At 43.0% G+C, this 144,179-nt stretch overlaps 3 protein-coding genes across 4 annotated transcripts; 2 read left to right on the top strand and 1 right to left on the bottom strand.

Annotated features, from left to right (window-relative positions):
* Positions 1-17,803: 17,803 nt before the first annotated feature.
* Positions 17,804-23,040, top strand: RPS4X (ribosomal protein S4 X-linked). The gene is made up of 6 exons (XM_079727234.1): positions 17,804-17,875; positions 18,987-19,167; positions 19,547-19,644; positions 21,038-21,209; positions 22,141-22,298; positions 22,860-23,040. The coding sequence occupies exons 1-6, from the start codon at positions 17,849-17,851 to the stop codon at positions 22,959-22,961; spliced, it is 738 nt and encodes a 245-aa protein (XP_079583360.1). The 5' UTR covers positions 17,804-17,848; the 3' UTR covers positions 22,962-23,040.
* A 7,777-nt stretch (positions 23,041-30,817) lies between these two features.
* PIN4 (peptidylprolyl cis/trans isomerase, NIMA-interacting 4) lies at positions 30,818-124,514 on the bottom strand (the record flags this gene model as incomplete). Of its 2 annotated transcripts, none has more annotated exons than XM_079727611.1 (4): positions 124,437-124,514; positions 121,775-121,848; positions 115,919-116,038; positions 30,818-30,907 (listed from the first exon to the last, which is right to left on the bottom strand). In XM_079727611.1, exons 1-4 carry the CDS (start codon positions 124,477-124,479, stop codon positions 30,818-30,820), a joined length of 327 nt encoding a protein of 108 aa, XP_079583737.1. In that variant the 5' UTR covers positions 124,480-124,514. The 2 variants fall into 2 exon arrangements, with proteins under 2 accessions (XP_079583737.1, XP_079583736.1); XM_079727610.1 differs by lacking the exon at positions 30,818-30,907 and adding an exon at positions 115,373-115,531.
* On the top strand, positions 55,838-112,875 carry ERCC6L (ERCC excision repair 6 like, spindle assembly checkpoint helicase; the record flags this gene model as incomplete). Its single annotated transcript, XM_079727603.1, has 2 exons — positions 55,838-55,972; positions 109,194-112,875. The coding sequence occupies exons 1-2, from the start codon at positions 55,905-55,907 to the stop codon at positions 112,873-112,875; spliced, it is 3,750 nt and encodes a 1,249-aa protein (XP_079583729.1). The 5' UTR covers positions 55,838-55,904.
* Positions 124,515-144,179: the final 19,665 nt, after the last annotated feature.

The raw sequence follows: 144,179 nt of genomic DNA, 5'->3' as shown, positions 1-144,179 counted from the left end.
TCTTAATAAATGTGAAAGAACCAAAATCATACAGAGTATGTTCTCCAGCTATAATGGAATCAATCTAGAAAGCAATAACAAAGATAACAGAAAATCTCCAAACACATGGAAACTAAACAACATACTTCTAAATAATCTATGAGTCAAAAAGGAAGTCTCAAAGGAAAATTTTATAAGACATACTGAGCTGAATGAAAGTGAGAATATGACATATCAAGATTTGTGGAGGGACTTCCCTGGTGGTGCAGCGGATAGAATCCACCTGCCAATGCTGGGGACATGGGTTCAAGCCCTGGTCCAGGAAGATCCCACATGCCACGGAGCAACTGAGCCCGTGCACCGCAACTACTGAGCCTGCATGCCACAACTACTGAAGCCCGTGTACCTAGAGCCCATGCTCCACAAGAGAAGCCACCACAATGAGAAGCCCATGCACCACAACAAAGAGTAGCCCCCGCTTGCCGCAACTAGAGAAAGCCTGCGTGCAGCAATGAAGACCCAACACGGCCAAAAATAAATAAATAAATTTATATAAAAAATAAAAACTTGTGGAGTGTAGCTAAAGCCAAGAGGGAAATTTATAACACTAAATGCTTGCATTAGAAAAAGAGGGAAGGTTTCAAACCAATAGTCTATTCTTACCTCAAGAACCAAGAAAAAGTAGAGCAAAATAAACCCAAACCAAGCAAAAGAAGGAAATAATAAAGATAAGAAATCAATGAAATTGAAAATGGAAAAACAATGGAGAAAATCAATGAACCAAAAAGCTAGTTCTTCAGAAAAAAAATCAATAAAATTGACAAACCTCTAGCAAGACGGACACAAATAAAAAGAGAGAAAACATAAATTACCAATATCAAGAATGAAACAGGGGCTATCACTACTGATTCTGAAGCTATTAAAGGGATAATAAGGGAATACTATGAACAACTTCATGCTCATGAATTCAATGTAGAAGAAAAGGACTAATTCCTCAAAACCCAAAGCTACCAAAACTTGACCAAGATGAAATAGATAATCTTAATAGTCCTATAACCACTAAAGAGATTGCATTTGATTCATTAAAGAGCTCCTGGAAAAGAAATCTCTAGACCCAGATTTTTTTCACTGGACAACTTTATGAAATATTCAAAGAAGAATTAACACCAATTTTACACAATGTCTTCCAGAAAATAAGAGGAGGAAATACCTCCCAAGTACTACCATGATCCCAAAACCAGACAAGGACAGCACACACAAGAAGAAAACTGCAGACCAATATCTCTCCTGAACTTAGATGCAAAATTTCTAAACAAAAATTTAACAAATCCAATCCAATAATATATAAAAAATATAATACACCATGACCAAGTGAGACTTATTCCAGGTAAGCAAGGTTGGTTCATCATTCAAAACTCAATCAATGTAATTTACCATAACAGCAGACTAAAGAAGAAAAAACATATGACCATATCAGTTAATGCAGAAAAAGCATTTGACAAAATCCAACACCAAATCGTGATTTAAAAAGAGAAAATTACCTCTCAGTACACTAGGAATAGAGTGGAATTTTCTCAACCTCATAAAGAGCATCTCAAAAAAAAAAAAAAAACCCAAAAACCCTACAGCTAGCATTATACGTAACGGAGAAAAACTAAATGATTTCTCTCTAAGATCAGGAACAAGACAAGGATATACATTCATCGTTCTTATTCAACATAACACTGGAAGTAAGGCAAGTGCAGTTAAGCAAGAAAAAGAAATAAAAAGCATACAGATAGAAAGAAGGAAAGAAAGAAAAGAGAAAGGAAGAAAGAAAGAAAAAATTTCCCTATTTGCAAATGGCATGATTGGCTATGTAGAAAATCCCAAGCAATCTACAAAAACACTCCTAGAACAAATAAGTGAGTTCAGCAAGCTCAAAAGATACAAGATCAACACACAAAAAAAGCAATTGCATTTTTATATACTAGCGATGAACACATGGAAACCGAAATTTAGGGCGTGACAGTACCATTTACAATTACTAAATATATATCTACTATGTATGAAACCTGGTCAGGATCTGTATGATGAAAATTACAATATATTGGTGAAAGAAATCAAAGAAGACCTAAACAGGTTTACAAATTTCATGCAATTTCTATCAAAATCTCAGCAAGATTTTTTTTTTTTTAATTTATTTATTTTTGGCTGTGCCGTGTCTTCGTTTCTGTGCGAGGGCTTTCTCTAGTTGTGGCAAGCGGGCGCCACTCTTCATCGCGGTGCGCAGGCCTCTCACTGTCGCGGCCTCTCTTGTTGCGGAGCACAGGCTCCAGACGCGCAGGCTCAGTAGTTGTGGCTCACGGGCCCAGTTGCTCTGCGGCATGTGGGATCCTCCCAGACCAGGGCTCGAACCCGTGTCCCCTGCATTAGCAGGCAGATTCTCAACCACTGCGCCACCAGGGAAGCCCAAGATTTTTTTTTGTAGACGTAATCATACTTATTCCAAAATTTATAGAGAAAGGCAAAGGAACTAGAGTGGCTAAAACAATTTTGTTAAAGAAGAATAAAGTGGGGAATTCCCTGGCAGTCCAGTGGTTGGGACTCCACCCTTTCACTGCCGAGGGCCTGGGTTCGATCCCTGGTTGGGGAGCTAGGATCCCACAAGCCGCGCGGTGTGGCCAAAAGAATAATAACAATAATAATAATAATTAAAGAAGAATAAAGTGGGAAGAATCACTTTAATCGATGTTAAGGCTTACCATATAGCTACAGTAATTAAGACAGTGTGATACTGGTGGAAAGAGAGACACATAGAAAGATCAATAGAACAGAATAGAGAACCCAGAAATAGACTCACACAAATATAACCAAATGATTTTTGACAAAGGTGCAAAAGCAGTTGAAAGGAGGAGGGATAGCCTTTTCAAAGAATGCTGCTGGAGCAATTGGATATCATATACAAAAATTAACTCAAGTTGGTAACTGATTAGATTGTAAAACAAACTGCACAATTTTAGGGAAAAAAACATAGAAGATAATCCTCAAAACCTAAGGTTAGGTGAAAAATTCTTACTTGACACCAAAAGCACAATCCAGAAAAGGAAAAATTGATAATTTCAACCTTGCCCAAAGTAAAAACTTTTGCTCTGTGAAACCTATGTGAAGAGGATGAAAAGACAAGCTATAGACTGGGAGAAAATACCTCTAAACCACTTTTGACAAATGACTAACATCTAGACTACATAAAGCACTCTCAAAATTAGCATATGTAAAGAATCCCCCAAATTTGACAATAAAAAAACAAACAATCCAATTAGAAAATGGGCAAAAGACTTGCACAGATATTTCACTGAAGAGGATATACAGATGGCAAATAAGCACACGAAAAGATGTTCAGTATCAGCCATTAAGGTAATGTAAATTAAAACTACAGAAATATAGATCAATGGGACAGGATAGAAAGTCCAGAGATAAACCCACGCACATATGGTCACCTTATCTTTGATAAAGGAGGCAAGAATATACAATGGAGAAAAGACAGCCTCTTCAAGTGGTGCTGGGAAAACTGGACAGCTACATGTAAAAGAATGAAATTAGAACACTCCCTAACACCATACACAAAAATAAACTCAAAATGGATTAAAGACCTAAATGTAAGGCTGGACACTATAAAACTCTTAGAGGAAAACACAGGCAGAACACTCTATGACATAAATCACAACAAGATCCTTTTTGACCCACCTCCTAGAATAAGGGAAATAAAAACAAAAATAAACAAATGGGACCTAATGAAACATAAAAGCTTTTGCACAGCAAAGGAAACCATAAACAAGACGAAAAGACGACCCTCAGAATGGGAGAAGATATTTGCAAACGAATCAATGGACAAAGGATTAATCTCCAAAATATACAAGCAACTCATGTAGTTCAATATCAAAAAACCAAACAACCCAATTCAAAAGTGGGCAGAAGACCTAAACAGACATTTCTCCAAAGAAGATATACAGATTGCCAACAAACACAACAAAACAAAAACAAACAAAACAAACAAGGATGCTCAACATCACAAATCATTAGAGAAATGCAAATTAAAACTACAATGAGGTATCACCTTACACGGGTCAGAATGGCCATCATCAAAAAATCTACAAACAATAAATGCTGGAGAGGGTGTGGACAAAAGGAAACTCTCTTGCACTGTTGGTGGGAATGTAAATTGATACAGCCACTATGGAGAACAGTATGGAGGTTCCTTAAGAAACTAAAAATAGAACTACCATATGACCCAGCAATCCCACTACTGGGCATATACCCTGAAAAAACTGTAATTCAAAAAGAGACATGTGCCACAATATTCATTGCAGCACTATTTACAATAGCCAGGACACGGAAGCAACCTAAGTGTCCATCGACAGATGAATGGATAAAGAAGATGTGACATATATATACAATGGAATATTACTCAGCCATAAAAAGAGACGAAATTGAGCTATTTGTAGTGAAGTGGATGGACCTAGAGTCTGTCATACAGAGTGAAGTAAATCAGAAAGAGAAAAACAAATACCATATGCCAACACACATATGTGGAATCTAAAAAAGAAAAATAATGTTTTTCACGAACCTAGGAGCAGAACAGGAATAAAGACATAGACGTAGAGAATGGACTTGAGGATACGGGGAGGGGGAAGGGTAAACTGGGACGAAGTGAGAGAGTGGCATGAACTTATATATACACTACTAAATGTAAAATAGATAGCCAGTGGGAAGCAGCCGCATAGCACAGGGAGATCACCTTGGTGCTCTGTGACCATCTAGAGGGGTGGGATAGGGAGGGTGGGAGGGAGACACAAAAGGGAGGGGAGGGGCTTCCCTGGTGGTGCAGTGGTTGAGAGTCCGCCTGCCGATGCAGGGGACACGGGTTCGTGCCCCTGTCCGGGAAGATCCCACATGCCCCGGAGCGGCTGGGCCCGTGAGCCATGGCCGCTGAGCCTGCACGTCCGGAGCCTGTGCTCCGCAACGGGAGAGGCCACAACAGTGAGAGGCCCGTGTACCGCAAAAAGAGGGCAGGGATATGGGGATATATGTATACGTATAACTGACTCACTTTGTTATGCATCAGAAACTAACACAGCATTATAAAGCAATTATACTCCAATAAAGATGTTTTTTAAAAAAACTACAACGTGATATTACTATTCACCTGTCAGAATGGTTAAAATAAAAATTAGTGGGCTTCCCTGGTGGCGCAGTGGTTAAGAGTCCACCTGCCAATGCAGGCGACACGGGTTCGAGCCCTGGTCCGGGAAGATCCCACATGCCACGGAGCAGCTAAGCCCGTGCGCCACAGCTGCTGAAGGCCACGCGCCTAGAGCTGGTGCTCTGCAACAAGAGAGGCCACAGCAGTGAGAAGCCTGTGCACCGCAACAAAGCGTAGCCTCCGCTCACCACAACTAGAGAAAGCCCGCACACAGCAACGAAGACCCAACACAGCCAAAAATAAAATAAATAAATTTATTTAAAAAAATAAAATAAAAAATAAAAATTAGTGACAACCCCAGATGCTGAAAAGGATGCAGAGAAACTGGATCACTCACACATTGCTGGTGGGAATGTTAACTGATACAACCACTGTGACATAGAATATGGCAGTTTTGGGGTTTTTTAAAATTTATTTATTTATTTTTGGCTGCGTTGGGTCTTCGTTGCTGTGCATGGGCTTCCTCTAGTTGCAGTGAGTGGGGGCTACTCTTCGTTGCAGTGCACGGGCTTCTCATTGTGGTGGCTTTTCTTGTTGAGGAGCACAGGCTCTAGGCGCCCAGGCTTCAGTAGTTGTGGCACATGGGCTCAGTAGTTGTGGCTTGCAGGCTCTAGAGCACAGGCTCAGTAGTTGTGGTGCACGGGCTTAGTTACCGGACCAGGGCTCGAACTTGTGTCCCCTGCATTGGCAGGAGGATTCGTAACCACTGCTCCAACAGTGAAGTCCCGAATATGGCAGTTTTAATCAAAGTAAACATGCACTTACCATACAACCCAGCACTTGCAGTCTTGGACATTTGTCTCAGAGATATGAAAACTTATGTCCACACAAAAACCTGTACACAAATGTTTGTAGCAGCTTTATTCCTAAAAGCCCGAAAGTGGAAACCACTCAGATATGCTTCCCTGGGTTAAACAAACAGTGGTACATCCATACCATGGAATACTATGCAGCGATAAAAGGGAATGAACAACTTGGATGAACATCAAGGAAATTATGCTGAATGAAATACAGCCAATCTCTAAAGGATACATACTGCATGATTCCATGTATATAACATTCATGAAATAACATAATTATAGAAATGGAAATGGAAAACAGATTCCGGGAGGCTAAACAAGAGCACAGACAAACACTGGAATTAGACTGGCTTCTAAATCCAGCTCCACCGTGAGCTAGTGGAAGTTTGGGTGAGTTACTTAATCTCTTTGAGCCTTGATTTCCACGTTCATAAAATGGTTTGGGTTTTGTTGTTGCTGTTGTTAGGCCCAAACACTTAATAAGTATTTATTTCCTAAAAACATTAGTAGCTGTTTTGTTAAATACACACAAAAAAGTCATATATAAACTTTTTTTTTTTTTTTGGCCGTGCAGCACGGCATGCAGGATCTTGGTTCCCTGACCGAGGATGAATCCAGGCCCCCTGCAATGGAAACGTAGAGGGTTAACCACTGGACTGCCAGGGAAGTCCCCATAAAATTGTTTTCATTCATTTATTCAGTCAGTCAGCCAACAAATGCTTAGTTCCAGGTGTTGAGGAAAGCAGTGAACGAGACAGACAAAAATATTTGCCCTCATAGAGGTGACACTAGTAGGGAAAGAGAGGCAATAAACAAACATACTAATTAATACATATCAGCAGAGAGGGTGCTATCAGGAAAACTAAAGCAAAGTGAGGAGAAGAGAAAGCATATGGAGTGCTTAGCAGAATGCTAGAACATATTAAATATTCAATAAATATTAGTTGTTACACACTGTTATTAATAATCAGTAAAAGTTTTACGTGTTAGTAAGGGTGAAGGGAAATGAATACTCTCATACACTGCTGATGGGCGTGCAATTCATACAGCCTCTTTGGAGGCCAATTTGGCAGGTCTTTAAAAATACCCATGCCCTATGACCCAGCAAACTGAACTCTGGAACCAAACTATCTGAGTTCAAATCCTGGCCCTGCTATTGACCAGCTGTGTGACCTCTGGTAAATTGTTTAACCTCTCTGTGCCTTGGTTTCCTAATCTGTAAAACAAGGATAAAAACATGGGCTTATAAAAAGAAATGAAACTGAGCTATTTGTAATGAGGTGGATAGACCTAGAGTCTGTCATACAGAGTGAAGTAAGTCAGAAAGAGAAAGACAAATACCATATGCTAACACATATATATGGAATTAAAAAAAAATGTCATGAAGAACCTAGGGGTAAAACGGGAATAAAGACACAGACCTACTTGAGAATGGACTTGAGGATATGGAGAGGGGGAAGGGTAAGCTGTGACAAAGCGAAAGAGAGGCATGGACATATATACACTACCAAACGTAAGGTAGATAGATAGTGGGAAGCAGCCGCAGAGCACAGGGAGATCAGCTCGGTGCTTTGTGACCGCCTGGAGGGGTGGGATGGGGAGGGTGGGAGGGAGGGAGATGCATGAGGGAAGGGATGTGGGAACAGATGTATATGTATGACTGATTCACTTTGTTATAAAGCAGAAACTAATAAAAAAAAAGGGAAAAAAAAGAATCAAGCAAGTAGGGAGGGTGGGAGGGAGACGCAAGAGGGAGGAGATATGGGGATAACTGTATATGTATAGCTGATTCACTTTGTTACACAGCAGAAACTAAAACTAAGACACCACTGTAAAGCAATTATACTCCAATAAAGATGTTAAAAAAAAAACATGGGCTTGTTGTGAGGATTAACTGAATTCATATATGTAAAGCATTTAGAAGAGAACTTAGCATACAGTAAGTGTTATATATGTATTTGTTGCATAAATTCCCCTTCTCGATATCTACCTAGGGAAACACACATGTGGGCCAAAAGCAGGTTCAGGGATGCTCATCTACAGCATTGTTTGTAGCAGTAGAAAAAAATGAAAACTACCTAAATATTCATCAATAAGGCGATGGTGAAACAAAGGAAGGTATAGTGGTACTATGGAATCCTATGAAACGGCTAAAAAAAATGAAGTAAATCGCTATGTTCTAATATGGAAAGATCTGTGACAAGTGTTTTTATGCACCAAAAAGCTAAATTCAGAATGATACATATAGGATAATCCTATCTAAACTAAACATACAATACTGCATATATATATATATATATATATATATATATACACACATATACATATACTTATACAGAAATTTATCTCCATACATAGAAAAAGACCTGGAAGGATACACTTCAAATTGATGTCATTAGAGCTGTTACCTGGTGGGGAGTGTTGGGGGAAGCCTGATTGGATATAAAAGTGGTCAAAAATGATTTTATATTTTACAAGGAGAATATATTCATCTGTGACTTATGTGATTAAAAAGAACTGTTTTACGTAAGGTGGGTAGCTGGTGGGAAGCAGCCGCATAGCACAGGGAGATCAGCTCGGTGCTTTGTGACCACCTGGAGGGGCGGGATAGGGAGTATGGGAGGGAGGGAGACGCAAGAGGGAAGAGATACGGGGACGTATGTATATGTATAACTGATTCACTTTGTTATAAGGCAGAAACTAACACACCACTGTAAAGCAATTATACTCTAATAAAGATGTTAAAAAAAAAAGAAAGAACTGTTTTAAAGTTTAATGAAGAAGTAACCAAAAGTAACCAAAGGGAATTATCTTTTCAACAAATAGTTCTGGAACAATTGGATACCCATAAGTATAAAATGAACCTCTATCCATATCTTGTTTCATATTAAAAAGTTAACACAAAATGGATCATAGACCTAAATATAAAAACTAAAACTATTAAATTTCTAGAAGAACTCATAATCTGCATGACCTAAGGTTAGACAAATATTTCTTAGGTACAATACCAAAAGCACAGTCCATAAAAGAAAAAAAATGATAAATTGGACTCATCATAATTAAATACTTCTTCTTTTCAAAAGGCATTGTTAAAATATGAAAGACAAACCACAGATGTGGAAAAAAATTTTCAAATCACATATCTGATAAAAGATTTGCATCCAGAATATATAAAGAACCCTTAAATAATAAGACAAAACAGCCCATTTTTTTTAAATGGGCAAATCCTTGGAACAGATAGTTCACCAAAGAAGATATATGGATGGCAAAAAAGCACATGAAAAGATATTGAGCTATCTCTATCAAGCTATGATTGATATCATTAGCATATCATTAGCTTTCAGGGAAATGCAGAATAAAGCCATAATGATATATAGCTACACACCTATTACAATGGCCCAAATTAAAAGGGCTGACCTTCACAGGCAACAAAAGAAAGAATATATATATTACACTTCATCAAAATTAAAAACATTTGGGCTTCCCTGGTGGCGCAGTGGTTGGGAGTCCGCCTGCCAATGCAGGGGACACAGGTTCGTGGCCCGGTCCGGGAAGATCCCACATACCGCGGAGCGCCATGGCCACTGAGCCTGCGCGTCCGGAGCCTGTACTCCGCAACGGGAGAGGCCACAACAGTGAGAGGCCCGCGTATCGCAAAAAAAAAAAAAAAAAAAAATTAAAAACATTCGTGCATCAAAGAAGTCCAGACAGTGAAAAACAGCCCACAGAATGGGAGAGAATATTTGCAAATCATATATCTGATAAGGAATTAGTATCCAGAATATTTAAAGAACTCCTACAACTCAATAATTTTAAAAAACAGACAACCCAATTCAGAAATAAGCAATGGACTTGAATAGATATTTCTCCAAGAAGATATACAAGTGGCTAATAAGCACATGAAAAGATGCTCAACATCACTAATCATTACAGAAATGCAAATCAAAATCACAATGAGGTATAATTTCTCATCCATTAGGGTGGCTATTATTTTTTTTAATGGAAAATAACAAGTGTTGGTGAAGACGTGGAGAAATCTGGAACTCTTGTGCTTTGCTGATGGGAGTGTAAATGCCATTATGGAAAACAATTTGGCAGTTCCTCAAAAACTTAAACATAGAATTACCATATGATCCAGCAATTCTGCTTCTAGGTATAGACCCAAAAGAAATGAGAGAAGCAACTCAGATACTTGTACACCAAAGTTCATTGCAGCAGTATTCATAATATCCAAAAGGTGGAAACAACCTGTGTCCATCAACAGAGAATGGACAAACTGCAATGTATACAAGCAATGGAATATTATTTAGACTTAAAAAGCAGTGAAATTCTGAAACGTGCTACAATACGGATGAACCTTGAAAACTTTATGCTAAGTGAAATAAGCCAGATACAAAAGGACAAATATTGTATGATTCCACTTATATAAGATACTTAGAATAGGCAGATTCACATAGAGAAAGTAGAATAGAGGTTACAAGGAGTTTAGGAGAAGGGGGGAAAGGGAACTACTGCTTAAGGGGTACAGAGTTTCTGTTTGGAAAGATGAAAAGGTTCTGAAAATGAATAATGGTGATGATTTCACAACATGGTGAATGTATTTTTTTTTAAACTATTCAAGTATAGTTGATTTACAATGTTGTGTTAGTTTCTGGTGTACAGTAAAGTGATTCAGTTATATATATATATATATTCCTTTTCATATTCTTTTGCATTATAGGTTATTACAAGATTTTGAATATATTTCCCTGTGCTATACAATAGGACCTTGCTGCTTATCTATTTTATATATAGTAGTTTGTATCTGCTAATCCCAAACTCCTAATTTATCCCTCCTCCCACTTTTCCCCTTTGGTAACCATAAGTTTCTTTTTAATGTCTCTGAGTCTGTTTCTGTTTCAGAAATAAGTTCATTTGTATCATATTTTAGATTCCACATATAAGTGATATGATATGATAGTTGACTTTCTCTGTCTGACTTACCGCACTTAGTATGATAATCTCTATCTAGGTCCATTCATGTTGCTGCAAATGTTATTATTTCATACTTTTTTTATAGGTGAGTAATATTACATTGTGTATATGTACCACATCTTCTTTATCCATTCATCTGTTGATGGACATTTAGATTGCTTCCATGTCTTGGCTATTGTAAACAGTGCTGCTGTGAACATTGGGGTGCATGTATCTTTTCGATGTGAATGTACTTAATACCATTTAAATGTACATTTTATTTTTGTTTGTTTGTTTTTATGTTTTCGTTGCACCGAGCAGCATGCGGGATCTTAGTTCCCTGACCAGAGATCAAACCCATGCCCCCTGCAGTAGAAGCATGGAGTCTTAACCACTAGACCACCAGGGAAGTCCCCTAAAAGTACATTTTAAAATGGTCATGGTGGTAAATCTTATGTATAGTTTACCCCAATAAAAAAAATAAGTTAAAGACTGATCTTAACATATGTTGGTGAGGAAACGGAGCAACTGAAACACTGTTAATGGGAATGTAAAATAATACAACCTCTTTGGAAAACAGTTTGGCAATTTTTTCAAAAAGTTAAACATACATCTACCATATGACCTAGCCATCCCACTTGTAGGTATTCACCAAGAGAAATAAAAGCATTTGTTCATAAAAAGACTTGTATAGAAATGTTCATAGCAGCTTTATCTGTAATTGCCCAAAACTGGAAGCAACCCAAATGTCTATCCAAAGGTGAATGGATAAATTAATTGTGGTATACACACATATATCCGTGTGTATACGTATATATACATACATGTACTATATGATATATACAATGAGGTACTATTCAGCAATAAAAAGAATAAACTATTGATACATGCAACAACATGGATGAATTTCAAAATAATTATGCTGAGTGAAAGATGCTAGACAAAAAAATAGAGTACAGACTGGAAGATTTCCATTTATGCAAAATTCTAGAAAATGCAAATTAATCAATAGTGACAGAAAGCAGATCAGCAGTTGCCTGGGAGTGCAGGGGGAGGAGCTGGAGTGAGGGGTTACAATGAGACATGAGGAAACTTGGGGCTGATGAAATTTCACTATCTTAGTTGTGATGATGGTTGCATTGGGTGTATACGCACATCAAAATTTGTCAAACTGTATACTTTAAATATGTGCCATTTATTGTATGTCAATTATTCCTCAATAAAGCTGTTGAAAAAAAATTAAGTTTCAGAAGGAAGTAGCCAGAAGTGGTCAGGAGGGAATTGGAGCACTAATTCATTGACTGAGTCACTATGTTCTATGCATTTGACACATCATCTCTGATTCTTACAACAAACTGAGAAGTAAGTATGGTTATCTCTATTTTCCAGATAAGGCATCTGTGGTTCAGAGAGATGAAGCCACTTGCTCAAGGGCACACAGAGATAGATTTAAACTGTGCTCTTTCCATTCTGCCTCACTGTCTCCCAGCAATGTGAGAAAGTGAGAAGGCTGTGCTGGTTCATCGATTGCTGACAGTGAGTTGATCAGGGAATATGAGGCATGAAAGGTTACTCTTTAAGATGGAGAGTGAGGGGCTTGGACCGCTCCACTCTTGGTGTGACTTATGAACATGAACCACTCATACACATAACTTCCCTCTGGCAATCTGGGACAGGATGCTGGGGATGTACATCTCAGTTCCCTACTCACCATGCACTACATGATTTCATTTATGAAATGCTAAAGCAGTTCTTACAAAACAACAGAGAAAACAAAGATCATTCAATATATTACAGTGAGAAAATTGATTAGGCATTTGGGGAAAAAATAGATTTTTTTCAGTTCATCTTTTATTCTATTTATCTTTATCAACCCCAAGTTGATAAAGAATTAAATACATGTTATTAAATAGAAGTGAGTATTTAGCAGATCTTTGAACTGAGGGTAACCTTCTAAGCTTTGAAATGACGAGAAGAAATTACAAGAGAAAAGATCAACAGATCTGGCTATATAAAATTTTGAAACTTTGTACATAGAAAAATATAACCAAAAGGAAAGTAACTAATTGGTAAAAATATCTGCCTCAAATATGACAAAAGATGAACTTCTGTGATCTATAAAGCACTCATGAAAATTGATCAGAAAAACACATCCCTCAGGGACTTCCCTGGTGGTCCAGTGGTTAAGACTCCGCGCTCCCAATGCAGGGGGCCTGGGTTCCATCCCACATGCCGCAACTAAAGATCCCGCATGCCGCAACTAAGACACAGTGCAGCCAAATAAATACATAAATATTAAAAAAAAAACACGTCCCCAAAGATTAATGGGCTTCACACAAGGGGTAATGGAACAAGTAAAGAAGCGTATGGCAAAATGCCTAACCTCACTAGTGATTTTTTGAAGTGCAAATTAAAACAATTTCGTTAGTAAAAGTTAAAAATAAGTGATTACCAGGCTGACACAAGTATAGTAAAACTGCAAGGATGCTCCGAGGAAGGTTTTTGGCAATACACATACACCACTATCAGAGTGTTCAGACTCTTAACACAGTGCTCCCTTTCCAACAGCTACTGCCAACCACTCCCATGGACTAAGCACGGATGTACCAGTTCTCCCAAATGGGAGTCTCCAGCCCAGACCATATACCTGAGCTCAGACTTGTGTCTATAAAACATCTCCAGCTGGTGCCCCCTCCCCCTCAGTGAATGTACCACTGAGTCACCAAGCCAGAAACTTGGGAATCATCCTAATTACCTCCTTGTCCCTCACCCCTGCACATACGTCATTTCCCAGTCAGATCCTGCCAATACTCCATCTGCAATGTCTTTTGAATCTCCCCCCTCCTCCTCCGCCCCACAATCACAGACCTGGGTCCCACCCTTCTGTTTCTTGCTTGTGTTGTTGAAAACAGCCCTGGCCCATCTCCTCCAAGCCACTCACACTTCCTTCAAACCATTCTACAAGGAGCAGTCGGAGTTATCTTTCTAAAGCACAAAGCCGATCCCGTCCTCTTTAAAATCTTTCAGCGGCTCCCCATTGTCTACCTACAGGTTAAAGTCCAAATTCTTAAGATTTAACAGCCCTTCGTGTTCCAAACTGCCTCGCCACCATCTTTGCTCTGAAGATCTTCTCCTGGCTTTCCATCCCCTCCTGCCAGCCTGCCTCTCCCATTGTAATGTGAATTCCTTGAGAGCAGGAACTAGATCTTAATCATCTCTATTTCCCTGGCTCATAATACAGAGCTTGACACAGAGTAGGCACTCAATAAATGTTGGGTGAAGGAATGGTTTTATTCTAAGGTAATCATTCCACTGAAAGGAAAAGCCATATAAAGGAAACTGTTCTCTGTAGCAACATTCATAATAAAGAAAAGGTACAAAAAACTAAATGTTCAACAATAAAGAACTTTTATTAACTATGGGATAGCCATTTAATGGAATATGATGCAGCTGTTAAAATACTCATTATGAAGATTATGTAGCAACTCAGAAAGTTTTTATAATATAATAAAAGCAGAATACAAAATAGTCTGTATGCTAGGCCTAAAATTATGTAAAAGTATGCATGCACACAAACTGATCAGAATGAGAACAGGAACAGGAACAAATGAATACAGATGATGTGTTTAGGGTGTTTGGGGAGGTACTGTTTTGTGATTTTCTTAGCTCTTTCCCAATTCCCTTTATTGTTGTTAGAATGTCATTTGTCCATAAATACAAATTGACGGAGAAAAAAAATATACTGAAAATGCTTTGATTCTGTCAAGTCCTTTGACAAACTGTGGTACAAAAACAAACCAACCACTGACCTGCGAGGCAAGAGACCAGCCTCCCTACCCCATCCCCCACTCCCAGCTAGCTGCGTGATCTTAAGTAAGATCTGAAGCTCTAACCAGCCATTTTTCCTATCCTCTTAAGCTGGAAGTCCCATGGTCTTTCCTCACTCCCAAGTGAACCCCCATCATATCTGTTGACTGCACCACCATCTTCCCAATGCCCTCAGACTGAATACCTCAAAATGCACCTTCTATTGTCTCATCATCTTCTCTCTCTCTAATCCCCACCTCCAATCAATTGCCCCTTCTTGCTAATAATCATCTATAGCATGCTTTACTATGGACCTAGTTTTAGACAAAGAGGAGTCCCTGCCCTCCTAGTGAATAGTGTCTGATTGAAAAGAGCCAACCATTTTTCTTTCTCTCTTGCTCCTCTGCAGACTGATGGGGGATGAAGTGGAGGGCAGAGACAGAGACATGTAAAATGGAACCTCCTCGGTTAGGAGCTTGACCCGTGGTGGGAGGAGGTCAGGCAGAGGCTGGCTGCTCTCAGGGATAGTACAGTGAGACTTGGCACAGTGAGTGGGATGTTGACTCAGTTTGTTCATTCAACAAGTATTTCCCAAGTGCTGGACATAGCGCTAAGCTCTCTGTTAGGTGGCAAAGGTGAATTAGGGCAGGCTCTTTCATGGAGATACTCACAGTCTAGTGGAGGACAGACGAGGAAACTAGTCATTACAACCCAATCTGCTACTGTGTTGTCATCGAGTTTGAACCGAGGGCTCTGGGACAGAAGAATGTGGGATTCACCCTGCCTGAGGGGACCCGGGGCTCACAGAGCCAGAGGGACCTGAGTTGTACGCATCTCCAAGGCTGACAAGTGGGATTAGGTGCCCAGGAAGGGGGTTGGGCTATTCATGGCAGTTCCAAGCTGAGGGATCATCGGATCCACAGGCAGGAGGCTTGAAATAGGCGACTTTGCCAGAGCAGTAATACCTTGGAGTGGCTTAAGCTTTGAGGTTTGGGATAGGGTAAGGGAGCAATGGGTGTCTGGGTGCAGGAGGCAGGAGGTGACGGGCAGAGGGACCTGAGAGGCTAGGCAGGAGGCCCAAGGGCAGTTTCAAAGTAGGGAAATCACATGATCGGATCTAAGTTTTAGTTAGATAACTGGATGGTCTCTAATGTTCCCTCTCTTCCCTGAGACTTTATGGTAAGTGCTAAATGCATTGTACAGAAATGGAGGGGCAGAGCTCAAGCAGAGATCCTACCCTCCCACCCCTTACACTCCACCCCCTCCGTAATCTGCAGAGAAGGGAGAGAAAAAAATATTGATTCTTCCCAATTTACAGTATGGGTAGGCTGACTGGCTTGAAGGAACTTGGAAGAAGAAGCAGACAAAATATGTTTTAGAAATAATATTAGATATTCATTTCAATGTATTCTTTTTAATTTTTATTTATTTATTTGAAGTATAGTAGATTTACAAAATTGTGTTAGTTTTGGGAGTACAGCAAAGTGATTCAGATATATATATGTATATGTGTATATATATATATATATATATATATATATATATATATATATATTCCTTTTCAGATTCTTTTCCATTACAGTTTGTTACAAGATATTGAACTTAGTTCCCTGTGCTATACAGTAGGACCTTATTCATGTCAACGTATTCTATGGATTATATGATCATGTATATGTGGGACTTGAAGTAGCCTCACTTTGCCCTCTCCTCAAAGACAGGGAGCTTGTCTAGCTCACCTTTGTTTGTCCAGCACCTCACACAGAATCAGGCGCCCCAGAGGCGCTCGGGAAACACTGGAGGGGGGAGGGCGGAAAGGGAGGGAGGAACTCGCCCTTGGGAAACACCCCTTTTTCGGCAGCGGTTCCCAAGCCCCGGACCTCTGACCTCCCACCAGCAGGGGGCAAGAGAGCGTCCCCGCGCGCCGCGAAAGGGCGGAGCTGGGCGGAGCGTCCGAAGCCCCAGCGAGCGCAGCCGTGCAACCTCTTTTCTGTGCACAGCGGAAATAGGTGGATCTCTTTCCGTGCCTAGCGCAGCCATGGTAAGGCAGCTTCTTTGCGAGCTCTTGGGACCGATCAGTCTCCATCCTCCAAGGACTGGGGCTACCCGGGGCTGCGGGGCTCCCGCAGCGGGTGATCGGGCGGAGGCGAAGGGAGAGCGGCTGGTGGGGTGGGCCCAGGCGGGCTCGAGGGCTAGGGCGAACACCGGCTGTCGGCGGTGGGCGGTTGGGGGATGATCGGTTCGGCTGGCGGGAAGGCCTCGGTCTCCCGGCCGGCCACACCCGGTCACGCATCATGCGGCCCTGGGAGGAGCGTCTTGCTTCCCAGGCCGGAGCCCCGAGTGGGCCCAGAGGACAGACGTCGGGCCCGGGGAGGGTGGAGAGTTTTTCCGTCGTGTTTTTGGCACGACCTGACTTTACGTAGCGTGGCCAGTAAGCCTCTGTATACGGCATTAAAAAGGCTTCCTTCTGCATTTTAAGGTGAAAAGTGATCTCACCTTTAGAGTTTGAGTAAGCCATTGTTGGCACGTGGTTGTGCTGAGGTCAGATTAAGTCTCGCATCTAACACTTTAAAACCTGACATATTTCGAGAAATTTTCTGTTTGATAAGTAGTAGCACAGATTGTGGTCAGTTTCTGTTGCTGGCTGGCTGTGTGCCAGGAGGTCCAACCCCTGGCTATTTCACCAGCATGTCCTAGTAAAAACAGCCTCTAGAAGCATACGCACTTTTAAGTGGTAACATAAATAATTAGTAACAGGAAACACTGTTCTGAAAGACAGTTAACGTTCTCTGTACAATGAGAAGGCTGGTTGCAGTTTGTGAAACCTACAGTATTTTGCTGTATACTATGTATCCATTTGCTTCTCTGCCTTTAATCACGGCCCTGTGCTTTTTACATTGTCCACATTTTGCTGAAGAGGAGACAGATGCTGGTCTTTAGAGAATAGTTGTAGCTGTGTAAACTGTTCTTGAAAAGGCCTGAAACTGTTTAACAGTATTAAAACCGAAAACTCCTTCAGGCTCGTGGTCCCAAGAAGCACCTGAAGCGCGTAGCAGCTCCAAAGCATTGGATGCTGGATAAACTGACTGGTGTGTTTGTAAGTATCATCATATTGTAAGCATGTATTTTTATGTTGTAAGTATCTTTTTTTTTTACAGTTTTTTTTTAGATGTTGGGGGTAGGAGTTTATTAATTTATTTTTGCTGTGTTGGGTCTTTGTTTCTGTGCGAGGGCTTCCCCTAGTTGTGGCAAGCGGGGACCACTCTTCATCGCGGTGCGCGGGCCTCTCACTATCGCGGCCTCTCTTGTTGCGGAGCACAGGCTCCAGACGCGCAGGCTCAGCAGTTGTGGCTCACGGGCCTAGTTGCTCCGCGGCACGTGGGATCTTCCCAGACCAGGGCTCGAACCCGTGTCCCCTGCATTAGCAGGCAGATTCTCAACCACTGTGCCACCAGGGAAGCCCTATGTTGTAAGTATCTTAAGAGACGTGTCTTTTACAGTTTTATCGAGATATGATTGATGTATTTAAGGGACACACTTTATACTGCTCCTTTAAGTGTCGGGCATCCCTGATTACTGTATCCTGTTACTCATTTCTTAAGGGCCCTGTGCTATCTAGCTGTGCCCCACCTCTTACCTAATAATTCTGTGCCTCATTTCTTCCACATACCACATGGATGCAGGACCTCAAATGTTCTTAACGGGCCTGGTCCTCTGAAAGGAAAATGCTGTAAAACTTTAAAGGTCTGGAATAGTTTTGCACACTTTGAATACCTCTTGTTTACCCCAGTGGGGGGGGGGGGCGGGTGATAGTCTGGTGAATCTCAGGACTTCAGAGGTAGTTTGAGCGAATCCCACCAATAGTTTAAGATAACTTTTTTTTTCTGCACTGTGTCTTCGTGGCTGTGCGTGGGCTTTTTCTAGTTGCGGCGAGTGGGGACTACTCTTGGTTGCAGTGCGTGGGCTTCTCATTGCGGTGGTCTCTCTTGTTGCGGAGCACGGGCTCCAGGCGCGCGGGCCCAATAGTTGTGGCTTGCGGGCTCCAGAGCACAGGCCCAGCAGCTGTGGTGCATGGGCCCAGTTGCTCCACAGCACATGGGATCCTTCCGGGCCAGGACTCGAACCCGTGTCCCCCGCGTTGGCAGGCGGACTCTCAACCACTGCGCCACCATGGAAGCCCTAAGATAACTTTTAAAATCATTTTACAGGCTCCTCGTCCATCTACCGGTCCCCACAAGCTGAGGGAATGTCTCCCCCTAATTATTTTCCTAAGGAACAGACTTAAATATGCCCTAACAGGAGATGAAGTAAAGAAGATCTGCATGCAGCGTTTCATTAAGATTGATGGCAAGGTCCGCACTGATATAACCTACCCTGCTGGTTTTATGGGTAAGTGGTTAGTGGTGGGCACTTGGTGGTGCTCCTTGATTTTTTTTATCTCCCTCTCTAAAGTTACCAGCAGGCTTTTTCAGTCTCAGAAATAAAGCATGACTTTCCCTCTGAAGAGTTTTACTTCCATATTGTAGGGCTGCAAATCATAAATCATTTCTCAAAACCAAATTTCAATTTACTTCAGATTTTACGAGTCATAAAAACAGGATTTTGAAACATTAAAGATTAGCTAGCCATCATTGATCTTAGGAATCCTTGTTAATATTCGAAATGGGAAGCATATGGGGTTTTTTTTTCCCTTATAGTATGGTTATTGTTCAGCATGGGGGTACTGGGGGTCACTATAGTAACCTTAGTTATTACCATTTGATATCAGATGTCATCAGCATTGACAAGACTGGAGAGAATTTTCGTCTGATCTATGACACCAAGGGTCGCTTTGCTGTTCATCGTATTACACCTGAGGAGGCCAAGGTGAGTGTTGCAAGCAGGCTGGGCCTTCGTTTAGTAAAAGTACTTGATGCTGAGTTACAGCCTGAATTAAGTACATGGGCCGATCCATTGTGGTGAGGTAGGTAGATTAGAATTACTCATAATCTTATACCTGGAAACAGCCAGTCAAGTTAACATCCTCAACAGAGTGTTTGCTTGTTTGTTTGTTTGTTTTTTGCGGTACAAGGGCCTCTCCCATTGCGGAGCACAGGCTCCGGATGCGCAGGCTCAGCGGCCATGGCTCACTGGGCCCAGCCGCTCGGCGGCATGTGGGATCTTACCAGACCGGGGCACGAACCCCTGTCCCCTGCATCGGCAGGCGGACTCTCAACCACTGCGCCACCAGGGAAGCCCCAACAGAGTGCTTTTTATGGCAGAAATGAATTCTAGCTGAGCAGTGACTTCTGGTTGCCTTTTTTTGAGGCAAGGAGAGTGATTCCTAGGAATGTTTGAGTATCTGAAGTATGGGTCCTTTAAGGATAAAGGGCCAGAAAACCAATATCTAGTTCAATCCTATTGGCCCTTTGTCTAGCTTTACTCTGGGGAGGGGAAAGGTATTAGTGGAGGGGACCAATAACCCTCGGGGCACTAGTTTGAGATAACTCAAAAAAGGTTACAGACATTGATTATTTAATCCAGTTTGTTGCCATGGTTTTATGCAAAAGTTCATGGCTTCTTGAATTATTGGCTGTAAGTGAAGGTTAATTCAATTGGATGAATCAGCTAATTTCCTTAGCTACCTTGTTACCAGCAGGCTGGAGGGCACATCCATTGGCATCAAGGTGATTTGATTTACTTAAAGGATGTCTTGGGGAGTGAAATGCTTTGTGAAATTGTTGATTAGATGAACTGGTAATACAATTGCAGTTTGTGAGACAAAACTCAATTGTGACGTAGAAGGAGCCATTAAGAGGCACTTGTTAGCTGTCTGGGTGAGTTGGAGGGAAGAATTCAGATGCCCCTTGAGACTTAAACGACCTGGGGAAGGGGAGGTGATTTGCATTGGAGCGGGGAGGAAATGGTGGTGATCATCCCTCCACCTGGGAGTTTGAGGTTGTGAGGCCTTAAGTGCTTTGAACTTTTAACCTTGGGGGTGATGCAGTACTACAGAGGAAATACATAATAAGAAATAGGAAGGCTAGCCTAGAAGGGGGCAGTGTGCAAGATGAATTTATGGCGGAGTGGGAAGAAAAGTCAGGGACCCCATTATTCAGCTGCAGCTCAGGAAACAGGCTGTTCTGTGTGGGGGCTGGTACCTTCAGCTGCTGGTTGCATCTTTAAGCTGGTGATTTGTGGCTTTGAAAGAACTTGTTTTTTGTGCTCTGGAGCATAGTGCATATGAGCTAGACTAATGTGGGTAACCCATGTGTTTCAGTATAAGCTATGCAAAGTGAGAAAGATCTTTGTGGGGACAAAAGGAATCCCTCATCTGGTGACCCATGATGCTCGCACCATCCGCTACCCTGATCCCCTCATCAAGGTGAATGACACCATTCAGATTGATTTGGAGACTGGCAAGATTACTGATTTCATCAAATTTGACACTGGTAAGCAGGCTATGCTACATAGGCATTCTCTTTAAAGGCCAGGCATAAGAGCTGTTCTTTACTTTTACTTTTAAGTTAATTTAATCAAGCCCTATGACTCGCGCAGGGCCTGGGTACAGGGTTTTGTTTGGCGTTTTAGGGGCTCGAGGTGATTCTGATGTGCACCTAGTTAGCAACCAAAGCTAGATGTCTTTTGTTAATGTAGTAACGGATTGGGAAGGAGGCAACTCTTATTTTTAAGAATGTTCAGAGAATCTGTAAAACCCTTATGGTGTCTCGTTTCGGCATGGCTTGTGGTGGCGATGAGGGTTAGAGAGAGGAACATGTTCTGAACTGTGGGGAGGGAAGTCAGCTAAGAATGTTTTCAGTGGGGAGTCGGGAGAAGCTGTGAACAGGTAACTGCTCCACTGCCCAGGTGTATGGTATTTTTACCTCAGGGATCCAAGTGCTTAGAATATCCTGTGTGGCAGAGATGAGGTCTTGTATAACATGTTCTCAGGCCTGCTCCAGATCTCAAAAGCCTCCCCATCCATGGAAGTGGCTTGAGGGCTGGGCAGGGAAGTCTAACAAAAAAGCGGAACAAACTTAATTGAGATAACAGCCCTTTGTAATGCTGTCATCCCCCAAATCTGTTCACAACAGTAGCAGAGAATTGTGCCTTGGAGGAACAGCAGTAGTCCAGGCAAGACATGGTAAGGACCTAGTGAGGTGGGTGCAATGGAGTTTATTACATTTATTAGCTGTGCAGGAAGGATAGAGCAAATCTTAAAAGAGGGCCCTGAGAGTTCTAGCTTGGGTAACAGATCCATAGAAGTGAATTCAACTGGGACAAAAAGATTAACTTTGACTTTGTTGCAGACCTGTCTCTGTCTTTCGCTACACAGGGCATGGTTCCTTGTTCTGAGCAGGTTGTCTGTTCCTTCCTGCCTAGGTAACCTGTGCATGGTGACTGGAGGTGCTAACCTGGGAAGAATTGGTGTGATCACTAACCGGGAGAGACATCCTGGTTCTTTTGATGTAGTTCATGTGAAAGATGCCAACGGCAATAGCTTTGCCACCCGGCTCTCCAACATTTTCGTTATTGGCAAAGTAAGTCTGGGTCTCTCTGTCTTCTGCCTAGTCCAGAGAAACCTGTACAATGCAAGTACTGGCTGGGATTGCAGTGCCTGGCTCCTGCTGGCTCTGCTGAACCTAGTATAAAGCCACCTCTGGGATAGGGCTCACAACAGGGCTGAGGCAGATCTGTGCATTTTCAGTGTCAGAGAATCAGTGGCGGACCAGTTCACACCTGGGTTGGTGGAAAGTGCCAGTAATGGGATGAATATGCCTTATAGTTAGGTTCTTTAATTTGTGCCTGTGTTGGGGTGGGGGTGTGCTTTTTGAAACTAATGCTTGGCTTTGGGCACTATTTCAGTACTTCCGAGACTAATTATGGAGGGTATTGTAGTTTGCATCTACAGATACGGGCAACAAGTTTAAAGTGGGTATTTCTGATAAACCAGCATCAAAGTGTCTTAAGACTGCCTGACTGTTGCTGAGTGTTTTCACAGACAGGCTTCTCTGTTCCTCTAGATGGGAAGACAAATGTAGCATGTGCCAACCTGTTGATGGTGTGTAGCAGGTTTTGATTCTCCTTGTTTTCTCCTCCAGGGCAACAAACCATGGATCTCTCTTCCTCGTGGAAAGGGTATCCGCCTTACCATTGCTGAGGAGAGAGACAAGAGACTGGCAGCCAAACAGAGCAGTGGATAAAATGATCTCTAAATGACGCGATTGGGAAAGTCTTTGTACTTAGAAATCGTGCTACATAATTAAAAACCTCTTTAGTGTTTGTTGTGGTTTGGGTTTGGGTTTGTTCGTTTGCTTTGATTTACATTTTCCTTTCTACTTTATAACATGAAAAGTAGATTGAATTTTCAGGCAGGCTTGGGCATTCTGGAATGTGAATCTGTGTCTCCTATAGGCTGGACCTGGGTGGTGGTGGGAGGGAGAACACATCAAACTTGGCAAAGAAGAAGCAGCAAGTAACCCGAAGAATGGAGAGAGCCAGGGAAGCCCATAAGGCCAAGCTCCCTTACTTGGCTGAGACCTCATTTACCCTGTTCTCTTAGCCTTTTTTTAAGAAATGACTGCCCTCTTTGGTCTTCATTGCACTACCCATACACAAGCCTGGCTCATCTGTTTTTCCCACATCTGTGTCCAGCTTTGGATACAGGTCATTATAGAGTTATGGGCTCTTGATGTTGCAAAGCAATGCACTTGCTTGGACTTAGTCCTCTATCATTCTCCAGCTGCCACAGCACTCAGTCCTCAGTTGCATTCCTCTGCAAAACCATGTTTGCTTGCCAGTCTCAGGAGGTGCCCCTGCTGCAAGGGGCCAGCTGTTTAGATCTGTTCCTCATTTTAAGCCCTGGGTCTCTTACAAGAGTGTCAATTACCCTGCAGTGTGATAACGACCAGCTCTCCTTCCTGTTTACAATGTGCGTCTTCCAGCTGAGAACCAAAGCCACCTTGGCCGCCTTTAGCAGGGCTTTTCAATCTTCATACTCTTGGGCCAGATAACTTGTGGGTGGCTGCCCTGTATATTGTGGGATGTTGAGCAGCATTTCTGGCCTCTACCCACCAGATGTTAACAGCATGCCCTTCTGTTCTTCCCTGTTGTGATAACCAGAAACTGACTTGAGCCATAGCCAGATCCCCCATGGGAGCAAAATTGCCCTGTGTTAAGAACCACTGCTTTCTAGATCTCACCATCACCTTCATTTAACATCTTACTGCAGACCACTTAATCTCCCTTGCCCCTCATGGCAGGATTTGGAGTGAAAAACAGTTGTTTTGGATGTCTTCCTCCATCTGAGGTATGATGAACCTGTGAAGTCATTGCATATTTAACTGGGCATGTCTAATGGTCATCTCTGGTGTCCAGGCCTCTGGTCCAGTGGATGAGGAAGCCTGTTGAGCTGTGGCTTCAGACAGCGTCTCCACTCCTGGCTGCGTCCTGGGCTTGGAGTCAAGCAGTGTAATACTGGTCTTGCCAAAGAACTGAGCAACATACAAACTAGTCAGCAAAAGTAGTATGCATGCCCAGGTGTCTCCCAAGCCCAGGTTTGACCCCACAGGGCATCTCTGCCTTCCATATTGCAGACTAAAGCACAATTGGCTGGGGCCACGGCACTGCTGCTTAAGCAGGAGAAAGGGAATTTCTGCAGAACTGGGTCCAGCCAAGTCCAGTGGCAGAGGGGTGTGGAAGTGCCACACATTATTTCAGCCTAATTCTCTTGCCAGGAGTGGAGCTTATCGAGAAACGAGGGGCCAGATCAGAAGTACTCTTTATGGTGCCCCTTGAGAAACAGGCAGGGAAGACTGAAAGGCTAGAGGGCAGGGGTCACTGAATGCTGGTGGATTCTTTTACACTTTCTAGGTTTGTCCTGAGTCTCAGCAGATGATGGAAATGATTTGAATTTTAGCTAAGGAACCAAAGCAAATATGGGGGATGAAAGGCCTCCAAGTTGGTTTTTTCCACAAGTGCAGTGGTTTCCTAGACGCTGACTGGCCAGCCATCTTTTCCAAATGCAGAATTGGTGTATTTGGCTGCATTCTCTTCATATCACCAGAATTTTTTAAACATTTTAAGTTTATTTTGGTTATTTGTTAAGCTAGCATGAGGATGTTTTTTTTAAGCAACTAGTCCCAATGTGGGGGAAGATTTCCATCCTCATACCAAGTTGTATCGGTGGACTTAGCAAAAGCAGCCTGTATCATTAGAATGAGCTCCAGTTTCCAAATATATGGCTTGAGTCTTTGTAGGCTTAAGAAGGCTTCCAATTTGATTCATCAAATCTTAGAACTAGAGGGAATCTTAGAGATCATCTCAGCAGAAAGGCAGACAAATGGTCCCAAGATAAAACTGACTGAAGCAAGCAGAACTTTATTGGGTTTGGTTTACTTCCCTTGTGCCTTTAGCAGACTGGGCCTCATGCTCCACTCAGGGCAGCACAACACAGATTTGAATGAGAACGAGAATACAAAAAGCTAGGACTTGTGTAGAACCTTATAGCTCTACAAGAGCCCTCTTGATTCTTTGAGATCCGAATCCTGTGTTGTTTCTAAACCAGATGTTAAAGAAGGGCCATATCCACCCCTCTGCCCCCTGACCCATGCCAATCAGCTCTATACAAAGTCTTTGCCATCTCATTTCACGGCAAATGCCGTCTTACCAGCTACTCAAGTCAAACACTTTGGACTTGTCCTTGAGTCTACTCCTTTTCTAATGTTCCACACATAATTTTTATTAGAAAATTCTGTTGGTTCTACCTTCAAAATATATCCAGAGTCCACATTGGGTGATATTTAGGAATTACTGGTCATTTTTTACATGATAATCATAAAGAGTCCTTATCTTTCTGTGACACATAATGAAGGGTTTGCAGAAGAAATGACAAGCAATCTGGAATTTGCTTTAAAATAATATTGTGGGTGAGGAATATCAATGAAACAGTATTGACCATGTACTGATAATGTTGAAGCTGGGTGATGAGTACATGGGGTTCATTACACCAGTCACAACACTTCTGTATATGTTTCTTTTTTTCTTTTTCTTCTTTTTCTTTTTTTTGATTGTATCCGATCTTCACTGCTGTTCACGGGCTTTCTCTGGCTGCAGCAAGCAGGGGCTACTCTTCATTGTGGAGCATGGGCTTCTCATTGCGGTGGCTTCTCTTGTTGCGGAGCACGGGCTTCAGTAGTTGCAGCACGTGGGCTCAGTAGTTGTGGGGCATGGGCTTAGTTGCTCCACAGCATGTGGGATCTTCCCAGACCAGGGATTTATCTTTGGTTGTGTTGGGTCTTTGTTGCTGCGTGCGGGCTTTCTCTAGTTGCAGTGAGTGGGGGCTACTCTTCGTTGCGGTGCACGGGCTTCTCATTGCGGTGGCTTCTCTTGTAGCAGAGCACGGGCTCTAGTCGCGCAGGCTTCAGTAGTTGTGGCTCACAGGCTCAGTAGTTGTGGCTCACGCGTTTAGTTGCTCCACAGCATGTGGGATCTTCCCGGACCAGGGCTCAAACCTGCGTCCCCTGCATTGGCAGGCAGATTCTTAACCACTGCACCACCAGGGCAGTCCCCTCTGTATCCCCTCTGTATATGTTTGACATTTTTCACAATAAACTTTTAAAGGGACAACAAAATGGTAAGGTGTCTGCCCTCCCCTGGCTCCCAAACAATATCAGACCACTTCTTATCACCTGCATTGCTACTACCCTGGTCTGAGCCACCAACGACTCTGGCCTACATTATAGATTATAGCATTAACCCCTGACTGGCTTCCTGGCTTCCATCCTTACCTCCCTACAGTCTCAACCCAGCAGCCAGAGGAACCCTGTTTAAAGTGTGTAAGTTAGGTCGCTCCTCTACTCAGAGGCCCCAGTGGCTCCCATCTCACTCAGACTAAAATCCACCGTCATCACAAGGCCCCATGAGGCCCCCTACAATCTGGCCTCTGACTTCATCTCCTACTACTCTCCCCCTGGATTAATCTGTGCCAGCCACACTGGCCTCCTGCTGTTTATTTTTTGTTTGTTTCATTTTTATTTTGTTTTTTTAGTGTTTTGTTTCTCCTGCTGTTTCTTGAACAAGAGAGGTACTCTCCTGTCTTAGCACCTTGCATGGACTCTATACAGCTAGGTTATATTATGAACTTTCAAATATATAGGAAAAGCCAAAAGAGTAGTACAGTGATCACCTGTAGAGACACTAGCTAGATTCAATAATAGTTAATTAACGTTTTGTCACATTTGCTTTATTTCTCTGTGTAGACATGTACACACACACCTATTTTTCGAACCCTTCGAAAGTCAGTTGAAGACATCATGACCTTGAGTTCCTGGTGCCAAGAAAGGTCAAGTGCTGGCTCTCGGGGGCCTCACTCAAGGAGTTAATTTCCATGTTACCTTGGGTAACTGGACACCCAAGAGAGATGCTGTCTTTTCAGGGAGGACTTATCCATCCTAAATCAGGGAAATCCGCTCATCTGCCCCAGGTTGTTGGGCCTGGAAAATTCCCCAAACCCAAAGATCAATCCTAAAGGCCAAAGAGAGAATGAAAAATGAAAAGGTTTGATTTGCTCAGGCAGGAGTTTGTGGGCCGATTTTTTTTCTCTACCATTTTGATTTCTGAGGATGTGGTACTGTTTGGACAATAAATAATAATAATAAAGAATGTTCCTAAGAGACAAAAAATAGCCTTTATTAATAATAATAACAACAACAGAAAGAAGAAACTTCTCAAGAGCCAACAGCTTTTCAGTATATTCCAGGGACTTTCGTAGGGATATGCTCATGTGTTTTTCTTAGCTTTTCTAGCAATGGTGAACATGTATAATTAGTGGTGTGCTGGTAAATCTTAAACATCTAGCTCTCTGGAAAAAATGTGTGTGTGTGTGTGTGTGTGTGTGTGTGCGTATCTACATAGGTTTATTGTACATTTTACTAATATAAAGGATGTATAGGGCTTCCCTGGTGGTGCAGTGGTTAAGAATCCGCCTGCCAATGCAGGGGACATGGGTACGAGCCCTGGTCCGGGAAGATCCCACATGCCGTGGAGCAGCTAGGCCCATGTGCCACAACTACCGAGCCTGTGCTCTAGAGCCTGCGAGCCACAACTGCTAAGCCTGCATGCCACAACTACTGAAGCCTGCATGCCTAGAGCCCATGCTCAGCAACAAGAGAAGCCACCGCAATGAGAAGCCCGTACACCGCAATGAAGAGTAGCCCCTGCTCACCACAACTAGAGAAATGCCGCGAGCAGCAACGAAGACCCAACGCAGCCAAAAATAAATAAAAAATAAATAAATAAAAGGATATATAACACAATTTGCAAGTAAGAAAGTAGGCAAGACTCTTTACTGTGAATTCCATATAGCCAGTTGATTCTCACAGAATGTTTTCATCGATTTTTGCCAAACTCTTGTATCCATATCAACCTATCATCATGGTTGCAATTGACAAAGAAATGTAGTTCTGACAAGTGTTGATATTTTTGTTTGCATTAACAAATAAGACAAAAGCGAAACAACCAAGACATATGTTAGAACTTCACTCATTTGTCAATGACATGAACAACTTATTTGCTGAATCAGATAATACTTTTCAAATACTGAGAGAATGTTTCCATATTTTTTGTACAATTTACAATGTAATGGCTACAAGACACAACACGTTTCTAAGTTTTATCAGCATTTTAACATTTTTCTCCATCAGTTCCTTAACTCTAGACAATCAACAAAACAGTAATCAAGTCCTGATTTGTAGTGTTTACCAATTTCCATAGCCTATTTCAAGCTACCACCATGAACAGGCAGCTGGGAAGAAGTTAGCAGTAGTACACCATTATATAGCATTCCCACCATGAGGATACAGCAGGTGCAAATAACCTCAAGATTATAGATAATAGTAAAATGTAGTAAAATAATTAGGAAGTGATGAGTTTTTAGTATTTATTTATTACCTCTATTGAATATAAGTTACTTAATTGTAAGTTTATATATTAACATTTAGAATTTTTTTCTAATTGATTATTTTTTTATTGGAATCTAATTGATTTAAAATATTGTGTTAGTTTCTGCTGTACAATGAAGTGAATCAGCTATATGTATACATATTCCCCTCCCTCTTGGACCTCCTTACACCGCCCCCATCCCATCCCACCCATCTAGGTCATCACAGAGCACCGAGCTGAGATCCCTGTGCTATACAGCAGGTTCCCACTAGCTACCTATTTTACACATGGTAGTGTATACTTCTGTCAAACCTGATCTCCCAATTCATCCCACCCTCCCCTTCGCCCCCTGTGTCCACATGTCCATTTTCTATGTCTGCGTCTCTATTCCTGCCCTGCAAATAGGTTCATCTGTACCATTTTTCTAGATTCCACATATATGCGTTAATATGCGATATTCCTCTCTTCCTGACTTCATTCTGTATGACAGACTCTAAGTCCATCCATCCACATCTCTACAAATGACCCAATTTCCTTCCTTTTTATGGCTGAGTAATATTCCATTATATATATATATGTACCACATCTTCTTTATCCATTCATCAGTTGATGGACATTTAGGTTGCTTCCATGTCCTGGCTATTGTAAATAGTGCTGCAGTGAACACTGGGGTACATGTGACTTTTTTTTAAATTTATTTTTGGCTGTGTTGAGTCTTTGTTGCTACGTGCGGGCTTTCTCTAGTTGTGGCGAGCAGGGGCTACTCTTCGTTGTGGTGTGCAGGCTTCTCATTGTGTGGCTTCTCTTGTCATGGAGCACAGGCTCTAGGTGTACGGGCTTCAGTAGTTGTGGCTTGCAGGCTCTAGAGCTCAGGCTCAGTAGTTGTGGCACACAGGCTTAGTTGCTCCGTGGCATGTGGGATCTTCCCAGACCAGGGCTCGAACCCGTGTCCCCTGCATTGGCAGGCATATTCTTAACCACTGCACCACCAGGGAAGTCCACGTGTGACTTTTTGAATTATGGTTTTCTCCGGGTTATGCCCGATAGTGGGATTGCTGGGTCATATGGTAATTCTATTTTTAGTTTATTAAGGAACCTCCATACTGTTCTCCATAGTGGCTGTATCAATTTACATTTCCACCAGCAGTGCAAGAGGGTTCCCTTTTCTCCACACCCACTCCAGCATTTATTGTTTGTAGATTTTTAAAATTGTGTCACTTCCTCTTCAAGGCTTCTTGTTCAAACACACTGCCTGTAGAATCAGGTCCAAATGCCTGGGCTACCCTTGCAAGCCCTCCCCAATGTGGTCCTAAGCTATTTTCTCAATAGGGGAAAACACGCTAGCTCCCGATTCCCAGGTTTCTATTCCCCACAACTTCTTTCTTGGAGTCAGACCCACATAGTCACCTGCCACCCGGAGTCTCCTCTTGGACGTCTCCTCAGCATGTCCCAAGTAGAACACATCCTTTTCCTCTCCCTCCCGCCCCCACAATGCTTCTATTCCTATAGTCAATGATTTTCTTTTTGGCCCTCAAATTTACCCCGTTCTTGTCTCTCTTCATATTATTTGGACACTTTTTTCTTCCAGGAACATTTTTTTTTTCGCTCCATTCTCCTGCATGCCCTTCCCCTATCTGTTTTTTCTGGCGGACTCTCACCCATCCTTCCAGTCTCAGCTGAGATGTTGCTTCCTCTGGGAAACCTCTGGGAAGAGTAGGGGCCCATGGCCCACCATTTCCCTGTTCTTCTCATCATGGAATTTACCACACTGTATTATAATTGTCTATTTAATTGTCTGTCTTTTCCGGGAGACTGCGAGGCCCTAAAGGCTAATCTTGCTCACTGCTGTATCCCCAGTATCTAGCCCAGTAACTGGCACATTGTGGGTGCTGAATGAATGAATGAATGAGAGGTATATCCTGCAGTTCCCCTACAAACCCTTCCCTCCATCTGTCTTGTATCCTTACTGCACACCTTGTACTTTTTCATTTTCAAAAAAAAAGCCACAGTTTTTGCTTGTGCTTAAGGGGACAAGGTCAGAAAATGTCACGTTCTCAAATTGGAACTAATACAATCAACAATGAATAGATGAGATCAGCCATCTGCAAAATAATCCACTTTAAGGGTTGGTTTGTAAATGTGGTACCAATGAGACAAGGGTGCTTCTCAGGTCTCTATGGTGACCAGCATGTTGCCACAGGCTGGGAATCTGCCAAATATAAAGAAAGCAATACTGTCAATCAATTGTAACCTGATTGCTGGAGATAATGCTGTATAAGCAGGAGGGCCCTGGTTTACATGAGGTCTTGAAAAGATCTGAGCCAAAGAGTGACCCATTTTCTGTGTCTGATTGTCATCAAGTGCTACATGCGGTCCTTTGCAGTTTATAAAGCACCTCTGTGTGTTACCTCAGTGAATCTCCATGATGACCCTGCCAAGTGGGCCTTATTCATCATTTTACAGATGACAAAAATAAAGTTCAGGGAGGTGAGTCAACTTGCCCTAAATCACTTCCTACCACTAACGTCCACACCTTTACTAAGCCCACAGGGAGTGAGAGGTTTATGAACCCAAGGACAGAAATACCTCTAGGGTAGAGACAAAAAGTTCTTTCTGTGACCAGGTGGTCAACCCACCCACTTGGGTTCAGTCTGATTCTGTGCTCAGTTAACAGCTGTTGGCTTTGAAGGGCTTTGGCTCAGGGCCTTGGGAGGGGGGTAGGAGTGGTGTGGGGGAGGATTGCTGCCAGGCCAGTCTTTTGTTCATTCAGCAAACATTTACTGGACAACTACTATGTGCACAACAGTGCTAAGAGATTGGAATATAGTGGTGAATGAGACACAGAACTCCTCCCCAAACTGACGGCCTAATTCCAGGAGCCTGACAAGTAAATGTTTATAAATATGGTGTGATGGATGCTTTGAGAAGGGAAACACAGGGTGCTCTGGGGACCCATAGAAAAGCCATCTACAGTGGTCTGGGGGAGGGTCTAGGAAGGCTTCCCAGGGGAATCGATGCCTGAGCTGGTAACGGAAGGGACTTAGCAATAGAAAAAGGGGCTTGAGGAACCAGAGGATGGGAAGAAAAGAACTTTCCAGGGTTAGATAAGCAACAGGGACCTACTGTATATCACAGGGAACTAAACTCGATATTACGTAATAACGTATAATGGAAAAGGTTCTGAAAAATAATATATATATTTATTTATATATATAACTGAATCGCTGTGCTGTACACCTGAAACTTACACAATATTGTAAATCAACTATACTTCAATATAATTTTTTTTTAAAGAATAACTTTCCAGGGAGAGAGTGAAAAAGCTGGGGGGTGGGGTGTGGCGAGAGTTTGTGGCAATGAAAAGAAGGGATAAGATGTGGTGGGGGGGGTTGTGAGAGGTGAGCCTGGAGAGGGAATCATAAAATCCAAAGTAATATAATAATAACCTCATAATAATAATGTCTAATACAATATAAGAAGATCCACGGTGTTATTAATTGTAATTATTAATCATTAGTTGATTCAATCAATAATAGTTTATATGACTGATACTGCTAAGTTTAAAATCATAAGATCTCACTTGCAGTGAATGATCAAAGCACATCTTCTCAGGGCACGGAGCTCAGTGCGTTCCACACACTACCTTCTGTCAGTCTCACAACAAGCCTACCAGGTGCTGCTATTGTCCTACTTTACAAATGAGAAAACTGCAGGTCAGAGAGTTTAACAAGGTGTACTGAAAGTCACATTCGCTATTAGGTGGCTGGTCTGACATCAGGATCGAGGTTTTTTTTTTTTTTTTTTTTTTTTTTCTTCCCCACAAAGCGGGTAGATCAGAAGTTGGCAACAGCTCAATGCCAGGGAGTAATAAACATTTTAAAGGAGATGTGTGCTTCGGGTTTCACAAGTTAATCTCTATGAAGGCTCTAAACCCTTTGGATAGGCAGGGTACAGAAGTGCACACTTAGTTCTCTTCTGCTTTTGTTTGTTTGTTTGCGGTACGCGGGCCTCTCACTGTTGTGGCCTCTCCCGTTGTGGAGCACAGGCTCTGGACGCGCAGGCTCAGTGGCCATGACTCACGGGCCCAGCCGCTTCTCGCATGTGGGATCTTCCCAGACCGGGGCATGAACCCGTGTCCCCTGCATCGGCAGGCGGACTCTCAACCAGTGTGCCACCAGGGAAGCCCCAGGATCGAGGTTTAATATCGACTCCAGAAGGCATAAATTATGAATTTGGGATTAACATATACACACTACTATATATAAAATAGATAAACTACAAGGATCTACTGTATAGCACAGAGAACTATACCGATATTTTATAATAACCTATAAGGGAAAAGAATCTGAAAAAGAATATATAATTATATGTGTATATATATATATATACGCATATATATATACACATATATATATATCACTGTACTGTCTACCTGAAACTAACACAACATTGTAAATCAACTGTACTTCAATTAAAAACATGTATAGAGGGGCTTCCCTGGTGGCACAGTGGTTAAGAATCCGCCTGCCAATGCAGGGGACATGGGTTCGAGCCCTGGTCCGGGAAGATCCCACATGCCGCGGAGCAACTAAGTCCGTGTGCCACAACTACTGAGCCTGCGCCCTAGAGCCTGCGTGCCACAACTACTGAAGCCTGTGCGCCTAGAGCCCGTGCTCCGCAACAAAAGAAGCCACTGCCATGAGACGCCCGCGCACCACAACGAAGAGCAGCCCCCACTCTCTGCAACCAGAGAAAGCCAGTGTGCAGCAATGAAGACCCAATGCAGCCAAAAATAAATAAATAAATTTATAAAAAAGAAAAAGAAAAAAGCATGTATATAGACTCCAGAACCTATCCTGGAAAATGGCTTGCCTAATAGCACAGTGCCTCATCACACGTGTATAGGAATTTGGACTTAATCTTTTAATTTATTAATTTATTATTTTTGGCTGCATCGGGTCTTCGTTGCTGTGCGTGGGCTTTCTCTAGTTGCAGCGAGCGGCGGCTACTCTTCTTGAGGTGCAGTGGCTCCTCATTGTGGTGGCTTCTTTTGTTGCAGAGTATGGGTTCTAGGCGTGTGGGTTTCAGTAATTGTGACACGTGGGCTTAGTAGTTGTGGCTTGCAGGCTCTGTACTTGTGGCACACGGGCTTAGTTGCTCCGTGGCATGTGGGATCTTCCCGGACCAGGGCTCGAATCCGTGTCCCCTGCGTTGGCAGGCGGATTCTTAACCACTGCGCCACCAGGGAAGTCCTGGACTTAATCTTAAGAGAAAGTCATAGAAGAGTTTTAGGCAGAGAAGAGACACCCAGATTTTGTTTTCAAAAGCTCACCCTGGGGCTTCCCTGGTGGCGCAGTGGTTGAGAGTCCGCCTGCCGATGCAGGGGACACAGGTTCGTGCCCCAGTCCGGGAAGATCCCACATGCCGCAGAGCGGCTGGGCCTGTGAGCCATGGCCGCTGAGCCTGCACGTCCGGAGCCTGTGCTCCGCAACAGGAGAGGCCACAACAGTGAGAGGCCCGTGTACCGAAAAAAAAAAAAAAAAAAAAAAGCTCACCCTGGCTGCGGGGTGGAAGATGGACTGGAAGGGAGGTAATAGAGGCAGAGAGGGCAGGGGAAGGCTTTGCTTTCTACTTCCTCTCTCAAATGGTGGTGGCTTGGACTGGGGAAGTGGTGGTGGGGATGGAGAGAAGGCAGTGGATTCATGAGATACGTAGGAGGTAACACTGACAGGCCCTGGTGCCTGATAGGATGTGGGGAGTGAGGGCAAGAAAACTTTGAGGATGCCTCCTGGGGCTCTGGCTTAAGCAAATGGATAAATGGAGAAGCAATTCCTCAAGAAGAGGAGCACTAGAGGAGGAAGAGGTTTCAGGGAAGAAGACACCCATGCAGTTCACACTGCAGGTAGAGCACCAAGTGGTCCAAGAGGCAGCTGGAGAGATCGTTCTAGAGCCCAGAGAAGAGGTGTGGATCAGGCATCAGGAAAAAGAAGTCATCAGCCATGGAGGGATGAGGTCTCTCGGGTGCGCACAGTGAGCAAGGCAAGGGCAGATGTACCCCACCCGTTTGTAGGAGAACCAAGGGTAAAGGGCCTGCAGGGAACAGCGAAGAGTTGGCTTGCTCTTCTGGGAGGAGACAGCGGGCAGACCTGAGGTAGATTAGAGACTTCAACTTCTTGAACTGCAAGGACCTTTGGAAGGTATTTAGTTCAAATCTCTCTCTCAATTATAGATGCCTCCGCAAAGAGGGACACTGGGCAGCCCCATTGCCAATTTGAGCACTCATGTATTTTGTAGCAAGGATGAGGGCTGGGGGGCTGGGTCTTCAGCCATGGGGAGGGCTACTGAGGGCCAATCCCACTCCCTCAACCCATCCCAGTACCCCTTGGGATACAAGGCTCTCACCTGTGTGACAAGGGTTTGATCCAACTGTTTGAAGAGACAGTATAGCATAGTGGTTTAGCACACGGCCTTTTTTAAAAAAATAGCTCAGTCTCTCTCTTTTTTGTTTTTTAAATTAATTAATTTATTTATTTTTGGCTGCGTTGGGTCTTCATTGCTGCGTGCAGTCTTTTTCTAGTTGTGGCGAACGGGGGCTACTGTTTGTTGCAGTGTGCGGGCTTCTCGTTGCGGTGGCTTCTCTTATTGCAGAGCACGGGCTCTAGGTGCACAGGCTTCAGTAGTTGTGGCACGCGGGCTCAGTAGTTGTGGCTTGTGGGCTCTAGAGCACAGGCTCAGTAGTTGTGGCACACGGGCTTAGTTGCTCCACGGCATGTGGGATCTTCCTGGACCAGAGCTCGAACCCGTGTCACCTGCACTGGCAGGCGGATTCTTAACCACTGTACCACCAAGGAAGTCCCAGTCTCTCTTTTTAAAAATTTATTTTTATTATTTTTTAAATCTTTAATTCAAGTATAGTTGATTTACAGTGTTGTGTTAGTTTCTGGTGTACAGCAAAGTGATTCAGTTATACATATATACATTTTTTTCATATTCTTTTCCATTATGGTTTATTACAGGAAACTGAGTATAATTCCCTGTGCTATACAGTAGGACCTTGTTGTTAAGCGTATGGCCTTTACAGCAAGACTGCCTGCGTTCAAAACCTCCACCAGCATTCACTAGCTGTGTGATGTTGGGCAAGTCAGTTTACCTCCTAACGCGATTCTCAGCTTTCCTATCTGTAAAAGGGGATAATAATTGTACCAACCTCATAGTGTTTGTTGTGAGGATAAAATGAACTAGAACAGGGACATCCCTGGTGGCACAGTGGTTAAGAATCTGCCTGCCAATGCAGGGGACATGGGTTCAAGCCCTGGCCCAGGAAGATCCCACATGCCGTGGAACAACTAAGCCCATGAGCCACAACTACTGAGCCTGTGCACCACAACTACTGAAGCCCATGTGCCTAGAGCCTGTGCTCCACAACAAGAGAAGCCACCGCAATGAGAAGCCTGCTCACCACAACGAAGAGTAGCGCCCACTCACCACAACTAGAGAAAGCCCATGTGCAGCAACGAAGACCCAACACAGCCAAAAATAAATAAATAAATAAATAAATATATTTTTTAAAAAATGAACTAGAACATTCCCTGGCAGGTAGTAAACTCTATTGAATGTTAGCTGATCCTGGCCAACAAGAATGTATCTGACCCATTACAGTTTCCAAATCCAAATTCTCCAGGGCCCAATTGCTCAATAAAAATGCTTAGGGCAGGACTTCCCTGGTGGTGCAGTGGTTAAGAATCTGCCTGCCAACGCAAGGGACATGGGTTTGAACCCTGGTCCAGGAAGAGCCCACATGCCGCAGAGCAACTAAGCCTGTGCGCCACAACTACAGAGCCTGCGCTCTAGAGCCCGCAAGCCACAACTACTGAAGTCCACGTGCCTAGATCCTGTGCTCTGCAACAAGAGAAGCCACCGCAATGAGAAGCCCGCACACCATAATGAAGAGGGTAGCCCCCCGCTCCTTGCAACTAGAGAAAGCCCGCGCACAGCAACGAAGACCCAACGCAGCCAAAAATAAATTAATTTTTTAAAATGTTTAAAAAAATGCTTAGGGCATTCGTATAGCAGGAACAACAACAAAAGTGTTTGAGGAAAGATATGATAGCTGATATTTCAAGAGACTCCATCAAAGGAGTCATCACAGGAAAAATCTGAACTTGGTTGGACTTTCCCTTTTTACATTCTGTGATAAGTTCTACTCTGAATCACCTACTGATAGCAGTAGTATTGAGTGTAGATTTGGTGGGGGGTGGTTTACAGGTAGAATCTACATCTTTTCAGTAGTTAGAGCCTCTGGATCATAGTCTCATATAATCCCATTTGAGCCTCTCCTCAAGCCTGCGAGGGAAGTGTCATTTATATCTTTCTTTGTAGAGCTAGAAAATAAGGCTCAGAGAGGTCAAGAACCTTGGCCCAAGTTCACACAATGAATAGGGATGAGGCTGGATGGAAACCCAGGCAGTCTGTTGCCTGAGCCTCCCATGAAGTGGAGGGTTGGTGTTTGTGGTTCTGGAGAGGGGTTCCTCGGCATGGGCCTATTGGTCCCATGTAAGGGGAATTCATGTTTTCATGCAAGGAGTAAGGGAGTAAGGAGGCCCTGGTGGTAGGCCCCAGGCCAGGGTGATTCAGGCAGAAGGCAAAGATGGCTCTTTTGGAAAGCCCCCTCCTTGGGGGCCATATGTTCACAATCAGTATGTGTACCACTGGGGTGGGAGGGGTGGGCTGTCCTGGTCAGTGGCCAAGCCAGATGTTTGTCATGTGACTCCCCACAGCGCAGAGCTCACTACCCCTCATCATGTGGGAATTTGTGTGCCATAGCCCCAATCAGCTTCATCCCTTAATTCAGAAGGTTTCAAAGATCCTCTGGGCCGAGGCTGGCCCAAGGCAGAGCCAGGGAGGAAGAAGGCTGGCCTCCCATCCTCTCACAACTCCCTGTTGGGGCCCATTTCCTCGCACATGACTTTCTTTCCCTCACACTCTTTCTATGCCCAGATGCTCCCTGTCCTCCTGCAGCTTTCCCCACTGTAGGACGTCTACTAAGGCCTGCCTGGCCATTGGCTCCATTTCACCCTGCCTGTTGTGAAGGATGAATCCCTTTGCCCCTCTTTTCCTCCTAACAAAGCCCCACTCATCCTTACAGTCGCCTCCAATGTTGGTTGGCCCTCCTATGAAGCTTCTTCAGCTTCCCCAGGAAGGGAAGGGCAGAGGGGCAAGTGCTCAGGGAGCACATACTCTGTGCCAGCTGTAGCCCTGGGGGTTTTACATACCTCACCTCATTCAATCTTCACAGCAGCCCTGTGAGGTTCTACAGGTAAAGGAACCCGGGTTCGGTGATGGAAAGCAACCTGCCCAAGGTCCCACAGCCGAGAAGGGCAGGGATCTAGCGCAATTTAACTCCCAAGTCCCTATGAACTTGAACTTTCTCCGGATTATACCGCACTGCCTGTCCCAGGACACGTTCTTCCTTGATCACCTTTAACTCCTTTCTTTTTATCCTACCACATGTCCAATCCATCAGCAAATCCCATTGGCTCTACCTTCAAAGTATATCCAGAATCTACCACTTCACCATCTCCACAGGCACCACCCTGGTCTAAGCTCCCATCATCTTTCACCTGGATTACTACAGTGGTACCCTAAGTGCTCCTTTGCCCCCACTCCCACAGTGCTCCTAACTGCTTCACCCTTGCCCCTCACCGCCCTCCGCCTCAACACACACACACGTCTATTTACCATGCAGAAGCTAGAGGGAGCCCATTAAAACACAAGTCAAATCATGTGTCTTCAACTCAAAATCCTGACCTGGCTCTTGTTTCACTTACAGTGTTCGTCCTTATGTTGGCCTACATGGCCTGTGTGCTCTGTTTCTGCCTCTCTCCTAACCCTCTCTCCCTTGCACACTCTGCTCTGGCTATTCTGGACTCACTCCCGCTCCTTCGGATATACCAGACATGCTCTTGTTTCAGGGCCTTTGTATATACTGTTTCTTCTGCCTGGAACATTCTTGGAAATCTGCACAGCTTGCTGCCTCACTTCTTTCAAGTCTTCATTCAAATGATACCTTCTCAGTGAGACTTTCACCATCACCCTGTTTAAAATTTTCCACCCCTGCCCTCCCAACGCTTCCTGTTCCTACTTGCCTGTTTCATTTTTCTCCCTTGTTTGCACTTATCACCAACTGTGATGGCTCATTTTATGTGTCAACTTGACTGGGCCATGGGGTGCCCAGATTTTGGGCTAAACATTATCTCTGGGTGTGTCTGTGAGGGTGTTTCTGTATGAGATTAACATTTGAAACCGGTGGACCTGAGAAAAGCAGATTGCCTTCTCCAATATGAATGGGCCTCACCCAATCCATTGAAAGCCTGAATATGATAAAAGTTTGAGGAAGAAAGAAATCCTTTCTCTCTGCATGAGGGATATCAGTTCCCTCTTGCCTTTGGACTTGGACTGGAACTTATACTATCGGTTCTCCTGGCTCAGGCCTTTGGACTTGGACTGGAACTATCTATACCATTGGCTCTCCTGGGGCTCCAGCTTGCCCACTGCACGTCTTGGACTTCTCAAGCCTCCAAAATTGCTTGAGCCAATTCCTTATAGTAAATCTCTTTATGTATATATACACATCCTATTGGTTCTGTTTCTCTGGAGAACCCAGACAAATACACCAACCAACAGTATACTTTCATTATTTAAAAAAAAATTGTTGGTCTCCCTCCACGCCAACGTAAACTTCATGAAGGCAGGGATTTATGTCTGTTTTGTTCACTGCTGTATCCTCAGCACAATGCCTGGTACTTAATAAATATATGTTGAATGAATAATGGCCCTTATAATTGTACCTTGTTTGTGTGTCTTGTGTATGTGCATGTGTGTGTGTGTGTCTCCCAGGAGTCTGTGACATACTCCACCACAGAGTGGCCATTGCAGCCCTAATGCCAGGCAAAGTGTCCACCACCAAAAGTGCCCAGTACATATTGAATGAAATGCCTTGATATGATCCATCCAGAATGTTGAGCTTCCAGAACCAAACAGGTGCGGACAAAGAATGTTGCCTGCCATTCCAGTAAACATCAAATGTTGCCGCCATCAAGCCGTCAGCCACTGCAGCCTCCCCCCCCATGCACCCCTTCAAGGTGCACCCTGAGGGGAATTCAAATGGAGAAAAACAGAAAACATTCCTTTGCTTTGGATACTGACTGGCCTTAGATAGTTAAGATGCATATCTAAGGAAGAATTTCAATGACCACAGACTCTTGCATCTACTCATACGTAGAAAAAGCACTAAAATAATTAACTGAGATAGCTGATCCTCATGACTAGCAGTAACTTTTCCCAAGATGTATGCTTGACATTATGTATTTCCCAGGCCAAAAAAAAAAAAAAAAAATTCCTGTGTATTCTGGCTCCTCCCCTACCTCTTTAGGAGCAGCTCCTGAGAGCTGTGTGAGAGGCTGACTCCCGGGCTACAGTCCTCAGTAAGGTCTCCCTCCCCCTCCCCCCACTCCCCCAAACTTAACTTGAAACCGTTAGGTTGTGTGTTTTTCTTCAATGGGCACAGGACAGAGCCCTCCTCAGTACCCTCCTCAGTACCGAGTGCAGGAAGACTCCCTCTCTGTTTCCCCCACCCCGCCCCAAACCCCAACCTCGGCTCGGCCACCTCCACCCGGCCTCCCGCCCTCCCTTCCTTGCCTCTTCCCTCCCTTCCCCCAGCCAAGCCCTCCGCGCCCGCCCGGGTACAGGCGATTATCTGGGGGTGGTAATTATTGCGAGTAAATTGGAAGTTGTTTTGCCCAGGGCTGTGTCTCACGCAGGTCGATTTGTATGCTTCCTGGGCACTTGTGACAATCCAGAAATGCCATAGCAACGGCCCCAGCGCCACCGGGCTCCGGGCAGCCGGCAGGGCCAGGGGCACAGCCGCACTCCCAGGCCGGCCTCCCGGAGCCTCGGTTTCCCCGTTGCTACCACCGGATGTTATACTAACCCGCACGCGGGCTGTCGTGGGGCAGAAACAAGATAATGGCTGGAACAGTTTGTACAACTGTAAATCGAGGGCCGGTTATGAGAACAATGATTATTCTTCTCTGTGGGATTGTCTCCTTTCCCATTTATTTCTCCCCGCCTTTCTGCGGCTCCCCCTGCCGCCTCGCCCCCGCCCGGGGCCAGCGCCTGCCAGATTCCCCCGCCGCCGCAGGAGCGAGGGCCCTGCTGGCCCGCCTTTGTTCAGTGCAAAAATCACGGCCCCTGAACACCTTTTGGCTATGAGGCCCACAGAGACACTGCCAGCTCATCCCGCGGGGGCCAAGCCACTGATTAAATTGTATTCACTCTGCCTTTCGGTCATTCAGATGGGCTGGGACTAGGCCAGCTGGAATTAGTGACAAATCTGAAGCAGAGAATATCGACAAAGAAAGGACGTTTTATTGCCTGCAATGACACGCGATAATTCAAAGGAGGCTCCCAGAGTGTTTCCAAGGAGAGATTTAGTTAGGGAATAAATAAGACTTTTGCTAATTATTTGGATAGACGCAGACCTTAAAGTCCTTAAAATCAGTTTTGTTCCTTCCAAGGAGATGGAAAACAACCCTTCCTTCTCCAATCGCCTCCTCTGTATCTAAATCTGAGATCCTGACCAAAAGAAGGCTTTGAAAACAAGAAAGCACTGTTGAACTATTCATTCATTCCAAACATTTTTTAAGCACCTACTATGTGCCAGAACTATTTCGGGTATTGGACATCCAGATATGGAGCTAATGTTCTAGAGGAGGAACAGACAGTATGGAAGTAAACAGAAAGGAGATAAGTTTAAATAGTAGTAAGGGCTCTAAAGGATATAAACAGGAAGGTCTCGAGGGAGAGGTGGCTGAGATTTAAATGATAAGGAGCCAGCCATACTAAGATTTTAGGGGAAGGTGTTCCTGGCAGAGGGAATAGCAAATGTAAAGACCCTCTGTGGAAATGGGCTTGGTAGTTCCCAGAAAGCCAATGTGGTTGAGGTGAAATGAACAAACAAGATGAGATTCGGACAGGCCAGGTCACTAGGGATTTGCAGGCCACAGTAAGGAGTTTGGATGGTATTTTCAGCGCATTGTGAACTCACTGAAAGGTCTTAAGCGAAGGCGTGATGTGATCTGGTTTATATTTTTTAAAAAGATTATTGGCTGCTGTTTGAAGAACGGATTAGATTTTCCTAATAAGAAAAATGGACTGGGAGACAGGAATAGGAGTACAGGGGCTGGTTAGGAAGCCATTGGTAAATGCCAGGTGGCTTAGGCTTGGGTGCTTGCAGTTGGGTGGGGAGAGGTGGAGAGCTTCAGGATGTATTTTGAAGACAGAGCCCACTGGGCTTGGTGATGGATTAGATGAGGGACAGAGAAGAGACAACGCTTCTAGTTTCTGGGTTTGGGACTTGAGTAAGTGAGTGGATGGTGTTGTCATATATAGAGATGGGGAAGACTGGAGCAGATGAGGTTTGAGGGTTGGGAATCGATACTTCTCTTTTGGATGTTTTCAGTGTGAGATCTCAGGGATGCCTTGGTATAGGAGTCTGGGGCTCAAGTGAGAGGTTTGGACCTAAGAAAGATATGTGGGAGTCCTTAATATTTAGCTAAGAGTTCTGGGAATTGGTGATTTGTTCAAAGCTAACAATAAGCTAGAACAGAGATGGGGGATGGGGGTGGGGATAAATGCCTCCCTCCCTGCCTCCAAAACAATACCCTTGCCCTCCACTTGAATGCCCTTGACCTGTCTCAGTGAAGACTTACTCTCAGGGGAGATGCAAAATAAAACTATCAGGTATGCCTCTTTAATAGTCAGAAAGGTGAAGATCAGAAGGTTGCAAAACACTGTTAGCAAAGATGTGGGGAAACAGCAACCTCATATATTGTTCATGCGAATGTAAGTTTGCCCATCCCTTATGGAGGGCAATTTAGCAGGTTCTATCAAAATGAGAAAGACACATACACTCTGACCCAACAATTCCACTTTTAGGAAATTATCCTACAGATATACTCACACATATTCACAGAAATGCATGTACCAGGATATTTATTGCCGCAATGTTTGTGATAGCAAAAGATTGGAAAAAATATCCATCAACGAGACTGGACAAATAAATTAAAATGGACTCTTACAATGGCATATACGCAGCCATTAAAACAAAGGAAGCTCTTGATGTTTTTATTTACTATTTTTTAATTGAGATGAAATTCACATAACATTAACTTCACTCATTTTAAAGTGTAAAATTCAGTGTCTTTATGTTTGTTTGTTTTTTTTTTTGCGGTACGCGGGCCTCTCCCGTTGCAGAGCACAGGCTCCGGACACGCAGGCTCAGCGGCCGTGGCTCACGGGCCCAGCCGCTCCGCGGCATGTGGGATCTTCCCGGACCGGGTCACGAACCCGTGTCCCCTGCATCAGCAGGCGGACTCTCAACCACTGTGCCACCAGAGAAACACTGTTTTTTTTTTAACATCTTTATCGGAGTATAATTGCTTTACAATGCTGTGTTAGTTTCTGCTGTATAACAAAGTGAATCAGCTATAAGTATACATATATCCCCATATCCCCTCCCTCTTGTGTCTCCCTCCCACCCTCCCTATCCCACCCCTCTAGGTGGTCACAAAGCACCGAGATGATCTCCCCATGCGATGCACCTGCTTTCTACTAGCTATCTATTTTACATTTGGTAGTGTATATGTGTCAATGCTACTCTCTCACTTCGTCCCAGCTTACCCTTCCCCCTCCCCGTGTCCTCAAGTCAATTCTCTATGTCTGCGTCTTTATTCCTGTCCTACCCCTAGGTTCATCAGAACCTTTTTTTTTGATTCCATATATATGTGTTAGCATACGGTATTTGTTTTTCTCTTTCTGACTTACTTCACTCCGTATGACAGACTCTAGGTCCATCCACCTCACTACAAATAACTTAATTTCATTTCTTTTTATGGCTAATATTCCACTGTATATATGTGCCACATCTTCTTTATCCATTCATCTGTGGATGGACACTTAGGTTACTTCCATGTCCTGGCTATTGTATATAGAGCTGCAGTGAACATTGTGGTACATGACTCTTTGAATTATGGTTTTCTCAGGGTGTCTTTATGTTTTTATGTGAGACACTGTCCAAGATATATTGGTAAGTGCCTACCCTCACTCACCTTCGGTTCCCACCTCTGCTGGTGATAGTGGGAGGGACTTTTTCCAATGGGTATCTTTGAAAAGCCTCCATGACTCAGGACGCTGAGAGGGTTTGTTGCTAGGGAAAGGTGGCGGTAATATATTAATCAGTGGTTCTCAGACTGCTGCACATTAGTGTCACCTGGGGAGATTTTTAAAATGCCCTTGCCTGGGCCCCACCTCTAGAGATTTTTGATTTAATTAGTCAGGGGTGGGGCCTGGGCATGATTTTTTTAAATTGAGGTGTAATTAACACATGGTAAACTGCATAGGTCTTTTTTAAAATTTATTTTTATTTATTTATTTTTGGCTGTGTTGGGTCTTCTTTTCTACGTGCGGGCTTTCTCTAGTTGCGGCGAGCGGGGGCTACTCTTCGTTGCGGTGTGCCGGCTTCTCATTGCGGTGGCTACTCTTGATGTGGAGCACGGGCTCTAGGCGCAAGGACTTCAGTAGTTGCAGCATGCAGGCTCAGTAGTTTCGGCACACGGGCTCTAGGGCACGTGGGCTTCAGTAGTTGTGATGTGTGGGCTCAGTAGTTGTGGCTCATGGGCTCTAGAGTGCAGGCTCAGTAGTTGTGGCGCATGGGTTTAGTTGCTCCGTGGCATGTGGGATCTTCCCGGACCAGGGGTCGAACCCATGTCTCCTGCATTGGCAGGTGGATTCTTAACCACTGCACCTCCTGGGAAGTCCCCAATCATTTTATTGTTGATTTGTAGGAACTCTGTATATACTCTGGATACTAGTCCTTTGTCAGATACATGTATTGCAAATATAATCACTGTTTAAAAGATCCCCAGTGATTCTAACATGAATCTAGGGTTGAGAACTCCTGGTACATTAAAGATCAGCCCCAGAGTCTCCCTACTTTTATGGGTCTCCAAATCTGCCCCCTGGCAACTATGCCTGAGGACTGGTTCTCCAATCTATGTGAACATCCAGGTCTGTGAGGATTTTAGGAGTGAGGGGTGCCTTGTCAGTCTTCCTTCTGTGGATCTGCCTGGCTTCTTGGACAGGTCTATTCATCTGAATTGTTCTCTTATCCTCTGATATGAGACCTTGGGTAAGTGTTTTTTTGTCTCCACCCTAAAATTTTCCTCATGTGAAACTTGACCTTATTGCTTGACCTATTCTTACCAACTTGAGATGGTGTGTGTCAAAGGAACAAAGATAAGTTTTCTCCTGAATGGAGCAAGCTGTATCCCAGGCACAGAAGGAGTGTGAATTTCTGTATCTCCTCTCAGCCATCATCCCCAGTCTTCCTACCTGCTCACTGATAGGGAGACTCACTTTCTAGTAGCCTTGGCAACCATTCACCAAGGGGCTGAGAGTTGATAGCCTGGTCCTGGTCTCTTTGAATCTGCTGTGTACTTGCTTCATGACCTTGCATAATGCAATTAACCTCCCTGAGTTTTGATATCCGTGGCTGGTGAAGGAGAACTGTCATTTCTTGCTTGTTGTAGGGGAAATGGCTGGCATAAAGTAGGTGCTCACAAAGCCATTAGTTCCCTCAGAAGGCGAGCTGGGAAAGCTTGGCTCTAGGAGCAGTGCAGCTGGACTGTGAGAGGAGCTCTCTGCTTGGGGATTTGCCATGCCCTCAACATGCCCTGGTGTCATGTATCTGCCCCTTCCCTCCACACCTTCAGAGGCCTAGACTGGCCAAGGTCCCTCCTGCTGTGTTGTCCTCGCCCTGCCCTTCTTGGCTAATTTGAACAAAGCATCCCACGAGGGCCCCTAGGCTCTTTAAGCTCAGAGCAGATGGCTGGGAAGCCAGTTCTTTGGGACATACAGTTCCTGACTCAGATCTGGGCAGGGGGCCAAGGCCTTCGAAGGGCTGGAGAAAAACGTAACCCTCATCCCCCACACGAGAGCTTGTAGTTTTTACTGTCTGTCTCTTTTAGTGCCAAAGAGGCAAGAAAAAGGATCACAGAGGTTAAGGTTAGGTCCCCCCCACCCCGCCCGACACCTCCAGGAATCCCTTCTTGGGCTTCCAGGGTGGAGCCTTGACTCCAGCTTTTGGGAGAGGCGCCCATCCGTGTAGGGAGGGTTTCTCTGCTGCTTCAGGGAGGGTGAGGGAGCTGAAAAGGAACTCACAGGGAGCTCCCAGAAATGCCCTTGACCTGGGGAACGTGGGTACAGGACATCCAGAGAATCTACCAACTCTTGGACCTGGCTAGAGCCCATCCATCTCACAGCCAAGCATGCATGACTTTGCCCCTGCCCAAGATTTGGGAAAGGAATAGAAAAGGAAAATCTTGTTCCTGGGTGTAACTCAGATTCCTTTACGCTATTTCCAGGCCCCTCTTGAAGCAGGTTCAAGAGGGAAACAGGGCAATGCTGGCAAGAGGAGTGGTTGGGATGGGCATGCTTGGACCTCCCCTCTTCCCTGGTTCCTGGTCCCTATTATTGTTTTGGATATATCAATCTCACCCACAGCCTCATTCGAGCTCACTAACATGGTGCCCATTGCTCTCCTTTAGGATTAGTGAATTGACAGTTCATCCATCCATCCCTCCAACAAATATTTACTTATCAGCTACTACGTGTAAGTGCTTGCTAAGCTCTGTGAAGCTGTAACTGTGCAAAAGACAGATCTGTCCTTCACACAGCTCACATGACTATGGGGAGCCAGAGAGGTAATCAGGCAGCCTCATTCCATGGACTAAATCTAAGGATAAAGGCAAGGTGTGTCACACTGCGTCACAGAGGACCACTGTTGAGAAGGATCATGGAAGGTCTCTGGAAGGAGGGAGACCTGAGAGCCAAGGAGTGGATTAGGGGATACTGAGACAAAAAAGTAAGTCCAGACAGAGGAAACAGAACATGCGAGGGCCTAGAGGCAAGATTTGAGTAAGTGGAGGTGGTTCAGTTTGAGACGATCATGGGGTGTGTGTGTGTGTGTGTGTGTGTGTGTGTGTGTGTGTGTGTGTGTGTGTGTGTGTAGGGGCTGTGAAGAAGTGAGACATAAGGTGGGAGAAGCAGTCAAGTGCCAGATCAGGGAGGCTTTGTAAGCCATGGTGAGAAGGCAGGATTTGATTTTGAGGGCAAAGAGGTGGCTTTGAAGGGTTTAGACTGGCCCATGACATGATCAGATCGGTGTTTTTGCAAGATCACTCTGGTTTCTGGGTGCGAAGACAATGAGGAACAGGCACAGATATAAAAGCTGGAAGAAAGTCAGGAGGCTATTGCAGTGAGCCAGGCTAGAGATAATAGTGGCATAGACCAGAATGGTGGCAGCGGAGATTGGCAGTGGCAGTTGGATTTGAGATATATTTTGGAGGTAGAGGCAACAGGACTTATTGGTAGATTGGAAAGAGGCCTCCCAGTTTCTGACTTGAACAATTGGGGGATTGGCAGTGCTGTTCATGGAGACAGGGAATATTGAGGGAACAGGTGTAGGGGAAGGTAGGAAATGAAGTCAGTGTCATGTTGAGTTCGAGCTTCCAGGAAGACATGTCCTGTAGCCATCTGGCCATATAGGTCTGAAACTCAGGAGAGAGGATGAGGTTACAGACAGAATTGTGATGTGTTGGGAGTGGATGAGGTAGCCCAAGGAGAGTGGAGGATGCCATGTTTTCTGCAGCAGCACTGTCCTTCCTGTCAAAGGATTCCCTCCCCTTTGGTGCCTGCTTCAGCCCAAACCCTAGGATACAGTTTAGAAAGCACTCATCAGACTTTGCAATTTAGCGCAAAGACCCTGTGGATAATCCTAACTCCTGGCTCCCTCTTTCCTCTCAGTTCCTGTCATTTCCACAGCATCTCAGGCTGACTTGACTAGTTTCCAATAAGAATTTATCCAGCCCCGGGGCTTCCCTGGTGGCACAGTGGTTAAGAATCCACCTGCCAGTGCAGGAGGCACGGGTTCAAGCCCTGGTCCGGGAAGATCCCACATGCCGCGGAGCAACTAAGCCTGTGTGACACAACTACTGAGCCCGTGTGCCACAACTACTGAAGCCCGCGTGCCTAGAGCCTGTGCTCCACAACAGAAGCCACTGCAGTGAGAAGCCCGCGCACGGCAATGAAGAGTAGACCCCACTCGCCGCAGCTAGAGAATGCCCGCGTGGAGCAACGAAGACCCAGTGCAGCCAAAAATAAAATATAGAAATTTAATTAAAAAAAAGAAAAGAATTTATCCAGCCCTCGGGCCAGGCCAGCTGCCGTTCTTAGGAAATTTGGTTTCCGGCTCCCCCTGCTGGCGGAGCTGGAGAAGACTCACCTCCTCCAAGCACCTTCCCTCCTTCCCCTGGAACAGACGCCTCTCACCCACAAAAGAGGGAATTAAGGCCTCAGTCTCAGTCCCCTTCTCCACCCGCCAACAAAACCTCCACCCACTTTAGAACCCTAGCTAGAAATAGGGGAGGAAAGCCTAATTAGGTATCTGGGAATCACAAATTAAATTCTTTCTGTTTCCAAATCACTTTCTTATTTTTTATGCCCCCAACCCACTCTTGATCTCCTTGCCCATGAAGACTTCATTTGGTTATTTTTATCTATCTCTAAAAATACCCTCTCCCATTCTCAGTCCCCAAGAGCAGCATTTTGCTGACACCAAGTTGGCTTCCCTCCTCCTCATATGCAGTGAAGCCGAGGTCTGTGCTGGAAAGAGCACTTGGCTGGGAGTCAAGGAACTTAGGTTTGAATCCCATTTCTGCCACTGATTCAGGGTGTAACCTCAGACAAGCCACTCCCTTCTTTCCCAGTGGCAGTTCCCTCACCTGTGACATTGCACTGACTCCAGAAAACTGTTCCAACTTTAGCGTTCTAGGCTTTGCTCCAATCACCCTATCCTTTTCAATTCTTCCCATGCATCAAGCTTTCTCCTGTCACAGGGTTTTTAGTAATGCTCTTCCCTCTTCCTGAAATGCTCTTCCCTTCCCTTTTTATTTATTTTTTTTGTTTAATTAACTCCTCTTTATCCTTCAGCTCTCAGCTCAAATACTACTTTCTCAGAGAAACCTTTCCCAGCCCTTCCAGACTGGGTCAGGTACCTCATCAGATGCTCTCAGAACTCCCTGGAGTTTTCCTGCCTCAAACCTCATCATGGTTTGTAATTTTCCATATGCTTGCGTGATCATTGTTTCAAGTGTACCCAACCCCCAGCCCCCAATCAAAATTTAAACTCCTTGATAGCAAGAATCTGTCTGTCTGTTTTGCTCACCACTGTTCCCTAGCACCCATATCCTTGCCTGGCCATCCTGTAAAGGCTTAACACATATTTATCAAATAAATGAATAATAGAAGAATGAATCCTTCTTTACACCTATCAGCTGCTTTCTATATCTAACTAGCATTGTATTTAAGAGCAAAGAGTCAAAAGCCAGGCTGCTTGTGTTTGGAACTCAGCTTTACCACTCACAAGCTGTGTAAATTTGTGTAACTTATTCAGTCTTTCTTGTGCCTCAGTTTCCTTATCTATAAAGGGATTTTAATAATGGTATACACTACCTAACAAGGTTGTTGTGAGGATTACAAGAGTTAATATATGTAAAGCGCATACAACAAGGCCTGGCACTCAAGTGCTCTATTAGTAATAGCTATTGTTCTTTTTAAAAAATTTTTATTTATTTAATTAATTTATTTTTTGGCTGCGTTGGGTCTTTGTTGCTGTGTGCAGGCTTTCTCTAGTTGCGGTGAGTGGGGGCTAATCGTTGCAGTGTGTAGGCTTCTCATTGTGGTGGCTTCTCATTGTGGAGCACAGGCTTCAGTAGTTGTGGCACGTGGGTCCAGTAGTTGTGGCACACGGGCTTAGTTTGCTCTGCAGCATGTGGGATCTTCCCAGACAAGGGTTCAAACCCATGTCCCCTGCATTGGCAGGCGGATTCTTAACCACTGTGCCACCAAGGAAGTCCCCGTAGTAGCTATTGTTTGTATTCTGCCTCATCCATCTCTCCATTTACCTATTCTGAACTCTCCCACAAGGCCTCATTATCTTATTTCCGGTCTGTGAGTGTGGGTGACTCAGTGTAATTTGCAGATTAGAAAGCAAAGGTTTTTTCTTTTTTAATTTTTATTATGGAAATTTTCAAACATGCAGAAAAGTAGAGAGAAGAGGATAATGAACCTCTGTAACAAGCTTCAACAATTATCAACATTTTGCCAATCTATGTTCACCTGTCTCTCATTTTGCTCTCTACTGGAGTATTTTAATGTAAATTCCAGGTGTCGTATCATTTTATCTGAGAATACTCCATTATGTATTTCTAGCAGATAAGGGCTTTAAAACATACAACAATACCACCATCACACTTTAAAAATTAACAATAATTAGGGAAGGTTTCAAAAACTCCATTGCCTTGAGAGAAGCAGTGAGAATTCAAGCACTTGCTTTGGGGGTAGATGTGAAATGAGGAACAGCCAAGAGAGTTAATAAAAGTAAACTGCTTTGAACAGGGCCTGACACATAAATGGAATATAGTAGTAACTCATTTTTAAAAAATTAATGTTTATGGAGTACTTATTTGTTTGAAAAGGAATACAAAAGAAAGAACAGAAACAAGCATATATTTTTCATTCCCTGGTCTCTAAAGCAATTCACTACACTTAATTTATTTCATCACTTCCCTGATGAATCATAGGAGGATGGCGGTCTGAACACACTATACTGATTTGTAACTGCAGTAACTGGGGCTACTGGCTACACAAGCATATCTCTGAAAAAGATAGCTCCAGGAGATTTGAGATGCGGCTCTTGGCACTGGGTTTGTTTGTTTTTTTAATTTTTAGATTTTATTTATTTTCTTATACAGCAGGTTCTTATTAGTTATCTATTTTATACATATTACTGTATATATGTCAATCCCAATCTTCCAATTCATCCCACCACCAGCCCCCGTGCCACTTTCCCCCCTTGGTGTCCATATGTTTGTTCTCTACATCTGTGTCTCTATTTCTGCCCAGCAAACCGGTTCATCTGTACCATATTTCTAGGTTCCACATATATGCGTTAATATACGATATTTGTTTGTCTCTTTCTGACTTACTTCACTCTGTATGACAGTCTCTAGATCCAACTATGTCTCTACAAATGATGCAGTTTTGTTCCTTTTTATGGCTGAGTAATATTCCATTGTATATATGAACCACGTCTTTTTTTTTTAAAGAATTAACTTTATTTATTTATTTATTATTTTTGGTTGTGTTGGGTCTTGGTTGCTGCACATGGGCTTTCTGTAGTTGTGGTGAGCAGGGGCTACTCTTCGTTGCAGTGTGCGGGCTTCTCATTGCGGTGGCTTCTCTTGTTGCGGAGCACGGGCTATAGGCACACAGGCTCAGTAGTTGTGGCTCATGGGCTCTAGAGCGCTAGCTCAGTAGTTGTGGCACATGGGCTTAGTTGCTCCGTGGCATGTGGGATCTTCCCGGACCAAGGTTCGAACCCATGTCCCCTTCATTGGCAGGCTGATTCTTAACCACTGCACCACCAGGGAAGTCCCTACCACATCTTCTTTATCCATTCGTCTGTCGATGGGCATTTAGGTTGCTTCCATGACCTGGCTATTGTAAATAGTGCTGCAGTGAACATTGGGGTGCATGTGTCATTTTGAATTATGGTTTTCTCTGGGTATATGCCCAGTAGTGGGATTGCTGGGTCATATGGTAATTCTATTTTTAGTTTTTGAAGGAACCTCCATACTGTTCTCCATAGTGGCTGTATTAATTTACATTCCCACCAACAGTGCAAGAGGGTTCCCTTTTCTCCACGCCCTCTCCAGCATTTGTTGTTTGTAGATTTTCTGATGATGCCCATTCTAAATGGTGTGAGGTGATACCTCTTTGTAGTTTTGATTTGCATTTCTCTAATAATTAGTGATGTTGAGCAGCTTTTCATGTGCATCTTGGCCATCTGTATGTCTTCTTTGGAGAAATGTCTATTTAGGTCTTCTGCCCATTTTTTGATTGGGTTGTTTGTTTTTTTTTAATATTGAGCTGCATGAGCTGTTTATATATTTTGGAGATTAATCCTTTGTCCATTGATTCATTTGCAAAAATTTTCTTCCATTCTGAGGGTTGTCTTTTCATCTTTTTTGTAGTTTCCTTTGCTTTGCAACATCTTTTAAGTTTCATTAGATCCCATATGTTTATTTTTGTTTTTATTTCCATTACTCTAGGAGGTGGATCAAAAAAGATTTTGCTGTGATTTATGTCAAAGAGTGTTCTTCCTATGTTTTCCTCTAAGAGTTTTATAGTGTCCGGTCTTACATTTAGGTCTGTAATCCATTTTGAGTTTATTTTTGTGTATGTTGTTAGGGAGTGTTCTAATTTCATTCTTTTACATGTACCTGTCCGGTGTTCCCAGCACCACTTATTGAAGAGACTGTTTTTTCTCCACTGTATATCCTTGCCTCGTTTGTCATAGATTAGTTGACCATAGGTGCGTGGGTTTATCTCTGGGCTTTCTATCCTGTTCCACTGATCTATATCTCTGTTTTTGTGCCAGTATCATATTGTCTTTTTAAAAATTAATTAATTAATTTTATTTATTTATTTTTGGCTGTGTTGTGTCTTCTTCGTTGCTGCACATGGGCTTTCTCTAGTTGCGGCGAGTGGGGGCTACTCTTCGTTGTAGTGCGCAGGCTTCTCATTGCGATGGCTTCTCTTGTTGCAGAGCATGGGCTCTAGGCGCATGGGCTTCCGTAGTTGTGGCTCACGGGCTCAGTAGTTGTGGCTCGCAGGCTCTAGAGCACAGGCTCAGTAGTTGCGGTGCACGCATTTAGTTGCTCCACAGCATGCAGGATCTTCCCAGACCAGGGCTCAAACCCATGTCCCCTGCATTGGCCAGCGGATTCTTAACCACTGCGCCACCAGGGAAGCCCTACCATATTGTCTTGATTACTGTAGCTTTGTAGTATAGTCTGAAGTCAGGGAGTCTGATTCCTCCAGCTCCGTTTTGTTCCCTCAAGGCTGCTTTGGCTACCCGCGGTCTTTTGTGTCTCCATATAAATTTTAAGATTTTTTGTTCTAGTTCTGTAAAAAATGCCACTGGTAATTTGATAGGGATTGCATTGAATCTGTAGATTGCTTTGGGTAGTATAGTCATTTTCACAGTATTGATTCTTCCAATGCAAGAACGCGGTATATCTCTCCATCTGTTTGTGTTATCTTTGATTTCTTTCATCAGTGTCTTATAGTTTTCTGAGTACAGGTCTTTTACCTCCTTAGGTAGGTTTATTCCTAGGTATTTTATTCTTTTTGTTGCAATCATGAATGGGATTGTTTCCTTAATTTCTCTTTCTGATCTGTCGTTGTGAGTGTATAGGAATGCCAGAGATTTCTGTGCATTCATTTTGTATCCTGAAACTTTACCAAATTCATTGTTTAGCTCTAGTAGTTTTCTGGTGGCATCTTTAGGGTCTTCTATGTATAGTGTCATGTCATCTGCAAACAGTGACAGTTTTACTTCTTCTTTTCCAATTTATATTCCTTTTATTTTTTTCTTCTCTGATTGCCGTGGCTAGGACTTCCAAAACTATGTTGAATAATAGTGGCAAGAGTGGACATCCTTGCCTTGTTCCTGATTTTAGAGGAATTGCTTTCAGTTTTTCATCATTGAGAATGATGTTTGCTGTGGGTTTGTCGTATATGGCCTTTATTATGTTGAGGTAGGTTCCCTCTATGCCCACTTTCCGGAGAGTTTTTATCATAAATAGGTGTTGAATTTTATCAAAAGCTTTTTCTGCATCTGTTGAGATGATCATATGGTTTTTATTCTTCAGTATGAGTGGTAACTCTTATTTTGATCTTCTTTTCATTCTCTCCATTTATCCACTCTAAATCCTCCCCAACCTCTCTCTTATTTTCAGCCTGTGAATGTGTGTGACCATTTACAGAGGAGGACTAGGAGTCATGGGTGCCAAGTTTCCTAGGCCATTGGCACCCTATGGTGGGAGCTGGCACTCCAGAAGGCACTGAGAAGGGCCCAAAGGAAGCAGCTACTGCAGGACTGAGGGGGAGGGAAGGAGAGCTGGAGGACTTTGTGTTTAAAGAGGGGGAGTCCTGTGGTTGTGTGAAAATGGCACTGAGAAAAATCCAGTAGCCTCAGGGCAGGTAAGCAGGAGGGTTGGTCCTTTTATCTAATGATCAGGTCCTTTGGAGATCACTGTCCCAGGGAAACATATAGGCAGTAGCATGGCTCCTGAGGGCCTTCCTTTTAGCTTTTCTCCAAAGCCAAGATAGGGGCAGTTGCCTAAGGCAGCAATCAGGGTTCTGCTTTGCTTCACCCTGGGTTCTCAACAATTCCAAGGGTATGAGTGATGATGGCAGACACTGAGCCAAAGCACAACTAGAGATGGCCTTCCTCAGACTCAAGATAAAGATTTTTGTGCTCATATCTCTCTTTTCTTTTCAATGGGATTCTCTCCACCAGCCCTTCTTCTCACCACACTCATCCTTTGGGTACCCAGGGCACCTATACTCTTGACTCCCCACCCCCATCCCCAATTCAAACTTGCCTCCAGGAGAAGAAGTGATTCAAACACTTTAGCAGGGTAAACAAGCTCCTTCACAAACTGGCTTCCAACTACCCCTGAAACCTCATTTCCCACCACTCCCCTCTTCTTTGCAGCAATAGGCAGTGTGACACTGTGAATGAGCACAGATTTGTGTTCACATAGACTTGGTATGGAATTCTGGCCCTACCATTTCCCAGCTTTGGAACCTTAGGCCAAGTCACTTTATTTCTCTGAGCCTCAATTTTCACATCTGAAAAATGGGGACAGTAGTGGTATACTAAAAGCCCTCTTAACTGAGGGCCTAAAGTCACATGAACATATGACTTAAAGTCATATAAACCAGGAAATTAGACCACCTTCTTTAAGTTCCCTTTTTAACTCTGGTCGCTGGTAGCTTGTTAGTTCCGTATTCCTTACCAGGACCTCCTGGTTTTTTTTTTTGTTTGTTTGTTTGTTTGTTTTTTGCAGTACGCGAGCCTCTCACTGTTGTGGCCTCTCCCGTTGCGGAGCACAGGCTCCGGATGCGCAGGCTCAGCGGCCATGGCTCCCGAACCCAGCCACTCCGCGGCATGTGGGATCTTCCCGGACTGGGGCACGAACCCGTGTCCCCTGCATCAGCAGGCGGACTCTCCACCACTGCGCCACCAGGGAGGCCCCGGGACCTTCTGTTTTAAGATAACTCATGCAAGTGGTTACTATTCAGTCGGTGTTTCCCTTATCACTAACGTTCTATGAAATTTACAAAAATCTTAAAATCTTCTGGATATGTGGTAGGCATATGACTGGGTCAATAGGTGAGTTTTCAAATACTGAATGTTAATTAGTGCCTCGAGGAATCTTAATGTCCATGTTCTTGCCAGTATGTGAAAAAGGACAATTTTTGTTGGCTCACAAACCTATTTAGCATTGCCCAGGGAAGCCACTTAAACTCAATCACCATGTTACCTGAAGCCCTGAGCTCCGCCTTTGAAAATATGACTGCATCTCAGTTGGAGCTTCTGAAGAAATGGTGGTGACCATACACAACAGCACTACTTATTTCTCAAATGAGACTTTTGGCTTGGTTCTTGAATACTCTTCTTTACTGTGAGTTTAAATCACGAGGACTATGCCTCCTAGGATGTATGAATTCAAAGCACGCTCAGTACCAGACGCTGGCGAGCAGAGAAGGGAGGGTATTTGGGGATCCGGGCTGTGGAGAAGGTTTCTAAGGGCCACTAAAACGACTGAGATCATATCAGGCAGTCTACTCCACTCACAAGGATATCACACGCACACAAGAATTCGCCGCAGCGTGGTTTGGACTAGACTGAAAATGCAAGAGACAAGAGGACATAACCCACCCCCCGCCACGGGGTCAGCTACCGCCTCTACACCCCCACAGCGGGCGTAGGCGCATGCGCGCGACCTTCGTGGGCGGGGCTCAGGCGGCGGCGCCGGAGCGCGGTGCAGTGGATTGGCCGGCCGCTACACTGTCCGTTGGCCCTGCCCCGCCTCCACGCGCAAGGCTCATGCGCAGGGCGGGAGCGAGGGAATTTCAATCCGCGGTCGAGATACACGGAGCCCAATCTGAGGGTCATGGAGGCGTCCCGAGGGTTTGCGGAAGCTGGGGCCTTAAGCCCAGAGCAGGCTGCCCGTTACCTGAGGTACATTTGGGTCGCTGGGCGGGTCTAGTTCACAGGCCCTGGCCGGGAGTGGGTGTGGGTGTGTGTGGGGGGTCCCCTGGACCCTCCCAGGGGCCCAAACTGTTGAGGTGGAGCCTTGTGAGACGCGCGCCCGTGTTCTCGGAGGAGGCGTGGGGATTTCCCCAGATTTCTAAAGCCTGGGTAGCCCCCGATGCCCCGGGTCAAATAACTCCAGTATGAACTCCTTAAGAGCCAGAACTTCAATCGATCCAGGCTTTCTCGGGTCTACAGCTTTCAAAATCACCATTTTAAAAAACATCTTTATTGGAGTATAATTGCTTTACAATGGAGTGTTACTTTCTGATTTATAACAAAGTGAATCAGCTATACATATACATATGTTCCCATATCTCTCCCCTCTTGCGTCTGCCTCCCACCCTCCCTATCCCACCCCTCTAGGTGGACACAGAGCACCGAGCTTATCTCCCTGTGCTATGCGGCTGCTTCCCACTAGCTATCTGTTTTACATTTGGTAGTGTATATATGTCCATGCCACTCTCTCACTTCATCCCAGCTTACCCTTCCCCCTCCCCGTGTCCCTCAAGTCCATTCTCTACATCTGGGTCTTTATTCCAGCCCTGCCCCTAGGTTCTTCAGAATCTTTTTTTTTTTTTTAAGATTCCATATATATGTGTTAGCATACGGCATTTGTTTTTCTTTTTCTGACTTACTTCACTCTGTATGACAGACTCTAGGTCCATCCACCTCACTACAAATAACTCAATTTCGTTTCTTTTTATGGCTGAGTAATATTCCATTGTATATATGTGCCACGTCTTCTTTATCCATTCATCTGTGGATGGACACTTAGGTTGCTTCCATGTCCTGGCTATTGTAAATAGAGCTGCAGTGAACATTTTGGTACATGACTCTCTTTGAATTATGGTTTTCTCAGAGTATATGCCCAGTAGTGGGATTGCTGGGTCGTATGGTAGTTCTATTTTTAGTTTTTTAAGGAACCTCCATACTGTTCTCCATAGTGGCTGTATCACAAAATTACCATTTTGAAATCCATTTTCTTTTAATAAATAAAGATTGGTAATGCTTTATGAGATTATTCTTTCTAAATTTAAATATTTTCTATTATTCTATTTTACATTTATAATTTACTGTATACATTTCCAGTCAAGGTTCAACACTCATCTTTCTGTTTGGAACTAGCTTTTTAAAATTATTTAAATATATATTAATATATTAAAAATTTAAAGTTCTTGTTATATATGGTAAAATATTTTCCTTTTGTAGTTTTTCAATGATTTTTGTGTATGCTGTGCTTTAATGTACAAAAATAAGCATTAATTTTAAGATACCCCCCTACAAAAGCCTTTCTTGGGTTTTTCCAGTCTACCAAGCCCCAGGCCTAGGGGATACAGAGAGGAGTAAAACACTGTCCGTGCCCCCAAACTGCTTATAATCTAGTGGTGGAAAGGGATAGGTAGACCATAATTGCTATATTGTTTGATAAGTGCTGTAAGAGGTACAGTGTGCAAGGCATACTACAGGAGGGAATGGCCAACTACAAGGATCAGTGAGCTAAGGGAAGGGCTCACAAGAGGAGACATTGGTGTTGAGAAACTAATCATTCACCAGATGGCTAAGGGTGGAGGACATGGTGATGTGGGAATGAGCATTTAAAATTTTCTTTAAATTATTATAAAATACAACATAAAATTTACCATCTTAACCATTATTTTTTTTAATTTATTTTTTATTGAAGTGTTTTTATTTACAATGTTGTGTTAGTTTCTGGTATATAGCAAAGTGATTCATTTATACTTATATATAGTCTTTAAAATTAAAAAAATCTTTTAAAATTGAAGTATAGTTGATTTACAGTATCATGTTAGTTTCAGGTATACTTTTTCATATTCTTTTTCATTATGGTTTATTACAGGATATTGAATATAGTTCCCTGTGCTATACAGTAGGACCTTGTTGTTTATCCATTCTATATATAACAGTTTGCACCTGCTAATCCCAAACTCCAAAAATACGGAATGCTTCATGATTTTGCGTGTCATCCTTGCACAGAGGCCATGCTAATCTCCTCTGTATTGTTCCAATTTTAGTATATGTGCTGCCAAAGTGAGCACCCATTTTCACTATTCTTAAGTGTACAGTTCAGTGGTATTAAATACATGAACATTGTTGTTCAACCATTACCATCATCCCTCTCCAGAACTCTTTTCATCTTGCAAAACTAAAACTCTATACCTATTAGACAACAATTCCTCATTCCTCTCTCCCCCAGCCCCTGGCAGCCACCATTTTACTTTCTCTGTGAATTTGACTTCTCTAGGGACCTTATATATAAGTACAATCATACAGTATTTGTCTTTTTGTGACTGGTTTATTTTTTATTTTTTTAATTTTTAAAATAAATTTATTTTTATTTTTGGCTGTGTTGGGTCTATGTTGCTGTGTGCAGGCTTTCTCTAGTTGTGGCGAGCAGGGGCTACTCTTCGTTGCAGTGATCGGGCTTCTCATTGTTGTGCCTTCTCTTGTTGCAGAGCACTGGCTCTAGGTGCATGGGCTTCAGTAGTTGTGGTATGTGGGTCCAGTAGTTGTGGCTCACGGGCTCTAGAGCGCAGGCTCAGTAGTTGTGGCACACGGGCTTAGTTTCTCCAAGGCATGTGGGATCTTCCCGGGCCAGGGATTGAACCCATGTCCCCTGCATTGGCAGGTGGATTCTTAACCACTGCGCCACCAGGGAAGCCCATGACTGGTTTATTTTATGTAGCATAATGTCCTCAAGATTCATCCATGTTGTGTCATGTGACAGGATTTCCTTCCTTTTTAAGACTGAATAATGTTCCATTGTATGCATAAGGTCACATTTTGTTTATTCAATTATCCGCTGATGGATATTTGGGTTGCTTCCATCTCTTGACTATTGTGAATAGTGCTGCTGTGAATGTGGGTGTACAGATATCTCTTTGAGATCCTGCTTTCAATTCTTTTGGGTATATATCCAGAAGTGGGATTGATGGATCATATGGTAATTCTACTTTTAATTTTTTGAGGAACTGCCATACTGTCTTCTATAGCAGCAGCACCATTTTACACTCCCACCAACAGTGCCCAAGGGTTCCAATGTCTTCACATTCTCTCCAACACTTATTTTGTTGTTGTTGTTTTTGTTGTTACTAGCCATCCTAATGATATTGAAGTGGTATTTCATTGGGGTTTTGATTTGCACTTCTCTAATGGTTAGTGATGTTGAGCATCTTTTCATGTGCTTATTGACCATTTGTATATTTTCTTTGGAGAAATATCTGTTCAAGTCCTTTGCCCATTTTTTAACTGGGTTGCTTGTTTCATTGTTGTTGAGTTGTAATTCCTTATATACTCTGGATATTAACTGCTTACCAGATGTATGATTTGCAAATATTTTCTCCCATTCTGTAAGTTGCCTTTTCACTCTGTTGATTGTGTCCTTTGATGCACAGAAGTTTTAAATTTTGTTGTAGTACAAAGAAATCAATTGGAGCAGTGGAATAGTTCCATCTCCCTTTTCAAAAAAAAGAATGTTTTAAGGCTGTTAGAAGACAAAAGGTCTCCTTACAGAGGAGTGAAACACATCTTTGGACTGAGTTACATGACTTCCTTAAAGAAGACTTGGGGAAAACAGAGGGAGGAAGTGTGTGTGGGGGTAGAGTGCTGGCTTCAGAGTTGGGCCATTTGGGGTTCAAATTATGACTCTGGCACTTGTTAGCTGGGAGGCCTCAAGTAAGTCCCCTGACTTCTGAGCCTCAATTTTCTCATCTGGAAAATGGGGATAAGGCTTAAGACCTTTAGTCCCCCACCCCGTCCTTTCCCTGAGCAAGCAGCTTGTGCTGATTCCCCAGTGTTGCCTAATAGAAACGCGGGAGACAGAGCTTTGGAGGAGTAGCTTTATTACTTTGCCAGGCAAAGGGGGACACAGCAGCCTCCTGCCTCGAAAACTATGTGTCCCCACCGCCCCCCTCCCCGGAGGATTTGGGAGTTTTATAACAGTACTTCCCAAGGTGGGGTTGCTGACAAGATTAGGGTGTGTGTAGGGTCTCTTTCTTATGGAGAGTATCTCAGGGTGGCACCAAATACCTTTAGTTTCTCTCTCTGCCAAGGTAAGCCAATATTCACTAACTAATGTTTCAGTATCTTATTTTATTTGTAAATGGCCTACTTATTCAATAAACTTAACTCTAAATTTTTAAGCTACAAAGTAACTGAAGAGATTATTCTTAAGTACACATTCATAAAACAATTATTTCTGAAGAGTTTACCCAAAAGCTCTTATCTCACTTGCATTATTTAACATTGATGACTCTAAAGCCATGTCTATATTAATCAAACCAACAAGCTTAAGCCACCTTCAATAGCAGATATCAATTCAGTACTGAATATTTCTCAGATCATGTGGTCCTAAAATTTATCTTGGCCAATTTTCTAGACATTTAGATTTAGTTTGTAAGAGCTTACTTTCAAGTCAATTAAACAGAGCTCATTTACAAGTTAACTTTTACATAAAGACCAAACCAGAGACCTCAGTTTTCCCCCTTCCACAAAAAAGGCCTTCTTTCCCTGCCTTTTTCTTCAGTCTCAGGAACTAGAGATGGTCTAGATAAGTGTTCCCGGAGGGCCCAGGCACAGGGGGAGAGAAATAACAATTCCTTTTCATGGGGGCATAGCTGAAGATCTCCTAGTTTTGTAAAAATACCCTGGGGGGGGGCCTTACAAGATGGAATAGAACTCTGGTCATCCATAACAATGAAACAGGAGGGAAGGGGGCAGGAAACAACCTTTGAAAGAATGACACAGTCCAAGGACATGACATAAACTGATTAGAACCAAATGGGTCCAAGATGGCAGGACAAGTGGACTTCCACTAGACCTTAAGCCTCAGTATACGCTCATTGTAACACATCAGCAAGCTAAATGACACACCCACAGGCGCCATGACAGTTCCAAGGCCAACCATAAGGATCAAAAAGTGGGCTGTGGCCCAATTCCTGGAAATCCCCACCCTTTCCCCAAAAAGCTGGAATACTCCTCCCACTCATTAGCCTATGAAATTACCCACCCCTATAAAAACTGACAACCCCATACCCTGGTGCCTTTCTCACCTTCTGAGATGGCCCACATTCTGTCTGTGGAGTGTGTTTTTCTCTAAATAAATCCACTTCTTACCTATCATTTTGTCTCTCACTGAATTCTTTCTGCGATGGGACATCAAGAACCTGAGCTTCTGATCAGCTAGGTGCTTTGTGACCACCTAGAGGGGTGGGATAGGGAGGGTGGGAGGGAGACACAAGAGGGAGGAGATATGGGGATATATGTATATGTGTAGCTGATTCACTTTGTTATAAAGCAGAAACCAACACACCATTGTAAAGCAACTATACTCCAATAAAGATGTTAAAAAAATAAAGTAAAGTAAATCCATTACTTCTAAAAAAAAAAAAAAAGGGAACCTGAGCTTCATTAAGTCCTGAAGCCAGGTATGTGATCTCAGTTGGAAGACAGGTGGGTTTTGGCCAGATTCGAGTCCCGGCTGTGTGGGTTCGAGTCCCAATATGAGTTTTGGCCGGGTTTGAGTCCCAGCCTCATGGTTTCAAGTCCCAGTCTGGGTTTTGGCTGGGTTTGAGTCCCGGCACGTGGGTTCAAGTCCCAATCTGAGGTGCATGGTTTCAACAAGGCTAGTCCAAAAGGGAAAATCCCAACCCACAATTCTGCCACAGGCAAAGCCTGACGCGATAGGGTACACGGGTGTTGTCACACGTGAGCCCTGTTATTCGTCTCAACCAGTCAATGCAAGTACTGAGACACATACATAGACAACAAACATGGTCCCACAAACAAAAGATCAGACAAGATGTAGCCCATTTCCACTCCCAGACATAGGACTCAAAATGGCTCGCAATGATCTGGTAGAATTTTCCCACCCTACACAAGCGAGAGTGGCTCACCCCAAAACAATACACACAAAAACACAAACGACAGATAGGCTATGGCCACACAGACAGAAACTCAGAGGAGGTATAGTTTAAAAATTCCACTTCCACTCCTGGACAAAGGCTTCCAAACAGATTGGCTCAGTTCTTGAAAGAGAACAAACCCAGAGTTGGCTCTCAGGGGGCCCAGAGTGGCTCAATTGCTGCAAGGGAGCGAGGCCAAAGTGGCTAGCCCAGATGAAGTGGAGAGAATTCCCAGCCTTTCCATTTCTGTGACAAAACAATTCTAGCTGAAGAATAGTATAATAATTTAGGCTACCGTACAAAGGCCACCTCTCCTCACTTTTAAGAATATACATTGGCTAAACAGAATTAAAATAGATGCATAGCTATAGGTTGACCAATCTGCCAGAATCTTCCCTAGGGGACTGTCAGATGGAGAGGAAGAGGAAGCGCTTCCCATATTGAGTCGAATTAAACAGCTATGTGCACAAAACTGAAAGCAAAACCAGAATTCTCGCCAGCCAAGTGGAAGCCACACACACACACACACACACAAAACAAACAGCCCAAGGTTCAAACTGGGTTCTAAGTCCCACTAAGCTGGTGGCCTTGGTCCAAGTTGAGCCTTACAAATGGGATCTTCCTAATGGAAAATCCCCAAACAGGAACCAGAGTTCCCCCAAACGGACCAGGTCGAGCTACCTCTGTGTGCATGGTGGGGGACTTCCAAAAACGCTGGCAGAGGTGTTGTGACGTACCGAATCCTACTTTTCTCCTTCTCCAAAATGCTTTCTCAGAGCAGGAAGTCCGGACTGATGTGGATAGAAGAGGGGGTGTCCTCAAGGCAAAGGTGGCCTTAGCAGTTACTAGGGCAACCTCTCTCCCGTTCTCCACCTCCATCTCGGAGTTCCGACTACTGAGATGGCAGTCTGGGTATTATCGGGGCACAACAGCCCTATGGCAGGGCATCCCTAGTGATCTGGCCTCAGAGAAGTCCTCCAAACCTCTGCTCTCCCGAAGGAGGCTGGCGTGCAGAGAAACCTCCGAGCGTCTGATCAAGCCGAGGGGCCCCACGGGGCTGCCGGCCCACGAGTCAGATACCAGGAGAGCCCCCCAAATTTTGTTGCCGAAAACCCGGCCTCTGTTCACCAGTGCCGAATAGAAACGTGGAGACAGAGCTTTGGAGGAGTAGAAAGGGAGTAGCTTTATTACCTTGCCAGGCAAAGGGGGACACAGCGGGCAGCGGGCTCCTGTCTCAAAAAACTATGTGCCCACCCCCCCCAACCCCGAGGATTTGATGAGGAATTTTTTAAAATTTATTTATTTTTATTTATTTTATTTTTGGCTGCATTGGGTCTTTGTTGCTGCATGTGGACTTTTCCCTGGTTGTGGCGAGCGGGGGCTACTCTTCGTTGCGGTACACAGGCTTCTCACTGCAGTGGCCTCTCTAGTTGAGGAGCATGGGCTCTAGGCGTGTGGGCTTCAGTAGTTGTGGCACACGGGCTCAGTAGTTGTGGCTCGCGGGCTCTAGAGCGTAGGCTCAGTAGTTGTGGCACAGGGGCTTAGTTGCTCCGCGGCATGTGGGATCTTCCCGGCCCAGGGTTCGAACCCGTGTCCCCTGCATTGGCAGGTGGATTCCTAACCACTGTACCACCAGGGAAGCCCTGATGAGTTTTATAACAATACTTCCCAAGGTGGGGTTGCTGACAAGATTAGGGTGTGTGTAGGGTCTCAGGTGGTCCTCTCCTAATCTTGATGAGCTTCTCTGGTCCTTTTAATCTTGCCTCAGGTGGTTTCTTGGCTGTTTCCCCCCATTGATTAGCAACTGTTTGAATCTGCCCTTTGGAACTCAGGGGAGGTCATGGAGGCTGGAGTCTTGCCTACAAGAAACAGGGGACAAAAAGGCCTCCGTGTCCAGGAGCCCCACAGGGCCCCACTTGGTTTCACCAACGCTGCCTCTCGCGCTGGCACCTGTCTCACTCAGTCCACATGCTCTCTTGTGAGCATGCTCAAATGGTCTCTTTCCCACCCCCCTCAACAAGCACCCCCTTCTCTCGCAATCATCTACTCTCACAATCCCAACCTTTCTCTCATTTCTCTGTCTCTCCTGACATTCCATCTCTCATGAGCCCTCAACTCCCCCAATCCCTCTTTTATTTCTCCTAATCTGTCTCAATCTCTCTCATCCTCTTCCAAATCCCCCCCAAACCAAAACCGCCTTGCACAGAGCATCGCCTTCTCTACATTCTCTTCCTTCTCTCTTGCTCATAATTCTACTCCTTGGTACAATCCTGCTCTCACAGTTTCTCTGTCTCTCTCTTCCTCTCTCCTCTCACTTTTTTGTCCCTCTCCTTCCCTGTTTCTTTGCCTCTCCAGTCCAAGAGATGAAAGTGAACTGAGACTTGCTGTCATACACTGTCTGCACGTTTTCCTTTTGCCACACCTTCATCTTCTGCCGCATACAATGACTCTGTCACACACTCTGTGTCGGTCATGCTCTCCCTTGGTGATGCCCGCCCACCAGCTCCTCTCTTGCCTACCGGCCCCTTGTGCTCTCTGTACCCCCGCTTGCTTCCACTCTGTGTTGTCCCTCTCCCCCTGTTGCCCCCTCTTTCTCTTCTTCTGGCATTCCCTCCCTCTCTCCCTCCCCCGCCTCTGTCTGTTTCTGTTGTCCATTATCTCTTTCTCTGTGTCACCCACCTCTGTCACCTGCTCTCCCTCTCTGGCACTCAATTCTCTCTCTGTCTCTCTCTCTCTCTCTCATTCTCTCTCTGTCACCTACCACCCCCTCCTCTCTGTCACCCCCCTGTTCACACTCTCAACTACCTGCTCACACTGTCGTCCATTCGTTCTCACCCACTTACTCTTTGTCTCTCTGTCAACCTCCCCACTCTGTACCTCTGTACCCCCTTTCTCTGTCACCCGTCATCTCTGTCGCCTACTCTCTACCTCTATTACCCATCCTCTTTCTGTTACCCACTCTTTCCCTGTTACCCACTTTCTTTCTCTGTTACCCACTCCCTTATTCAGTCACCCATGCTCTTTTTTTCTCTGTCACTGTATCATTCTGGGTCCAATCAGGAGGTAGAAACCATACAGTATATTAAAACAGGAATTTTATTGTTTTTTTTTTTCTTTTTTGCTGTACGCGGGCCTCTCGCTCTTGTGGCCTCTCCCGTTGCGGAGCACAGGCTCCGGACGCGCAGGCTCAGCGGCCATGGCTCACGGGCCCAGCCGCTCCGCGGCATGTGGGATCTTCCCGGACCGGGGCACGAACCCGTGTCCCCTGCATCGGCAGGAGGACTCTCAACCACTAAAACAGGAATTTTAAAGTAAGAGTTATTAAATTGATAAATGAGTAACTATAAGAAATAAGGAAACTCCATAAGGTGCCCTAGGGCTAAGGGAGAGTACCCAAGGAAGGACAGACTTGGAAGGAGGCCCTCTTCCCATGGCTGAGGTTCAGGCCTCCTTGGAGAAGGTATAGTTCAGCCCACTGGATAGCAGAGAAGTGTGCTGGCTTGCCCAGGCTGGAGCTGGTCTGCACTCCCTGGGCTCATAGGAAGCAACCTTCTGGAGTGCAGGTGGGAAGCAGGCTAGCAGCAACCCATGGTGTAGGAGTGCAGAAGGGGTGGGACCTGGGGCACAGGCAGCTGCTGGGGAGGCTGGTTCCCATGTAGGGAGGGCTGCAAGAAGGTTATCGCCAGGCCAGGTGGAGACTTCAAGGTCGTTGAAAGACTGCATGTTGTGGGTGGGTGGCTGTGTGTCACTTGGTTGACCCCCTGTGCAGCGGCAGCTGGCAACTTCAGGAGAGCCCCCTCCTCCTGCAGTGTCCCTCAGGCGTCCTCTACTGAGAAAGTTTAACATCATGCTGGCTGTAGAGGAGAGATGCTTAAAGGAATTCTGTCATTATCACAGAGCAGGTATTGAGGGGTGAATTTGGAACTGAGAGGCAATAAATGACGACTGGCAGAATTATCTGACCCTCTACTTATCTGTCATCCAACCTCTCTCCCATGTCACTCACTGTCTGTGTCACCCTCTCTGTTACTCACTTGCTTGTACTCTATGTTGTCAACTCTCTCTTGCTGTCACCCATCTGCTTTCTATTCTCTATGTCACCCACTTTCTTCTATCATTCTACTCCAACTGCTTTTGTCAAGGTCGACGTTTATAAATCTAATGGTCACTTCATAATCTTCCTCTTCCTTGACCCACCAGTAGTACTTGACAGAATTGATCACTTCTCCACAAAATGCTAGATTCATTTGGCCACCAGGACCCCTCACTCTCCTGACTTTCTTTCTACTTTGCTGGTTGCTGCTTCTTAGATTCTGCTGATTTCTTCTCATATCCCCAATTGCTTTTGCTTTTTCTTCTAATGTACTTTATTTAAAAAATTTTTTTTTGAAAGTTTAGTTTTATTTATTTATTTATTTTCAAATTTATTTATTTATTTATTTTTGGCTGTGTTCGTTGCTGTGTGCGGGCTTTCTTTAGTTGCAGTGAGCGGGGGCTACTTTTTGTTGCGGGTTTCTCATTGCGGTGGCTTCTCTTGTTGCGGAGCACGGGCTGTAGGTGCTCGGGCTTCAGTAGTTGTGGTGCGTGGGCTCAGTAGTTGTGGCACACGGGCTTAGTTGCTCCACGGCATGTGGGATCTTCCTGGACTAGGGCTCGAACTTGTGTCCCCCGCACTGGCAGGCTGATTATTATTATTATTTTTAAAGGCACTGCTTAAACATTTTTTAAAATTTATTTTATTTATTTATTTTTGGCTATGTTGGGTCTTTGTTGCTGCTCATGGGCTTTCACTAGTTGTGGCAAGCAGAGGCTACTCTTCGTTGCGGTGCATGGGCTTCTCATTGTGGTGGCTTCTCTTGTTGCAGAGCACAGGCTCTAGGTGCGCAGGCTTCAGTAGTTATGGCTCACGGGCTCAGGAGTTGTGGCTCGTGGGCTCTAGAGCACAGGCTCAGTAGTTGTGGTGCACGGGCATAGTTACTCTGCGGCATGTGGGATCTTCCCAGACCAGAGCTTGAACCTGTGTCCCCTGCATTGGCAGGTGTATTCTTAACCACAGTGCCACCAGGGAAGTCCCTTTTTATTTTTTAAAAAATATTTTATTTATTTATTTGGCTGTGCCAGGTCTTAGTTGCAGTGTGTGGGATCGCGGGAACTTTGTTGCGGCGTGTGGTATCTTTAGTTGCGGCATGCAGGTCTTAGTTGCGGCATGTGGGATCTAGTTCCCTGACCAGGGCTCGAACCCGTGTCCCCTGCATTGGCAGGCAGATTCTCAACTGCTGCGCCACCAGGGAAGCCCCTATTTTAATTTTTAAGAAAATATTTATTTATTTTTGGCTGCATTGGGTCTTAGTTGCAGCACGTGGGCTCTCTAGTTGTGGTGCACGGGCTCAGTAGTTGTGGTCTGCGGGCTTAGTTGCCCCGTGGCATGTGGGATCTTAGTTCCCCGACCAGGGGTCGAACCCGTGTCCCCTTCATTGGAAGGTGGATTCTCAACCACTCGACCAGCAGGGAAGTCCCTACTGTACTTTAAAGTAAACTCTCAGGCATCATAGTATTTCATCCTTAAATATTTCAGTTCGCGTCTCTACAAAAGAACATATTCTTACAAAACCACTGTACCATATCACGCTTAACAAAATAAATTAATACTTTGATATCAGCTAATACACAGTTCCTATCTGCATTTTTCAAATGGTCTTAAGTCTTTTAATAATTGATTTGTTTGAATCAGGATCCAAAGAAGTTCCACAAGCTGCATTTGGTTATATTTCATAAGCCTCTTTTTTTTTAAGATAACACTTTATTTTTTTTTAAGTTTTTATTGGCGTATAGTTGATTTACAATGTTATGTTGTTTCAGGTGTACAGCAAAGTGAATCAGTTATACATATATCCACTCTCATTTGTTTTTTACAAATTATTTATTCATTTATTTGGCTGCTCCAGGTCTTAGTTGTGGCACTTGGGATCTTCACCGTGGCATGCGGGATCTTTAGGTGCAGCATGCAGGATCTAGTTCCCTGACCAAGGATCGAACCAGGCCTCCTGCACTGGGAGCACGGAGTCTTTTTTTTTTAATTAATTAATTAATTTGGCTGCATCAGGTCTTAGTTGCGGCATGCAGGATCTTCATTGAGGCATGTGGGATCTTTTGTTGCAGCGTGCAGGCTCGCTAGTTGTGGCACATGAGCTCTAGAGCACGTGGGCTCAGTAGTTGCAGCGTGCAGGCTTAGTTGCCCTGTGGTAGGTGGGATTTTACTTCCCCGACCAGGGATTGAACCCATGTCCCCTGCACTGGAAGGTGGATTCTTAACCACTCGACCACCAGGGAAGTCCCAGGAGCACAGAGTCTTAACCACTGGACTATCAGGGAAGTCCCTCCACTCTTTTTTAGATTCTTTTCTTAAGCATCTTTTAATCTAGAAAAATCCCCCCCCACTTTTATTTCTATGCCAATGATTTGGATTAGTCTGTAGTGTCATTAGTTTGTTCTTCTATCTCCTGTAATTTAAATTTAAAGGCCTGATAAATGAATGGATAAAGAAAATGTGACACACACACAGACACACACACACAGGAATATTATTCAGCCATAAAATGAGTGAATTATTGCCATTTGCGACAACATAGATGGACCTTGGGGGCATTATGCTAATTGAAATAAGTCAGACAGAGAAAGACGAATACTGTATGATCTCACTTATATGTGGGGTCTAAAACAAAAACAAAACCAAGTTCATAGATAACAGAGAACAGATTGGTGGTTCCTGGAGTTGAGGGGTGGGAGAAATGGATGCAGGGGGTCAAAAGGTACAAACTTCCAGTTATAAAATAAATAAATCCTGGGATGTAATGTACAGTGTGGTGACTATAGTTAATAATACTGTATTGAATATTTGAAAGTTGCTAAGAGTAAATCTTAAAAATTCTCATCACAAGAAAAAAATCTGTAATTACATATGGTGACAGATGGTAACTAGACTTATTGTGGTGATCATTTCACAGTATATACAAATATCAAGTCATTATGTTGTACACCTGAAACTAATATAATGCTGTATGTCGATTATACCTCAATAAAAAATTTAAAAAAAAACTATTCTAGAGCCAAAACAAAGATTTAAGGTTCAATATTTTTGACATGAATACTTCATAGGTGAGGTCATGTACTTCCTATTGCATCATATCAGGAAGCATATAATGTCTGATTTTCCTACTTTTAGTAATTTTATGATTGATCAGTGGGTTCAGGTAGTCATAGGCTGATCACTCCTTTGCAAAGTTGCATTTCCCCCCTTGTGATGAATAAATAATATGTCGGGGATACTTTAGCATCCTGTGGATACCCAGTTCCCCAGCAACCTTTCATCCATTGATAATCATTGCCCAAATCAGTTATTTCATTAGGGATTACAAGTGATGGTTTTCTAATTTCACCATTCTTTCTGTATTCATTAGCTGGAATTCATCTGTTAATGTTGGAGTGTTGGAATGCCATGTCTTTTTAAAATTATACTCCTTCCTTTGGTGATCTTATTCAGGTTCTTGGTTTTAAATCCCATCTTTATGTTGAGAATTTTCACATTTTTGTCTTTTGTCCTGACCTCTTCTGAACTCCAGACTCCTGTATCTGGCTGCTTACTTGACATCTCTACTTGATAATAGACATATCAAACTTAACTCATCCAAAAACAGAGGGCAAAAACCATGTGTTCTCAATAGGTACAGAAAAAGCATTTGACTAAATCTAGCATCCTGCAATAATAAAAACACTCAACAAGCTAGGAATACAACATAACTTCCGCAACCGGATCAAGGGTATCTACAAAAACCTACAGCTAACATCATACTTAACGGTGAAAGACTGAAAGCTTTCCCCCATTATATCAGGAACAAGATAAGGATGTCTGCTCTCGCCAGTAGTTTTTTTTTTTTTTAATTGAAGTATAGTTAAATTACAATATTGTGTTAGTTTCAGGTGTATAGCATAGTGATTCAATATTTTTGCAGATTATACTCATTATAGGTTATCACAAGATAATGGGTATAATTCCCTTTGCTATACAGTTTATATCCTTGTTGCTTATCTATTTTATATATAGTAGTTTATATCTGTTAATCCCATACCCCTAATTTGTCCCTCCCCAGTTCCCTCTCCCCTTTGGTAAACACAAATTTGTTTTCTGTATCTGAGTCTGTTTCTGTTTTGCATATATACTGACTTGTATTACTTTTTTAGATTCCACATATAAGTGATATCATACAGTATTTGTCTTTCTCTGTCTTATTTCACTAAGCATAATATTCTCTATGTCCATCCACATTGCTGCAAATGGCAGTATTTCATGTTTTTTTTATGGTTAATAGTACAGTGTGTATGTGTGTGTGTCTACACACACGAATATATGTGTGTGTATATATATATATATATATATATACACACACACACACACACATACATACATACACACATACCATATCTTCTTAATCCAATAGTCTCTTGATGGGCAGTTGGGTTACTTCCGTGTCTTGGATATTGTAAATAGTGCTGCTATGAGCATTGGGTTGTGTGTATCTTTTTTTTAATTTTTAAATTTTATTTTATTTATTTTTTTATACAGCAGGTTCTTATTAGTCATCAGTTTTATACACATCACTGTATACATGTCAATCCCAATAATCCAATTCATCACCCCCCACCCCCACCCCCCCACAGCTTTCCCCCCTTGGTGTCCATATGTTTGTTCTCTACATCTGTGTCTCAATTTCTGCCCTGCAAACCGGTTCATCTGTACCATTTCACATATATGCATTAATATATGATATTTGTTTTGCTCTTTCTGACTTACTCAACTCTGTATGACAGTCTCTAGATCCATCGACGTCTCAACAAATGACCCAATTTCGTTCCTTTTTATAGCCGAGTAATATTCCGTTGTATATATGTACCACATCTTCTTTATCCATTTGTCTGTCGATGGGCATTTAGGTTGCTTCCATGACCTGGCTATTGTAAATAGTGCTGCAGTGAACATTGGGGTGCATGTGTCATTTTGAATTATGGTTTTCTCTGGGTATATGCCCAGTAGTGGGATTGCTGGGTCATATGGTAATTCTATTTTTAGTTTTTGAAGGAACCTCCATACTGTTCTCCATAGTGGCTGTATCAATTTACATTCCCACCAACAGTGCAAGAGGGTTCCCTTTTCTCTACACCGTCTCCAGCATTTGTTGTTTGTAGATTTTCTGATGATGCCCATTCTCACTGGTGTGAGGTGATACCTCTTTGTAGTTTTGATTTGCATTTCTCTAATAATTAGTGATGTTGAGCAGCTTTTCATGTGCTTCTTGGCCATCTGTATGTCTTCTTTGGAGAAATGTCTATTTAGGTCTTCTGCCCATTTCTTGATTGGGTTGTTTGTTTTTTTAATATTGAGCTGCATGAGCTGTTTATATATTTTGGAGATTAATCGTTTGTCCGTTGATTCATTTGCAAATATTTTCTCCCATTCTGAGGGTTGTCTTTTCATCTTCTTTATGGTTTCCTTTCCTGTGCAAAAGCTTTTAAGTTTCATTAGGTCCCATTTGTTTATTTCTGTTTTTATTTCCATTACTCTAGCAGGTGGATCAAAAAAGGCCTTGCTGTGATTTATGTCAAAGAGTGTTCTTCCTATGTTTTCCTCTAAGAGTTTTATAGTGTCCAGTCTTACATTTAGGTCTCTAATCCATTTTGAGTTTATTTTTGTGTATGGTGTTAGGGAGTGTTCTAATTTCCTTCTTTTACATGTAGCTGTCCAGTTTTCCCAGCACCACATATTGAAGAGACTGTCTTTTCTTCATTGTATATCCTTGCCTCGTTTGTCATAGATTAGTTGACCATAGGTCTGTGGGTTTATCTCTGGGCTTTCTATCTTGTTCCATTGATCTATGTTTCTGTCTTTGTGCCACTACCATATTGTCTTGATTACTGTAGCTTAGTAGTATCCTCTGAAGTCAGGGAGTCTTATTCCTCCAGCTCCGTTTTTCTTTCTCAAGATTGCTTTGGGTATTCGGCGTCTTTTGTGTCTCCATACAAATTTTAAGATTTTTTGTTCTAGTTCTGTAAAAAATGCCATTGGTAATTTGAAAAGGATTGCATTGAATCTGTAGATTGCTTTGGGTAGTATAGTCATTTTCACAATATTGATTCTTCCAATCCAAGAACATGGTATATCTCTCCATCTGTTGGTATCATCTTTAATTTCTTTCATCAGTGTCTTATAATTTTCTGCATACAGGTCTTTTGTCTCCCTAGGTAGGTTTATCCCTAGGTATTTTATTCTTTTTGTTGCAGTGGTAAATGGGAGTGTTTCCTTAATTTCTCTTTCAGATTTTTCATCATTAGTGTATAGGAATGCCAGAGATTTCTGTGCATTAATTTTGTATCCTGCAACTTTACCAAATTCATTGATTAGCTCTAGTAGTTTTCTGGTGGCATCTTTAGGATTCTCTATGTATAGTATCGTGTCATCTGCAAACAGTGACCATTTTACTTCTTCTTTTCCAATTTCTATTCCTTTCATTTCTTTTTCTTCTCTGATTGCCATGGTTAGGACTTCCAAACCTATGTTGAATAATAGTGGTGAGAGTGGACATCCTTGTCTCGTTCCTGATCTTAGAGGAAATGCTTTCAGTTTTTCACCATTGAGAATGATGTTTGCTGTGGGTTTGTCATATATGGCCTTTATTATGTTGAGGTAGTTTCCCTCTATGCCCACTTTCCGGAGAGTTTTTATCATAAATGGGTGTTGAATTTTATCAAAAGCTTTTTCTGCATCTATTGAGATGATCATATGGTTTTTATTCTTCAATTTGTTAATATGTTGCATCACATTGATTGATTTGCATATATTGAAGAATCCTTGCATCTGTGGGATAAATCCCACTTGCGCATGGTGTATGATCCTTTTAATGTGTTGTTGGATTCTGTTTGCTAGTATTTTGTTGAGGATTTTTGCATCTATATTCATGAGTGATTTTGGCCTGTAATTTTCTTTTTTTGTAGTATCTTTGTCTGGTTTTGGTATCAGGGTGATGGTGGCCTCATAGAATGAGTTTGGGAGTGTTCCTTCCTCCGCAGTTGTTTGGAAGCGATTGAGAAGGATGGGTGTTAGCTGTTCTCGAAATGTTTGATAGAATTCACCTGTGAAGCCATCTGGTCCTGGACTTTTGTTTGTTGGAAGATTTTTTATCACAGTTTCAATCTCATTACTTGTGATTGGTCTGTTCATATTTTCTATTTCTTCCTGGTTTAGTCTTGGAAGGCTGTACCTTTTTAAGAGGTTGTCCATTTCTTCCAGGTTGTCCAATTTTTTGGCACAGAGTTGCTTGTAGTAGTCTCTTAGGATGCTTTGTATTTCTGTGGTGTCTGTTGTAACTTCTCCGTTTTCATTTCTAATTTTATTGATTTGAGTCCTCTTCCTCTTTTTCTTGATGAGTCTGGCTAATGGTTTATCAATTTTGTTTATCTTCTCACAGAACCAGCTTTTAGTTTTATTGATCTTTGCTATTGATTTCTTTGCTTTCTATTTCATTTATTTCTGCTCTGATGTTTATGATTTACTTCCTTCTGCTAACTTTGGGTTTTGTTTGTTCTTCTTTCTCTAGTTCCTTTAGGTGTAAGGTTAGATTGTTTATTTCAGATTTTTCTTGTTTCTTGAGGTAGGCTTGTGTAGCTGGAGACTTCCCCTCTTAGAACTGCTTTAGCTGCATCCCATAAGTTTTGGATTGTCATGTTTTTGTTGTCATTTGTCTCTAGGTTTTTTTTTTTTTTGATTCCCTCTTTGATTTCTTCAGTGATCTCTTGGTTATTTAGTAACATATTGTTCAGCCTCCATGTGTTTGTGTTTTTTACGTTTTTCTCCATGTAATTCATTTCTAATCTCATAGCATTGTGGTCAGAAAAGATGCTTGATATGATTTCAATTTTCTTAAATTTACTGTGGCTTGATTTGTGACCCAAGATGTGATCTATCCTGGAAAATGTTCCATGCACACTTGAGAAGAAAGTGTAATCTGTTTTTAGATGGAATGTCCTATAAATATCAATTAAATCTATCTGGTCTATTGTGTCATTTAAAGCTTCTGTATCCTTATTTATTTTCATTTTGGATGATCTGTCCATTGGTGTAATTGAGGTGTTAAAGTTCCCCACTACTATTGTGTTACTGTCGATTTCCTCTTTTATAGCTGTTAGCAGTTGCCTTATGTACTGAGGTGCTCCTATGTTGGGTGCATATATATTTATAATTGTTATATGTTCTTCTTGGACTGATCCCTTGATCACTATGTAGTGTCCTTCCTTGTCTCTTGTAACATTCTTTATTTTAAAGTCTATTTTATCTGATATGAGTAGTGCTACTCCAGCTTTCTTTTGATTTCCATTTGCATGGAATATCTTTTCCATCCCCTCCCTTTCAGTCTGTATGTGTCCCTAGGTCTGAAGTGGGTCTCTTGTAGACAGCATATATATGGGTCTTGTTTTTGTATCCATTCAGCGAGCCTGTGTCTTTTGGTTGGAGCATTTAATCCATTCACGTTTAAGGTAATTATCGATATGTATGTTCCTGTTACCATTTTCTTAATTGTTTTGGGTTTGTTTTTGTAGGTCCTTTTCTTCTCTTGTGTTTCCCACTTAGAGCAGTTCCTTTAGCATTTGTTGTAGAGCTGGTTTGGTGGTGCTGTTTTCTCTTAGCTTTTGCTTGTCTGTAAAGCTTTTGATTTCTCCATCGAATCTGAATGAGATCCTTGCTGGTTAGAGTAACCTTGGTTGTAGGTTCTTCCCTTTCATCACTTTAAGTGTATCATGCCACTACCTTCTGGCTTGTAGAGTTTCTGCTGAGAAAGCAGCTGTTAACCTTATGGGAGTTCTCTTGTATGTTATTTGTCGTTTTTCCCTTGTTGCTTTCAATAATTTTTCTTTGTCTTTAATTTTTGCCAATTTGATTACTGTGTGTCTTGGCATGTTTCTCCTTGGATTTATCCTGTATGGGACTCGCTGCGCTTCCTGGACTTGGGTGGTATTTCCTTTCCCATGTTAGGGAAGTTTTCAAATATTTTCTCTGGTCCTTTCTCTCTCTCTTCTCCTTCTGGGACCACTATAATGCGAATGTTGTTGTGTTTAATGTTGTCCCAGAGGTCTCTTAGGCTGTCTTCATTTCTTTTCATTCTTTTTTCCTTATTCTGTTCCGCAGCAGTGAACTCCACCATTTTTTCTTCCAGGTCACTTATCCGTTCTTCTGCCTCTGTTATTCTGCTATTGATTTCTTCTAGTGTAGTTTTCATTTCAGTTATTTTATTGTTCATCTCTGTTTGTTCTTTAATTTTTCTAGGTCTTTGTTAAACATTTCTTGCATCTTCTTGATCTTTGCCTCCATTTTTTTTCCGAGGTCCTGGATCATCTTCAGTATCATTATTCTGAATTCTTTTTCTGGAAGGTTGCCTATCTCCACTTCATTTAGTTGTGTTTTTGGGGTTTTATCTTGTTCCTTCATCTGGTACAAAGTCCTCTACCTTTTCATTTTGTCTGTCTTTCTGTGAACGTGGTTTTCATTCCACAGGCTGCAGGACTGTAGTTTTTCTTGCTTCTGCTGTCTGCCCTCTGGTGGATGAGGCTATCTAAGAGGCTTTTGCAAGTTTCCTGATGGGAGGGACTGGTGGTGGGTAGAGCTGACTGTTGCTCTGGTGGGCAGAACTCAGTAAAACTTTAATCCGCTTGACTGTTGATGGGTGGGGCTGGGTTCCCTTCCTGTTGGTTGGTTGGCCTGAGGTAACCCAACACTGGAGGCTACCTGGGCTCTTTGGTGGGGCTAATGGCAGACTCTGGGAGGGCTCATGCCAAGGAGTACTTCCCAGAACTTTTGCTGCCAGTGTCCTTGTCCCCACGGTCAGCCTCAGCCACCCCCCACCTCTGCAGGAGACCCTCCAAAAATAGCAGGTAGGTCTGGTTCAGTCTCCCCTGGGGTCACTGCTCCTTCCCCTGGGTCCCGATGCGCACACTATTTTGTGTGTGCCTTCTAAGAGTGGAGTCTCTGTTTCCCCCAGTCCTGTCAAAGTCCTGCAATCAAATCCCACTAGCCTTCAAAGTCTGATTCTCTAGGAATTCCTCCTGCCGTTGCTGGACCCCCAGGTTGGGAAGCCTGACGTGGGGCTGAGGACCTTCACTCCAGTGGGTGGACTTCTGTGGTATAAGTGTTCTCCAGTCTGTGAGTCACCCACCCAGCAGTTATGGGATTTGATTTTACTGTGATTGTGCCCCTCCTACCGTCTCATTTTGGCTTCTCCTTTGTCTTTGTGTGTGGGGTATCTTTTTTGGTGAGTTCCAGTGTCTTCCTGGCGATGATTGTCCAACAGCTAGTTGTGATTCTGGTGTTCTCACAAGATGGAGTGAGAGCACGTCCTTCTACTCCGCCATCTAGGTTCAGGGCTCTCGCGTGTATCTTTTTGAATTAGTGTTTTCATTTTTTCCAGATACCCAGGAGTGGAATTGCTGGATCATATGGTATTTCTATTTTTAGTTTTGTAAGAAGCCTCCATACTGTTTCTCACAGTGGCTGCACCAATTTACATCCCCACCAACAGTGTACAAGGGTTCCCTTTTCTCCACATTCTGTACAACGTTTGTTATTTGTAGACTTTTTGAAGGTAGCCATTCTAACAGGTGTGATGTGATACCTCATTGTGGTTTTGCATTTCTCTAATAATTAGCGATGTTGAGCATCTTTTCATATGCCTGTTAGCCATCTCTTTTTCTTCTTTGGAAAAATATCTATTCAGGTCTTCTGCCCATTTTTTGGTTGGGTGCTCTCACCACTTCTATTCAACATTATAATTTGTTTTGATTCAACACTATAATAGAGGTTCAAGCCAGGGCAATTAGGCAAGAAGAAGAAATAAAAGGCAGGCAGATTGGAAAGAATGAAGTCAAACGATCTGTATTTGCAGATGACATGAACTTTTATATAGAAAACCCTAATGAATCTACAAAAAAAAAAACCTGTAGAGCTAATAAATGAGTTCAGTAAATGCCACGGACCAGCTGGAGAAAGAGGATCTCACCGCCCAGGGTCAAAAGGGAAGGGGTAAGGAACTGAAATAGCATGGACAAATGGGGTCAGAAGGACCAAAACAACTGATGGTTGCAAGGCAAATTTTATTGTGCTACAGTTGCAGATTATATAGACTAGAAAAGGGAAGGTTGCCAGACGGTGGTTTACATTATCTAAAGACTGTCTCGGCTCAAGGTTAACTTCCCTGGGAGAAAACCCATAAACCCAGAATCATCAAAAATAACCTGCACGTGCAGGGGGGAGACAGCTTTGCTTATCTCATTTTACATTCTTTCTGATCTCTGGGTGATTTATCTCCCATGGAATGGAACAAGGAGGGTAACAAGTGGGGCCAGTCCCTTCGAGCAGCGGTGGCATGCCTGGCACGTCCGCAGCCTGCTCTCAAGGCTGACTGCTTCCCACAAGTAAAGTTTTAGGATGCAAAGATTAATATTCAAAATTCAGTTGTATTTATCTACACAGCAATGAAAGAAATTAAGAAAACAATTCCGTTTACAATAGCACCACAAATAATAAAATGTTTAGGAATAAATTTAATCAAGGAAGTGCAAGAGTTGTATACTGAAAACTACATTGTTGCAAGAGGTTCAAGAAAGCCTAATTAAATGGAATGATAGCCAGTGTTCATGGGTTGGAAGAGTTAATATTGTTAAGATGGCAGTACTCCCCAAAGTGATAGACAAATTCGAATGCAATATCAAGCAAAATCCTAGCTGTTTTTTTTCCCCAGAAACTGACAAGCTATTATAAAAAAAAGCCTTGTGTAAATGCAGAGGACCCAGAATATCCAAAACAATCTTGAAAAATAAAAGTTGGAGCACTCACTGTACCTGATATCAAAGCTTACTACAAAACTAAATGGTTGCTATTGTGTTTTGTTGTCTTGGTTTTTTGTCTGCTCAGCAAGCTTTCACATCCACCTTCTTCTGGTGGTAGAGCTTATCCTTTGGCCAATAGGGTGGGCGAGTAACATTCTTTAACATTTTGTTCTGAAAATAAGACATATATAGGAAAATGTATAAAATGTAAATATTCAATTTAATGAATTATTATTGTAACCACTACCTAGGTCATGGTTTGTTTTTAGATTTATATTCTTGTCTTAATGGAAAGTCTTATCTACTTCCCCACTGAGGTGGCCTCAAGGTGAACTGAAGGCAGACTTGAGGGTTCAGGACTTTTTCCCAAACAACCCTAGGTTTATTCAGATTCTGGATTAATTGCTTGCTTGAAGCCCCAGAGTTTTGCATTCCAGTGCAGTGATTAACCAGATAACCTTGGGCTGGAAGATTGGGGGCTGGAGGCACCAAAGTTCTTTTCTACCATAAAAGAACTTTAAAAAAAATTTATTTATTTATTTGGCTGCGCCAGGTCTTAGTTGCAGCTTGCCAGCTCCTTAGTTGCAGCACGTGGTCTCCTTAGTTGCGGCAGGCAGGCTCCTTAGTTGTGGCATGCAAACTCTTAGTTGTAGCCTGCATGTAGGATCTAGTGCCCTGACCAGGGATCAAACCCAGGCCCCCTGCATTGGGAGTGTGGAGTCTTATCCACTGAGCCACCAGGGAAGTCCCCATAAAAGAACTTAATATTGTTCCTGGAGAAATTTTCATTTTTAGTTAGACTTTACCTCAAAGGGTCAGTCAGGATGTTAGCCACCAAATGCTCCCCCAAATAATGAAACTATTTTTCCTGATGAGGAGCATTAGCTGGTATGATCCATCTGGATGCCAAAGCACATCCTCTGTGTCAGAATAAAAGATAATTTTGGTTTTGGCATAATTATTAATTAGCTGCTTTTTCTGGAGTAATTAGGAGCAGGTTCAGCTGCTTTCTAAGGGCATGTTAACATGTAAGATGATGCTATCTTCCTATTTATTCTGGTAGGAGAGTGTTTGCCCAATTCAACCAAAATTTTCAGGTCTTAAATTACAAAGGAGGTGGACTAGATCTCTGTCTGCCTTTACTCACTTTAAAATAGGCCTTGCTCTTCCTGCCTGTTTATATTCTCTTTGTGACAGGGTACAAAGGACCTGAAAGAGCACTGGGAACCTTGGATCTCTTTTGGGCCATATGGTTTGGTCCAGATAGTTCTTGTCTGGAATCCCAAGCCAGTGACACAGATAATAAATGCTACAGAAAGCCTTAAACTGTTTTAAGTGATAGGGGAAACAGAGTACATATATGGACAGTGTTAAGACCCAAATCAAACCTTGTGGTAGGGTTCTATCCTGAGAGCCCTAGGCTTACCATTTTTGGGGTGGAGGCAGGTGAAAGCATTTGGAGAAGGGATACAACCAAAGTTGATGGTACTTTTTCTTTCTGAGATAAACCAGAAGTCACGAACTGGCAGCCCATGAGCCATGTTCACAGATAAGTTTTATTTGTCCTGCCCAGTGCTTTTAAAATGTATGCACTAGTTACCATTTAAAACTCAGGAGAATTCACGTAAAAATCAGAATTTCCAACTGTGTTTCAACCATCAGAAGATATTGGCAACTCTGGGTTCTTACTTCTGTGCTTCAGTTACCATCTGGAGATGAATAGCAGCGTGCCCCCTTTACATGGGGCACATGCCCCAGTGTTGCTTTTCATACAGCAGCTTCACTTGTTTCTTTTACTTGCCTTGTCCCTGTAAGTCTTTGCTTTATGACCTCTATACTTTGGGTGTATTTGGCAAGGACCAAACCTGAAGAGTTAAAATAGAATTCTGTAAGATTTGAGGCCCACTGCTCTTCATCCCTGAGTTCCCCTCCCCTCTTGTATGCTCTAATAGCCCTCTATACTTTTCCTTCATAGCCATTACTACAGTTTGTAGCTAGTTATTTATGTGATTCTTTGGTAAATGTCAGTCTGCTGTACTATGGGCTGCACAAAGGCAGAGACCTGTTTTGCTCTTAGGTATATCTCCAGCATTTAGCACAATGCTTGACATGTGATAAATGCTTTATACATATTTGATGAACAACTGAATGTTTCTTAGCTTATTTTGGTTGGTCAAATGTCCTCCAACCACAGTGGTTACAATTTCACCAGTGGAGAACCTATAAACATTGGGTGATTATCACAGGAGAATATTCTGAGCGAGAGCTTACTGGGGCATTACTGGGGATTGGTGCCTTCATGCTACCTGTGATTAGAGCTAATTCAGGAGCAATTATGTCTCAGGATCTAAGCTTCTGCTGGGCCTTATGGCTAAGCTCAAGTTCCTCCATTAAGATCTGCTAATGTATGGTTAGTGGAAGAAGGTTTCGGAGAGTTGCAAACTCCTGGAAAGACAAAAGACTGCCCATTGTATGTGAAAGATGCTTGCTTTCTCTTAACTTTCTGAGTATCTATCCCGATCTCACCATTCCATGCCTTCAGTGAACATTTACCAAATGCCTCCTGTGGACCAGCCCACACTGCTGGTTGCTGAGGATGCAATGATGAAGAAGACACATGTCCTTATAGTCTAGAGTAGAAGAGAGAAAACGGAAAATTTCATATGATAGATATAAATACAGAGGATGTGTCCCTAATCCAGGCTTTGTGTGTGTGTGTGTGTGTGTGTGTGTGTGTGAAGGAGGGAGGGAGAGAGAGGGAGGGGAGAGAGAGAGAGAGAGAGAGAGAGAGAGAAGGGGAGAGTTGTCACTTCCCTGGTGGCACAGTGGTTAAGAATCCACCTGCCAATGCAGGGTACACGGGTTCGAGCCCTGGTCCAGGAAGATCCCACATGCCACGGAGCAACTAAGCCCGTGTGCCACAACTACTGAGCCTGCACTCTAGAGCCCGCGAGCCACAACTATTGAGCCCACGTGCCTAGAGCCCATGCTCCGCAACAAGAGAAGCCACCGCAATAAGAAGCCCGCGCACTGCAATGAAGAGTAGCCCCTGCTCGCCGCAACTAGAGAAAGCCTGCGCACAGCAACGAAGACCCAACACAGCCAAAAATAAATAAATAAAATAAATAAATTTATTTTAAAAAGTATATTATTTAAGGATGAGTGGGAATTAACTAAGCAGTGGGGAAGAAGCTGATGTACATGGCATACTAGATAGTTTTATGTGTAAAGGTTCAGAAGCAAGAGGAAGCATGGCTGGCCCCTTCAGAGCAGTGTAGAAGTTTCGTATTGCTGGAACACAGTGGAGGTTGGGGGAGTGAAAGCAGATCTTTGGACCTTGATGGTAGGCCAGTGAAAAATATAATATTCAGGCAAGGTGGAATGGTGGATAGAGCAGTAGCTTTGGATTTTTCAGGCTTCAGTTAAAATTCTAGCTCTGCCACTTGCTTTGCTAGCTGGGTAACTTCAGACAATTCATTCGACCATGCATGCTGAGTCTCAGTTTCCTCATATAAAATGGGGATATCTGGGCCTGGGTCAGTTGTTCTGTTCCTTCTCTTAGCCAAATTATTATATCTCCTCCAGACTGCTTTACTTCCCACCTACCCACACCCATCCCCTTAAACAAATGGCAGTTCCTCAAAAAGTTAAACACAGAATTTCCATATGAGCCAGCAATTCCACCTTAGTTGTATACCCAATAGAATTGAAAACAGGGACCCAAACAGATACTTGTACACCAGTGTTCATTGCAGCAGTATTTATAAGAGCCAAAAGGTGGAAACAGCCCAAGTGTCCACCAACAGATGAATGGATAAACAAAATGTTTTTCCATGCAGTGGAGTATTCAGACTTAAAAAGGGGTAAAATTGTGGGCTTCCCTGGTGGCGCAGTGGTTGAGAGTCTGCCTGCCGATGCAGGGGACGTGGGTTCGTGCCCTGGTCTGGGAAGATCCCACATGCCGCGGAGCGGCTGGGCCCGTGAGCCATGGGCGCTGAGCCTGCGTGTCTGGAGCCTGTGCTCCACCATGGGAGGGGCCACAACGGTGAGAGGCCCGCGTACAGCAAAAAAAAAAAAGAAAAAAGGAGTAAAATTGTGATACATGCTACAATATGGATGAACCCTGAAAACATTATGCTGGGTGAAATAAGCCAGACACAAAAGGACAAATATTGTATGATTCCACTTGTATAAGATACATAGAATAGGCAACATAGAGACAGAAAGTATAGAGGTTACCAGGGGCTGGGGACAGGGAGGGATGGAGAGTTACTGCTTAATGGTTAAAGAGTTTATGTTTGGGGTGATGTAAAAGTTTTAGAAATAGATAGTGGTGATGGTTTTACAACATTATGAATGTGATTAATGCCATTGAAGTACAATTAAAATGGTTAAAATGGCAAATTTTATCTTACATAGATTTTACCACAATAAAATAATTCCCCAGAAATTTATTCTCTCATAGTTCCAGAGTCCAGAAGTCTGAAATCAAGGTGTCAGCAGGGTTAGTTTCTTTTTTTAAAAACTTTATTGGAGTATAATTGCTTCACAATGGTGTATTAGTTTCTGCTTTATAACAAAGTGAATCAGTTATACATATACATCTGTTCCCATATCCCTTCCCTCTTGCATCTCCCTTCCTCCCACCCTCCCTATCCCACCCCTCCAGGCGGTCACAAAGCACCTAGCTGATCTCCCTGTGAGCTGATCTCCCTGTACTATGCGGCTGCTTCCCACTAGCTATCTACCTTACGTTTGGTAGTGTATATATGTCCATGCCTCTCTCGCTTTGTCACAGCTTACCCTTCCCCCTCTCCATATCCTCAAGTCCATTCTCAAGTAGGTCTGTGTCTTTATTCCTGTTTTACCCCAAGGTTCTTCATGACATTTTTGGGGGGGCGGTTAGTTTCTTTTTGGAGGCTGTGAGAGAGAATCTTTTCCATGCCTCTCTTAGCTTCTGGTGGTGCTGGCGATCCTTGGAGTTCCTTGGCATGTAGATGCATCACTCCAGTCTCTGCCTCTGTCTTCCCATGACATTCTCCACTCTGTCTGTCTCTCTGTGTGCAAATATACCTCTTATAAGGACACCATGTTGGATTAGGGCCCTCCCTCATCCAGTATGACTTCATCTTAACTTGATTACATCTGCAAAATACTCTATTTTCCCAAATAAGGTCACATTCACATGTTCCAGGTCAACATGAAATTTGGGGGGATGCTATTCAACCCAGTAGGAAGCCACTGCTGTGGATAAAATCTTCTGGGGGAAAGTACATAGAGTCAGAAGGGCAGAAGGGCAATGACAACAGAAAGATCCTTGGAAATATCAATGTTTATATGGGGACAGGCAGAGGGGGAGGAATTCAAGAGGCAGACTGAGGAGGAATGGCTAGAGAGGTAGGAAGAAATCCAGGAGAGAGTGTTGTGTGCCACTGTACCCAAGGAGGAGGGAAAAGTTAACGAGGGAGATGATGGTTAGTGGGTTTTTTTGGCCACACATTACTGGCATGCAGGATGTTACTTCCCCGACCAGGGATCAAACCCACGCTCCCTGCAGTGGAAGCATGGAGTCTTAACCACTGGACCACCAGGGAAGTCCCATGGTGGTCAGTGGTTTTATTTACTTTTTATTTTAAAAAATATTTATTTATTTATTTATTTGGCTGTGCCAGGTCTTAGTTGCGGCACGTGGGATCTTCGTTGTGGCGTGCGGGATCTTTAGTTGCGGCATGTGGGATCTAGTTCCCTGACCAGGGATTGAACCCGGGCCCCCTGTATTCGGAGCACGGAACCTTAGCCACTGGACCACCAGGAAAGTCCCTCAGTGCTTTTAAATGCAGCAGAAAGGTCAAGAAAGACCAAAAAGTGGCCATTGAGTTTGGCAATATGGGGGTTATTGGTGCCTTTGGTGAAAACAGTTGCATTAGGGTGCTTGGGTAAGAAGCCTAATTGCAGTGTGTTGAGTTATGACTCCCAGTTATGTGTGCCTTTGAACTGAGAGGCAGCAGTCTATGGGCAAAGCAGGCCCCATTTTTTTCTGACCCACCACCCAGATTCTATTATTAACATTTCAGTATATTTGTTTTTATCACATATCTGCTGTACCAATCCATCTCATTTTTTGGATGCATTTCAAAGTAAGTTGCAGACATCAGGATATTTCCTCCTGCTTCAGCATACTTACCATTAACTAGATTTCAATATTTTAGGGTTTTTTTCTTTTGAAGTAAAGTTTACATACCAAGAAATGGACACACCTTAAGTGTACATTTATTGAGTTTTGACAAATGCATACACCTGTGTAACCCAAACCCCTGTCAAGGTATAGAACATTGTCATCACCCCAGAAAGTTCCCTTATGCCCCTTCCCAGGCAATCCCCAATCCCACCTCCAGAGGCAACCACTGCTCTGATGTTTTCTACCACAGATTAGTTTTGCCTAATACAGAACTTCACGTAAGTAAAAAAAATCACACTGCTTCTACTTTTATACCTGGCTTCTTTGGCTCAGCATAATGTTTTTGAGATTCATACATGTATGAATTTATGCATGCTTTCATACATATGGTAGTTCATTCTTTTCTGTTATTGAGTAGTATTCTATTATTTGAATATACCACAGATCGATAATTCAAGCTGATGGACAGTTGGGCTGTTTCCATTTTTTGGCTATTAAGAGTAAAGCAAGGGGCTTCCCTGGCAGTCCAGTGGTTAAGACTTCGCCTTCCAATGTAGGGGGTGTGGGTTCAGTCCCTGGTTGGGGAGCTAAGATCCCACATGCCTTGGGGCCAAAAAAACCAAAACATGAAGCAGAAGCAATATTTTAACAATTGCAATAAAGACTTTAAAAATGGTCCACATCAAAAAAAATTCAAAAAAAAAAAAAAGAGGGCTTCTCTGGTGGCGCAGTGGTTAAGAATCTGCCTGCCAATGCAGGGGACATGGGTTTGATTCCTGGTCCGGGAAGATCTCACGTGCTGTGGAGCAACTGAGCCCATGGGCCACAACTACTGGGCCCACGTGCCACAACTACTGAAGCCCATGGTCCTAGAGCCCATATGCCGCAAGAAGAGAAGCCACTGCAATGAGAAGCCCATGCACTGCAACGAAGAGTTGGCGGGAATGAAGACCCAATGCAGTCAAAAATAAATAAATTTAAAAAAAGTTTTTTTTTTAAAAAAAGAATAAAGCAATGTAGGGGGGGTTTGTTTGTTTGTTTTTTTATTCTTAGATGTCCATCTCACAAATGGGGCTAAGCAGGGGAAAGCTAACTATTAAATAATTAGTAATACTTGCTATTTGACTGAAATGTGGACCATATTCTCTTCTAATTTATCCCAGAGGTTGCTATTTAATAATTAGTTTGTATTTATAAGTTATTATTATAAACTATTTTCCACTTTGGTTAAAATGATCACCCCTGGAAGTAAAGCCAAAAGGCGGCCATCTTCCCAGGCTAGTTCTGTGGTCCAGGTTTGTGTGTGTGTGTGTGTGTGTGTGTGTGTGTGTGTGTGTTTTGGTTGCGTTTGGTCTTCATTGCTGCACGCAGGCTTTCTCTAGTTGTGGCGAGCGGGGGCTACTCTTCGTTGCAGTGCACGGGCTTCTCATTGCGGTGGCTTCTCTTGTTGCGGAGCATGGGCCCTAGGTGCGTGGGCTTCAGTAGTTGCAGCACGCAGGCTCAGTAGTTGCAGCATGCAGGCTCTAGAGTGCAGGCTCAGTAGTTGTAGTGCACAGGCTTAGTTGCTCTGTGGTATGTGGGATCTTCCTGGACCAGGGCTCGAACCTGTGTCCCCTGCATTGGCAGGCAGATTCTTAACCACTCTACCACCAGGGGAGTCCCAGTGATCCAGGTTTTGATGGACCAGTTTCCAATACTGGCATTCAGGTCATCTGCAGTTTTTTTTTTTTTTAAATATTTATTTATTTATTTGTTTGTTTGTGCCAGGTCTTAGTTGTGGCTCGCGGGCTCCTTAGTTGCGGCTAGCCGGCTCCTTAGTTGCAGCATGTGGGCTCCTTAGTTGAGGTAGGTGGGCTCCTTAGTTGTGGCTCGCAGGCTCCTTAGCTGTGACTCACTGGTTCCTTAGTCACGGCTCGCAGGCTCCTTAGTTGTGGCATGCGAACTCTTAGTTGCGGCATGCATGTGGGATGTAGTTCCCTGACCAGGGAACGAACCCGAGCCCCCTGCATTGGAAGTGCAGAGTCTTAACCACTGCGCCACCAGGGAAGTCCCCATCTGCAGTTTTTATGTCAGCCACACGTTTTATTGATTCTGATTGAGAATCAAAAGACTTAACCAATTGTGTATGATGTATCCACATGCATCTTGAGAAGGGGACTGAATACATAGAGATGTGTCAGTGAGCTCCTTATGAGGGGGCTGGATCAGGATAGGGGAGCTGAGTTCTTTTTAAAAAATTTTTATTGAAATATAGTTGATTTACAATGTTGTGTTAGTTTCAGGTGTACAGCAAGATGATTCAGATATATATATCTGAATTAGATTCTTTTAGATTCTTTTCCATTATAGGTTATGGGGAACTGAGTTCTTGTGGGAAGGACGGCGATAACTCTACTCACATGGACTGAGATTAGCAGGACCAGGCTCCTATACCACTACCAGAGGCCCTGTGGCTGGTGGTCAGGTTAGAAAAGAGCAACTTCTGGTTGCTTTGCAAGTGAAGCTGATAAAGTTTTATTGGGTTGGGGTCTTTGCATTTAGTTCCCTGTCTTGTCACATTCCAGAAGAACATCATAGGGAATGTTCCAAAGGGCCCTCCAGATTAAGGAAAACCTAGTGCTTGGCTCTGCAGTTTAAGCTTGTGTCTTTTCAGCTGCTGATTTGCAAACACTGCTGTGTTTGGCAGGGCTTAGCTTTTTGGCATATAGGTATAGCATGGCTAATTGGTTTCTCCTGGTAGGAAAACTTTGCAGCATCTAAGCCTGGCATTCCCTCTGTGGACAGGAAATGCTTCGCAAGGTATCAGGCAAGGAATGGAAAGGTGGAAGATGGGATGGGATTGTTGAGATGTTAGTTGGCTGTGGTTGAGGAAGATTTTTGCATCCGGGGAAACAGAAAGTGCTTTTGGGCAGAGATGGTTTTAAATGGCCACTTGGGCAGGATTTCTTTTTCTTTTTTTTTTTTTTTGCGGTAGGCGGGCCTCTCACTGTTGTGGCCTCTCCCCTTGCGGAGCACAGGCTCCGGAGCACAGGCTCAGTGGCCATGGCTCACGGGCCCAGCCGCTCCGCGGCATGTGGGATCTTCCCAGACCGGGGCACGAACCCGTGTCCCCTGCATCGGCAGGCGGACTCTCAACCACTGCGCCACCAGGGAAGCCCCGGGCAGGATTTCTTAAGGCAAACATCTTTAGGATGGGTTAGGACCCAGGGAATTAGCAGCTGGGCAGTTCTGCCAATGAAAGGGTAGCTTTGCAGGTATAGGACTTGTAGCCTATGTTTAATGGTTGTGTCTTTTTCCTCCAGGAGTTGTTTGTATACAGTCTTTCCATATGTCCTTTAAAGCGTTCCTTAAAGGGAACCATATTCTAGGCATGTAATTTAGGGTACAATCATTAAAACGTAAAGATTTTTGTTTTGTTGTCCCTTGCTATGGAATTAAAACTCTCTTTTGGGTTGACAGTTTTGCATCTGAATAGTTCTTTAACATGTAAGCATCTTTTAAAAACTATTAAATTTTGGAAAAAATATTTGAGCCCATGAAGTATTTAGCTGAGTTCTCCAGATCATTAGGGATCCTATGCATTATAGATGGACACATGATTGCAGTGGTAGTAAAAATGACATGTTTTCCTTCCAAGCCCAGGATTAAAGGTTAAGTGGCTAAATCAAACTGTATTACAGAAAGCATTGTAGTCTTGTAAATAACAAGATATCCAGAGCAGTGCTATAAAAAGCAGATTTCATTTTTTTCCTCCGATTCCATTATAGGGAAAGAATACCATCCTAGGTCTAACTTTGTTGTTGGAGAAGACAGGGTGGAGGGGAAGAGCTGAGATGCAGTATTAGATCTGCTAACTAGAGTGTTCCAGGGACTGGGAAGGTAGTTTGGCTGACAGCAGGGGGGTTTGACCCAGCCAGAAAGTGGTGGTGTCCAACGAATACTGAAAATTCCAGTTGTGGTTCAGGCAGAAGTTTGACAAATGTGGGAGTTACAGAGGATGGGTAGAAAGAACCCAGTAGTATGAGTCTTGGGCTGGTGGTAAGAAGTCTAGGCAGGCAGTTGCCATTTTAGAGGTTGGTGCATGATTATGGGGACTCTGGCCAAAAGGTAGGGTTCAGGGGCAGCACTTTTCTCTCTGGGGAGGAGGCCTGGCTGGAGTTAGAAGCCCAGGGGCTTCATAGGGGTTCAGGATACTGGGTAGATGACCGCTTCGGGAACTTGGAGACAATCTAATAGTAATCAAAAATGACATAGACCAAGGCAGAAGACCAGTTATCCAGGTGAAGACACCCTGGGGGTGGGAAGGGCCAGGAAGAAAGGGAGAACACTGAATGGGTTCAGGGTCTGGCTCTCAGGTAGAGGAGCCTAGTGGTCACCACTATGGCATCATGTTCGAGATCAGAGTAACGGGGAATGTAACTTAATTCTAAAGCCCACCAGAGTAGGGGAGGTGGGCAGCTAACCTGGCAGGGTAGGAATGGCAGAGTTTTGTAGCCAGTGGGCTCTTTTCTTCGCTTCTTCATCTTTTCATTCACCTGACTTTTTTTTTTTTGTGGTATGCAGGCCTCTCACTGTTGTGGCCTCTCCCGTTGTGGAGCACAGGCTCCGGATGCGCAGGCTCAGCGGCCATGGCTCACAGGCCCAGCCGCTCCACGGCATGTGGGATCTTCCCGGACCGGGGCACGAACCCGTGTCCCCTTCATCGGCAGGCGGACTCTCAACCACTGTGCCACCAGGGAAGCCCTCATTCACCTGACTTTAATGAGTGTCTGCTCTAAGACCTGATCCCTATCCCTGTTATCAAGGAGTTCACAGGCAGATACACAAGCAGGCAGATACACAAATGGATAATTTTTTAAACAAACTTTTAATTTTAGAGTAGCTTTAGATTTACAGGAATATCACAAAAATAGTACAGAGAGTTCCCATATAACCCCACACCTAGTTTCCCCTATTGTTAACATCTTACATTCGTTTGGTACATTAATTACAATTAATAACCCAATACTGATACATTATTATTAACTAAATCCATACTTTATTTGGATTTCCTTAGTTTTTACCTAATGTCCTTTTTCTGTTCCAGAATCCTATCTAAGACACCACATTACGTTTAGTCATCTGTCTCTTTAGGTTCTTCTTGCCTGTGACAGTTTCTTAGACTTGCCGTGTTTTTGATGACCTTGACCGTTTTGAAGAGTACTTGATCAGGCAGTTTGTAGGCTGTTCCCCCAGCTGGGATTTGTCAATGTATTTTCTCATGATTAGACTGGGGTTTTTGGTTTGGGGCGGGGTGGGGGGGGGAAGACTACAGAGGTAAAGTACCCTTCTCATTAAATCGTATCAAGGGTATGTACTACCCACATGACTTATCACTGTTGATGTTGACTGTAATCACCTGGCTGGGGTACTGTTTGTCAGGTTTCTTCACTTTATTATTTTTTTGTTTTGTTTTGGGTTTTGGTGGGTTTTTTTTGGCTGCACTGCATGGCTTGTGGGATCGAACCGTGCCCCCTGCAGTGGAATCCTAACCACTGGACCACCAGGGAATTCCCAGTTTCTTCACCTTAAAGTTACTCTTTCCCCCACTGCACCTTTCCATACTGTACTCTTTGTAAGGATGTTACTACGTGCACTCCACAGCTAAGGAGCAGGAATTATGCTCCATCTTCTTGAGGGTGGAGTATCTACATAAATTATTTGAAATTCTTCTGTATGGGAGGTTTGTCTTATCTCCTATATGTATTTATTCACTCATTTATATTAGTATGGACTCACAGATATTTATTTTATACTTTGGGTTATAATCCAGTACTACTTTATTTTTTGCTCAAATTCTTCCAGCTATGACCATTGGGAGCGCTTTCATTTGGCTCCTGTGTCTCTTTGACATACTCCCATCATTGTTGTGTGTTGTTTGTTTTTTGTTTGTTTGTTTTGAGCACTTCCTTACTTTCTGACAGTACAAGATGCTCCAGGCTTATCTTATAGATTTTATCTTGAATTTTATTTTACTTTTTATACAGCAGGTTCTTATTAGTTATCTATTTTATACATATTAGTGTATATATGTCAATCCTAATCTCCCAATTCATCCCACCAGCACCACACCCTGCCCCTGCCACTTCCCCCCACTTTGGTGTCCATACGTTTGTTCTCTACATCTGTCTCTCTTTCTGCCCTGCAAACTGGTTCATCTGTACCATTTTTCTAGGTTCCACATATATGTGTTAACATACAATATTTGTTTTTCTCTTTCTGACTTACTTAACTCTGTATGACAGTCTCTAGACCCATCCACGTCTCTACAAATGACCCAGTTTCGTTCTTTTTTATGGCTGAGTAATATTCCATTGTATATATGTACCACATCTTCTTTATCCATTCATCTGTCAGTGGGCATTTAAGTTGCTTCCATGACCTGGCTATTGTAAATAGTGCTGCAGTGAGCGTTGGGGTGCATGTGGCTTTTTGAATTATGGCTTTCTCTGGGTATATGCCCAGTAGTGGGATTGCTGGGTCATATGGTAGTTCTATTTGTAGTATTTTAAGGAACCTCCATACTGTTCTCCATAGTGGCTGTATCAATTTACATTCCCACCAACAGTGCAAGAGGGTTCCCTTTTTTCCACACCCTCTCCAGCATTTGTTGTTTATAGATTTTCTGATGATGTCCATTCTAACTGGTGTGAGGTGATACCTCATTATAGTTTTGGTTTGCATTTCTCTAATAATTAGTGATGTTGAGCAGCTTTTCATGTGCATCTTGGCCGTCTGTATGTCTTCTTTGAGAAATGTCTATTTAGGTCTTCTGCCCAGTTTTTGATTGGGTTGTTTGTTTTTTTAATATGGAGCTGCATGAGCTATTTATATATTTTGGAGATTAATCTTTTGTCCACTGATTCGTTTGCAAATATTTTCTCCCATTCTGAGCGTTGTCTTTTCATCCTTTTTGTATGTAGTCTCCTTTGCTTTGCAAAAGCTTTTAAGTTTCATTAGGTCCGATTTGTTCATTTTTCTTTTTATTTCCATTTCTCTAGGAAGTGGGTCAAAAAGGATCTTGCTGTGATTTATGTCATAAAGTGTTCTGCCTATGTTTTCCTCTAAGAATTTGATAGTTTCTGGCCTTACATTTAGGTCTTTAATCCATTTTGAGCTTATTTTTGTGTATGGTATTAGGGAGTGATCTAATCTCATACTTTTACATGTACATGTCCAGTTTTCCCAGAACAACTTATTGAAGAGGCTGTCCTTTCTGCACTGTACATTCCTGCCTCCTTTATCAAAGATAAGGTGACCATATGTGCATGGGTTTATCTCTGGGCTTTCTATCCTGTTCCATTTATCTATCTTTCTGTTTTTGTGCCAGTACCATACTGTCTTCATTACTGTAGCTTTGTAGTATAGTCTGAAGTCAGGGAGCCTGATTCCTCCAGCTCCGTTTTTCGTTCTTAAGATTGCTTTGGCTATTCGGGGTCTTTTGTGTTTCCATACAAATTGTGAAATTTTTTGTTCTAGTTCTGTGGAAAATGCCAGTGGTAGTTGGATAGGGATTGCATTGAATCCGTAGATTGCTGTGGGTAGTAGAGTCATTTTCAACAATGTTGATTCTTCCAATCCAAGAACATGGTATATCTCTCCATCTATTTGTATCATCTTTAATTTCTTTCATCAATGTCTTATAGTTTTCTGCATACAGGTGTTTTGTCTCCTTAGGTTTATTCCTAGATATTTTATTCCTTTTGTTGCAGTGGTAAATGGGAGTGTTTTCTTGATTTCACTTTCAGATTTTTCATCATTAGTGTATAGGAATGCCAGAAATTTCTGTGCATTAATTTTGTATCCTGCTACTTTACCACATTCATTGATTAGCTCTAGTAGTTTTCCATTTTTAGGATTCTCTATGTATAGTATCATGTCATCTGCAAACAGTGACAGCTTTACTTCTTCTTTTCCAATTTGGATTCCTTTTATTACCTTTTCTTCTCTGATTGCTGTGGCTAAAACTTCCAAAACTATGTTGAATAAGAGTGGTGAGAGTGGGCAACCTTTTCTTGTTCCTGATCTTAGTGGAAATGCTTTCAGTTTTTCACCATTGAGGACAATGTTGGCTGTGGGTTTGTCATATATGGCCTTTATTATGTTGAGGAAAGTTCCCTCTGTGCGTACATTCTGCAGGATTTTTATCATAAATGGGTGTTGAATTTTGTAGAAAGCTTTCTCTGCATCTATTGAGATAATCATATGGTTTTTCTCCTTCAATTTGTTAATATGGTATATCATGTTGATTGATTTGCGGATATTGAAGAATCCTTGCATTCCTGGAATAAACTCCACTTGATCATGGTGTATGATCTTTTTAGTGCGCTGTTGGATTCTGTTTGCTGGTATTTTGTTGAGGATTTTTGCATCTGTGTTCATCAGTGATATTGCCCTGTAGTGTTCTTTCTTTGTGACATCCTTGTCTGGTTTTGGTATCAAGGTGATGGTGGCCTCATAGAATGAGTTAGGGAGTGTTCCTCCCTCTGCCATTTTGAAAGAGTTTGAGAAGCATAGGTGTTAGCTCTTCTCTAAATGTTTGATAGAGTTCGCCTGTGAAGCCATCTGGTCCTGGGCTTTTGTTTGTTGGAAGATTTTTTATCGCAGTTTCAATTTCAGTGCTTGTGATTGGTCTGTTCATATTTTCTATTTCTTCCTGATTCAGTGTTGGCAGGTTGTGCATTTCTAAGAATTTGTCCATTTCTTCCAGGTTGTCCATTTCATTGGCATAGAGTTGCTTGTAGTAATCTTTCATGATCTTTTGTATTTCTGCAGTGTCAGTTGTCACTTCTCCTTTTTCATTTCCAACTCTATTCATTTGAGTCGTCTCCGTTTTTTTCTTGATCAGTCTGGCTAATGGTTTATCAATTTTGTTTATCTTCTCAAAGAACCAGGTTTTAGTTTTATTGATCTTTGCTATTGTTACATTCATTTCTTTATCATTTATTTCTGATCTGATCTTTATGATTTCTTTCCTTCTGCTAACTTTGGGGGTTTTTTGTTCTTCTTTCTCTAATTGCTTTAGGTGCAAGGTTAGGTTGTTTATTCGAGATGTTTCCTGTTTCTTAAGGTAGGATTGTATTGCTATAAACTTCCCTCTTAGACTGCTTTTGCTGCATCCCATAGGTTTTGGGTCGTCGTGTCTCCATTGTCATTTGTTTCTAGGTATTTTTTAATTTCCTCTTTGATTTCTTCAGTGATCACTTCGTTATTAAGTAGTGTATTGTTTAGCCTCCATGTGTTTGTATTTTTTACAGATGTTTTCCTGTAATTGATATCTAGTCTCATAGCACTGTGGCCGGAAAAGATACTTCATACAATTTCAATTTCCTTAAATTTACCAAGGCTTGATTTGTGACCCAAGATATGATCTATCCTGGAGAATGTTCCATGAGCACTTGAGAAAAAACTGTATTCTGTTGTTTTTGGATGGAATGTCCTATAAATACCAGTTAAGTCCATCTTGTTTAATGTATCATTTAAAGCTTGTGTTTCCTTATTTATTTTCATTTTAGATGATCTGTCCATTGGTGAAAGTAGGGTGTTAAACTCCCCTACTATGATTGTGTTACTGTCGATTTCCCCTTTTATGGCTGTTAGTATTTGCCCTATGTATTGAGGTGCTCCTATGTTGTGTGCATAAATATTTACAATTGTTATATCTTCTTCTTGGATCGATCCCTTTATCATTATGTAGTGTCCTTCTTTGTCTCTTCTAATGGTCTTTATTTTAAAGTCTATTTTGTCTGATATGAGAATTGCTACTCCAGCTTTCTTTTGGTTTCCATCTGCATGGAATATCTTTTTCCATCCCCTCACTTTCAGTCTGTATGTATCTCTAGGTCTGACGTGGGTCTCTTGTAGACAGCATATATATGGGTCTTATTTTTGTATCCATTCAGCCAATCTGTGTCTTTTGGTGGGAGCATTCAGTCCATTTACATTTAAGGTAATTATCGATATGTATGTACCTATTCCCATTTTCTTAGCTGTTTTGGGTTTGTTATTGTAGGTGTTTTCCCTCTGTTGTGTTTCTTGCCTAGAGAAGTTCCTTTAGCATTTGTTGTAAAGCTGGTTTGGTGGTGCTGAACTCTCTCAGCTTTTGCTTCTCTGTAAGGGTTTTAATTTCTCCATCAAATCTAAATGAGATTCTTGCTGGGTAGAGTAATCTTGGTTGCAGGTTTTTCTCCTTCATCACTTTAAATACATCCTGCCAGTCCCTTCTGGCTTGCAGAGTTTCTGCTGAAAGATCAGGTGTTAACCTTATGGGGAATCCCTTGTGGGTTATTTGTTGTTTTTCCCTTGCTGTTTTTAATATGTTTTCTTTGTATTTAATTTTGACAGTTTGATTAATATGTGTCTTAGTGTGTTTCTCCTTGGATTTATCCTGTATGGGACTCTCTGTGCTTTCTGGACTTGATTAACTATTTCCTTTCCCATATTAGGGAAGTTTTCAACTATAATGTCTTCAAATATTTTCTCAGTTCCTTTCTTTTTTTCTTTTTCTTTTGGAACCCCTATAATTCGAATGTTGGTGTGTTTAATTTTGTCCCAGAGGTCTCTGAGACTGTCCTCAGTTCTTTTCATTCTTTTTTCTTTATTCTGCTCTGCAGTAGTTGTTTCCACTATTTTATCTTCCAGGTCACTTATCCGTTCTTCTACCTCAGTTATTCTGCAATTGATCGCTTGTAGAGTATTTTTAACTTCATTTATTGTGTTGTTCATCGTTGCTGGTTTCCTCTTTAGTTCTTCTAGGTCCTTGTTAAATGTTTCCTGCATTTTGTCTATTCTATTTCCAAGATTCTGGATCATCTTTACTATCATTGTTCTGAATTCTTTTTCAGGTAGACTGCCGATTTCTTCTTCATTTGTTAGGTCTGGGGGGTTTTTATCTTGCTCCTTCAACTGCTGTGTGTTTTTCTGTCTTCTCATTTTGCTTATCTTACTGTGTTTGGGGTCTCCTTTTTGCAGGCTGCAGGTTCGTAGTTCCCGTTGTTTTTGGTGTCTGTCCCCAGTGGTACAGTTGGTTCAGTGTGTTATGTAGGCTTCCTGGTGGAGGGGACTAGTGCCTGTGTTCTGGTGGATGAGGCTGGATCTTGTTTTTCTGCTGGGCAGGTCCATGTCTGGTTGTGTGTTTTGTTGTGTCTGTGGCCTTATTATGATTTTAGGCAGCCTCTCTGCTAATGAGTGGGGTTGTGTTCCTGTCTTGCTAGTTGTTCGGCATAGGGTGTCCAGCACTGTAGCTTGCCGGTAGTTGAGTGAACCTGGGTGTTGGTGTTACGATGGAGATCTCTGAGAGATTTTCGCCGTTTGATATTATGTGGAGCTGGTATGTCTCTTGTGGACCAGTGTCCTGAAGTTGGCTCTTCCACCTCAGAGGCACAGCACTGACTCCTGGCTGCAGCACCAAGAGCCTTGCATCCACACAGCTCAGAATAAAAGGGAGAAAAAGTAGAAAGAAAGAATTCGTAGAAGTAGAAAGAAGGAAAGGAAAGAAAGAAAGAAAGAAAAAAGAAAGAGGGAGGGAGGGAGGAAGGAAGTAGGGAAGGAAGGAAAGAAATAAAGAAAGAAGACAAAGTAAAATATTTTATTTTATCTTACTTTATTTTAAAGTTATTAAAATAAAAAAATAATTATTAGGGAAAAAAAAGGACTTATAGGACCCTAGGACAAATGGTGGAAGCAAAGCTATACAGACAAAATCTCACATGGAACCATACACATACACACTCACAAAAAGAGGAAAAGGGGAAAAAATCATAAATCTTGCTCTCAAAGTCCACCTACCCAATTTGGGATGATTCGTTGTCTATTCAGGTATTCCACAGATGCAGCGTTCATCAAGTTGATTGTGGAGCTTTAATCCTCTGCTTCTGAGGCTCCTGGGAGAGACTTCCCTTTCTCTTCTTTGTTCTCATGACTCCCTGGCCTCAGCTTTGGATTAGGCTCCGCCTCTGTGTGTAGGTCGCCTGAGGGCCTCTGTTTTTTTCTAAGACAGGATGGGGTTAAAGGAGCCGCTGCTTCGGGGACTCTGGCTCACTCCGGCCGGGGGGAGGTAGTGGTACGGAGTGCGGGGCAAGCCTGCAGTGGCAGAAGCCGGTGTGACGTTGCAGCAGCCTGAGGTGCGTCGTGCATTTTCCCGGGGAAGTTGTCCCTGTATCCCGGGGCCCTGGCTGTGGCGGCTGCACAGGCTTCCTGTAAGGGGGTGTGGATAGTGACCTGTGCTCGCACACAGGCTTCTTGGTGGCGGCAGCAGCAGCCTTAGCGTCTTATGCCCGTCTCTGGGGTCCGCGCTTTTAGACACGGCTCGCGCTCGTCTCTGGAGCTCCTTTAAGCAGCGCTCTTAATCCCCTCTCCTCGCACACCAGGAAAGAAAGAGGAAAGAAAAAGTCTCTTGCCTCTTTGGCAGGTCCAGAGTTTTCCCCAGACTCCCTCCCGGCTAGCCGTGGTGCACTAAACCCCTGCAGGCTGTGTTCACGCCACCAACCCCAGTCCTCTCCCTGTGCTCCGACGAAAGCTGGAAGCTCGAGCTTCAGCTCCTAGCCCTGCCCGCCCCAGCGGGTGTGCAGACAAGCCTCTTGGGCTGGTGAGTGCCGGTCGGCACCGATCCTCTGTCCAGGAATCTCTCTGCTTTGCCCTCCACACCCCTGTTGCTGTGCTCTCCTCCGCGGCTCCGAAGCTTTCCCCCTCCGCCACCCCCAGTCTCTGCCCGCGAAGGGGCTTCCTAGTGTGTGGAAACCTTTCCTCCTTCATGGCTCCCTCCCACTGGTGCAGGTCCCGTCCCTATCCTTTTGTCTCTGTTTATTCTTTTTTCTTTTGCCTTACCCAGGTACGTGGGGAGTTTCTTGCCTTTTGGGAGGTCTGAGGTCTTCTGCCAGCATTCAGTAGGTGTTCTGTAGGAGTTGTTCCACGTGTAGATGTATTTTTGGTGTATCTGTGGGGAGGAAGGTGACCTGCGTGCATCGGCAGGCGGACTCTAAACTACTGCGCCACCAGGGAAGCCCCTTCATAAATATTTTTTACTTTAATAACTTTATTTTATTTTTTCTTACTTTATTTTATTTTCTTTTATCCTCTTTCTTTCCTTCTTCCTACTTTTTCTCCCTTTTATTCTGAGCTGTGTGGATGAAAGGCTCTTGGTGCTGCAGCCAGGAGTTAGTGCTGTGCCTCTGAGGTGGGATTGCCAACTTCAGGACACTGGCCCACAAGAGACCTCACAGTTCCACGTAATATCAAATGGCAAAAATCTCCCAGAGATCTCCATCTCAACACCAACACCCAGCTTCACTCAACGACCAGCAAGCTCCAGTGCTGGACACCGTATGCCAAACAACTTGCAAGACAGGAACACAACTCCACCCATTAGCAGAGAGGCTGCCTAAAATCATAATAAGGCCACAGACACCCCAAAACACACCACTAGACGTGGACCTGCCCACCAGAAAGACAAGATCTAGCCTCATCCACCAGAACACAGGCACTAGTCCCCTCCACCAGGAAGCCTACAGAAACCACTGAACCAACTTTAGCCACTGGGGACAGACCTCAAAAACAACGGGAACTACGAACCTGCAGCCTGCAAAAAGGAGACCCCAAACACAGTAAGGTAAGCAAAATGCGAAAACAGAAAATCACTCAGCAGATGAAGGAGCAAGATAAAAACCCCCCAGACGTAACAAATGAAGAGGAAATAGGCAGTCTACCTGAAAAAGAATTCAGAATAATGATAGTAAAGATGATTCATAATCTTGGAAATAGAATAGAGAAAATACAAGAAACATTTAACAAGAACCTAGAAGAACTAAAGAGGAAACAAGCAACGATGAACAACACAATAAATGAAATTAAAAATACTCTACAAGCGATCAATTGCAGAATAACTGAAGTAGAAGAACGGATAAGTGACCTGGAAGATAAAATAGTGGAAACAACTACTGCAGAGCAGAATAAAGAAAAAAGAATGAAAAGAACTGAGGACAGTCTGAGAGACCTGTGGGACAAAATTAAACGCACCAACATTCTAATTACAGGGGTTCCAGAAGAAGAAGAGGAAAAGAAAGGGACTGAGAAAATATTTGAAGAGATTACAGATGACAACTTCCCTAATATGGGAAAGGAAATAGTTAATCAAGTCCAGGAAGCACAGGGAGTCCCATACAGGATAAATCCAAGGAGAAACACAACAAGACACATATTAATCAAACTGTCAAAAATTAAATACAAAGAAAACATATTAAAAGCAGCAAGGGAAAAACAGCAAATAACGCACAAGGGAATCCCCATAAGGTTAACACCTGATCTTTCAGCAGAAACTGCAAGCCAGAAGGGACTGGCAGGACATATTTAAAGTGATGAAGGAGAAAAACCTACAACCAAGATTACTCTACCCAGCAAGGATCTCATTCAGATTTGATGGAGAAATTAAAACCTTTACAGACAAGCAAAAGCTGAGAGAGTTCAGCACCACCAAACCAGCTTTACAAGAAATGCTAAAGGATCTTCTCTAGGCAAGAAACACAAGAGAAGGAAAAGACCTACAATAAGAAACCCAAAAGAATTAAGTAAATGGGAATAGGAACATACATATCGATAATTACCTTAAATGTAAATGGATTAGAGGCTCCCACCAAAAGACACAGACTGGCTGCATGGATACAAAAACAAGACCCATATATATGCTGTCTACAAGAGACCAACTTCAGACCTAGAGACACACACAGACTGAATGTGAGGGGATGGAAAAAGATGTTCCATGCAAATGGATACCAAAAGAAAGCTGGAGTAACAATTCTCATATCAGACAAAATAGATTTTAAAATAAAGTGTATTAGAAGAGAGAAAGAAGGACACTACACAATAATCAAGTGGTCAATCCAAGAAGAAGATAAAACAGTTGTAAATATTTATGCACCAACACACGAGCGCCTCAGTACATAAGGCAAATACTAACAGCCATACAAGGGGAAATCGACAGTAACACATTCATAGTAAGGGAATTGAACACCCCACTTTCACCAATGGACAGATCATCCTAAATGAAAATAAATAAGGAAACACAAGCTTTAAATGATACATTAAACAAGATGGACTTAACTGGTATTTATAGGACATTCCATCCAAAAGTAACAGAATACAGTTTTTTCTCAAGTGCTCATGAAACATTCTCCAGGATAGATCATATCTTGGGTCACAAATCAAGCCTTCATAAATTTAAGAAAATTGAAATTGTATGAAGTATCTTTTCCGGCCACAGCACTATGAGACTAGATATCAATTACAGGAAAACATCTGTAAAAAATACAAACACATGGAGGCTAAACAATATACCACTTAATAACGAAGTGATCACTGGAGAAATCAAAGAGGAAATCAAAAAATACCTAGAAACAAATGACAATGGAGACACGACGACCCAAAACCTATGGGATGCAGCAAAAGCAGTCTAAGAGGGAAGTTTATAGCAATACAATCCTACCTTAAGAAACAGGAAACATCTCGAATAAACAACCTAACCTTGCACCTAAAGCAATTAGAGAAAGAAGAACAAAAAACCCCCAAAGTTAGCAGAAGGAAAGAAATCATAAAGATCAGATCAGAAATAAATGATAAAGAAATGAATGTAACAATAGCAAAGATCAATAAAACTAAAACCTGGTTCTTTGAGAAGATAAACAAAATTGATAAACCATTAGCCAGGCTGATCAAGAAAAAAGGGAGGGCTTCCCTGGTGGCACAGTGGTTGAGGGTCCGCCTGCTGATGCAGGGGACATGGGTTCGTGCCCCAGTCCGGGAGGATCCCACGTGCCATGGAGCGGCTAGGTCCGTGAGCCATGGCTGCTGAGCCTGCGCGTCCGGAGCCTGTGCTTCGCAACAGGAGAGGCCACAACAGTGAGAGGCCCGCGTACCAAAAAAGTAAAAAAAAAAAAAAAAAAAAAAGGGAGAAGACTCAAATGAATAGAATTGAAATGCAAAAGGAGAAGTAACAACTGACACTGCAGAAATACAAAAGATCATGAGAGATTACTACAAGCAACTCTATGCCAATGAAATGGACAACCTGGAAGAAATGGACATATTCTTTAAAATGCACAACGTGCCAAGACTGAATCAGGAAGAAATAGAAAATATGAACAGATCAGTCACAAGCACTGAAATTGAAACTGTGATTAAAAACCTTCCAACAAACAAAAGCCCAGGACCAGATGGCTTCACAGGTGAATTCTATCATACATTTAGAGAAGAGCTAACACCTATCCTTCTCAAACTCTTCCAAAATATAGCACAGGGAGGAACACTCCCTAACTCATTCTATGAGGCCACCATCACTGTGATACCAAAACCAGACAAGGATGTCACAAATAATGAAAACTACAGGCCAATATCACTGATGAACATACATGTAAAAATCCTCAACAAAATACTAGCAAACACAATCCAACAGCACATTAAGAGGACCATACACCATGATCAAGTGGGGTTTATTCTAGGAATGCAAGGATTCAATATACGCAAATCAATCAATGTGATACACCATATTAACAGACTGAAGGAGAAAAACCATATGGTCCTCTCAGTAGATGCAGAGAAAGCTTTCGACAAAATTCAACACCCATTTATGATAAAAATCCTGCAGAATGTACGCACAGAGGGAACTTTCCTCAACATAATAAAGGCCATATATGACAAACCCACAGCCAACATTGTCCTCAATGGTGAAAAACTGAAAGCATTTCCACTAAGATCAGGAACAAGACAAGGTTGCCCACTCTCACCACTCTTATTCAACGTAGTTTTGGAAGTTTTAGCCACAGCAAGCAGAGAAGAAAAGGAAGTAAAAGGAATCCAAATGGGAAAGGAAGAAGTAAAGCTGTCACTGTTTGCAGATGACGTAATACTATACATAGAGAATCCTAAAGATGCCACCAGAAAACTACTAGAGCTAATCAATGAATTTGGTAAAGTAGCAGGATGCAAAATTAATGCACAGAAATCCCTGGCATTTCTATACACTAATGATGAAAAATCTGAAAGTGAATTCAGGAAAGCACTCCCATTTACCACTGCAACAGAAAGAATAAAATATCTAGGAATAAACCTACCTAAGGAGACAAAAGATCTGTATGCAGAACATTATAAGACATTGATGAAAGAAATTAAAGATGATACAAATAGATGGAGAGATATACCATGTTCTTGGATTGGAAGAATCAACATTGTGAAAATGACTCTACTACCCAAAGCAATCTACAGATTCAATGCAATCCCTATCCAACTACCACTGGCATTTTTCACAGAACTAGAACAAAAAATTTCACAATTTGTATGGAAACACAAAAGACCCCGAATAGCCAAAGCAATCTTAAGAACGAAAAACGGAGCTGGAGGAATCAGGCTCCCTGACTTCAGACTATACTACAAAGCTACAGTAATGAAGACAGTATGGTACTGGCACAAAAACAGAAAGAAAGATAAATGGAACAGGATAGAAAGCCCAGAGATAAACCCACGCACATATGGTCACTTTATGTTTGATGAAGGAGGCAGGAATATACAGTGGAGAAAGGTCAGCCTCTGTAATAAGTGGTGCTGGAAAAACTGGACATGTACAGGTAAAAGTATGAGATTAGAACACTCCCTAATACCATACACAAAAATAAGCTCAAAATGGATTAAAGACCTAAATGTAAGGCCAGAAACTATCAAATTCTTAGAGGAAAACATAGCAGAACACTCTATGACATAAATCACAGCAAGATCCTTTTTGACCTACCTCCTAGAGAAATGGAAATAAGAAAAATCAATGGGATCTAATTAAACTTCAAATCTTTTCACAGCAAAGGAAACCATAAACAAGACCAAAAGACAACCCTCAGAATAGGAGAACATATTTGCAAATGAAGCAACTGACAAAGGATTAATCTCCAAAATTTACAAGCAGCTCATTCAGCTCAATTAAAAGAAACAAACAACCCAATCCAAAAATGGGCAGAAGACTTAAGTAGACATTTCTCCAAAGAAGATATACAGACTGCCAACAAACACATGAAAGTATGCTCAGCATCATTAATCATTAGAGAAATGCAAATCAAAACTACAATGAGATATCATCTCACACTGGTCAGAATAGCCCTCATCAAAAAATCTAGAAACAGGGCTTCCCTGGTGGCGCAGTGGTTGAGAGTCCGCCTGCCGATGCAGGGGATGCGAGTTCGTGCCCCGGTCCGGGGCACATGCCGCAGAGCGGCTGGGTCCGTGGGCCGTGGCCGCTGGGCCTGCGTGTCCGGAGCTTGTGCTCCGCATTGGGAGAGGCCACAACAGTGAGAGGCCCGCGTACCGCAAAAAAAAAAAAAAATCTAGAAACAATAAATGCTGGAGAGGGTGTGGAGAAAAGGGAACACTCTTGCACTGCTGGTGGGAATGTGAATTGTTACAGCCACTATGGAGAACAGTATGGAGGTTCCTTAAAAAACTACAAATAGAACTACCATATGACCCACCAATCCCACTACTGGGCATATACCCTGAGAAAACCATAATTCAAAAAGAGTCATGTACCAAAATGTTCATTGCAGCTCTATTTAAAATAGTCAGGAGGTGGAAACAACCTAAGTGTCCGTCATTGGATGAATGGATAAAGAAGATGTGGCACATATATACAATAGAATATTACTCAGCCATAAAAAGAAACGAAATTGAGTTATTTGTAGTGAGGTGGATGGACCTAGAGTCTGTCATACAGAGTGAAGGAAGTCAGAAAGAGAAAGACAAATACCATATGGTAACACATATATATGGAATCTAAGAAAAAAATGTCATGCAGAACCTAGGTGTAAGACAGGAATAAAAACACACTTACTAGAGAATGAAATTGAGGATATGGGGAGGGGGAAGGGTAAGCTGAGACAAGGTGAGAGAGTGGCATGGACATATATACACTACCAAACGTAAGGTAGATAGCTAGTGGGAAGCAGCTGCATAGCAAGGGGAGATCAGCTTGGTGCTTTGTGACCACTTAGAGGGGTGGGATAGGGAACCTGGGAGGGAGGGAGACGCGAGTGGGAAGGGATATGGGAACATATGTGTGTGTGTGACTGATTCACTTTGTTGTGGAACAGAAACTAGCACACCATTGTAAAGCAATTATACTCTAATAAAGATGTAAAAAAAGAAAAAGACCCAATGCAGCCATAAGTAAATAGATAGATAGATAGATAGATAGATAGATAGAATGAGTTCATTGAGGTAAGCTTGGTGAATGGAGAGGAGTGTACTCCAGGAAAGGAGGGTGGGGTGAGCTTAAGCATTAGAGCACATAACACAGTATGATGGGCATAAGGGGTTAAAATAAAATGTTTGATGCAGGACGTGCAGAAGTTAAGGCAGAGAGGAAAGCAGTTCCTGGCTGTATCAGTCAGGGCTTGGAATGCCAAGCTAAGGAGCTTAAACTTCATTCTGTAGGCCATAGGAAGCCACTGAAGATTTTTTTTTTTGGCTGTTTTGGGTCTTGCAGTGCATGGGCTTTCTCTAGTTGTGGCGAGCAGTGGCTACTTTTCGTTGTGGTGCTCAGGCTTCTCATAGCGGTGGCTTGTCTTGTCGCGGAGCACAGGCCCTAGAGCACACAGGCTTCAGCAGTTGCGGTGCATCGGCTCAGTATTTGTGGCTCGCAGGTTGTAGAGCGCAGGCTCAGTAGTTGTGGCACACGGGGTTAGTTGCTCTGTGGCATGTGGGATCTTCCCAGACCAGAGATCGAACCCACTTCCCTTGCATTGGCAGGCGGATTCTTAACCACTGCGCCACCAGGGAAGTCCCAAGATTTTTTTGTTGTTGTTAACAGCCCTGTTGAGGTATCATTCTCATACCATACATTTCACTGATTTAAAATGTACAATTTAATAATTTTTAGTATATTCACGGAGTTGTGCAGCCATCACCACAATTAGTTTTAGAACATTTTCATCACCCCGAAAGAAATTCCTTACCCTTTAGCCATCATACGTACCACCCCCAAGTCCATGAATCCCCCAGCCCCCCAGCCCCTGGCAACCACTAATCTACTTTTTCTGTGAATTTGCCTGTTTTGGACATTTCATATAAATGGAATCATAAAATGTGTGGTCTTTTGTGACTGGCTTTTTTTTTGGATGTATAGTTGATATACAATATTATGTAAATTACAGATGTAAGATATAGTGATTCACAATTTTCAAAGGTTATACTCCATTTATAGTTATTATAAAATATTGGCTATATTCCCTGTGTTGTACAATATATCATTTTAGCTTATTTTATACCTAATAGTCTGTACCTCTTAATCCCCTACCCCTATTGTCCCTCCCCCTTCCCTCTCCCCACTGGTAACCACTAGTTTGTTCTCTGCATCTGTGAGTGACTGCCTTATTATTTCATGCAGCAAAACGTTTCCACGACTCATTCATGCTGTAGCATGAATCAGTATTTCATTACTTTTTATGGCTGCATAATATTCCGTTGTGTGGATATACCACATTTTTATCTATTCATCAGTTGATGGACATTTGTGTTATTTCCCCTTTTGGCTTTGTGAATAATACAATACTGCTATGAACATTCATGTACAAGATTTTCTGTGATCAAATGTTTTCATTTCTCTTGAGTATGTACCTGGGAGTAGAATTCCTAAATTCCATGGTAACTCTATGTGTAACTTTTTGAGGAACTGACAGACTAATTTCCAAAGCAGCTGCACCATTTTACATTCCTACTAACAGTGTTATAGAGTTCCAATTTTCCATATTGCTGCCAACACTTGGTATTTTCTTTTTGATTCTAGCCATCCTAATGGGCATGAAGTGGTATCATTGTGGTTTTGGTTTGCGTTTCCCCTGATGACTAATGATGTTGAGCATCTTTTCATATGGTTATTGGCTATTTGTATTTCTTCTTTGGAGAAATGTCTAGTCAGATCCTTTGACCACCTTAATTGGGTTATTTGTCTTTTGTTTTTTTTTGTTTTTTGGCCATGCTGCGCGGCTTGTGGGATCCTAGTTCCCTGACCAGGGATCAAACACGGGGCCACAGCACTGAAAGTGCTGAGTCCTGACCACTGGACCACCAGGGAAGTCCCTATTTGTCTTTTAATTATTGAGTTCTTAGAGTTCTTTTTAAGGTACAAATCCTTTATCCAGGTACAAGATTTGCAAGTATTTTCTCTCATTCCTTGGGTTGTCTTTTCACTTTCTTCATGGTATCCTTTGAAGCACAAAAGGTTTTAGCTGTTTTCTAAAAACTATTTTATTTATTTATTTGGCTGTACCAGGTCTTAGTTGTGGCATGCAGGCTCTTCAGTTGTGGCATCATGTGGGATCTAGTTCCCTGACCAGGGATCAACCCGGGTCCCCTGCATTGGGAGCATGGAGTCCTATGCACTGGACCACCAGGGAAGTCCCCAAGTTTTGAGCTTTTATGAAGCCCAATTTATTTTTCCCTTTGGTTGCTTGTGTGTTTGGCATCATATCTAAGAAACCATTGCCAAATCCAAGGTCATGGAGATTTATACTTATATTTTCTTCTAAGAGTTTTATAGTTTTAGCGCTTATATTTAGGTCTTTGATTCATTTTGAATTAATTTTTGTGTATGGTGTGAGGTCGGGGACCACTTTCATTCTCTTGCACATGGATATTTAGTTGAAAAGACTATCCTGTCCTCAGTGAATTGTTATGGCATCCTCTCAAAATCTTATCAACTGTAAACCACTGAAGAATTTTAAGCAGAAGAGTGACGATTTCTTTTATGTTTTAAGACAATATCGCTGGCTGCTATGTAGAGAATGTATTGGAGGGGCCAAGAGTGGATGTAGGGAGACCAGTGAGTAGGAAGTTGCAGTTATCCAATCCAGAGATGATGGTGACTTGGACCACAGTAGTAGTAGTGATGGGAGAGAAGGACACAGGTTATATTTGTTTTTCTTTGTTTGTTTTTTAACATCTTTATTGGAGTATAATTGCTTTACACTGGTGTGTTAGTTTCTGCTGTATAACAAAGTGAATCAGCTATACATATACATACATCCCCATATCTCCTCCCACTTGCATCTCCCTCCCACCCTCCCTATCCCACCCCTCTAGGTGGACACAGAGCACCGAGCTGATCTCCCTTTGCGATGCGGCTGCTTCCCACTAGCTATCTGTTTTACATCTGGTAGTGTATATATGTCCATGCCACTCTCTCACTTCGTCCCAGCTTACCCTTCCCCCTCCCCGTGTCCTCAAGTCCATTCTCTATATCTGCGTCTTTATTCCTGTCTTGCCCCTAGGTTCTTCAGAACCATTTTTTTTCTTTTTTAGATTCCATATATATGTGTTAGCATACGGTATTTATTTTTCTCTGACTTACTTCACTCTCTATGACAGTCTCTAGGTCCATCCACCTTGCTACAAATAACTCAATTTCATTTCTTTTTATGGCTGAGTAATATTCCATTGTATATATGGGCCACATCTTTTTTTTTTTTTTTTTTTTTTTTTTTGCAGTACGTGGGCCTCTCACTGTTGTGGCCTCTCCCATTGCAGAGCATAGGCTCCGGATGCGCAGGCTCAGCAGCCATGGCTCATGGGCCTAGCCGCTCCGTGGCATGTGGGATCTTCCCGGACTGGGGCATGAACCTGTGTCCCCTGCATTGGCAGGCGGACTCTCAACCACTGCACCACCAGGGAAGCTCTGCCACATCTTCTCTATCCATTCATCTGTCGATGGACACTTAGGTTGCTTTCATGTCCTGGCTATTGTAAATAGAGCTGCAATGAACATTGTGGTACATGACTCTTTTTGAATTATGGTTTTCTCAGGGTATGTGCCCAGTAGTGGGATTGCTGGGTCATATGGTAGTTCTATTTGTAGTTTTTTAAGGAACCTCCATACTGTTCTCCATAGTGGCTGTATCAATTTACATTCCCACCAACAGTGCAAGAGTGTTCCCTTTTCTCCACACCCTCTCCAGCATTTATTGTTTGTAGATTTTTAGATGATGGCCATTCTGACTGGTGTGAGGTAATACCTCACTGTAGGTTTTTTTATTTTTTATTTTTTTGCAGTTTGCGGCCCTCTCACTGTTGTGGCCTCTCCCGTTGCGGAGCACAGGCTCCAGACGCACAGTCTCAGCGGCCATGGCTCACGGGCCCAGCTGCTCTGTGGCATGTGGGATCTTCCCGGACCGGGTCACGAACCCGTGTCCCCTGCATCGGCAGGTGGACTCTCAACCACTGTGCCACCAGGGAAGCCCCATCACTGTAGTTTTGATTTGCATTTCTCTAATGATTAGTGATGTTGAGCTACCTTTCATGTGTTTGTTGGCAATCTGTATATCTTCTTTGGAGAAATGTCTATTTAGGTCTTCTGCCCAGTTTTGGATTGGGTTGCTTGTTTTTTTGATATTAAGCTGCATGAGCTGCTTGTATATTTTGCAGATTAATCCTTTGTCAGTTGTTTCATTTGCAAATATTTTGTCCCTTTCTGAGGGTTGTCTTTTCGTCTTGTTTATGGTTTCCTTTGCTGTGGAAAAGCTTTTAAGTTTCATTAGGTCCCATTTATTTTTGTTTTTATTTCCATTTCTCTAGAAGGTGGGTCAAAAGGGATCTTGCTGTGATTTATGTCACGGAGTGTTCTGCCTATGTTTTCCTCTAAGAGTTTTATAGTGTCTGGCCTTACATTTAGGTCTTTAATCCATTTTGAGTTTATTTTTGTGTACGGTGTTAGGGAGTGTTCTAATTTCATTCTTTTACATGTAGTTGTCCAGTTTTCCCAGCACCATTTATTGAAGAGGCTGTCTTTTCTCCATTGTATATTCTTGCCTACTTTATCAAAGATAAGGTGACCATATGTGTGTGGGTTTATCTCTGGGCTTTCTATCCTGTTCCATTGATCTATATTTCTGTTTTGACACAGGTTATATTTGGAAAATAAAGTTAGTAGGGCTTGGGGGACTCTTGGCTAAGGGTTGAGGTGGTTAAAAAGAGGGAGAAGTCAAGAATGACTCATTTCGTTTGGAGATCAAGGATGATCTTTCAATTTCTAGCTTTTATGGCTAAGTGGATGGTAGTGTCATTTATTACCACACAAATGGGGAAGCACGTTTATTTATTTATGCATTCATGCATGCTGCACCAGGTCCCAGTTGTGGCACACGGGATCTTAGTTGTGGCATGCGGGCTTCTTGGTTGCAGCATGCGGACTCTTAGTTGTGGCATGCATGTGGGATCTAGTTCCCCAACCAGGGATTGAACCCGGACCCCCTGCATTGGGAGCGCAGAGTCTTAGCCACTGGACCACCAGGGAAGTCCCAAGACACACGTTTTAAGAGGGGAAATAATAAGTTTAATTTGGGATTAATTGAATTGGAGGTGCATGTGAAACTTTCAAGTGGAGATGTCCAGAAGGTAGTGGGAATATGGGTCTAGACTAGTGCTTGAGGGCAAGCCCTGGGTTGGAGAAAGTGCTTTGGGAGTTATGAGCACATAGGTGGGAGTGGAAGCTCTGGGAGACAATGAGGAAAGAGTAAAAGGAGTGAGAAGAGGGCCCAGGACTGAGCCCTTGTGGAGGAAGAATAGGAGCCTAAGAAGGACACAGAGAAGAAAGGGCCAGCGATGGGGGAGGAAACCAGGAGGAATCTATAGGAATCCGGTGGAAGGAGGGAATTGTAAGGAGAGTAATCAATAGTGTGAACAGAGGTCCAGAAAAATAAGGTCCGAGAAGTGCCCATGTATCTTCCTGTTTCCATGTTCCCACAATATAGGTTGGTTGGTTTGTTACTGTATGTGCAATAACCTTTGCACATACATTTCCTACAACTAATGCATGAAGTTGTTGCTGGCAGTGTCTGGTGGATATTTGTGTCTTCTTAAGTGGTGCCAGCTTTCATTGGCATCTTCTGTGCTCATCTTTCCCATCCTGAATTGAGGATATTGAAAGCTCAACTATGGTTTGGATTCCAAAATGGACTCTAAAGTGTTCTTAGACTGAATGTTCAATCTGTTTCCTTTCTTTCTAATCTTCTACCTATCAATCTCTCTCTATGTATATATATCTTTTTTTAAACTTTTTTTTTTATAGATACGTGAAAGAGGCCAAAGAAGCAACTAAGAATGGAGATCTGGAAGAAGCACTTAAACTTTTCAATTTGGCAAAGGACATTTTTCCCAATGAAAAGGTGATGAGCAGAATCCAAAAACTACAGGAAGCCTTGGAGGAGTTGGCAGAACATGGAGATGATGAATTCACGGATGTGTGCAACTCTGGCCTGCTGCTCTATCGAGAACTGCACAACCAACTATTTGAGTACCAGAAGGAAGGTGTAGCTTTCCTCTATAGCCTGTATAGGGATGGAAGGAGAGGTGGTATTCTGGCAGATGATATGGGATTAGGAAAGACTGTTCAAATCATCGCTTTCCTTTCTGGTATGTTTGATGCTTCACTTGTGAACCATGTGCTACTGATCATGCCAACCAGTCTCATCAGCATGTGGCTAAAAGAATTTGTCAAGTGGACCCCAGGAATGAGAGTCAAAACCTTTCACGGTCCTAGCAAGGATGAACGTACCAGAAACCTCAGTCGGATTCAGCAAAGGAATGGTGTCATTATCACCACATACCAAATGTTAATCAATAATTGGCAGCAACTTTCCAGCTTGAATGGCCAAGAGTTTGTGTGGGACTATGTCATCCTTGATGAAGCACATAAAATAAAAACCTCATCTACCAAGTCAGCAATATGTGCTCGTGCTGTCCCTGCCAGTAATCGCATCCTCCTCACAGGAACCCCGATCCAGAATAATTTACAAGAACTGTGGTCCCTGTTTGATTTCGCTTGTCAAGGGTCCCTGCTAGGAACATTAAAAACTTTTAAAATGGAGTACGAAAATCCTATTACTAGAGCAAGAGAGAAGGATGCTACCCCAGGGGAAAAAGCCTTGGGATTTAAAATATCTGAAAATTTAATGGCAATCATAAAGCCCTATTTTCTTAGGAGGACTAAAGAGGAGGTACAGAAGAAAAAGTCAAGCAACCCAGAGGTCCAGCTTAGTGAAAAGAGTCCAGATGTTGGTGCCATATGTGAAATGCCTTCCCTTTCCAGAAAAAATGATTTAATTATTTGGATACGTCTTGTACCTTTACAGGAAGAAATATACAGGAAATTCGTGTCTCTAGATCATATCAAGGAGTTGTTAATGGAGACACGCTCGCCTTTGGCTGAGCTAAGTGTCTTAAAGAAGCTCTGTGATCATCCTAGGCTGCTGTCTGCACGGGCTTGTGGTTTGCTGAATCTAGGAGCTGTCAAATTCTCTGTTCAAGATGAAATTGAAGGGGAAGATTCCTCAGATGTGGACCATATTGATCAAATAAGTGATGATGCACTGATGGAAGAATCTGGAAAAATGATATTTCTAATGGACCTGCTTAAGAGACTGCGAGATGAAGGGCATCAAACTCTGGTGTTTTGCCAGTCAAGACGAATTCTAAACATCATCGAACGCCTGTTAAAGAATAGGCACTTTATGATATTGAGAATTGATGGAACAGTTACTCATCTTGTGGAACGAGAAAAAAGAATTAGCTTATTCCAGCAAAATAAAGATTACTCTGTTTTTCTGCTTACCACTCAAGTAGGTGGTGTTGGCTTAACACTAACCGCAGCAAGTAGAGTGGTCATCTTTGACCCTAGCTGGAATCCTGCAACTGATGCTCAAGCTGTGGATAGAGTTTACCGAATTGGACAAAAAGAAAATGTTGTAGTTTATAGGCTAATCACTTGTGGAACTGTAGAGGAAAAAATATACAGAAGACAGGTTTTCAAGGACTCATTAATAAGACAAACTACTGGTGATAAGAAGAACCCTTTCCGATATTTTAGTAAACAAGAATTGAGAGAGCTCTTTACAATTGAGGATTTTCAGAACTCTGCAACCCAGATGCAGCTTCAGTCTTTGCATGCTGCTCAGAGGAGATCTGATAAGAAACTAGATGAACATATTGCCTTCCTGCACTCTTTGAGGATAGCTGGAATCTCAGACCATGATTTGATGTACACGCATGACCTATCTGTTAAAGAAGAGCTTGATGTGATCGAAGACTCTCACTATATTCAACAAAGGGTTCAGAAAGCTCAATTCCTTGTTGAATTCGAGTCTCAAAATACAGAGTTCTTAATGGAAAGACAAAAAGCTGGAAATGAGGGGATATGGCTGAGAGAACCTGTATTTCCTTCTCAAACAAAGAAGAAATGCCATGAATTAAATAAACCACAGCCTTGGCCTTCACGTCTTCTACCAACTCACCACACCCAGGAAGACGAAATCAGTTCCCAAATGGCAAGTGTAATCATTGAGGATCTGCCTGAAGAGGGTGAAAAACAAGATCTCGCCAGGAGAAGGATGAACATTACCATCCCACAAGATGGTAGGCACCCGTGTGCAAGTACATTTGATGCTGATTTTGTAGCCACTTTACCCAAGGGGTGTGAAGATGTAGAAGAAATTTGGACTGACTCTTTATCAGGAATGGCTCTCCAAAAAGAGGCATCGCAAGAGGGGCCTACGCGAGAGGCACAGCAAGAGAGCCCTCAGGGAAGTTTCAATTTTTTACCTAGCAAGTCAGTTAGAGCTGATCTTGGGCCAAATCTAGATCAACTAGAGGAGGATGAGATTTTACATCACTGCAGTCCCTGGCCTGCTAATCCCGAAACAAAGGAATATCAAAGGCCAGAATCGAATGTATCTGTTATTAAGATAGCTGATGATGACTTAGCAGCAGCCCACAGTGCACTACAGGATGTTCAAGTGAATGAGGCCAAGTTGGAAGAGGAACCTTTAGCATCTCCAGCACAGTATGCATGTGACTTCAATCTTTTCTTGGAAGATTCTGCAGACAATGGACAAAATTTTTCCAGTCAGTCTTTGGAGCATGTGGAGAAAGAAAATAGCTTGTGTGGCTCTGCAGCTAATTCCAGAGCAGAGTCCGTGCATAGCAAAGCATGTCTCAGTGTGGATCTTTCTGAGAAAGATGATGAGCCAGAAGAAGTAGTAGTTAATGTGAAAGTCAGAAGAAAAGCTAGACGTATCGATTCAGATGATGAAGTTGAACATGATACTTTTATTACAGATACTTCAGGCACAAACCCATTCAACACATCTCCCTTCCCGTTTTTATCTGTAAAACAATTTGATGCCTCAACTCCCAAAGATGACATCAGTCCACCTGGAAGGTTCTTTTCACCTAAAATATCTGATAGTTTAAATAAGTCTATAAACTCTAGAAGATCCCTGGCTTCTAGGAGGTCTCTTATTAATGTGGTTTTAGACCATGTGGAGGATATGGAGGAAAGACTTGACAATAGCAGTGAAGCAAAGGTTGCTGAAGATTACCTGGAGGAAGGAGCAGAGGAAAGCAGTGGTGAAGCCCCAGAGCATACAGAAGAAGATCCTTCCAGAGAAACACTGTCTTCAGAAAATAAGTCTAGCTGGTTAAGTACACCTAAGCCTGGTGCTCTGGCTCAGGAGAACTTTCCTGGTGACCCTGAGCCTTTGTCTGGTGGACAGTTGGTTGACTCTCCCCAGGATGTGGCACTGGAGGCTGCAGACGACTATGAGACTCTTGTCTTGCGTGGAAAAGAACTGAAAGAGTGTGGAAAAATACAGGAAGCCTTAGACTGCTTAGTTAAAGCACTTGACATAAAAAGCTCAGATTCTGAAGTCATGCTCATGACTTTAAATTTGTATAAGCAACTTAATAAAACTTGAGAATATATTGTATATTTAAAGCAAAAATTTTGTATTTTAAAGCAAAACTGAGTATAAGGTAACTTGTTCCCATAATTGGATTCTTTGGGAGCATGAAGCATTCAGGCTTAAGGTGAGAGAAGTCAAAAAGAGTTTTTGTTTCCAATTGTTTTTTGTAAATTTTGCCTTTACCACCTGCTCCTGCTTTCTCCTATACATATATTCTGGTATTCTGAGCATTAGGTTAATATTTCTTTACTCAAATATTCTTATATTTTTCTTTTAGGCATACTCTATAAACGTAATAGAACTGTGTTATTTCTAGAGAAATTTTTGTAACATTACTCTGGCCATTTTAAATTTTATTCTGAAAATGATCAATTTTGTATATCACAGTTCAGATAATATTAAAGTTACTTTTCATTTACTTTCTTTCACTGAGATGATTGATATTGGCAAATGCATATAAAAATTCATTTAGGCAGAAGTTTGTCATTAGTATTCAAGATCTAAGACGCACTTAACATGCTATTGTAGGCTCTCGTTTCACTATAGCCGAAGACTGGGATAAGCTACCTGGTGCTGGGCTTCTTTATCACCGGTACCCTACCCTGGAGTCCCTTTGCCTACCATTTGGCCATCCTTCACTCACCACCAGCTGCATTCTGACACATGCTAGCACATTGTATCTTTGGGTTGCAGACTGAAAAGGAGTTTGGTTCCCTCCCAGAAACATAAAGTGCAGCACGGCACTCTGTGCTCTGTCACTGGAGAATTTATCAAGTACTGACTATGTATTAGGTACTCTACATAGGTTTCTTGTTTAATCCTTTGAGGTCGAGGGTAGCATTTCCATTTTTTAGTTGAGGAAATGGCTCAGTGAGGCTGTGACCTGCCCAAGATCACGCAGTAAGGGGTGAAATGGATTGTTAACCGTGTGTTACCTAGTGAAAAGCCACTATAATAATTGACCTGCTTTTTTTTTTTTAGCACTTTAGTTTTTCATTATTTATTTATTTATTTATTTTGGCTGCACTGGATCTTTGTTGCTGTGCGCAGGCTTTCTCTAGTTGTGGCGAGCGGTGGCTTCTCTTGTTGCAGAGCACGGGCTCTAGGCATGCGGGCTTCAGTAGTTGTGTGCACAGGCTTAGTTGCTCCGAAGCATGTAGCATCTTCCCGGACCAGGGCTGGAACCCATGTCCCCTGCATTGGCAGGCGGGTTCTTAACCACTGCGCCACCAGGGAAGCCCCTAGGTTATTTACTGATAGTACAAAATTTTGCTCTTACCGAAAGAAATTATTACAGTTGCCCCTCGGTATCCATGGGGGATTGCTTCCACGACTCCCTGTGGATACCAAGCTCCACAGATGCTCAAGTCCCTCATATAAAATGGTGTAGTATTTACATATAACCTACACACATTCTCACATGTACTTTAAAATCATCTCTAGATTACTTATAATACCTAATACAACATAAATATAAATTGAGAATAGTTTGTAGATACAATATAAGTGTTATGTAAATAGTTAGGCCTGTGCATGGCAAACTCAAATTTTGCTTTTTGGAAGTTTCTGGAATTTTTTAATTAATTAATTAATTAATTTTTGGCTGCGTTGGGTCTCCGTTGCTGCCCGTGGGCTTTCTTTACTTGCAGCAAGTGGGGGCTACTCTTCGTTGCGGTGCATGGGCTTCTCATTGTGGTGGCTTCTCTTGTTGCGGAGCACGGGATCTAGGCGCATAGGCTTCAGTAGTTGTGGCTCGCGGGCTGTAGAGCACAGGCTCAGTAGTTGTGGCGCATGAGCTTAGTTGCTCTGCGGCATGTGGGATCCTCCCGGACCAGGGCTTGAACCCGTGTCCCCTGCATTGGCAGGGGGATTCTTAACCACTGCACCACCAGGGAAGTCCAGCCCTGGAATTTTTAAAAAAATATTTCTGATCTGCAGTTGGCTGAATCTGTGAATGCAGAACCGTGGATACAGACGACTGACTAATATTTTAGGGAGGGTGATATGATTGAACACATGTCATTATTGAGAAAAATCCTGGTGATAACACTGTGTGATTCAGCAATTCATAGTCTGCATCTAACTCCAGCTCACCGTTTCCCTACATGGACTGAATGGCTGTGGCACACGGGCTTAGTTGCTCCGCGGCATGTGGGATCTTCCTGGACCCGGGCTCGAACCTGTGTCCCCTGCATTGGCAGGTGGAGTCTTAACCACTGCACCACCACGGAAGCTCCTAGAGATGGTTTCTAAATTAACTTATGGGATATACTGAGAATCAGATAAAGCAGTTCTCAGAGGGAAGGGACTAACAGGTTAAGAGGAGTCCGCTTGACTTATCTTAAAGACCCACTGACTGAATACCTACTGCTGTGCACACCAACATTTACCCACCTGATTCTGCACCCACAAACCCATGATGACAGAGTTCATAAGATACAAGGATTATTCAACACCTTTTAAATAAATAAACAATGTATAAAATACATGTAGTCTTTTTCATAGAATTTTATTTTCTCCCTTCAACCATTATAATATGATACCCGAATTTTGTCTTAACTGGAGGGTCTGTAAACACAGGCTTATCCAGCACACTTATAGGCAAGGCGAATGCTGCTTCTTGAAATGGTCCCACCATGGACCCTCTGGTCATCCAACCCAAGTCGCCCTGAAAAACCCAAAAGATTTGTGATGTCAAGTGGCCCTGAAGAGGGCACAGTTCTACTGTAGCTTGAGAATTTCCCAACACAAATGCTAAGGTTCCTAGGTTTATTCATCTGGGCTGGAGAGAAGTAGGCTCGACAAGGACAAACAGGGCTGAACCCTGGGCTGAACATACAAACACAATGTTGCTGGGTGTCTGTTAGTTGTGCAAGTTTGGTTATGCCTAGGTTTAGACAAAGGTGACCCGTATTCAGCTGTTCACAAGTTGGACATTTCTGCTTTTTTAAGATCTTTAAACTAAGATATGGCTAAAATTAATGGTGAAACAGAAATAATCCCTACTGCTGTGTGTCCTCCATGGGGGACGTTTTAAATGATGAGTGCACCATACCCCTTGCCTGGCTTTATCTTCACTATATTGTGTGGCCACTTCATTGAATTTCATTCCAGACTTTAACTTTTCCATGGCTTCCAAGATTCTTCCATGTTTTTCACACAGAATGTGTCTGACCTACAAGGAAAAAGTATGTTCATGTAATACATGGAGACCCAAATGATTCCTTTCCTCACAGTACAGCAGTCATGTCAGGACTACCCCCCACTAGTGAAAAAAAACACATTCGCTCAGGCAATGGAAAATCCTGGAAGTCTGCCCAGTTGGGCGATGGCCACAAACCCACTTCCCATATCACGACAATATCTCAGAACCCAGATTTAGATGGAAAGTGGGCACCTGGATGTGGGAAGCTCCCAGCCTTTACCATGTACCTCAATGGTAACAGGAGGAGGAAACATGATAATGGTTGAGAGCTTAGGTCGAGTCAAATCCCCACTCTCCTGTATGACCTTAGGCATTTTTTTTTTAGGCTGTACCTCGCAGCATTCAGGATCTTAGTTCCCCAGCCAGGGATTAACCACTGAACCGCCAGGGAAGTCCCTTAGGCATGTTTTTAAACCTCTAAATGTTTCCCCATTTGTGCACTGAGATAACAGTACCTATATGTTCTCATAGGTTTGTGAAGATTGAGATGATGCAGCTAGCACTCAATGAAGGTTAGCTATTATTTCATCAGAGTGGGGATGATATGAAAAAAACCCACCAGGAAATACTTTTCACCAAAAGAGGCCCAATGTATAAAGCCTCCCCACAATTTAACACTTTGAAAACGAATCATATGTTGAAGATTAAGAATACTCAACCCGGGGACTTCCCTGGTGGTGCAAATGGTTAAGAATCCGCCTGCCAATGCAGGGCACACTGGTTTGATCCCTGGTCAGGGAACTAAGATCCCACATGCCTCAGGGTAACCAAGCCTGTGTGCCACAACTACTGAGACTGCCCGCCTCAAGTAGAGCCCATGTGCTGCAAAAACTACAGAGTGCACGCGCTCTGGAACCCATGCACCACAACTACAGAGCCCACGCACCCTGGAGCTTGCTCGCCACAACTAGAGAAGAGAAAACCCGCACACCACAACTAGAGAGAAGCCCGCAAGCCACAACAAAAGATCCCGCGTGTCGCAACTAAGCCCCCACACAGCCAAAAATAAATAATAAATAAATCTTTTAAAAAATGAAAGAATACTCAACCCTAGAGAAGTATTCAAATGTAACCTATGTTTACATAAAGCCATGTTTTAAAAAAATCACTATATCCTTAAAAATGATTTTGTCAAGATATCTGTTTTGTAGGATTTGCCATTTCTCTATTCTATTCAAATAGAATCCGTTATTCATTTCTTACTGTCGTGTACTAGGGTGGGGGCTAAAGGTGTCTCCCTGTAGAGAAAGACAAACCATGGCTGTCCTCAGGATTCAATTACTGAAACTGGGGGTGAGAGGATCCCTGACTGGAGGAGCGACACAGGAGATACAGACACAGCAAAGGAAAGAATGTATGAAAAAGTAGGGCTCAGGGAGGCACACTTCTATAGAATGTGTCCAGCACTGTCCACGGGAGACAGGGACAAACACTCTGGACACCAGAGAGATACATGTTGGGGGACAAGGATGGTTTCTCAGACCTCATCTTGGCCTGGCTAAAACACCTTCTCGACTGCCTCCGTCTTTCCGCTTCCACACTCACAAAGCAACCTTCTGGTTCAATGACTGGGAAAGTGCACACAGCATTAATGATCACAGAAAGGGGATCCCATCCACCACTTTATAAATGAATAAACAAGTATTCTGCTTTAGACAGTTTGATGGGTTAGACATAATGAGGCTGTAGTACCTGTGGAGTTTGCAAGTGTGACCGACCAACTGGCAGTATGAGACTGGTGTCTTAGGAGAGACCAAGCTCCAGGGAATGTGGGAGTGATGAGCATGGAGGTAGTAGCTGACGCTATGGGAGGTGACGGATCATCCTGGGAGGCTACACAGAATGAGAAGAGGAGGAAAGCAGACTCAAGACATCCGTGGAGAATATCAATGTGTAAGCAATAAGCAAAGAAAGAAGCTCAACAAGCGTGATAAAAATGAAGGGCCAGACAGGTAGAGAGAAAGGTGTGTTAAAAGAAACCAAGGCAAGAGAAAGTTTCAAGGAGGAAATGGTCAACAGGGTTAAATGCTCCAGAGTGATCAGGTTAGAAGTATAATCAATTTAGCAATGATTGACTGAGGACCTTAGCAAAAGCTGTTTCAGAAGAGTAGTAAGTGCAGAAGCCAGGCTGCAGCAACTGACTGAGGAAGTAACAGGAAGCAGGCCGATAATGCGGGTGGGGTTTCCCCAACTAACTGAGTTAGAAAAGAAGGAGAAAGGGCTCTAGTCAAAGGGAAAGGGTCACAGTCACGGATATATTTTAAAGATCCCTGGCTATATTTTCAGAATGAAGGGAAAGATGCAGTAAAGAGGGAAAGGTTGAAGACAGAGCAAAGAAAGAGGGTGGAGATAAATGAAGGAGCAAGGCTGGGCATTCAGAGCACTGCTGGGAAAATCAGTTAGCCTTAAAGGAAGAGAGGTAAGAGAGATGAGGGAGGTGTGGGTGAAGATAACTTTGTTGGTAGGGGGCTGGGAAGCCATGAGTTCATGACTAAAGTTCTAGTTTCCATTTTCTTGTGACAATTATAACAATATTTCAGTTATCGAGTACTTAATACTCGCTAGGCACTGTGCTAAGCGCTTTACATGTGTGATCTCATGAAATCCTCACACCAACCCCATGAGACTAGATCAGTGTTTCTCAACCCCGGCAAATGTCAGAATCACACCAAGAGCTTCTAAAAAATATATCAAGGTCCAGTCCCCACCCGCCAGAGATTCTGAGGCAGCTGGTCTGGGGTGGGCCCCTAGGCACTGAGACTTTTAGAAGCTCTTCAGGTGAATCTGATATACACAGGGGTTGAGAACCCTGGATGAAGTTGTCTGCTGACTGACTGGAGGAGGGTGGTGGATGGCTTGAGGCAAGTGGCAAAGGATCGCTGTGCAGTACTGAGGGCCCAGCTCAGGTTAGAGACCAGGAATCAGTGGCCCCAACCCCTGAGGTTGTGTGACTCTCCAGTGGGGCCCAGCAGTTCTGGGTCTGAGTGTAAAGAAAGTAGATAATTGGGTTGATCCTGAGTTGTAGTCTGGCAGGTGGATGCAGTGGATGACCAAAAGGAAAAGGAGGTGGGGCTCCTTGATCCAGTGGTCAAACCCTTCCATTTAATTTCCAGCCTACAAGACATACAGGGCTTGGAGAACAGACATGTGGCCTTAGAGAAGGTGAGGCGAACAGGGCAGGCTTGAGGGCCTGCCTGGAAGTCTGTGCGTGGAGAGGAACAGAAAAGGATTGGGGGAGGTGGGAAGTGAGGGGAAGGAAGGAAGTTGTGGTCGGCAGGTGGGTTTCAGAATCTGGGCAGCTCTAGTGACACAGGGCAGGGGTGGGTTCAGGAGTGGGGTCTGAAGCAGAATAGCAGGATGTGGAAGGAGCCTAGATCCTAAAAGGCTGGAGGGTTTGGGGTCCCTCCCCTGCTGGGGCCTTCACAAACACTGACAACCCAGCTGTACTCTAGCAGGTGAACAGTTCAACACACTACAGCACTTCCATTCCACGGAACACTACTCAGTAATACAAAGGAACAGACTATGGATACACACAACTGGAATGAAATCTCCAGAGAATTATGCCGAGTGGAAAAAAAGCCAATCCCGAAAGGTTACACACTGTATCATTTCACTCATATGGAAATCATAAAATTACAGAAATGGAGAAGAGATCAGCCACTGCTATGGGGTCAAGGAGGGGGCAGGGGTAGGGGTGGGAGGGAAGTGGGTATCACTATAAAAGGGCAACAGGAGGAATCGCTGGGGTGATGGAAATGTTCTGGATCTTGACTGTAGCAATGACAATCTCCTGGTTGTGCTAACGTACTAGGGTTTTGTAAGATGTTACCATTGGGGAAATGGTAAAAAGTACATGTACATGTATAAAAGGCACATCTACCTTACAGTTGAATGTGAGTCTAAAATTATCTCAAAAGGAAAAGCCTAACAAAAGAGTTTAATCCTAATTGACTTTCCTAGCTAATTACATGCCACTCCTTTCCATATACCTCAGGTATAGCCACACTGAACTTATTTTTTTCCAGAAAGGACAAGATGCCTCTTTAAAGCCATATGCAGTGGAGCAGTCTCTTAGGTTAGGTGCTTGTGAAAGTCAGCACATAACAGTCAAAATTACCCTACAACAACCCTTACGAAGATGGTGTACTTGAAGCCAACACGTCAGCCCTCAGTAAGCCCAGCACAGCCTGTCTCCCCCACCTGTGTTGTAACAATGACCACTTCTTCAGCTGGACCGCAGGACGAAGTAGCTGGCTTGCATTCAGGCACCATGTTTTTTTTTTGTTTTTTGTTTTTTTTTTTTTTTTGCGGTACGCGGGCCTCTCACTGTTGTGGCCTCTCCCGTTGTGGAGCACAGGCTCTGGACGCACAGGGTCAGCAGTCACAGCTCACAGGCCCAGCCGCTCTATGGCATGTGGGATCTTCCCAGACCGGGGCACGAACCCGTGTCCCCTGCATCGGCAGGCGGACTCTCAACCACTGCGCCACCAGGGAAGCCCAGGCACCATGTTTTATGAATGAAAATTATCTTTGGATACCAGAATCCCACTTTATTTATTTATTTTTTTGCGGTATATGGGCCTCTCACTGTTGTGGCCTCTCCCGTTGCGGAGCACAGGCTCTCGACGCGCAGGCTCAGCGGCCATGGCTCACGGGCCCAGCCGCTTCACGGCATGTGGGATCTTCCCGGACCGGGGCACGAACCCGTATCCCCTGCATCGGCAGGCGGACTCTCAACCACTGCACCACCAGGGAAGCCCCAGAATCCCACTTTACATGGTTGGATGTTCATACGCGAATGGAGGTCGACTATGGAAAAGCAAATTCATGTCTCCCATCTCTCTCTCTCTCTCTGGGTTCACCGAGTAGAAAAGTGGGCAGAATGGCCCACACTATTTATATTCGCTCTCCTTTTTTTTGGCTGCATGTGTATGGGTGCATTTATATGATACAACTCCACTACAGCTCTTCTCATATAGCAATGAAATTTCTTTCTTTACCTAACTGCTCCCAACTAGACTGTGATAACAGGGACCATCTCTTAGCTGTTTTTTTTTGTCTTTTTAAATACCCAGAATTTAATACACTGCTTAGCACAGGGCAGATGTCACTAAATCTTTAATGAATGAATGAATCAAAGTATGGAACCCCATATCCTGACTGAAACGTGGTAACTGCCTTGTTACGTAGCACTAAGCAGTATAATTCTGTTTGTAGATTATATTTTCCCAGGGCAGACACCCCTCTGGCACTAGGTCAGGTACTTCAAGTAATTATTTGCAACTGTCTCCCCTCATTTTCATGGTCAGGGCTCTGGCTTGTAGCTCACCAGCGGGGGAGCTATCTAATGAGACCCGTGCCTTTGCCTGTTCATCTCAGTTCTTCGTTTTGTCAAATATTATTTTGTCCTGAGAAATAATTCATTCACTTACTTGGGAAGACCTAACTTAATACATTTTAAGGAAAAATACTAGAGTATGAAGAAATTCTGGATGTCTGAGAAAACATCTGAGAAAATATTTAAAAGGAATTACTTTTCATAAATGAGAGTGACCTATTATTTTGCACTTTTGTGCTATCGTACATCAGTATTAGGCTAGCCTTAGAATGAGTTAAGCATACTGTCTTTTCCTTTTATGTGAACCAAAATAACAGATGTATGTTATTTATATTTAACATGAAAAAAAGGAACAAGTAACTCACCTTTACTGCATTGCCACCACCTTTGGGACCCTGAGCCTTCTTGTCAGAACTATCACTCCCAGAGGCTGCTTTTCCTTTAGAGAAGAGATGACAGGTACTCATTTAAACTGCACCTTCCCCTTGTTATTTACAGAAAAGTTCAACACAGTAGGAGTTGATACTTCCATCATAGCACCAAGCTTCAAAAGGGAACTCTGTAGACACTTTACTACATCAAGCTAAATTAACCTGTGACTCACCTCTTAAAACAGGAAATTTGTGCCCTACATAAACCCTTCAAGGAAAATGGATACACAAGTGAGTGTGCTAATAGTTGAATGGGAGCGCCAAAAGCCTGGCCCAGATTCTCTGGACCCAATTTGAAATCCTGCCTTCTAAGGGCAAACCCCTGAGCTCTTGTGAGATTTCTAATAAGCACTGCAACTATGTACCTGAATACTCACAATTCCAGTAAGTAAAATCTCCAAGAATATATTTTAAATAAAGATCAAATTTCCCACCACCCATATTTGGCTAAAGAACACATTGATGTCCAAACTCCTGGAGTCGACTACATTGCCTATTGATACCTTCCTAAGAAAAGATATCGATATTCAGATTAAGAACCACTGGCAGCATTCTACATTTTACTACTGTGTCATTTTGCTACTATGCCAACTTCTGTGTTGATGGCAGCATACTTACTGTTAGAGGCTGATATTCCTAAAAACTATTGTTGGATTAAGTGTTCAGTTCAATAAACATTTCCTAAATAACTAAGTTCCAGGCACTGGGGATACAAAGATGAACAAGCCATGGTACCTTCCTTCAGGGAGCTCATATACTACTGGGGAAGATGGTTATGTAAAGTTATGTAAAATAGATCTTTTCAGGAGAATGAGCTATGCTCTACAGACAGGGGGCTGTGGAAGCACAAAGGGACATTTTAGCCAGTCAGGGAAGCTTTCCTGGATGAACAGGAGCTGACCAGGCAAAGAAAGGACATAGGTGAGGAGACATTCCAGGGTGAGGGAACAGTGTAGTATGTGCAGGAAACTATGGGTGAAGCCAAATCTGAGGTGGGAGTGCTGTGAGATGAGCCCAGGGGAGATGGTTGAGGATTAGGGCATGAGGGCCTGTGGGCCCCATTAAGGAACTTGGAATTTATCCTAGAAGTAATAGGGAGCCATTGAAAAATTTTATTCAGGAGACTCCATCTTACTTGTCTTAAGACCTCCAAAGCCTAGCACACAACAGTTGTTCAATGAATGCTCAACCAAACTGAAAATCCAAAATGCTGACCACCAAATGCCTAAGAAAATGTTACTGCCAAAGGAGTTTTATTACACCAAACTCTTCAAGGGGTTTGCTGTATATTCACTCCAGAACAATGATACCTTCCAATTATTCCATCCTCTCCCCCACTGGATGCTGTCATCTTCTGACTGCCACCTCACTCCCTGATTGACTGACGACCCTGGCAGCAACTTCAGGCTTCCTTTCCACCCTCACTACTGCCATCATCTTGGATGACCTCACCATCTATGCAGAGGAATCATCCAACAGTCTAATCTCACACTTCTGGACCTCCTTCCCAAATGCCCATGCCTTTTACTCCAGGCCACCTGTTGCCAGGGGCACACGATGGAACTGTGCCACTCAGAACTAGGAGTTCAGTCTCTAGCTACAACTCTGTTCTTCCAGCTTTCTCATGCCTCATTCCCACAACACTGGCTCTTTAATTTCACAGAACCGCCCCCCCCCCCCATTCAGTCCCTTTATCCTGCTATGTCCCTCTAGACTATCAGACTTCTCATTCCCTTCCCAGTCTGGATCCCATGCTTGATCATCTGAACTGCGTCCCCACTGGCACCCTTAATTCCCTTGTGTTGCTTTCCTTCTATTATCATTGTCCAACAAAACCTCAACCTTGGCTCAAGGCTACACCTAGCTCTTTTCAGTCCTGTATTGTGCCACTTATATGGTACTAGGTAAATCATGACTAAGCAGATCGTGTCCTCTACAAATTCATGGCCTTCAATCTTAGGCTCTCAGCCCTGAAGGAAATCCTTTTATAAGTGTTTCATCCCCTTTCCCATCACCCCATCGACTATTCCAAACCTTTACCACTCTCAAGACCCCCAGCCAGTCCCTGCCCCGCAGTCTTAAAAACTACCCTTGCCTTCCACTTTATAAAAAAATTCAGGCCACTAAGCCAGATCTCCTAAAACCTCCCCCGCTCTGGCCCCAATTTTTACCACCACATCCATCCTTGTCTCTTTGTGACGTCAAACATAAGGTGTCCCTTCTCCTATTCAAAGGTCAACTGCTCCACCTCTTTTCTCCCAAATCTCACTCCTCTGTACCTTTTTACCTCTCTAGCTCTACTGGATCCTTCATTTCAGCCTCACTCCCAAGTTTTGCTCATTCGGAAAAATCTATCAAAGTCAAGCTTTCTCATAATCTTTTGCCCTCGTCTATCCACCATCTCATCCCCATGCTTTTTAATCAAAACCTTCCAGAGCAGTCCACACTGACTGTCTCCAACTTATCACTTCCTGGTCAGTCTTCTAGTAACTGGCCACCCGCTGCCTCCGCCCCGGACCCCGGGGACCGCCGGTCTGCTCCCTCCCTCCCGCTCCTCACCCAACCCCATTCTCCTTGGTTGCTCTGGCTGCTCTACCTTTCCCCCCTTTCCCAGATCCGCTTTTTCCCTTCGGCGGCATCCCCGAAATTCGCCGTCGAACTCTCAACTGCTTCGGTTACCGCACAAAGCCCCTTCAGGCCCCATCGGTATGTCCTAAACATATGCCTGAAAGTGACATGGCAATTGGCCATCCTTACTGTTGCTCTGGAAGCAGGCATATCTTGGGGCAGGCCCGGTCCTTTGGCTCTAGGACCAATGGGGGCTGAAGAGTCTGACCAATAAGGAGCTTGGGCCGGGTAGAGGGGCGGAGCCAAAGGTTGGGCCGGGGCGGGAAACCAAGCCTCTGCGCTTTTTGAACTTCTTTCACAAGCCCTTATTTGCCCCCAGCTCTCCCGCTTCCCTACCCACCTCCTCCATGCGTGCGTAGTGAAAGCCGCGGACCTCTGCAGTCTCTCCGCGCTGGCTCTAGCCAATCCCGCGGGGCCGCCAGACAAAGGCAAAGCAGGAAGAACAGTGGCGGCCGCTTCTCCCTCCTGCGCCCTCCTACACACGGGCCTACACTCCCTTGCGGGTTTTCGTTTTTAAAGTTTATTTTGCAGCCTGTAGTTGACTGAGTTCAAAAGGTACTTTTTCTTTTAAACATCTTTATTGGAGTATAATTGCTTTACAATGGTGTGTTAGTTTCTGCTGTATAACAAAGTGAATCAGCTATACGTATACATATATCCCCAAATCCCCTCCCTCTTGCATCTCCCTCCTACCCTCCCTCTTTTAAAAGAAGACTATCACCCGTCTGCCTCTTGCAGAACTCTGTCATGGAGAAAAAATGGAAGTAGTCTAAATTCCCCTTAATAGGGTATTGTTTAAATAAATGATGTTTCAACCACACCATAGGATATGCTCCACTTAAAATAACTAGTGTAAAGCTCTCGGTAGAGACACGAGAAATGGCGTTAAGGAAGGTTACAGACCAAGCTATAGAATATGATTCATTTTTTTTTAAAAGGCATCTCGTGTACTATATAATATTTGCTTATAGAGGACAGGAAGACTATCCAGCAAAACGTGACCAGGAGTGCCAGTGCAGTGTATGTTTCTGCACAGTTTCCAAAATTTCTGTAATGGTGCAGCGTAATATAGTTAAAAGCATGGATTCTGGACCGCCTGGCTTCAAATCGCTGCTCCACCATTTGGTTACTAGCTCTGTGACCTTGAGGAAGTTACCTCACCTCTCTTTGGCTCAGTTTCATCATCTGTAAAATGGAATTGATGATAATAATACCTTCTAATAGGGTGTGAAGAGAATTAAGTTCGTATTTGTAAAGCACATAAAACAACGACTAGCTTGTGGAGTGTTAGCTTAAGGTGAATGAGTTTTGAATTTATGCCCTCCAACTTTTTACCCTTATCCACAACGCCTCTCCTCCCAATATAAGGTCAGGGCTTTTCCTCTATTCCATGAGATAGCTGTCCTAGCTTGCCCCTGCCAGCCAGAATGTGTAGGCCCTCCAGCTCAGAGTTTAGTTTTTGGATACAGTCTTGTGGGACTTGGCATGCTTCATGCCCAGACTGGGGGATCAAGTATTTCTGAGACTGTGCCACCTCCAACTCATACATTACAAGCAGCCCCCTCATGTTGTACTGCTGTCATTTCTGAACACGTTTCAGCTTAGGCACTCCTTGTTTTGGATTGGGAGTGATCAACTGTGGGGAACACATCCAGCGCTGAGGAGATCATTGCTCCCGCACTTCTGAGGTGGATCCCACCTGTGTATTGACTTTCAGAGTTCAGCTGGGAGATGGGGCGGGTTGACAATGACAGTATGGCCTCATGTTCATCAGTTCATCCACAGCCAGGAGGCCGAGGGGGCACCTTTACTTCTGGTTTTTCTTAGGGAACAGCCTTTCCTGCAACCACTGGCTATGGCAGTCTTGGAGTGGGAATGAAGCAAAGTTCAGACCCCAGTGAAGAGCCAGCATTAAATGGCTGACGTACCTGGCAAATGCTTGGTGCCTGGAACGTTGTGAGAGTTCTGGGCATTCCAGCAGATAACAACAACAACAGTAATGAGCAAGCCTGTGTAAGTGGCTGAATGTGCCCAAAGCAGTGCCTAAAGGCCAGTAGTTCAAAGGAGAAAACTCTGGGCATAGGTCCAGGGGTTTCGAGGTCAAAAGCACTTTAAGACTGATAAAATCATGTACGATCTCAACTATGCAGTATGCATCACAAACATCTTAAGTGTTAGCTTTGGGATGTGAATTTATGGCTAACTTTCATTTTTTTCTGCTTAAATTATATTCTGTTTATATGAATTGGCATATATATATATTTTTTATTCAAGAAAAAAGATAATGCTATTTGTAAAACAAACAACAAAAAAGCTAGCCTCTATACAGGGTTAAGTCTGCACCAGTCTGTGGAGGCCAGCTGTGGAGGAGTCTGTGGGAGCAGAGTGACGAATGAACAGCAAGGCGGGCAGGGGGGCAGAGAGGAGAAAACTTCAGCCTCGAAACCATGGTAACGACTGCAGGAGTGTGCACAGTGAGTCAGAGCCAGGGATGGCTGCCAGTCGTATTTTCTATTAATTACCTCCTCAGACTGATTCTTCCACACATTTCTTAAATGAGGAAAATCAGGCAGGGAAGCTGGCAGCCCTCTTCCCAGGACACAGGTTCACAAACCTTGACCCAAACTCGCTGTCCCGCCCCACCTGCTCCACAACCAAAGGGCTGCAGTTTCTTTCCCGTTTGAGATGCCAGCAGAGCTTATTCTGAAAGGGGGCCTTGACGCAACAAAACACAGAACTCTAGTTGATCCCATTCAGAGGAGGTCAGTGTATGGGGAGCTCTGGGCCCCAGACTCTAGGGACAAAGGTAGAAGAAGGTCACCTTTGGAAACTGAAACAAGGAAAATTCAGTACATGGTAGATGAGAATAACCACCTGCAAAAGTAGCCACCCATCAAGGCAAATGGATGGAGGGATATTGCTGATGGGATGGATGTGTCTCCTGAGCACAGTCAGTGGGCGGAAAGCTTTCTGTCCCTCTTCATGCTGTTGTAACATGTCTGACATGAGATAAGCTTTGAACAACTGTTTTTTAAGAAAATTTACTTATTTTATTATTTATTTGGTTGCACCATGTCTTAGTTGTGGGCTCCTTAGATGCGGCTCACAGGCTCCTTAGTTGCAGCTCGAGGGCTTCTTAGTTGCAGCATGCATGTGGGATTTAGATCCCTGACCAGGGATTGAACTTGGGCCCCCTGCATTAGGAGCACAGAGTCTTAACCACTGTGCCACCAGGGAAGTCCCAACAACTGTTTTTTTTTGTTGTTTTAATTTATTTATTTTTGGCTGCGTTGGGTCTTCATTGCAGGGCACAGGCTTTCTCTGGTTGTGGCGAGCGGGGGCTACTCTTCATTGTGGTGCATGGGCTTCTCATTGCGGTGGCTTCTCGTTGTGGAGCACGGGCTCTAGGCGCGTGGGCTTCAGTAGTTGTGGCACACGGGTTCAGTAGTTGTGGCTCACGGGCTCTAGGGCACAGGCTCAGTAGTTGTGGCACACAGGCTTAGTTGCTCCGCGGCATGTGGGATCTTCCCAGACCAGGGCTCGAGCCCATGTCCTCTGCATTGGCAGGCGGATTCTTAACCAGTGCACCACTAGGGAAGTCCAACAACTGTTTTTTTAAAAAATAAATTTATTTATTTATTTGTTTTTATATTTGGCTGTGTTGGGTCTTTATTGCTGTTCGCAGGCTTTCTCTAGTTGAGGCGAGCGGGGGCTACTCTTCGTTGCCGTGCACGGGCTTCTCATTGTCCTGGCTTCTCTTGTTGCGGAGCATGGGCTCTAGGCGCGCGGGCTGCAGTAGTTGTGGCTCGTGGGCTCAGTAGTTGTGGCTCGCAAGCTCTAGAGCGCAGGCTCAGTAGTTGTGGCACCCGGGCTTAGTTGCTCCGGGGCATGTGGAATCTTCCTGGACCAGGGCTTGAACCCATGTCCCCTGCACTGGCAGGCAGATTCCCAACCACTGCGCCACCAGGGAAGCCCAACTGTTTTTTAAAAAGGGCGTCAGAGAAGAAGATTCCATCTAGGTTTGTCCAGCATTGTCTAAGCAAAAGAGCTGCAGTTTCTGGAGAACATTAATATTCCAGTGTCTAGTGAGGAGGAATTTTTTTGGAGGCAGTGTTCATTTGAGGCAATGGTGACACAAATGGCATATGTGGCATGAGAGATCTTCATGATCTCTCTTAGTTTTCACAACAGTCTTATTGGCCGAGAATCATCACTGCCATTTCAGAGCTGAAGACACAGGCTCAGAGAAGTTAAGTAATGTGTTCAAGTTTTCACAGCTAAGGACTGTGGCACTGTTGGGCTCAGAACTTAGGGCTGTGTGACTTCCAAGCTGGTACCCTCTGCATGATGACACTGCTCCAGGCTTTGCCATCCTGTAAATGAAATTCAAGAACATCCAGTTCCCTTTGTTCTGAGTGCCTGTTCTCCAAGTCAGCTTCCCAGGGACCTCTCTGCCCAAGAGGTGCCAGGGCCAAGTTATGGCCCCACCATGAGACAGAAATAAACTCACCTCTGGTTTATGTGTCAGTGTATTGGTTCGGAGTAATCTAGAAGGTGATTGCCTCTGCCTATAGTGATGTAGCTCCCAAGCCCAGAAGCACAGAGGCGAGGAGAAGGAACATGGTGTGGGTGGGGGCCAGTGGGCAGAGCGAGGTAGCCAAGGCAGAGGTGGGACGGTTAGGAAGAGCTCTTCTGTGTCCTTGGGAACTGGTCTCCATGTCCAGTGGATTCTGCCTCCTAAACAGCTCTTTCTCCACACCCTTCATCAATTTATAGTGAACAATGAACACTTCACTAGGATTCAGCAGTCATCTCTTGTACTGGCTCCTGCCCACTTCCCTGCTGCTGCAGCCTTTTGCATGTTCTCTAGACCATTGGAACAGCCTCCACATTGGTGTCTCAGCCACCAGTCTCACCACCCCCTCCAAACTACCCTCCGCAGCAACTGATAGAGAGCTCTCAGAAACACAGATCTGACCCTCCCCCAATGAAGACCCTTCAGTGGCTCCCCACTATTTGAGAGGCTCCTTAGCCTGGAGGGCCAAGGGCCTTTCTGCTGACATCTGCAGTCTCATCTCGTGCTGGTCCCCACTGGGCTCCAGCCATGTCGAGTTACCATCTACAGGCCCTCAAGTATACAGTGCTCTCTTAAGACTCCATGCCTTTGCACATACTGTTCTCTCTACCTGGAATACTCCTTCCCCATTTTTGATCTAGCTAACCCTTATTTACCTTTTAAGAGCAAGATCAGGTGTTACTTCTTCCTGGAAGCCTTCCCTGACCCTCTTCTCCACCTTCTTCCAGGCAGGGCTAGGCACTCCTCTGTGCTTCCAAAGCACCCTGTGCTTATGTCTGCCATTTGTATGATTTGGAGTAGTAGTCCGTGACATAGATGGACCATAGTTCACTTATTCACTCATTGAAAAACATCTGGGTTGTTTTCAGTTTGAGGCTATTAGAAATCAAGTGGCTATAAACATTTGTGTACAAGTTTTTGTGTGAATACAAGTTTTCATTTCTCTAGGATGATTTCCAAGAGTATAATTACTGAGTTGTATGGTAATTGCATTTTAGTTTTGTAAGAAACTGCCAGAGTGTCTGTACCATTTCACATTCCTACCAGCCATGAATGGGTGATCCAGCTTCTCTACCTACTTGCCAGCATTTTGTATCATTACAATTTTTTATTTTAGTCATTTGGATAGATGTATACTGATATCTCATTGTGGTTATTTTTTTAATTTTTTTTTATTTTTGGCTGTGTTGGGTCCTCACCACTGTGCGCGGGATCCCTCCAGCCACGGCGAGCAGGGGCCACACTTTGCTGTGGTGTGTGGGTCTCTCACTGCGGTGGCCTCTCTCACTGTGGAGCACAGGCTCTAGGTGCATGGGCTTCAGTAGTTGTGGCACGCGGGCTCAGTAGTTGTGGCTCATGGGCTCTAGAGCACAGGCTCAGTAGTTGTGGCATATGGGCTTAGTTGCTCTGGCATGTGGGATCCTCCCGGACGAGGGCTCAAACCCATGTCCCCTGCATCAGCAGGCAGACTTCCAACCACTGCGCCACCAGGGAAGTCCCTCATTGTAGTTTTAATGTGCATTTCTCTAATGGCTAATGATGTTGAACATCTTTTCATGTGTTAATTTGATGTCTGTAATTCCTCTTCAGTGAAATAAATGTCATGTCATTTACCCAGTTTCTGATTGGATTTTTTTTTGTTATTGAGTGTCAAGAGCTCTTTATATATTCTAGATATGAGTACTTTGTCAGATATGTGGTTTGCAAATATTTTCTCCCAGTCTCTAAGCTTGTCTTTTCATCCTCTTAAGAGGGTTTTTGCAAAGCAAAAGTCCTTAATTTTTTTTTCTTTTATGGATTTTGCTTTTTTTAAAAAATAAATTTATTTATTTATTTTTGGCTGTGTTGGGTCTTCATTTCCGTGCGAGGGCTTTCTCTAGTTGCGGCGAGCGGGGGCCACTCTTCATCGCGGTGCGCGGGCCTCTCACTGTCGCGGCCTCTCTTGTTGCGGAGCACAGGCTCCAGACGCGCAGGCTCAGTAGTTGGGGTTCACAAGCCCCGTTGCTCCGCGGCATGTGGGATCTTCCCAGACCAGGCCTTGAACCCGTGTCCCCTGCATTGGCAGGCAGATTCTCAATCACTGTGCCACCAGGGAAGCCCCAAATTTTGCTTTTATAGTGTCATGTCTAAGAACTGTTTATCAAGCTGTAGGTCTCAAAGATTTTCTCCTATATTTTCTTGTAAAAGTTTTATAGCTTTATGTTTTACACTTAAATCTGTGATACATTTGAGTTAATTTTTGTGGAAGGTGTGAGGTTTAGTTTGAAGTCCTTTTTTCTCTTTTGGCATATAGATGTCCAATTACTCCAGCAACATTTGTTGAAAAAGCTGTTCTTCATTAAATTGCTTTTGTACTTTTGTTAAAAATCAGTTGACTGTACTTGTGTGAATCTGTTCTGGAGTCTCTATTCTGTTCCATTGATCTATGTGTCTATCCCTCCATCAGTATCACACAATGTCATGCAGCCTTCATTACTGTTGCTACGTACTAAGTCTTAAAATTGGGTAGAGCAATTTCTCCCACTTTATTCTCCTTTTTCAAAGTTCTTTTAGCTATTCTAGTTCTTTTTACCTTTCCATGTACATTTTAGAATAATTTTGTCTGTATCTAAACAAAATGTTGCTGAGATTTTGATAGGAATGGTGTTAAAACCTGTAAAACATTTTGGGGAGAATTGACATCCTTACTCTGTTGAGTCCTCTAATTCATGAACGCAGTATAACTCTCCATGTAGATAGATCTTCTTTGAGTTCTTTCATCAATGTTTTGTAGTTTCAGCACACAAGTTCTGTACATGTTTTCTTAGATTTATACCTTTGCATTTTCTTTGAGTGATTTGTGCATGATATTGTAATTTTAATTTTGTCTTTCACATGTTCATTGCTGATATTTAGGAGTACAATTGAGTTTTGTATGTTGATCTTGTATCCTGTGAACTTGCTAAACTCATTTATTAATTCTAGAAGGTTGGGTATTATATTTGTTTGTTTTTGTAGATTTCTTGTGATTTTCTATAGAGAACATCATGTCATCTCCAAATAGGGATAGTTTTTTTCTTCCTTTCCAATCTGTACGCTTTTGGTTTCATTTTCTTGTCTGGCTAGGACTTCCAGTACTATGTTGAATGAGAGTGGTAAGAGTAGACGTCCTTGCCTTGCTCCCAATCTTAGAGGAGAAAATATTTGATATTTCACCATTAAATATGTATAATGTTAGTTGCAGAGTTTTTACTTATTTATTATTTATTTATTTTGGCTGCACTGGGTCTTCATCGTGGCATGTGGGGTCTTCGTTGCGGTGCACGCACTTTTCTAGTTGCGGCACACAGGCTCTAGAGCACGCAGGCTCAGTAGTTGCAGTGCACAGGCTTAGTTGCGGTATGTGGGATCTTAGTTCCCTGACCAGGGATCGAACCCAGGCCCCCTGCACTGGGAGTGCTGAGTCTTAACCACTGGACCACCAGGGAAGTCCCCAGTTGTAGGGTTTTTATAGATATTCTTTACCAACTTGAAGAAGTTCCCCTCTCTTCCTAGTTTTCTAAGGGTTTTAAAAATGAATGTGTGGGCTTCCCTGGTGGCGCAGTGGTTGAGAGTCCACCTGCCTGATGCAGGGGACACAGGTTCATGCCCTGGTCCGGGAAGATCCCACATGCCGCGGAGCGGCTGGGCCCGTGAGCCATGGCCGCTGAGCCTGTGCTCTGCAACGGGAGAGGCCACAACAGTGAGAGGCCCGCGTACCGCAAAAAAAAAAAAAAAAAAAGAATGTGTGTTTAATTTTGTCAAATGCCTGTTTTGCATAAGTTGATATAATCATGTGATTTTTTTTCTTCTTACACTGATTGATTTTCAAATATTGATTTTCAAATATTGAACCAGCCTTGCATCCTTGGAATAAACCCTACTCGATTATGCTGTATAATTCTTTTTATATATCGCTGAATTCTATTTGCTCTTTTTTTTTTTTTCGGTACGCGGGCCTTTCACTGTTGTGGCCTCTCCCATTGCAGAGCACAGGCTCCGGACGAGCAGGCTCAGCGGCCATGGCTTACGGCCCCAGCCGCTCCGTGGCATGTGGGATCTTCCCGGACCGGGGCACGAACCCGTGTCCCCTGCATCGTCAGGCGGACTCTCAACCACTGCGCCACCAGGGAAGCCCCTGTAGTTTAATTTTTGTACTGTCTTTGGTTATCATATCAGGGCCTGGCCTGCCAAAATGAGTTGGGAAGTGTTCCCTCCTATTTTCTGGAAGAGATTATGTAGGATTGGTATTAATTCTTCTTTAGATATTTGGTAGATCTGTCCAGTGAAACCACCAGACCTGAATATTTATCTTTTTAAAAATATTTATCTATTTATTTATTTGGCTGCGTGGGGTCTTAGTTGTGGCACGCAGGATCTTTGTTGCAGCATGCGGGATCTTTCATTGCGGTGAGCGGGCTCTTTGTTGCAGTGTGCTCTCTAGTTGTGGCGCACAGGCTCTGTAGTTGCTGCACAGGGGCTTAGTTGTCCCACGGCATGTGGGATCTTAGTTCCCCGACCAGGGATTGAACTTGTGTCCCCTGTATTGGAAGGCAGATTCTTAACTACTGGACCACGAGGGAAGTCCTCAGACCTGAATATTTCTTTTGGACAAATTTTTAATTACATACGCAGTTTTCTTCAGAGGAATTGGTCCATTTCATCAAAATGTCGAAATTTATCTGTGTAGAGATATCCATAGGGTTTGGCCCTGTTTCTTTTTTATTATTGATAATTTGTATCTTCTCTCTTTTTTCTAGTCTTGTTAGAAGTGTGCCAATTTTATTCATCTTTTCAAAGAACAAGATTTTTGTTTCATTGATTTTCTCTATTGTCTTTCTGTTTTCAGTTTCAATGATTTTTGTTCCTATTTTTATTATTTCCTTCTTTTTGTTTGCTCTCCTTCTGGGACTCCCATAATATGTCTGTTAGCCTGCTTACTTACCTTTTTGTGGGGTCCCTGAAGTCTTTGTTCTTTTAGCTTGTGTTCAACTAGTATTGGACATAAGTTTCCTTGAACATCAGGAACTAAAGCAAGCAAACAAACAGCTTCTCTCCCAGTATTTGTGGTTTGGCTCTGTGCTGGGTCACCCTTTCAACACTTAGCCTGATCATTTACAGCTCTGCCTTAGCCTTCACTTACTGCTTACTATGAGCTTAGAGATCAGCCAGAGGTGAAAGCTGTCCTGGGCATGCATCTGGCTTTCTAAGCTCTCCAGTATACACAGGTGCTTTCAAATGCCCTAATTTCCAAAGAAACTCTATCCTAGGCCTTAGGTGGTCTATTGTATGTCTCAACCATAATCTTTTGCCCTGGAAAGATGCAGGTTTTCAAGCAATGCCTGCTACCTTTTCACTCTGAGCAAGTTCCAAGTTCAGTCCTTCAGGTAGCCCCCAGACAGTTTAGAAGAGACAAACAAAATAATTTGCAAGCAAGGTCTTCTCTATTCCCTCTGGAACCAGGGACGAGGTCTGCATGGTGGGAACATAGGTTGTCATCTTCAAGACCACTACCCAGTCAGGGAAGAAGTGAGGCGAGGGCAAAGCCATGAAGCTTTCCTACATACCATTTTAAAGTTACCTTTTTCTTGATTCAGCATTTGCTTGGTTGCTATAAACCTTTGACTATTTTCCAGGGTTCTGACAAAGTTGGTTCTGATCGTTTCTGCTTGCTTTTCAAGGTTTCTGTGGAGGGATAGGCATTTGGATTTGCCTACTCTGCCATTTTGTTCCCATCACTCCTCCAGCCCTTTTATCATTATGCAATTTCCCTCTTTGTCCTCAGTAATTTTCTTTGCTCTAAAGTTTACTTATCTGCTCTCAAGTTCATTAATCTTTTCTTCTGCAGTATTTAATTTTCTATTAATTTCATCTAGAATATTTTTCCTCTCAGTTATTTATAAGAATTTTAATCTGGGTCTTTTAAAATATCATTTCTTTCTCTTCTTATTGTGCTTATTCTTTCCTCTGTCTTCTTGAATATATGGAAGATAGTTATAATCACAGTTTTAACATCCTTGTCTACTAAATAGATAATCTGATTCTGTTTCTGTTGATTGATTTTTCTTTTTATGGGTTGTATTTTCTTGCATCTTTACATATGATTTATATTAGTCCTTTTTTTTTTCTGGCTGCATTGTGTCTTCGTTGCTGCGTGTGGGCTTTCTCTAGTTGTGGTGAGCGGGGGGTACTCTTTGTTGCGGTGCATGGGCTTCTCATTGCAGTGGCTTCTCTTTTTGCAGAGCATGGGCTCTAGGCGCATGGCCTTCAGTAGTTGCGGCACACGGACCCTAGAGCACACGGGCTTCAGTAGTTGCGGCACATGGCCTCAGTAGTTGTGGTGCATGGGCTCTAGGGCACATGGGCTTCAGTAGTTGTGGCACGTGGGCTCAGTAGTTATAGTGCACAGGCTTAGTTGCTCCGTGGCACGTGGGATCTTCCCACACCAGGGATCGAACCCGTGTCCCCTGCATTGGCAGGTGGATTCTTAACCACCACACCACCAGGAAAGTCCGTATATTAGTCTTTTTTAAAAAGTCACAAATTACTACAAACCTAGTGCTTTAAATTTTTTTTTAAATTTTTATTCTTTGACTATGCCACGCAGCATGCAGGATCTTAGTTCCCTGACCAGGGATCGAACTTGTGCCCCCTGCAGTGGAAGCACAGAGTCTTACCCACTGGACCACCAGGGAAATCCCAAACTTAGTGCTTTAAAACAACAATACCTATTTATTATCTGACAGTTATGTAGGTCAGAAGTTGGGTGGGCTTGCCTGGATTCTCTAGTTAGGGTTTCACAAACTGAAAATCAAGATGTCAGCTGATCTGGGCTCTTATCTGGAGCCTCTGGCTAAGAATCTGCTCCAAACTTATTCAGGTGACTGAAGGTCATTTCCTTGCACCTGTAGGGCTATAGTCCCTGTTTTCTTGCTGGCTGACAGCCTTGGGCCACTCTCTGTTTCTTGAGCTACTTGTATTCCCTGACACTTGGCCCTCTCCGTCTTCAAGTTAATGATGGTGTGTTGAATCCTTCTCACATTTAGAATCTCTCTCAGGTCCTCCTCTACTACCAGCCAGAGAAAACACTCTGCTTTTAAGATCTCAATGTGATTAGACTGGGCCAACCAGGATAATCTCCCTTTTGATTAACTCAAAGTCAGCTGACTAGGGACCTTAATTACATCCCCCAAATCACTTTTGCCATGAAGCTTAGCATAATCATGGGTGTATTATCATATTTATAGTTCTTGGGATTAGGGCAGGAAGTCTTGGGGAACCATTTTGGAATTCTGCTTTACACCATGTTAATATTTGATTGGATGCCAGACATTGAATTTTATGTTGTGTGTGCTAGATTTCTGTATTCCTTTAAAGATTCTTGAGCTAGGTTCTGGGATGCAGTTAAGTTGCTTGGAAACAGTTTGATTCCTTTGAGGCTTATTTTTAAGTTTTGTTAAACAGGGCCCAGAATAGGCTTCAATCTAGATCTAATTTGACCCCACTACTGAGGCAATAGCCTTCTGAGGACTCTAATCAATTCCCCATGAGTCAGGAGTTTTGCAGCTCTTCTTGGTGGGAACATGAACTATTTATAGTCCTATGTGAGTGCCAGCAATTTCTACTCCTACTCCTTTCAGGCAGTTTCCTCCAAACTGATCAGTACTCATCTGAATACTTGAGGAATACCCTCTGCAGATCTCTGAGGTTCTTTCTTTCTATGTGGTGTCCTCCTCTTTGGACTACTGTCCTGCAAACTCCAGCTGCCTTGGTCTTCTTGGACTCTCAGCTCCATTTACCCGACTCAGAAAGTCCACTGATTCTAACTGGGTTCCCCCTCCCTGCACCAGAGCCTGGAAACTCTCACAAAGTAGTAGCTGGGGCAACTGTAGGGCTTACCTACTTTGTCCTCTGTCTCTCAGGGATCACTATCCTTCATTTTCTGGTGTTCAGTGTCTTAAAAACCATAATCCATAGTTTCATATATTCTGTCTATTATTTTTTTTATTTTGGACAGGAGGATAAATCTGGTCCCTGTTACTCCATCTTGTCCAGAAAGGGAAGTTCTGAACTTCATATAAATGGAACCGTATAGAACGTATTCCTCTGTATCTGGCTTCTTTTGGTGAGTAGCAGCAGTTCGTTCTTTTTATTTATTTATTTTAAAATTTATTTTATATTGGAGTCTAGTTGATTTACAATGTTGTGTTAGTTTCAGTTGTATAGCAAAGTGATTTAGTTATACATATACATATATCTGTTCTTTTTCAGATTCTTTTCCCATATAGGTTATTAAAGAGTACTGAGTAGAATTCCCTGTGCTATACAGTAGGTCCGTGTTGATGATCTATTTTATATGTAGTGTGTTTATGTTAATACCAACCTCTTAATTTGTACCCCCCAACCTTTCCCCTTTCGTAACCATAAGTTTGTTTTCTAAGTTTGTTGAGTCTATTTCTGTTTTGTAAAGAAGTTCATTTGTATCATTTTTTAGATTCCACATAGAATTGATATCATATGATATTTGTCTTTCTCTGTCTGACTGACTTCACTTAGTATGATAATCGCTCAGTCTATCCATGGTGCTGCAAGTGGCATTATTTCATTCTTTTCTTATGGCTGAGTAATATTCCATTGTATATATGTACCATGTCTTCTTTATCCATTCCTCTGTCAGTGGATATTTAGGTTGCTTCTGTGTCTTGGCTCTTGTAAATAGTGCTGAAATGAACATTAGGGTGCATGTATCTTTTCGAATTATGGTTTTCTCCAGATATATGCCCAGTAGTGGGATTGCTGGATCATATAGTAGCTCTACTTTTAGTTTTTTAAGGAACCTCAATACTGTTCTCCCTAGTGGCTGTACCAATTTACATTCCCACCAACAGTGTACGAGGGTTCCCTTTTCTCCACATCCTCTCCAGCATTTACTGTTTGTAGATTTTTTCGATGATGGCCATTCTGACTGGTGTAAAGTGATACCTCATTGTAGTTTTGATTTGCATTTGTCTAATAATTAGTGATGTTGAGCATCTTTTCATGTCCTTTTTGGCTAACTGTATGTCTTCTTTGGAGAAATGTCTATTTAGATCTTCTGCCCATTTTTTTGATTGTGTTCTTTTTAAAATTACTGGTAATATTCCATTGTATGGACATTTTCTCTTTTTTTAATGGCTGCACAGAGTTCCATTGTATGGATGTATCATAATTTATCTAACTGGTTTCCTACTGATTTGCATTTAGAGATTATTTCTGGTCTCTTGCTATGACAAACAGTGCTGCAAAGAACATCTTTTTTAAAAAATTTTATTGAAGTATAGTTAATTTACAATGTTGTGTCAAAGTGATTCATTTATACATGTATATGTGTATATATATTCCTTTTCATATTCTTTTCCATTATGGTTTATCATAGGATATTGAATTTAGTTCCCTGTGCTGTGCATTAGGACCTTGTTGTTTATCCATCCTATATATAATAGTTTGCATCTGCTAATCCCAAACTCCCAATCCTTCCCTCCTCCACCCCCCCCCCCCCGCTTGGCAACCACAAGTCTGTTGTCTATATCTGTGAGTCTGTTTCTGTTTTGTAGATATGTTCATTTGTGTCATATTTTAGATTCCACATATAAGTGATATCATATGGTATTTGTCTTTCTCTTTCTGACTTACTTCGCTTAGTATGATAATCTCTAGGTCCATCCATGTTGCTGCAAATGGCATTATTTGCAATGAACATCTTGAATGTAGATTTTGCACAGATGTGAGATGTCTTTAGGATGGATTCCCGCACATGGGGCAAAGGATGTGTGCATTTTGAACTTAGGTAGTAATTGTCAAATTTCCCTCCAAGGAGAGAAGACCAGCCAACATTCCCACTGACCATGTGTAAGGGCACCTATTTCTCTACTAACCTTTTATTCTTAAAAGAGCTGCCTTGATTACTTAATTAGCTAATAGTTTAATAAGATCGTCCTAGAAAACATTTTCCTCTGTATTCAGGCCATAGTACTGCCTCAGGAAGGGAAGTCACCATCTAGCAAGGGTCTCCGATTACTTCAGAAATAACCCCCCTTTGGATCCCATCCAAGGCCTCTGGCCTAATACTAAATTGGTTTTATAGGGAACAGTGCCATGGCAAGGTTCCAACGTGCTAGTCTTTGCTCCGCTGAAACATTTCTTAAGCAAAGTAAATTAATTACAGGCCTTTGCGGGGTTTAGCTCCTTTGGGACTAGGATTACATCTAAAACATTTCAAGTTAGTAATTGTATTTTAGCAAAGTTAGGCATGTTACTCTTTTGTAACCTCAACAAAATGCTTTTGTCTACAAAGAATATGAAGTTCACATGTTCTAATGGGGCATTTTGGTGTCTCAAAGTTTTGCCACTTCTAACTCCGTGATATGAAAGTATGCTAGGTCTGCTATAAGAGCTTAGTATGATTCAGGTGGTAGTCAATGTTAGTTGACTTAAAACAATACAAAAAGTGTTGTAGGATGTATCTGTATATGGGAGTAGGTTTACAGTGAGTATAGTGAGGGTGGCACCTGTCTGGGTATGAATCCTAATTTCGTCACCTACCAGCTGTAACATCACAGGTAAGTTACTTAATATTTCTGGCCTCGTCTGCAAAGCAGTGTAATACTAGTGTCTTCCTCATAGGACATTAGGAGGATTACAAGAATTAATTTGAATAAAGCATTTAGAATGATGCTTAACACATGGTACACTCTCAACAAACATAAACAATTACTATGTTTGCATGAGCCAGTATTTTTTCTTTTTTGGCAAAATGTATTAATTAACATAATCAAAGCTCCGTGAGATGATTTCCTGGTAGATGGTAGGGTGTTTTACAGTGTAAGGTGCCTTCTCCTAGCAAAACCAATCAAACCCTTAGGAGCTATTCCAAAAACAAAGAGAAGCAAGTCACACACACAGAGACACATTTAACAGCAATGAACAATTGTCCGTAAAAGACATTTCATGCAGGGACTCAGAAAATCACCTCTGTGGTAGAAACTCCATTGTAACCTTTTATTCCAGATATTTGCCAGTGGAGTTTATTTACCCTCATTAGATACGTGAATGGACTATTTGGAGGGGCAGGGCTAGGGCCACAGCTGGAAGCTGGAGGGAATTGACTTGAAGCAGGAAAGTGTAAATAAACAGGTGTCAAAATTCAGGGATAGACTGAACAAGAGGGGCTAGAGGGGAAGTAGATTTTGAGTAAGGTTTACACATCTATCTCCCTTTAGACTGTGAGCAAGGTGAGGGCAGGGGCCACATGTATTAATCATCTCTCTAGGCTGAAGGTGATTCAGTAAATATTTATTGATGGCACTGAATGGAATTAAAATTAAACAGGTGTCAAGGATTCCAAAGTGAGCAGGAGAGAACAGGCAGATTCCTAGAGTGTCTGGGAACAGTGGCCCTGAATGCAGCAGAGGCAGATGGATGCATGGAATTGGCAAAACACCGTTAGAAAAAAATAGGCAATAAAACATTGCAGAAAATTTGAAAAAACTATTTCTAATCATATCTCACTACTAACAACTACTGTCATTTTTGTTTATCCCCTTGTAGTGGTTGTGATACCATATGTATATTACTTTTCATTCTTAATTCAGTCAACAAATGTTTACTGAGCACACGTGCAGGCGTGTTCTGTACATGGTTGTACGTGGGTGTGATCATAATTTGCACATCATTTTGTAGCCCGCCTCTCCACTTACAGTAGCATAAGCCAGCATTTCCCTCATGTGTTTTGCTGAGCACAAGCTGCCCCATGACAAAAAGCTTCCATGATCAAGAAGGCTTGGGCACACTGCAATCTAGAGCTCTTCTCTTGACAGTTTACAGCTCAGTTTCCTTTCTTGGTTGTTGCTTCTCTACCAGGTACCTAAACACTGGACAGCCCCAGGGCTCATCCTGGGTCCTCTTCTTTATTTACTTTTGCTCCCTAGGTGAACTCATCCAGTCTCAAGGCTTTAAACCATCAATGTTTTAAGGACTCCCAAATTTCTCTCCAGCCCTCACCACTGCCCTGAACTGCTCATCTGTATATCCAGCTGTCCACTGGCATCACCCTTTGAATGTCTAATAAGCAACTCAGATTCAGTATATATAAAACATAACCATTCATTCCTCTGACCTTCCCAAATCTGCTCTTTCTCAAATCTTCACCATCCTAATAAATGGCACCACCATCCATGCAGCTGCTGAAACCCCAAACCTAGCAGTCATTCTTTTTTCTAATAATCATTAAAAAAAAAATTGAAGTATAGTTCATTTATAATGTTGTATTAGCTTCAGGTGTACAACAAAGTGATTCAGTTTTATATATATAAATTATATATTATATATATATTTATATATAATATATATTATATTATATATATATAAACTATATATATATATTATATATATAATATATATATTCTCTTCCAGATTCTTTTCCATTATAGGTTGTTACAACACATTGAATATAGTTCCCTGTGCTATAGTAGGACCTTGTTGTTTATCTATTTTATACATAGTAGTGTGTATATGTTAATTCCAAACTAGGAGTCATTCTTTTTTTTTTTTTTTTTTTTGCGGTACGTGGGCCTCTCACTGTTGTGGCCTCTCCCGTTGCGGAGCACAGGCTCCGGACGTGCAGGCTCAGCGGCCATGGCTCCCGGGCCTAGCCGCTCCACGGCATGTGGAATCTTCCTGGACCGGGGCACGAACCTGTGTCCCCTGCATCAGCAGGTGGACTCTCAACCACTGCGCCACCAGGGAATCCCCCAGGAGTCATTCTTGATTCCTCCCTTTCACTTCCAAGTCACCAGACAGTCTGGTTGATCCAATATTCAAAACATAACCAAAATCCTTCCACTTCTCCCCATCTCCATTGTTGCCGCCCTGGCCCAAGCTGCTGTCCTCTCTTCCTGGCTTGAAGCAGTAGTCTTCTTACTGGTCTTCTGCCTTCATTCTTGCTTCACTCCACTCTGTTCTCCACAGAGCAGCCAGAACACTTTTGAAAAAAAACAAACAAAAATCATGTCAGCAACCCTCCTAAAACCCTCTAAGGGCTTTCCTTTGTTCTTGGAATAGAATCCCAACTCCTTAGCTTGGTCACTCTGCTTCACTCACTCTCTCCCAGTCATGTCGGCTTCTTTCTATTCCTGTAAAACAACAAACTCTCTCCCTCATCCGGGTCTTTGCGTTTGCTGTTCCCCCGCCCAGAAGACTCTCCCTTCAGGCTCCTTGATGTCACCCCAGAGGAACCTTCTGTGATCAACCCATCTAGAGTAGCCCTTCCCTCTCAATTCCCATCTCCCATATCACCCTGTCAATTCCCTGCACAGCACTTGCTGCAGTCTGAAGTAATTTGGCATATTTATTTGTATTTTGCCTCTTCTGATTGGAATATAAGCTTCATGAGGTCAGAGATCTTGTGTCTCTGTTCACTGCTGTATCCCCAACATCTAAGTGTCTGATATACCCAATAAATATTTGCCAAATGAATAAATGTATAATAAAGGCTCTGAGAAGTCCAGTTACTACTAAAGTAACCTTTTAAATCTGTATTAAAAAGACCTATTAGTAATGTCTTATGTGTTTTGGGAAAAAAATACTTCAAGAAATGCTAGCAGAAGTATTTGTTTTCATGTTGCAGTGTAATGGAGTGAAAATAACAGAGGTTTCATATTCAGACATAGTACTCAAATCTTGGTTCTACCCCTCACTAGCTGTGTAATCTTTGGCAAGTTAATTTGCTTCTCTGAGCTTCAGTTTCTCCATATTTATTTTTTTTAAAATATTTATTTATTTATTTGCCTGTGCTGGGTCTTAGTTGCAGCAGCGGGATCTTTAGTTGTGGCATGCGGGATCTAGTTCCCTGACCAGGGATCAAACCTGGGGCCCCTGCGTTGGGAGCGTGGAGTCCTAAGGGCTGGACCACCAGGGAAGTCCCAGTTTCTCTATATTTAAATGAAAGTAACAATAAAAGACTTTGGAGGTGGCTGCATTAAACTAGATAAAGTAATGCACTTAGTATAGTATACATGTTAAGAAGTATCACTAAATAAATGTTAGTTTCCTTCCTTCCCATTATCATAATTATGATTTTTACTTAGTGGTGCTTAACAAAGTTTATTCAATGGTTTCCCTGTTGAGGGATACTTGAGTCACTTCCAGACTCATTCATATAACATTTTCCTTCCTTTGCATAATTTCCCTAGCATAGATTCCCAGAAGTAGGATTACTGAATAAGAAGGTATGAGCATTTACAATTTCCTGATGCAATTGCCAGATTTTATTTTAAAGGGATCATGTTTATTCATAGCGTCAGCAGCCAGTAACTCCAGGCATCAATTTGGTACTCTTTCCAGCCTGACATATTGTGATTTCTTCCGCCTCCCCTCAATTTTTGCTACTATAATAGGCAAAAAAATTGCCATTCAGTTTTCAAAATTTTGTATGTCTTCTCTCATTAAGGAAGAGTAGACATTTTCCCATATGTTTGCCTCCTAATAGTATTCCCGTCTGTTTGTGTCTTCGCTCATTTTCCTCTCATGCAAGCGTATTCCTATCATGGTTGCAAAGACCCAGGCTGGTGGCTCTCAGACCTGCTCTGATGCATCCTGTGGAGCAGGGGTGAATAAGGGTTGGTGCTGTGGTCCACTTCCTTTGGAAATTTGGCAGCTTCTTCTCTCCTTGGTTGCTGCCTGCCCCGTCTCTTTCCTAGACTCCTTTTCCTGCAGCCCTTCCCTTAAATTTGGTGCAACTCAGAATTGTATCCCAGGTCTTTAAAAAATGTTCTTGTTGTAAAATATAATACACAGACATGCGTACAGAAAAGTATGCGTACAGAAAAGTAAAACAAATATACAGTTTGTACACTTGTAAAAATTGTTGCAAGTGAACACCAGTATGACCACTACCCAGGTCCAAAACTAGAACTTTGTCAGCACCCTAGAAGCCTCCCCTGTGTCCTCACCAATTACAATTTACTCTTTGTCTTATAAGGAGCCACTGTCTTAACTTTTATGATAGCAATTTCCTTGCTTTTTCACAAATAGTTTTATCATCTATCTGTGCATCCCTAAACAAGAGTGTAGTTTTGTTTA

Source organism: Hyperoodon ampullatus (genome assembly GCF_949752795.1).
Source record: "Hyperoodon ampullatus genome assembly, chromosome: X".
NCBI classification, from domain to species: Eukaryota; Metazoa; Chordata; class Mammalia; order Artiodactyla; family Ziphiidae; genus Hyperoodon; species Hyperoodon ampullatus.
This window is presented reverse-complemented; position numbering and strand designations above follow the sequence as displayed.

Excerpts from the sequence above, each read along its gene's own strand:
- RPS4X (XM_079727234.1), top strand. The coding sequence starts at position 17,849 with ATGCTGGATAAACTGACTGGTGTGTTT. Across the intron at positions 17,876-18,986 it reads ATAAACTGACTGGTGTGTTT|GCTCCTCGTCCATCTACCGG; the intron begins GTAAGTATCATC and ends ATCATTTTACAG. Across the intron at positions 22,299-22,859 it reads ACATTTTCGTTATTGGCAAA|GGCAACAAACCATGGATCTC; the intron begins GTAAGTCTGGGT and ends TTTCTCCTCCAG.